General features: G+C 35.1%; 14 protein-coding genes across 22 annotated transcripts in view; 7 read left to right on the top strand and 7 right to left on the bottom strand.

The window, feature by feature from the left end:
- Positions 1-619, top strand: part of LOC146531130 (class A basic helix-loop-helix protein 9-like) — a 1028-nt gene extending 409 nt beyond the window's left edge. Inside the window, exon 1 of the mRNA XM_085199103.1 lies at positions 1-619. This exon is cut by the window's left edge and continues 409 nt beyond it. Within this exon, the coding sequence (XP_085055229.1) occupies positions 11-442 (432 nt within the window). The 5' untranslated portion in view covers positions 1-10 and the 3' untranslated portion in view covers positions 443-619.
- A 24405-nt stretch (positions 620-25024) lies between these two features.
- LOC146531129 (ADP-dependent glucokinase) lies at positions 25025-28761 on the top strand. Of its 3 annotated transcripts, none has more exons than XR_014878847.1 (4): positions 25025-25497; positions 25591-26033; positions 26811-27573; positions 27851-28761. XR_014878847.1 is itself a non-coding variant. In XM_085199089.1 (3 exons), exons 1-3 carry the CDS (start codon positions 25169-25171, stop codon positions 27509-27511), a joined length of 1473 nt encoding a protein of 490 aa, XP_085055215.1. In that variant the 5' UTR covers positions 25025-25168; the 3' UTR covers positions 27512-28761. The 3 variants fall into 3 exon arrangements, 1 of the variants encoding a protein (XP_085055215.1); XR_014878848.1 differs by having other exon boundaries at positions 27854-27991; XM_085199089.1 differs by having other exon boundaries at positions 26811-28761.
- Positions 28754-31716, bottom strand: Rrp47 (Ribosomal RNA processing 47). 2 transcript variants are annotated; one of them, XM_085199096.1, is made up of 2 exons: positions 31607-31716; positions 28754-30073 (listed from the first exon to the last, which is right to left on the bottom strand). In XM_085199096.1, exon 2 carries the CDS (start codon positions 30055-30057, stop codon positions 29623-29625), a length of 435 nt encoding a protein of 144 aa, XP_085055222.1. In that variant the 5' UTR covers positions 30058-30073; positions 31607-31716; the 3' UTR covers positions 28754-29622. The 2 variants fall into 2 exon arrangements, with proteins under 2 accessions (XP_085055222.1, XP_085055221.1); XM_085199095.1 differs by lacking the exon at positions 31607-31716 and adding an exon at positions 30186-30204.
- A 929-nt stretch (positions 31717-32645) lies between these two features.
- Positions 32646-36486, bottom strand: Rpn2 (Regulatory particle non-ATPase 2). The gene is made up of 2 exons (XM_085199087.1): positions 35634-36486; positions 32646-35275 (listed from the first exon to the last, which is right to left on the bottom strand). Exons 1-2 carry the CDS (start codon positions 36151-36153, stop codon positions 32790-32792), a joined length of 3006 nt encoding a protein of 1001 aa, XP_085055213.1. The 5' UTR covers positions 36154-36486; the 3' UTR covers positions 32646-32789.
- Positions 36487-36753: 267 nt separating this feature from the next.
- On the top strand, positions 36754-48967 carry SrpRalpha (signal recognition particle receptor alpha). The gene is made up of 8 exons (XM_085199088.1): positions 36754-36984; positions 37150-37402; positions 37739-37855; positions 38385-38517; positions 42650-42800; positions 45096-45225; positions 45809-45951; positions 47073-48967. The coding sequence occupies exons 1-8, from the start codon at positions 36868-36870 to the stop codon at positions 47850-47852; spliced, it is 1824 nt and encodes a 607-aa protein (XP_085055214.1). The 5' UTR covers positions 36754-36867; the 3' UTR covers positions 47853-48967.
- A 408-nt stretch (positions 48968-49375) lies between these two features.
- LOC146531125 (uncharacterized) lies at positions 49376-54379 on the top strand. 2 transcript variants are annotated; one of them, XM_085199093.1, is made up of 4 exons: positions 49376-49589; positions 52831-52989; positions 53643-53772; positions 54013-54379. In XM_085199093.1, exons 1-4 carry the CDS (start codon positions 49467-49469, stop codon positions 54252-54254), a joined length of 654 nt encoding a protein of 217 aa, XP_085055219.1. In that variant the 5' UTR covers positions 49376-49466; the 3' UTR covers positions 54255-54379. The 2 variants fall into 2 exon arrangements, with proteins under 2 accessions (XP_085055219.1, XP_085055220.1); XM_085199094.1 differs by lacking the exon at positions 49376-49589 and adding an exon at positions 52520-52645.
- Positions 54380-54483: 104 nt separating this feature from the next.
- mael (germ-plasm component protein maelstrom) lies at positions 54484-60933 on the bottom strand. 2 transcript variants are annotated; one of them, XM_085199091.1, is made up of 11 exons: positions 60681-60933; positions 60287-60488; positions 59759-59902; positions 59354-59581; positions 58829-58992; positions 58038-58181; positions 57163-57225; positions 56962-57043; positions 56172-56222; positions 55676-55735; positions 54484-55539 (listed from the first exon to the last, which is right to left on the bottom strand). In XM_085199091.1, the coding sequence occupies exons 1-11, from the start codon at positions 60807-60809 to the stop codon at positions 55499-55501; spliced, it is 1308 nt and encodes a 435-aa protein (XP_085055217.1). In that variant the 5' UTR covers positions 60810-60933; the 3' UTR covers positions 54484-55498. The 2 variants fall into 2 exon arrangements, with proteins under 2 accessions (XP_085055217.1, XP_085055218.1); XM_085199092.1 differs by having other exon boundaries at positions 60590-60878.
- Positions 60934-64698: 3765 nt separating this feature from the next.
- Positions 64699-96113, top strand: FucT6 (alpha-(1,6)-fucosyltransferase 8). 2 transcript variants are annotated; one of them, XM_085198832.1, is made up of 12 exons: positions 64699-64839; positions 77004-77209; positions 78833-78955; positions 79550-79753; positions 81481-81646; positions 88235-88421; positions 89526-89625; positions 89831-89968; positions 90117-90270; positions 91040-91375; positions 91505-91579; positions 91828-96113. In XM_085198832.1, exons 2-12 carry the CDS (start codon positions 77076-77078, stop codon positions 91912-91914), a joined length of 1704 nt encoding a protein of 567 aa, XP_085054958.1. In that variant the 5' UTR covers positions 64699-64839; positions 77004-77075; the 3' UTR covers positions 91915-96113. The 2 variants fall into 2 exon arrangements, with proteins under 2 accessions (XP_085054958.1, XP_085054957.1); XM_085198831.1 differs by having other exon boundaries at positions 64700-64839; positions 77014-77209.
- A 1469-nt stretch (positions 96114-97582) lies between these two features.
- Positions 97583-104943, top strand: C901 (notch receptor 4 protein C901). 2 transcript variants are annotated; one of them, XM_085199237.1, is made up of 6 exons: positions 97583-98168; positions 101485-101623; positions 102378-102536; positions 103154-103345; positions 103801-103992; positions 104139-104943. In XM_085199237.1, the coding sequence occupies exons 1-6, from the start codon at positions 98079-98081 to the stop codon at positions 104414-104416; spliced, it is 1050 nt and encodes a 349-aa protein (XP_085055363.1). In that variant the 5' UTR covers positions 97583-98078; the 3' UTR covers positions 104417-104943. The 2 variants fall into 2 exon arrangements, with proteins under 2 accessions (XP_085055363.1, XP_085055362.1); XM_085199236.1 differs by having other exon boundaries at positions 101458-101623.
- A 4267-nt stretch (positions 104944-109210) lies between these two features.
- On the top strand, positions 109211-115487 carry LOC146531121 (uncharacterized). Its single transcript, XM_085199192.1, has 2 exons — positions 109211-109346; positions 114168-115487. Exons 1-2 carry the CDS (start codon positions 109323-109325, stop codon positions 115407-115409), a joined length of 1266 nt encoding a protein of 421 aa, XP_085055318.1. The 5' UTR covers positions 109211-109322; the 3' UTR covers positions 115410-115487.
- Positions 115488-115821: 334 nt separating this feature from the next.
- Positions 115822-122553, bottom strand: Nep5 (M13 family metallopeptidase neprilysin 5). 2 transcript variants are annotated; one of them, XM_085199191.1, is made up of 15 exons: positions 122344-122553; positions 121283-121379; positions 120950-121044; positions 120468-120589; positions 119950-120133; positions 119492-119750; positions 119077-119365; positions 118416-118709; positions 118142-118339; positions 117704-118040; positions 117534-117582; positions 116882-116949; positions 116656-116786; positions 116318-116477; positions 115822-116138 (listed from the first exon to the last, which is right to left on the bottom strand). In XM_085199191.1, the coding sequence occupies exons 1-15, from the start codon at positions 122393-122395 to the stop codon at positions 116113-116115; spliced, it is 2361 nt and encodes a 786-aa protein (XP_085055317.1). In that variant the 5' UTR covers positions 122396-122553; the 3' UTR covers positions 115822-116112. The 2 variants fall into 2 exon arrangements, with proteins under 2 accessions (XP_085055317.1, XP_085055316.1); XM_085199190.1 differs by having other exon boundaries at positions 116313-116477; positions 122344-122548.
- A 1701-nt stretch (positions 122554-124254) lies between these two features.
- On the bottom strand, positions 124255-126575 carry LOC146531119 (uncharacterized). Its single transcript, XM_085199203.1, has 4 exons — positions 126461-126575; positions 125320-125391; positions 124850-125008; positions 124255-124546 (listed from the first exon to the last, which is right to left on the bottom strand). The coding sequence occupies exons 1-4, from the start codon at positions 126470-126472 to the stop codon at positions 124352-124354; spliced, it is 438 nt and encodes a 145-aa protein (XP_085055329.1). The 5' UTR covers positions 126473-126575; the 3' UTR covers positions 124255-124351.
- Positions 126576-137130: 10555 nt separating this feature from the next.
- On the bottom strand, positions 137131-139251 carry LOC146531118 (uncharacterized). The gene has a single exon (XM_085199193.1). The coding sequence runs from the start codon at positions 137906-137908 to the stop codon at positions 137132-137134; it is 777 nt and encodes a 258-aa protein (XP_085055319.1). The 5' UTR covers positions 137909-139251; the 3' UTR covers position 137131.
- A 96-nt stretch (positions 139252-139347) lies between these two features.
- On the bottom strand, positions 139348-143199 carry LOC146531117 (uncharacterized). Its single transcript, XM_085199549.1, has 2 exons — positions 140727-143199; positions 139348-140225 (listed from the first exon to the last, which is right to left on the bottom strand). Exons 1-2 carry the CDS (start codon positions 143197-143199, stop codon positions 139348-139350), a joined length of 3351 nt encoding a protein of 1116 aa, XP_085055675.1.
- Positions 143200-143485: the final 286 nt, after the last annotated feature.

Here is a 143485-nt window from a genome sequence, read left to right as displayed (position 1 = left end):
GCCGTACTCGATGCCAGACCACGACGCGTACCAGCTGCGGCCGCGCGCGCGCCCTAGGCCCGGCGCCCCGCGGCCCGGCGCCCGCGCGCGCCCGCCGCCGCTCAGCAAGTACCGCCGCAAGACCGCCAACGCGCGCGAGCGTAGCCGCATGCGCGAGATCAACCGCGCCTTCGAGGCGCTGCGCCGCGCCGTGCCCGCCATGCCCTCCTGCCCCCAGGGGCAGCCCTTGCCCTGCGAGAAGCTCACCAAGATCACCACCCTGCGCCTGGCCATGCGCTACATCGCAGAGCTGGCGGCTGCGCTGCAGGCGCCCCCTCCAGGCACGGAGCGCTGGCCCTCGCCGCCCTGCTCCGAGCTGTCCGGGACGCCGTCCGAGTTCGCGGAGGACTCCCTGTCGCCCTTCGACTCCTTCTTCGCGGAGTTCGACTGCGAGTTCGCGTGACGGTGGGTGCGGGTTCGATGTCGGGCCGGACGATGCGCGAGGAGCAGCGAGCTCCTCTATTCTCACTTTGCCATATTAATTATATTAATTAATTTTATTTCACTGTGAATAGTTTATTGTGACGTTTTTGACATTTTATTTATTTTGTTCTATTAATAATAAATCGTTTTTGTTGTATGTGATGTCATTTTCATTTTATACTTCACGCAAAGGCAGCAACAGTTTGTCCTGCAACCTGTTGTCGTACATCACAGCTCGCTAGCCCCAGTAGTAGGTAACTAGGTACTAGTACACTAGTGTATATAGTGTATATAGTGTATATAATAGATATAAACGTATAACTCTGAGTTCGCGCCAATAAAACTTTCCTTACGAGGGTACTTTCAGGTTTAGTTATCGTTTACAAAGAAAACTAAATTATTATGATTTCATTGCAACTTCTTTCAGTAAACCCCATCTTCATATAATAAAATATTATTCCGTTCTCTACTTTCTGTTTATATAAATGTACATTAATTGCATTCTTAATAACTTTATTGATATTGCAGTGATTTCTTTGGTTGTAAGAACTGCCTCCTACGCGCATACATACCGCAATAGTGTATTTTCTAACTAACAAAACATAATATTTAAATCTGCATTAACTAAACTCTACCTATATTCAGCCTAACGAGCTCAGCTCAATGGGCAGCGTGGACCCGCACACAGGTGCACAGCATTACGTTACGGACTAGACTCCTGAACTACACAATGTAGATACATTGTGCAATCATCTTAACTTTTTATTAAAAGTTTCAACAATAAATTTTATGCATATAAGTATGTATATGGCATGTACTTGTGCCTTACTTTGGAGGCCGTCGAGGCGCAGTTGCACGAGTCAGTTGCTGTAAACTCGACGGTTGTGGGTTCGATTTGCATAAGGGGAGTAGAATTATTACTTACTAGCGGCCCCCCGCGGCTTCGCCCGCTTTAACTACATGATTATTCATTTAATAAACAGAATTGACTGACAGTTATATGTGTTGATGTCAATGAATAATTTAATTTGTTCAGAAACAACCTTAAATATTAAATTATTGAGTAAGGATTTATAATATTCTGTAAAATAACTGTAATGATTGCATATTACGAAAATCGAATCGAATAATCCAATATCGAAATCGAATCGCAAATAATTAATTGAGAACCTCCTCCTTGTTCTGAAAGTCGGTTTAAAACACAGATTAATTACAAACAAATACAGATTGTAATAAGTGTAAGTATAAATAAAAATACTAAATCTATCGCGCGTCTATCTCCACCTCAAAGGCCGGCAACGCACCTGTAGCTCCTCTGGTGCTGCACGGGGTCGAAAAAAATATACAGTCAAAATATTTTAACTGTTTTATTATATATAGAGAAGAAATAAATATTGTTATTTCTTCGCTCTACCAACAAGGCAAAGTGCTGCGTTTAGTACCGCTACTCTGCTACTCAACACGCAATGCCTCGTTCGCCGGAAGAGAGGAGCGAGCTGCTCTCTTCCTAGAGCATGAAGCGGAAACAAAATCTTCACTGTTAGATTCAAAAAATCTCTCTGTTGTTAAAATAGGTGCTTTTGCAAGGATGCAAGTTAAAAAAAACGACAGAATTTTGAGCCCATACTTTTTTATAAAAAAGTAATAATTATAATGAATACTTAAATACTTATATGTATAAGATGAGAGGACCCCCATAGTTCCATGGCTTACATCACGTCGTGCTTTAAAACAAGTTGGGTATAAAAAGTAGCCGCCGACTTTCCTTACCAACTCCGCATTAACTTACAAAATGTTAAAGAAATTAATAACGTCATTTACCGTTTATGGTTGTTACGCGGTACATCTCACTTTATGTATTGTTTTATTGATTTTGTAAATTTACTTAACCAGTTCTACCCTGAGATCCGGCCGTTGAATCCTGCATATACGAGTTTTCTTAATTAAACCTATATTAATGAATAATACATGATTAGTAGAACAGATTACACCTGGATTGCCTGGAAGAATCCTGCCGCAATCACCTTTAATTACATTTTTTCGTAACTCGTTTTTGGAGAAAATTGCACCAATACGTTTTTTATATGAATCGCACATCATTTGAAAATTAATCCCATAAGGAATTGGAAAATTAAGGGTTGCCAGCTCTCAGTCTGCCGCAAGTCTAGGGTTGCCTGGTTTAAACATGTCACTAAATGTTAATAATTTGCACTCATGTGTTTTTTTAATGAATTATATATCAAATTAAAGCTTATTTTTTTCTGAACACTATAAAACAGGGTTGCCTGGAAAATTCCTGCCGCAAACAGGGGTTGCCAGCGTTTGAAATATTTTATTCCGGTTCCGTTTGACTATGAGAATAGACGATGAAATGCGCGGTCTGCCTTATGTTTTAAAGTAAAATATTATATAATAGAAGGTCAATCTTAAAATCAATGTTTATTCTAATTGTTCACCTGTTAAATGATGATTTTAATCATATTAAGTACACGCAGAAAACTATTTAAAGATCATAGGGCAGAAGAAATCATCCTTATTTTTCAAGTAAAATAATGAATCTATAATATTGAGTCTTTGCAAAATCTATTTTCTAAATACTAATATTTATTTATTAATTTAAATTACCATTTTGAGACAATTAAATTATCTAGTTAAATAAATGTTTACAAATATTGATCTACTATAAACTATTAATATATATACATATACATCATGTTCCCTTAATATAATGAAGGGTGACCATTATTGCGGATATTTTTTTTATTAATTATATTGAAAAATACATTTCAATGAACTCTCTCTCTTCGTCCTCTACTTGTTTGATTTGACAAGGCTTGCCGCAATTATTTTTTTCTCACGCAATTTTTAATAATTTGCATAGGAAAGAAATATATATAATAGAATTATCATAAACAAAACTAAGTTAGCAAAATAAATTCGAAGAAAATCCGACAGTAATGCCGACTAATAAACGCTATTTACGGTTTATGACCAAGAGTCGGCAAATATCAATTAGTTGGCTATTTTTTACTATAGATAAACATTTTGTAATAATAAAATTTGTAACAATAAAATTATTTTCGAAGATGTATTGTTTCTAAATGCAATGAAAGTGCAGATGGCCAAATGAGTTGTTTTTGAGCATATTACTTAGTTACTTACCTTTCGTTTTGGAGTAAAGATGTTTTTACTTGACAAAAATGAAGATGTGTTTTTTGTGCGGCAGGAGTGAAAATGTGATAGAATTTAACAAGGAATCTCTCCAAAAGTGTAAAATTATGTTATTGTTTCGCCAAAAAATGAATTTTAAATACAGTGACATTTTTTTAAATAGTGACACAATGCACAGTTATCATTTACAGTATTACAAAAAGTTCATTGTTTTAAAATAAAAATATAAAAAGTTAAGTTAAGCTAAGTTAGGGACGTTAGTGAGTGATTACGCTTTATTATAATTATAAGAACAGTTCTTTCAGACCTAAATACCTTAAAAACTATCAGCATAGACGGAGAAGTTCTTGCTAGCGACATTTTTTTATCTATATTTCTTAATAGTTTTTATTAGTTGAATAGTTTTCATTTACTTTGCAAAAACGTAAATATTCGTAACAAAAAGATGGACGCCATAGTTCTTTCTACGGATACGGACGGTGTTGTCAAATCAAACAAGCAGAGGGCGAAGAGAGAGAGAGAGATTGTTTATTGAAATGTAATTTTCCACATTTTCTTAATTAATAAAAAAAATATCCGCGATAATTGTCACCTCTCATTATATTAAGGAAACATGTTGCAATTAATACCTTATAGTAGATCGATATTTGTAAACATTTACTTAATTAGATAATTTAGTTGTTTTAAAAGGGTTATTTAACTAAATATTATTATTTATAAAATAAATTTTGCGAAGACTCAATATTATGGATTATTATTTTACTTGAAAAATAAGAATGATTTCATCTTTAAATAGTTTTCTGCGTGTACTTAATATGATTTAAATCATCATTTAACAGGTGAACAATTAGAATAAATATTGATTTTAAGATTGACCTTCTATTATATAATATTTTACTTTAAAACATAAGGCAGACATTTCATCGTCTATTCTCATAGTCAAACGGAACCGGAATAAAATATTTCAAACGCTGGCAACCCCTGTTTGCGGCAGGAATTTTCCAGGCAACCCTGTTTTATAGTGTTCAGAAAAAAATAAGCTTTAATTTGATATATAATTCATTAAAAAAACACATGAGTGCAAATTATTAACATTAAGTGACATGTTTAAACCAGGCAACCCTAGACTTGCGGCAGACTGAGAGCTGGCAACCCTTAATTTTCCAATTCCTTATGGGATTATCTTTCAAATGATGTGCGATTCATATAAAAAACGTATTGGTGCAATTTTCTCCAAAAACGAGTTACGAAAAAATGTAATTAAAGGTGATTGCGGCAGGATTCTTCCAGGCAACCCAGGTGTAATCTGTTCTACTAATCATGTATTATTCATTAATATATGTTTAATTAAGAAAACTCGTATATGCAGGATTCAACGGCCGGATCCCAGTCTATTCATATAGTATTTGTGTACTGAGCGATGGCCGACCGTGCACCGTGCAGTACTCGTGTCGCCGAAAAATTGGCTAATATCATTTTTATATTCAACACCACTTAAATATGTGACATATTTAACTAATATTAATAATTGGTTATTATAAGAAATGTTACAATAATTGTAACCGACACAGTGACCGACTTATAAGACTCGATACTCACATGCAACAACAAGTATTAAGATGCAAGCTTATGCAACGCTCGTATCGCGCAGTAAACATCCAAGTGTTCCACTGCGGGTTGCTTTCCCGCCAAATACGGCCGCCATCACAGTTCTCTGAATTATGTGGTTGCCTTGTCAGTTGTGTGAGTTGCAAGACACAATACAACAGAGATCTTATTAAATACATATCACCGTGTACCATGATATGTGTAGTGTGAGTGAGGCACCACAGCCAACCTCCTCGCTCGGCTCCTCTCGGACAATATTTTTGTTCGTTGTCCATACCTCACGTTCGCGTTCACGCCTCGTCTAGAAGGGTCTAGAAGGGTCTAGAGTTCCGCAATAACAACTCCACTTTCCGAACAAATTTGAGATATTAGCGAAAATCAAATTAATTGATTGCCCCGAATGGGGATTGAACCCGCCAGTCACCCACAGCCACCATCACCACCACAGCTTGTAACGAGAAATTATTACTTATTATTATAGTTAATAACTTATAGTATATATTGAAATATTTTTATTCCTAACTAGTTATATCCTGCGTTTTTGGAGGTACCTATTACCTTAACCTAGGAACACGGCGACGCGCTTTGTTACAGCACTCCAGGGAGACGCATTGTGTTTACCAAACTCATACTGTATCCTAAGAAGGGTATAAGCAAACCGCAGACCGTTCCCAGTTTTCGAGACATTGCGGGTTGAATGACGGAACTCAACGCTGCACTTTGTCTCGATACTAGGACGAGGAAATGAAAATAAATAATTCCTCAGGTGAGATTCGAACCCGAATAATGCACTTTAAAACCTGCACCTTGGCGGCCTCTTATCAGCGACGACACTCACTGTCACCACTCACCACTCACCGCCCGCTAAATTACAACACCTTCAAATATTTTATCGCCAAATTGCTTTTGAAAAGGTTGACAGCTTTTTGTAAGCAATTTACAGTCTTTCTAGTGATAAGGTTTAAATTATGATGTGTATCTTTTTATCTTGATACTTTTGCATTCGAAACGGGAAAATAATGTTATAATTTTTTTATATAATAAACGTTTTTTTTTAATATTTAATTTTTCAATATTTTATTCTTTACCGTAAAATCGAGAGGCAATATTCAGAATAAAATAAAATACAATAATAATTTCCTTTAACGTTGTTAATTAATTCTCGCAAATATATCTGGTGCTATTTAAAGTGGTTACCGCTAATCAGAGTTGTTGACGCACGTCGTGTTGTGAGCTTAGATACTTTATTTTCCTCTAATATATAAAATTAGGCGAGAAACAAGATTGAATGAGAAAACATAATTATGTTTTAACTAATTAAAGTGACTGCTTCTCTACTTTAATATTATAAGGTTGAAGAGCACCCCCTACATGACATGGTCCCCGTCGCCGTCCTCGTCGGCGCCCACGTGGACGGGGACCTTCACGCAGCTCGGTGAGGTATGACTTATACATTTAAACACTCCACGAGTGGAATGACCGCAAATTAACTACACATAAATTATTGTTTTAATTACGTTACGAAGTTTCGTGATGACAAAGTACAAATATAATGAGAATTACGATTTTTTCTTTACATTTTTAATGTTTATTTTATCTTATCACTATGGGCTCGTGGACTCATGGACTCGTGGTCCATTTGTTTTTGTCTTCTATACTAACAATGTTAGAATAAATAGACTACCACGTATTGTCAGTCTCATTACCATCAAGTCAGGATCTGATAATAAAATTCCATGGAAATTGAAGAAAACCCTCGAACATTTTTTGCACGCACTTCAACAGCACTTATACAGTCACAACTTTTGACTTTACAAGACGGTTGTGAGTTCGATCCCCACTCCAGAAAGTGAAATATTTATTTACGTTTATATTTCCATTGCTTCGCTCTGGTGCCGAGGCAAGTCGCGGCGTTGAGTTCCGCCATTCAACACGCAATGCCTCCAGAATTCGGCAGAAAGTCAGGAACGGAGTGTTTTAACACTAGATTCCCTCTGCCTACCCTGCTGTGTGCGGGATACAGCATGAAGCTGATATTTTATTTTATTTTTAATGAATAATAATTCACATCCCAAGTGGGAATCGAACCCACTGCCGACGCATTATAGTCAATTTGCAATATTCGACTTCTAAGGGGTTGTTTTTGGGGTCGAAAGTTTGTATGAAACTTCGTTACGACAAATGCAAATGCAAATCTCAACTTCAAATTCAACGTCACTAGGACGTAGTCATGGAGACAGAAATTAATAATAACATAGTTCACGCGGGTAAAACCGCGAGCGGGCCGCTAGTAAGTCGGATTTCGGGTCTGTCTGGCCTTTCTAACTCTTCTTCTTCTAAACCACTCAATGGATTTTGATGCGGTTTTCACCATTAAGTCGAGTATTTCTCAGGGAAGGTTTGTATATAGTTTATTATTTGTACATCCTTATGTAAATTAACATAAATACGATAAATGTGTCTAAAGTCCTACCCGTTCAGACACTTTCGCGCATGCGCTGCTTTAATGGTAAGTACTTCATGAAAATAATGTACTGGAGTATTGTTCCTCTTAATAAGATCTAAAAAAGTCAGCAACATCAGAAAAACGCATTTAATTGTTGACACAACACGCCGTTGACACATCAGCTGTATGTTACTCAAGTTTCACTTATCCCTTACTCTCAGTATATAAATAAGTGTATTTGTTACGTTGGCCATTTAATGTAGATCAAAACTGTCTTTTACTGTTTTTCATTTTAATAAATACTTTAGAAGTTGTTACAATATCAAAAAATCCTTGCTGCGAAACGGCTCGCCACTCGGCATGGGTCCCTCCGCGCCCCGCGACGTTTTGCGTCCGCCGCGCCCGCCTACCATACACGCATCGGTAGTTCAGTGGTAAAATGCTCGGCTGCCACGGAGTTCGATTCCCGGCCGATGCATTCTATTTAATTTTCTCCACGTAGTGCTTGCTTTTCATCAGGGACGGAGTACCCTCTTCCATACCCAACCGTTGTCGCTGTAAAAGCCAATAGGGCTAACAGCATTAACCGTCAGAGAACCAAGGCTCTGATGTCGTTCGGAGCTACTACGGAGATGGCCGAGAGAACGCTTCAATTCTGCGCCCGGCAAAGTAAATTTAGAAGTGATTGCACGTACTTTGGAGTTATCCAATAATTATAATGTATTTCCACGCGACAAAGTTGGTTACATCTTTCGTTGGTTCATTTTTGAGTAAGAGAATAAATAGTAGGTAGTCTGTTGTTTATAATTTCTTTCGTTTAAGTTTTCTGTTGTTTGTGTTATTTATTTGTGTTTATTTTAAAACAATTGGAAAATTCTTATTGGAACTACGAAAATGCGGGTTGCATTAGGGTTTAATTAATTTTCACATTATCTTAAGTGCTTTGTAGACATACATTAAATAAATAATTTAATAGTTAAAGCGGGCGAAGCCACAAGGGGGTCGCTAGTTTTTATACAAAATAAGTAAGTATAATATTACATTTATTCTAAAGTTTGTCTAAATAAAAAATAAAACAACAGAAGTAATTCGACGAATTTAAAAAATATATACTTATCTGTTATCGTAATATGTACTTGTAAATTATTTTTTTCACATTTCGAACACTAAACAAAGTAGATCTAAATATTTATGTTAATTAAAATATTTTTCCTTAAACGAGTAGCTTCAGGTCAATTGCACCCAAAGTGTTTATTACTATGTGACAGGAATGTTTGAATTTATCTCCAAATCCCGTGGAGGTATGGTAGGAACCTATCGTCAACCTATAATCCTGAAATTGATACGGAACCCTCGGTGGACGAGTCTGTCTCGCACTTGACCGTTTTTTTATTTTTATGCGATACAGACAAGAGGAAAATGTAATCATTTTATTATTGGAAAATAAAATATAATAATAAATCTGTCACAACTAAAGTAGTACAACAATTAAAATCTATACATACAACGCATACGCCCTTCCCTCACACACAGGTTCTTTGGGGCGTATAGGGGAGCATTAAGAGAGGATTTCCCAAAATCTTACGTTTTACGTCGTAAAGTCCCTGCAAATGAAGTTGCGGACAATAACTAGCAAAACAGATAAACGATTTTATTCCACAAAAGCTTTAAATAGTAAGTAAGTACGTACTTAAATAACCTTTAGTCTCTCGCGCGTGAGGGGAGTTTCTTATCGCGGCGCCGACAATTTAAAGTGCGAAATCTCGTAGGAGGAACACCTCCGCCGTCAGCCCGCCGCTCTCCGCCCGCCGCTCTCCACCCGCCGCTCTCCACCCGCCGCCCGCAAGGCCGCTCACTGAATTCCAAGCATTAAGGAGTAATAACGCACCGACTTGAGTTATGTTTAGTACATTTCTTCGAACAGGCTGCTTCAGTACAATATGCATGTCATTGACCAACTGTATGTTGCGGTGCAAACTCTCTCTCCAAATATGTATAACTAGCGGACGCGTGCAGCTACGCTTGCTTATTTAGGGGTGAATTCTAATAAACCACGAAACATGTGTTCAATGAAATATTTTTAAGAGTCTAAATCAATTTTTTTAAAAATCGATGGCGATTTAAAGATTTTTCCATACAAACTTCAACCACTTATTTGCACCCTTAAGGGAAGAATTTTAGAAAGTAATGAAACACATGTTCAATTAAATACTTTTAAAAAACTAAATTTCAAATTTTATAAAAATCGTTGCCGATTTTTTTTTTCCATATAAACTTTCAACCCCTATTTCACCCCTTTAGGGTTAGAATTACGGCTGTGCGTGCGTCTTACCTCAGTCAGTGAGGACAAGTCCTTTTATAATAAATAAAAATAAAAATCTTTTATTCTCAAGCTACATGGGCTCATAGCTGGTTAGTACAATGACTTAAGAACTATGTTAGTAAAATAAAATACAAAAGATAACAAATATAAATATAATAATACATAATAATATAATAACTTTTAAAACACATAGCTAATTTTGCACATGTAACCTAATAAATCTCCCTATTGTGGGCCCATCCACTCTATCTGCAAATACCTTCAGGATGCTGTTGGCGCTTGCCCTTACCCTTTGTATAACAGATGCCACCTTTTTGCGCATTATCGCAAAGTAATCACTTATGTGAGCATCTGCAAACATGCCTGATGCACTACAGTGATAAGGGAGCTTCAACAGCACCCTGAAGGCATTATTATATTGAACTCGAAGAATATGGGCTGCTCTTCTATATATATAGAAGAAGAAGATAGACGATAACACTATTCTTTTTCCTAAGGCGCTAGTTTTGTTACTGATAGGACGCGCTGCCCGAGCTTCATAATGATATGAAATAATTTAAATATTTGGATGTGCTACCGAGGGCCTCTAATAAAATTATTAAACACCGCCCAGTAGTTTTTGTGAAACGCTTTAACAGATGAACGGACAGACAGAAAAAATACAATGTTATATATTTATACCAGCAACCGCCAGCGGCTTCGCCCGCTTGAGCAACACGATTATTTATTCAATATACTGAATTACTTAATTTTGGTACCATATTAGCGTAATTCTTATAAGCGTATAATTTTTAATGGTTTAAAAAAATGCGACCTACATTATTACTTAAGATATAGGTTCAATATTTTACATATATGAATGTTTTTTTAGAGCGTTTTGCAAAATAATAATAAATTATTAATTTTTATTTTCACCATATGTTAAAAAAGGATAGGCAGAGGGAACATAGTGTTAACACACTCCGTTCCCCACTCTCCGCTGAATGTTTCGCATTACATGTTGAATGGCGGAACTCAACGCTGGGCTTTTGTCTTGGTGCCAGAGAGGAAAAACATATTAATAAATAATATTTCCGAAACGCCACGACGGCCTCCGTTACTTGTAGTAACGAAGTTTCACACAGGTACACTATTTACCCCAAAGTTACATCCTTACAGGTCGAAAGTAGTAAAATTCCATTTCAACACACATGCACAATTGTAAACTGTTCGCACTTGTAGTTTCATACATACTATCAACCGCAAAACAACCCCTTAGTGGTCAAATACCGCAAATACCCTTCTTAGCGCCCATGCACAGTTTGAGGCTCCTATTATAATAACGAATATTAACGTATAGAATAACGAAATTTGATATTCATTATCAACCCCTTAGTGGTCGAATATATAATATATATAATATAAGATTCATAAAAATTATCAACCCCATTAACAATTCCTTAGGGGTCGAATATTGCGACAAAATATTTTTACTGTTTTTTTACATATAAATAATTATATAAATAATTAGACAAATAATCCTATCTATATATATAAAATCGAAAGGTCACTCACTCATCACGAAATCTCAGAAACTACAAGTGCTAGGAATCTCAAATTTTGCATAGCAGTTGCTTATAGGACGTAGGTGCTCGCTAAGACGGGAATTTGCAATATTCGACTTCTAAGGGGTTGTTTTTGAGGTCGAAAGTTTGTATGAAACTTCGTTAAAACAAATGCTAGAAGTCTCAAATTTTGCATAGACGTCACTAGGACGTAGCCATGGAGACAGAAATTAATAATTAATAATAACATAGTTCACGCGGGTGATACCGCGAGCGGGCCGCTAGTATCTTATAAAACAAAGTAGCTTTTCGTGTCTGTCTGTTGTTTCTAACTCTTCTTCTTCTAAACCACCCAACGGATTTTGATGCGGTTTTCACCATTAGGTCGTGTATTTTTCATAAAAGGTTTATATATAGTTTATTATTTGTACATTCTTATGTAAATTAACATAAATACGATAAATGTGTATAAAGTCCTACCCGTTGAGACATTTTCACGCATGCGCTGCTCTAATGGTAAGTACTACATAAAAAAATATACTGGAGTATTATTCCTCTTAATAAGATCTACAAAAAAGTCCGCGACAGCATATTCGTATCTTTTAAGAATAACGAGTAGTGATCATTTTTCTGTCTAAAAATAATAATTTCAATATATTTTCTATTGTGAGTCATATTTTTCCATAATGGTAATAATCCTTATCCTTTAAAATACTTTATTAATTTTTTACGTTAAACGAAGATAAAATTTGCTTTTTACACTATTTCGAAATTGCGAATAGTTTTGCAGAAAAACGCATTTAATTTTTGACACATCCCAACACATCAGCTGTATGTTACTCAAGTTTCACTTATCCCTTACTCTCAGCATATAAATAAGTATATTAGTTCCGTTGGTCATTTAATGCAGATCAAAACTGTCTTTTACCGTTTTTCATTTTAATAAGTACTTTAGAAGTTGATACAATATAAAAAAATCCTTGCTGCAAAACGGCTCGCCATCCGCGTCCGCCTGCCTTACACGCATCGGTGGTTCAGTGGTAGAATGCTCGCCTGCCACGCGGGCGGCCCGGGTTCGATTCTCAGCCGATGCATTCTATTTAATTCTCCTCACAGGCAGCCACGTAGTGTTTGCTTTTCATCAGGGACAGAATACCCTCTTTATCATTAACCACAAGCTCGAAAAAAAAAAAACCCGCCTGCCTTTATAGCAACGAAGATTTAGATGCGTTTGCACGTATTGGAGTTGAATGTATTATTTCAGCGCGATATATTTGGTTTCATATTTTTTGTAGTAGTTATTAGTAGGTAGGTTTTTGTTTATAATTTCTTCCGTTTAAAAATAGTCACTTAACTATCTAAAAATAGTCATTTAAATATATTTACAATAGTAATATATTTATAATAGTAATAGTCATTTAAATATAATATATTTAACAATAACCCTAGACGAAACACGTAATTGCCTTCGACGCATGAAGAACGGAAAAGCGGTGGGACCTGACGACATTCCGATCGAAGTGTGGAAATCGTTGGGCTCTCTTGGTGTACTCATGCTTACTGACCTTTTTAACCATATCTTGAACACTGGTAAGATGCCGCATCAGTGGCGGCTTAGCTTTATTACCCCTATTTACAAGGGAAGGGGCAGTGTTCAAGATTGTGGTAGTTATAGGGGCATTAAGCTTATGAGTCATACCATGAAGCTCTTCGAGCGCATGATCGACCTCAGGCTCCGCCGAGAGTGTACTGTCTCTGAGTCTCAATATGGATTTCAGCCAGGATCGGGCACCATGGACGCCATTTTCGCCCTCAGAACTTTGATGGAGGCATACAGGGAAAAAAGGAGAGCTCTGCACGTGGCCTTTTTAGATCTGCAGAAGGCCTTTCACTGTGTGCCTCGTCAGTGTATCTGGTGGGCATTGCGATCCAAAGGGATCCCTGAGGCCTATATTGAGATTATCAGGGGCATGTACCACGATTCCGCTTCTATGGTTAGGACTGCTGTTGGCGACACTAGACCCTTCCCGATTACAGTGGGGGTTCACCAGGGCTCGGCTCTTAGTCCGTTCTTATTCAATGTAGTGCTCGATACTGTCTCGGCTCACATCCAGGACCATCCTCTATGGCTGATGATGTATGCCGACGACATAGCACTCATTGCCGAGAACCGACTGACGCTGGAGCGTAAAGTGAATCTCTGGAAGGGTACGCTTGAGAACGGCGGTCTTAAACTAAATGTGTCGAAGACAGAGTACATGGCCTGCGGGAGCCGGGACTCGAGCACCATCCTTATAGGTCCTGAGCCAGCCGTTAAGTCGGAGAAGTTCAGGTACCTTGGATCCGTTATGCACGAGTCTGGAGGCATCGACCACGATGTCCATGGCCGGATAAGCGCTACCTGGGCCAAATGGCGGGAGATCACTGGTGTGGTCTGCGACCGCAGAATACCGCCCAAGCTCAAGGGGCTGATATACAAGAGCATCGTGCGACCGGTTCTTTTATACGGCAGCGAATGTTGGCCAGCACTATCTCGGCACACTCAGGAAATGAAGATGCTGAGGTGGATGTGCGGCGTAACGCGGTCTGACCGCATACGCAACACATTCATTCGAGGTAGTCTTGGGGTCCGTGACGTAGCGGATAAGCTCCAAGAGCGTCGCTTGAGATGGTTTGGCCACGTTACGCGCCGGCCTAAGAACTATGTCGGACGCAAGTGCCTTGCTATATAAGTTCCTGGGGCGCGACCTCCCGGACGCCCAAGGAAGCGCTGGTTGGATGTCGTGATGCAGGACATGAGAGCCAATGGTCTAACCACCGAGGACGCAAAAGATCGTGCAAAGTGGAGTAGGTTAAGTAGGAAGGCAGACCCCGGTAATAGCCGGGATTAATGCCAGGAAGAAAAAGAAGTACTTGAAAAGATTAGTAGCACAGATTTAAAATTATGGTACCTACTAAAAAATCCTTGCTGTTTATTGAAACTACGAAAATGCGGGTTGCATTAGGGTTTAATTAATTTTCACATTATCTTAAGTGCTTTGCAAACATACAATATATGAATAATCCAGTAGTTAAAGCGGGCGAAGCCGCAAGAGGGTCGCTAGTTTATTATAAAACAAAATTAAAAATATATTTTATTGATTCTACATATTAAATAATGTCAGTTTAATATTTATTTTAATTTGTATATGGACGTTCATCAAGGTATTTTTAATCGACTTCTGTAAGAAAAGGAGGTTATCAATTCGCCTTTTTTTCTTTTTTTTTATTTTATGTTTGTTACCTCATAACTTTTGACTGGGTTAACCGATTTTGAAAATTTTTTTTTTATTTGAAAGGTGAAGCTTCCCGAATGGTCCCATTTTTTTTTGGTCCATATCTGACAATGGTATCTATCAGAAAATCACATAAGCCTTAAATTTGCATAAGGTATGTGCGCGACAAATGGCCGAATAACTCAATGTCACGCTAACCGATTTTGATGATTCTTTTTTTATTTGAAAGGATACACTTCAAGGATAATTTTGTGAAAGTTTGGTTAGGTTCCGATTATGGAATCCGGTGAAAATTGAGAAAGTTTGTTTTTTTTTTGTTAAAAAATTGATTATACTGTAATAGTTACAAGCAAAAACTTTTTAAATTGATGTCAGAAGTGAGATTCATGATCGTTACATTTCTTTTCAACCAATCTCAAAAAAGAGAATGTTCTCATTTTCAACCAACTTCAAAGAAGGGAGATTCCGAATTCACCCGAATACTTTTTATGTATGTTCTTGTGAATATACCAAAAAAAAAATACAGTCGAATTGATAACCTCCTTTTCTTACAGAAGTCGGTTAAAAATGTAACTTTGCACAAAAAATAATAGCTAATTAAATGAAGTTTTACATAGAACAATCACAACCACTCGTTGACAACCACTACCACCACCATCACCACTCGTTCAAGAAGCATCATTTTAAGATCTACCCATCACTAAAAATCGTAAAATAAATTAATTTTTAACATAATTTTTAACAAAAACAAAAACCGACTTCTAACAACGAACTAAAAAGTGAAAAATAATTATATAAAGATTTTATAATTTTGAAGTCGGTGCCAAGTAAAACAAACAGGCTTAGTAATTAGATATTGTAGCATTCCAAAAGCATGGAAGCGCCTAAATGCCGTTAAGTGACTCTGACATCGGTATAATTACTGGTCACGAATCACGACTTATGGTAGTGCTTGTGCAAAGGTTGTCCTTGTTCTCTTCAAAACTAGCTTTTTATGGCCCTCTACTTACAAGCCAATGAAAACCATACCAGTACAGGCTCCCCACGCCTCCACCAGTGTGTACCTACGTAGGCGCCAAATATGCCTCTAGTGCTTCACTATCCATACATGTTTTTCTAACGCAAAAAATCTAATTAATAGGAATGAAAAGGATTATAGACACTTCAAAATAGTATTTGTTTTAATTTCTTTAATTAGCGTGACATACCTACGCGTCGTAAGTACATACCTATAGGAGACTAATCAGAGAGATCTAATATCCGTTTTTCACTAGGTACCTATGCATTTAATTTAAAAATATTGCTTCTTGAATGATAAAATAAATATAACTCACTCCCCTGATTAGGAATCGAGGTCATCACCGTCGCTAATACTGTCACACCTGCAACGCTGTTCCTCGACGGCCTCATGGCCGAACTTGCCTTATTACGTGGGAACGTTTTCAATCAATCAGCTCATCAAGCGCCTTCAATGGCGTCTAACGTGTCCTAAGGTACGCGCAGTTAATCTAATTAGAGAGCCTAAACAAGCGGCCTCAGATGGAATCCTGAACAGATCTATTACGTATATTTGGCTATAACCATGAAATTATTTATTTTTTATATATTTCATTGCTAACTAGGGGTGTGTTCACAAAAGTCAATTTGGTATATGCAAGACTATCGGTAGTGACGCAATCGAGATACAGAAAACCTTCGTAGCTTAGTTCCAATATCTTTTACTACTTGTTTTGTAAATATTGCACATAATTTAAACGGAAACCAGTGCCTTATTTTGTCCATTTATTTTTATTTTTGTTATGGAAAAGACATGGCAAAGAGCGTTCAGGTCACCTGGTGGTAAGTGATCACCGCCGCCCTCGATCTAGAGGACGAGCAGGTACAGGCGCGTTGCCGGCATTTAAAGTGGAGACAGACGCGTTTTTTGAAGGTACCACGTCACGTCAGATAACACGTGGAAACACTGCCGCAAGTAGGCCATTCCACAGTTCCGTGGCGGGCGGAAGGAAGTTCCTACGAAACCGCACAATAGTGAAGTGCCAGGTTTTTAAAACAGTTTTTTTCCACAAATTAAATATTAACATAACTTTGTATATAAAATATAAATAATAAACATAACTTTATTGAGATAAATTCGTTATATTCATCATAGTATTGTTTGTGATGGGGAAAGAATCAGCAACAGTAGTCTGAAAGACCAGACGTCTTACAGTTTACTTTGTATGAACGCAGCTCTACTTGACAGCGGGCAGGCGCCTAAGATTTTCTGCATTCTAGGTTGTAGTGTGAGAAAAATATCGCAACCCTCACCTACATAGGCCCCTGCCCCGTCCCTCTGTCCCCATATCCCCCCGCACCCCTGGCCCCATGTCGCCCTTCCCCCCTCGGTCGGGCACCGTACCCGCACGCACCTCAGGCCGCGGCGAGAACGGCATTCCGCACTATAAACAGTTAATGACCGAAAATGCACAGCCTTGCCTCGTGACGTCTAATGCCTCGCTTTATATTTATTTAGAAAATCTGTGAATCACTTCGACATGTAGTTAGTGGACTGTACTAGTACTACGAGAATGAACCAGTGCCTAACAGCAATCACCTAACAGCAGTTGCGTTTAGTTGACAGACGTACAGACGTACTTGTTTCCTAATTGTGAGTAGACCGCTGACACTGCCTGTGCTCGTGGCCTCGTTTTGAGATCATTTATAAAGAAATACAATATACTGTATGATCGTGAGCTTTTAGCGGGCTGTGGGAAGCTGTGCGACGAGCTGAGACGAGTGTGTCGCCTTACGGCACACCTGATAGAGTTCAAACTAGCGCGCACTGTGCTTGGGGGACAGCAGGAGTGTGGCGTGTCCACCCGACGACGACGTATTAGGAGTTGTGAACGTGAGATTGGGAAAGGCAGACCTCGGACCTGAGAGCTGACATCGTCATATCTACGAGAATAGGTTAAATGTACATTGAATAATTATTGTTATTTTAAATGTAAGTCAAGAGTGGACGTCATTGCCACTGCCATTATGCACATTATTATTTATTGTATAGAAAGTTGTTAATGTTGACTGTAATAAATTAAAAGCAAAAAAAATATTTAAACACTCTAAAAAGGAAAATATATTTTTTTTAAATGTTAACTATAAACTCATAACCTCATATACAAAATTATATGATCATAAAAGCTTGTCGCGCTTGTGTAAATATAAGTTAAAATTTTTTAAGATTTAATTTAATTAAATATTGATTAACGCGACAAGCTTTTTTGATTAGCAATTGCATCAGCACCAGCATTGGCTGATGACGCACTTTTCGCCAAATTACACAAGTCAAAGTTAGTCAATCGATGTTACAGGCTTCAAATCTGCATTGTTATTCTCAGCGAACCCTTTTATTACATGAAAGCCCACAAAACTTCAATAGTGCTATAATATATGTATTAGATTTAGAGTGATGTCACATTATTTTTATTATAATTATTCTTGGCAAGCCCTTTCATTTGATACCCATATTGTAGAAGTACTTTAAAAATAACAATTCCGCCATCTTGCATGGTCCGCCATATTACATTTAGAATGACGTCACATATTTTATCGTGCATTGTCATCCAAAGTAAACGTGTTTACAAAATTTCAGCTCAATCGGTTGACGATATCTACTTCAAAATTGAACTCAAGCATTTCACCTGAACACACATACTTACTTACATACATTGCAAGTTAAATAAAAGCTTTTAAAAAACCGTTTAAAAATCATTTCAATGAAACTATCAAATTAATAAAAGTATTAATTTTTTTGCATATTTCACACTAAATGCAGGAAATGAAAGAAAATAGCCAAAAATACTAGACCACTTGTTTGAATGAAGCAGTCTTTACAGTTTTCATACTATCAGGTCGTAGGTACATACGGAATACCAATCTTGATTTGTTAGGTTAACTGATATTTTAGTATTGACAAATATTGACATAAATGTTTTATTTGTATAATTCTCGTCAGTTATAATTCCACACATGATAAAGTAGGTGTGTAGGTACTCTGGGAGGCTTCCTCACCGCGACCGCGTGTTGTATATGGTCCAAGCACGTGGGCGAGGCTCATATAGTCCATGCATTTTACAGGCACGATCCTGTTGCAAGTTGCCTACCCTACTGTGTGCGAGATACAGCGTAAAGCTGATTTATATATATAGGTATATTGTTGTCAGTATTGGCACATTTTCACAAGCGCAATTCCCACAAGAAGGAATGAAATATTTAATGTTTTCATTTGTTCATTCTGGTAATGAGGCAACGCGCAACGTTAAGTTTCGCCACTCAACACGCAATGCCTCCAGATTTCGGTGAAAAGTGTGGAGCAGAGTTCATGCGTGATGCAATGTCGTGCGTGATAACGTCCTTTAAAACAGCAGCATAGACGTAGGCACATATTTACATGTCACAGCTATTATTATTTACTCATATGTTAGAGTTTATATTTCAATAATTGATTTGACAAATAAAAGCCTTTAATTCTGGCACTCTACACGTAATGTCTGGAATCCGGGAAGGTTCTCTCAGCCCACCCTGGTCAGCAGAGTGCACGATACACGGTACCTCCCAAAGATGGCCGGTCGGTATCTGCACGTAGAAGAAATATAAAAAAAAGTGTGATGCTTTTATGTATTTGTCTGTGCGTCTGTTCACGCAGTCACGCAGTTAGTCTCAGAAACAGCTTAAACGATTTCATTGCAATTTTCACTATTCTATTGTATTAAGCTCACCTTAACATTTAGTGTGTTTTATTTTAATCGGTTTATAAATTAATAAATATTAAAAAGCACGTGAGTCAGCTTCAGGGCGGGCGTCGGGCGTCGGGCCTCGGTCGCGGCGCTACCTTATATAGGCAATGACCATAAACGAGTCGCGAGATATTGATGATTTTATACAAGTACAAGTCGTTATCTAATGATTGATTGACTTGTTACTTGCGCTCGACTCGCCTCGCCGTAGTGACTCATATCGCTGTGCTCGTGTCCTACGAGTACCAGTAATAGAGGTCAATAGATAGGTACAGTTGTAATACCTAATCTATATCTATTTATATAATAAAACAGTAAAAATATTTTGTTTTTGTCTGTACATTTAATATTTTTGACTGAAATGGATAGAGGGATTCTCTATGTATGATCATACTTTGTGGATTGATTTTAAACAGTCTTTTTTTATTTGAAAGATTTTACTTACCATTGAAGGCAGGAAATTCTGGAATTTCATCGTCACGTAACAGGTACGTGTTTCGTAAAAATTTTAAAGTTCCTCAATGATTAGGAGTTAGAAATATTCTTTTAAATATTATAGTGACTATGATTATTAGAAGGCTAGTTGTATATCTATCCATCTAGTAACATTCAGTTAATCTGATGTTTACAGGTTAAGTATATACTCGTACGTGGGGAATTGTGCTTAAGATGAGCACATTGCGTATACTATTATATTATATATAACATAACCAACGAAATTGTTTTAGTTTCGGAACAATCAAAGTAACACTAAATTAAAAACAAACATACATACAACACATGCACTTAGGTCGACCAGTGTAAGACGACATATCTACAGGGTAAGATGACATAGTATGTCATCACACTTTAAACGTATGTGGTATAAAAATATCATCATTATTTTACGAGCATAGTTCACAAATAAATAGTTTCTTCTTTGCTGGGGGGCTTTTAAACAGTATTAAGGCCAGATTCATACATGTTGCAAATTCTATAAGGCTGGATTCCGTTATCAATCACTTCCTTTTCCAAAAGGGAAATAAGCTTCGTCTCTTGAGGCTTATTGAATGCCCTTGCTCTAGCAGCCTTATTCATGTCTTCTTGTGACCAATTTTTTCGCCATTTTTTTTGTAATTGCCAGGCATTTTGTAAGTAAAGCAAAAAAAATACATCGATTCTATTTATAAGGGTAAGATGACATAGTATGCCATCTTATACTCACGTTTTGTATGTCATCTTACCCGATAGATATATTAATTTAATTTTAACCGTTGTGACAAATGTTTATAGGTTAGGATGCGCTTTTAGCGTTAGTTGTGTCATATAATAATCCTATTTTAGATTTATAATTAGTTCAAATAGAAAATCCTTATCTTACATGTCTTTTCATCACCAAGCGAATGAAAAATTTTTTGCAAATGAAAATACCGAAAACATGAACTACTTGCCCATCTGCATTCACTTTGAGCCATACTGAATTTGAACACTAGCTGCATAGTATCTTTCTCATACTCGTACCTAACTCATATTAACTTGCTTATTGCGCAAAGATTAATAAATAACAATGTAGATATCACTATTAACGCCGATGAAAATTTTAAAAATAATATCAATAAGTTTAATTTTTAAACGACTTCAAAAATCAAAAAAATTAAAACGATGTATTGGTGTATTAAAGTGATATTAAGAAATTTGCATTTCTGTTTCTTTTAAAATTTGAAAGTAGTTTTAAGAACCGTCGTATTTTTATATGTTAATTATTTTTTATATTTAAATTAATTAACTTATTTTGAGTGTGTTTTAGCCTAAATTCAGCAGTGGACAAGAACAGGCTAATGATGAACAGGAATACCAATTCTTAAGATTCTATTTTTTTTTTTTTTTTAAATAATTATTTTAAATTAAAACTAAAATAAATGTTATTTTAAGAAAATTAAACCGACTTCAAAACGATTAATTATAAGTACAAACTCAAATATGCACAAATAAAGCAAATTATATAAGATTATATTTTTATTGTTATTTTAATGAAAGGCATTGTAAGAAGCGTATGTTTCTCGGTTTGCTCGGTTACTACGGTGTATCCTCCTTCCCATATTAATTATACAAACTCTCGTTCCAGTTGAATCTCCGCTATTATCCAATTAGAAGCAAATACGAACTAACGACATTAGAGCGACGGTCGTGAGAAAGTGATCACAGAGTGGTTGGTGTGGTTACAGCTCGCACCTTGTTTAACGAACTCCCACCATCACAGACCGCCACTTACTTACGCACTTGTTTTTTGTAAATATCAAATTTTAAATGACCGAAGAGCTTCTTTGTTTCTGACCACATCAATGTCTTGTTGTGTGTTAAAGGTGTTTACCTGTTACTCTACCGCCACGTTACTCTATCGCCACGTGTACCTTCATTTCTTCGTCAGAGTTATTTTTTATAGTTATTACTAGCTGTTGGACACGGCTCCTAAACAAGCTTTGTAAATCACTAGACCGAATAGAGACTTAATAAAAATTAAAATTCACTTAATGCTAGAAAAATAAGAGCAAAATACGCATTCATGTATTTTCAAGTGGGCCTTGTTACTTTTATAATATATCTGCCTCTCTGCACATGATTATTGAAGTTTGAACTGATGGTGTGGTATTAGAAAACTGTATAAGTATATAGGTCTACACTCCACACTCGCACTAGCGGTGGTGCTGGCTGGCAAACTGCCACCACAACAACACGTGGCCGCCGCCGCCGCCGCCGTGTAAAATGTTAAATCTTAAGCAGAAGTAAGGTTAATTGCCTTTTGTTTGCCCAAATATGTCTGCGTGTGTCTTAAATTGTAAAGTTGCTAAACGCAGCGACCGGCACGAGCAGACAGTACCAGTACGCTGTATATAGACACTCGTCGTCAATGACAACTTAATAATATTATTACAATATAACAAATCCAATGCACGGAACGATGTTTATAATAATCTTAAAAAAAGCTTGTAATGTCCAATTCATAAATATTTTATTATTCAACTAAATTGATAATTAAATTTCTTTAGTAAAGATGCATCTAATTTACTTAATTATAATTGTACATAAATTAAGTCGACTTATTTTAATTATAATTATTTTTTATTACATGAATTAATTAAGTTTTGAATTTTGAACAAGTGCACTGACGGAGTACTCGAGGAATAACGAACAACACTTAGATCTGTGGTTCCGTGCCGCGAAACGAAGAAAAGGAACGTCTATGTGAAGATCGCGTAGTATCAAGCTGAAATTAATATCATTTTTTCAGGTCTTCAGGTCTACCGTCTCGGTCTCAGGCAGCACAAAAGATACGAACATTTATGCATCGTTTATGATGCAATTCAAATTTAAAATATTTTTTATTTAAATTACTATTACAAGCACTTTTGAATCGTCGAATCAACGTATAAAAAAGCTACCACCGGTTCGGAAGGCAGTTCTGCTAAGAAGAGCCGGCAAGAAACTCAACAACTGCTCTTTTCATGACATTCAATTCATTTATCCTGTAAATATTGTTGAACAGTGTAATAAGCTTTGTTAGTATTGTTGTATTGTAGTAGTGTAATAGTGACAAACTTACATACAGGTATTACACACTTGTAAGAGCAAGGATTGTGTATGACATTTGACACACTCATCGAAGCCCGAAGGACTCGGCTTGACTTGTGTTAAGCATATGTATAAGCTACGTCACGCATTTGTCAAGGAAATATAATTATATAACTAATAACTAATCGGCGCGCACTGGTCCACGGCGGCTGCAGTCATTAACATGAAGGACTATAAAAATATGCAAAGTACGAGATCAAATAAAAGAGAGTCAAATAAAATACGTACAGAGTGTTTCGTGTCAGAATTAATTACAATACAAGATGACTCAGTGTCGTGTCCTGCCTTTTAAGGTGCGATGACCGGCCGCTTGTCCTTATAAAGAAACATTTTTTGGCTTTCGAAATCATTTGCAAGCATCAAGCTCGGGAACCTACTTGTCCCTCCGCGCCGTCTCGTGTAGGTACCAACAGAGTTCAACGCTCTGGTGAAACGTCGCCAAATAAAGTATATAATATTTTATTTTCATCTTCATAAATCTCGTTCATTGTACGGGATATTCATATTATTATTGGATGCTACCAATCCGCTTATTATTTAAATATTATCGTTAGACAACAAATTAGGACGTTGATGACTCTACTCATCACGGAGTGTCTCTAAAGTAAACAATAACTTTGTGACGTCACTTGACAGCACTCGCTAGTCGCCCGCGGCGATAGTTGCGGTATTACATCTAACTAGGAACATTATGTCTATTTCGGGTGTAGATAATAACTATATTATGTTACCTAACTAGTTTCATATTGTTTGATACTTTTAACGTAAATAGCGTTAAAAGTATCAATATTTTTCTTGTGCTTATTTTAGATCAGAGAGAGAGAGAGAGTTATGGTGACGATGCTATTGCGTACGTATAAGTTAAAAGAGTAGATGTGAACCCCAAGACTCTCCGAATGAATGTGTTACGTATGCAATCAGACCGCATTACGCCGCACATTCACCTCAGCATCTTCATTTCCGTGACGTGAAACTCCTGAGCCTGCCGAGATAGTTCGCTACGTACGGCAACATTCGCTGCCGTATGAGAGAACCAGTCGGATGATACTCTTGTATATCAGCCCCTTGGCTTGGGTGGTATTCTGCGGTCGCAGACCACACCAGTAACCTCCTGCCATTTGGCCCAGGTAGCGCCTATCCGGCCATGGACATCTTGATCGATGCCTCCAAACGGATCCAAAGTACTTGAACTTTTCCAACTTAACGGCTGGCTCAGGACTTATAAGGACAGTGCTTGAGTCTGGGATGCCGCAGGCCATGTACTCGGTCTTCGACACATTTAGTTTAAGACAAAAAAAAACAAAATAATTCTTTCACATGTATTTTTGTTTTAAAAAGACAATATGTTGAGCTAGAATTTAAATTTAGTCATTAAGTATTTATTCTTTATTATGAATACTTCTTTATAACCTTCATCAAGCGATTAAAAACAATAATACTAATAATAACAATACACACGTAGACCTTTCTTTACGTATATTTAATTGTATTTTATTAATTTGCATTAAGTACTTTCTTTTTCTAATATATAAATAATATCATTTTGAAAACAATCTATTCCTATTTTTATGGGGGCGATCTCATCCCCGACATTTGGGCTCAAATAAAAATATGAAATATGAAGTTTAGATTTCAGTTCAGTTCAGTTTTTAGTTTATGGCATTTCGAGCTTGCCTAGTTTAGATTTAGAAAATATATAACGATTTATGACAGTTCTGTGGTTCCTATTGACACTGAGGCTGACTGGCTGACAGTGACACCGGTGACACCCGTGCCACTGTCATGTGCCAGGCGGCCACGGCCACTGCCAGGCGCCTACAGAAGTGCTCTGTCTGTATATAATCATAACTTACATTATATATTATTTACATTAAAATGAGCTGACGTGGATCCAGTACAAAGTTTATAACTTATGCATTCCAGAATTCGTATCGTTAAGTAAAATTGTGATAATGGCAGAAGTGCCGGTTAAGTTAATCGTGTCCTTGTGTGTCGTCTTTTATGCTATTTTCTACAGAAAAGGTAACTTAGAAGATGTGAGACTTTCCGATGTAAAGGAAAACCTTTTGTACCTGGAGACTCAGAATAAGGTAGCTTCGGGAATTTATCAACCAAAAGTAGCTCTCGGCTACGGCGCTTGCCATGATCTCTTTGTGAACGCAACGTCACTGTTGAACCCGGAAGAGTTACAAGGCAACCCGGAACATTTCAACGAAATATCGAATATGGAAGAATTTTTGAAGAGTTTTACTTATTTTTTCAAACATGGAGCTGCTGCAGAGTAAGGATATATTGAAATGTTGATATGTACACTACATACAGTTTTATTGGTTATGTCTTATTTATAATTTAATAAATATACTTTGGTTTTCAGGAGATTTATGTCAAACAGTGATCTATATGATGAGCTTGTGAAACTTTCATTAGAATTACCTGACTCAAGATGGGCAATTGGCGGGAATGCTCCACTCATGGCTAAGAGATTTTTTATGGAAGGCTGGAAAGTTTTGCTTGGAGCTAAAATGAGTGAAAAACTAAAAGAATACATTCCAAAAGATATTCAAATAGTTGGAGATGAAGAAAATGAAGAAGTAAAGGATGATGTCCACATGATTTTAGAATACAGAGCAGATGAAAAGTTTGGTGCTTATAAATCTCCTCGAGCTAATAGATACATAATGCATAATGATGAAAATAACCCTCTCTTGACATCTTTAGAGAAACTGGGGGAACATCTGCCTGTCTTCAGCCCCAATTTGTTAGTCATCAGTGGACTGCAGATGATGGACAATTTTCCTTTTAAACAAAATGGTAAAGGTGAGTATTATTTCATTATATTTTACTCATTTCAATAATATTTAAATATTAATTGGTATGGTACCAATTGAGACTCTGGTGGCACTATGGTGGCACAGGGGTACAAGTGTGTGATAGTAATCACAACAGTTGTTAGTTTGTTTCCTGCTCAGGGGAATGAGATATTTTATATTTTCATTATATCACTTGTACCTGACATGCTCACCTCACTGCTACCTGGTAATGCAAAGCAAGACATTGAATGCAGATCAGAGTGCTTTAACACTGTTCCCAAGTTCTCTTTGCCTAAAAAAATATTTTCTATAATATTATTATATTTAAAAATCAAGCATGGCCTAAAGTGTCTCCACCGTCTTGTGTGGTGTCTCTGCCTACTGTTATGATCAAGAGAAAATGAAAAAAATTGAGCTACTTTTTAAATAACAATGATAATATCTTATCATCAAACTAAATAATTAAAGTTATATGTTATATTTAGCAGAGCCAAGTTTGGCTTGTTTATCTTATTCTCATTAAACAGTTATAAATTTGTCATGCTATAAAAACCAAAGCTTATTAAAAGCTTAAAATTTGCTTGATAGTAGAATACTTTTCACTCGTAAGTTTCAATACCTTTTTCATATAAAAACGGTGACTCACCTCTCCGATCTCCTTGCAATTTGCAGTTAATTTTGTCACAAAATGCCTTATTGTGGTTTATTTAAAGTAAAGTTTGTAGATACTAGCTAGTAGACTAAGACACTTAATTAATACATTTTTATAAATTATATGTTTCAGATCTAAGAGCAGAAAGACTAGAATTAGTTAAACAACAAATATTGTCACAACCACTACACACATTGGCTCACTTTGAAATGGCAAGCTATGTAGATCTAGAACTACTTCTACATTTGACAACTAAAGTATTACCTTATGTAGACTCAGTTGGTATGAATGAACAGGAACTATCAAATCTAAACAGTATTTTGGAATTCGGTAAGGTTATGGTGGTTGCTGATTCTAATCCAAGAATTGCTACTGCACTGGACCAAATGCGTAAAACCTTCCAACTTATAAGGCAGAAAAATAAAGAAGTAGGAAGCTTAAGAAGATTAACACGAATCCATGTGCACACGCTAGCATACCAAGCCATTTTAACAGTCAAAGATTCAAGTTGGAGACGAACCAAAGCAGCCGCAGCAAAAGCCTCACTAACTGCGCACAGATACGTCTGTAACAGTCCAGATATATCTTTGGACAAATGTAAACTTTTGTTAGATGATAGTTTCTCAACTACCACAGACGATAACAACAATAGCCGGGTTTATTTCAAATCTACTGAACCTGTGGCCTGCTGGGATGAGGTTCTAGATAACAATGAAGTTAATATTTGTGTCGCCCCTGTCCTCATATGTACTGAAGCTCAGTTGACTGCAGGGGCCGGAGATAACATATCTGCAGCTGGCTTAGTGCTACAAGTTGAGCAATATAACAAGTAACAAACAATTATTGGACAAATTTCAGAGCAATATTTTTAATGATATATTTATTGATTCATAAGGTTAGTAGGGATAAGATATTATGCATAATGTGGTGGTGCCATCAAGTTAACTTACTTCTTGATCTTGCCTGTATTTATTTTTGGTACTAAGTGTAAACTCTTAAATTTCCAAATATTTAAAATTTTCGTTTATTATGTACATATTTAAGAAAACATCTTTTCTTGTTAAACTTAAAGAGGTTAATGATGATTTTATGACTCATCTTCATACTTTGTAAAATGCTTTTAATTGTAATCTGATATTTTAACATTATTTTAAAATTTTATTCCACACTAGCAGGACGTGAACCTATGCTCAGACAATGACCAAGCAAATGTCATCAATTAAAGTAAGCAATACATTATTCAAACAAAAAACTCCCAAGAGAGGCTAACAAGAAATAAGTTGTAACAAAACATTGTGACAAGACCTAGTACAACAAACAGGAGGCATGGGTTCTAATCCTACTACATTAAAATTTTATATATTTTTCTAAATATATAATCTGCTAGTTTATATTATTAATAAATTTGCATAAACTATTTTATTTTAAAATGATTTAATGTTACTGGTTAATTTACTTACTGTTATGTGTTACAATATGGCTATTAACTTAAATCTGAGAGAATAATTTAATCTAAACAAATTAAATCAATTCTCTTAAACAGAACTTATTTTTTGAAACTTTTAGGCTAAAATGTAAAGAGTTAAGATGTGGTCTAAAAATTTGTAATTTTTTTTTATTTTTAGAATAGTAAATAATAATTGACATACTAAAAGTGGAGAAAAATTTTAGATCCTTCAATGATTAAATTCAATCATATTTTAAATGACAGCTGATTGACAATGACACCGTGTCTAATGATTTTTGCATTTTTTGCTTCAATTTTGTTATTGAGAACTTGTACTTGTTGAATTCTAAGAATGTCACATACATCGAACGAGGTATAGCCACGTAGAAGATTAGACAGGCGGAGCTGGCTTTTCATCTCTTTATATTCTGGGCCCAAAAATGTATGGAATCGTTTCAGTTTCCTTTGGTTCTGATAATTTAACTGTTTTATTTTTGTATCATAGTTTTGAAACCATAGAAAGATACAAATAACTTGTAAATTCAAAGTCATCTTTTTGTAAAGAAAACATTCCTTGAAAATTATTTCTGACTGCAAAATTTTTACTGTATGTAATAAAACTATTTAATTTGTAAATACTTTTTTATTTCACAAAAATCTACTTATATACTTTTTATATTGAATGAGAACAATGTGTTGTTTATAATATAGTAAGATTATTTATTAAGATTCCTCATCAGGCTCCAGACTTAACTCGCAATAGTTATAATGACAACGTTAAAAAGACAGAATATACATCCTCCATTACCCAATTTATTAGTTACCTAATTGCTAGTTAACAGAACAAGTGCATGTTGTCTTGTTAAAGTAAGGAAACTGAAATAATCAATTCCTCAAGTGGGAATTGAACCCAGAACTGTAGCATTTACATACAGATAATGTGCCACATCAGGCCAAAAGATAATAATGTTTAAATGGTTAATAATAATTACATAAATACTTAACAGTAATAACCTATTAATATATTAAATCTTACAAAATAGTAAACCACTTTGGGACCTGTTTGGTTAAGAACTAAAAATATAGGTGGCTATAGAATAAATAAATATCTAATTGTTTAATAGAACAAAATAATATTTTTCGTAGTAAGAATATGTACATAGCTAATTGTAACATAATATAAATAAATATATTCTGAATTATTACTAAATTATATGCTAGGCTAAATTAAATTGAAAAATAAAACCACCCAAACACAAATATTATACATGGCTTAAATAAGAGATAAATCTAGTACTTTAAATATTTACTTTATGATTAAAGATAAATGAATATATATTAACTTAAATAAATCTTATTACTATCTAACATACAATATCCTGTTTTAGTTGGACACTTTTGCACCCTTAAAGAACAGACACAATAACATGTTGATTACACTCCAAAAAAACAAAACAAAAGATTACTCATAAAATTCAAGATAAAAGTTAAGAAAGTTTATTCACTATCATCGTTAAATTTAGTTTTCTTGGCCTTCGACTGCCCCATGTTTTTGTATGGATCATAGAGACCGCTTCTAACAAATCTCTTTACCGCTTCCTTGTTCATAGTGGGCCTTAAGTCGCGATCCTTAACTTCCTGCCACTTGACCATAACCGCCTTAATTTTCATTAGTTCAGTTTTAATTGGATGATTTGTTGGATCCACGCCTGTTATTCGCAAATGCACCCAGTACAATGAATTTAGTGTGAAAGCTAGAAATATATCTAATTCAATCTTTGCCGGTAGCGACATCTTGTCGTAGTGCGCCCGCAGCGGCAGCAGCCGGTCCAAAACATTTTGTAGCTCCATTAAATTTTCCTTCAAATCCTCACATTTGTTTACAAAATCCTGGTCGTTGGCGAGTTCACCATACTCCAAATTCCAATCCATTTTGCATAGATTTCTTCTGAAATTATAATAGTATTTAAATATTTTTTAATTAAGTAAAATATTTTACAAAAGTATGACAGTAGCAATCACAAAACCACGTGTTTTTATTTTATTTTTTTTATTTTAACCTTGCACCCAGTGTTGCCAACCTCGGGAAAGCAAAAGACAGCATAATTATGGAGCTTAAAAAAACAGTACAAAACAGTAAAATACAAGAAATTCATTAAAAAAATTACAAGTACCATATACATATCTAACCAAAATGTTATAAATTTTATTAAAATAATTATTTTTATCAACATTTTCAATTTCGAGCCTTTCGTTGTTCACATAGTGAGTTGAGTTACGTACAAAAAAATTTAATCCTTATATTATTTCGTTGTTCGTCTGTTTTTATGTCTCTCTAGACTGCTTATTTCAAGATAGAGTATCGGATATGTTAAGCTGAAATTAATATCAAATAACCAGATTTACGGTCTCTTTGAGCTCAGAAAATGAAAAGTCAACTCAGTCTAAAAATACGAGCGATTATAGTTTTTGCTGTATTTTGTATGAAATTCACCGCGTGCAAACTCTTTATGGTACTGTGGACCAACTATGAAAGTAGCTCAATTATGAAATTTGACTAAAAGTTAAAATTTACAAACTTATACATATTTTTATAAGTAAAGTTCCTGTTGACTGACCTACATTCATAATGATTTTTACGCATTTCATAAAACAGCAGATATGAGGGCTAGAACAGAAAACAGGGATACAAGGCAAAAAACAGCCAATCTACTGTTAAAACAGTAGGGTTGGTAGAACTGCTTGCAGCCTTGCACTTGCAGAGTAAGTATATACGAGCCAACAGCCGACCAGATAAGTAAATAAAAAATAATATTATTTTGACACTCCGCGCTTACCGTCTGGTATATTAAACAAACCAAGGAATAACTGGTTTTATTCAACTAAAACATTTGCTAGACATTTTAAATTATTGGGATGCCCATATTGACTTATAACATCACTTAGTTGTCTATCTGTCTCTCTGTAAAGATATTTATCCGAGACCTTTATCTGAGAAACACTTAAGAGATGTCGCGTTGAAATTCAAACCACATACCTAGATCTATGGTCCCATGATTTCCTGATAAAAAACGTATATCTACATTTGCTTAAAAAAAGATATGGCCGTTTATATAGCAAAAAATGCCTATTTCGAGACTAGAAAGGGAATCAAAATTAATAGGGTACTTCTGGTTAACCTATAACTTTAAAATTTTGCAGCTAGCAATTACAGGTAGTACGAGTCCAGGAAAAAAAACTGAAAACTATACATTTGTGGTTAAATTCTTAAAAATAATAGCCTTAAAAGTGGGGCAAAATTTGGCATTAAAACCGATAGTTCAAGTGAGGTATCGGATGAAAGGGCTCTTGCTAAGCTAATTTTGAATATCAGAAAAAGCGCATCTTAGCGATCTTCAATGCTTGTACGGAACCCTCGGTAGGCGAACCCGACTTGCGCTTGTCCGGTTTTTTTTTAATATACAACGTCGTCACCACTCACCAGTCGTTGGCTCGTGGCACTGTTGAAGGTAGGGCGGGAGCGGGCGTGTGATGCGAGCGCGCCCCACGAGTGCACGCAGAGCACAGCAACCACTGCTGCACACAAGTGAACTGAACACTATAAATGATAGACACAATTGCAATCTGTAATGATCGCGTGCATCCGGGCTGTCCACGAACTAAAAATATACGCGATTTTTTTTTTAATTATTTTATGATTAATTCACTTTGTGATGCGGACGTTATTTACAAATTAGGTACAATATATGAAACTTTACAAAGTTTGAAATCGACTCATTACACTTTTGTTATAGAAACTCTGGAATAAAATTTATAAAGATATAAACTTAAGGCGACCATATATTTTTGTGGCAGTCAATAATAAGAAATATTGGATTTATTTATTAATATTTTAGGAAACGTAATTTGGTGACCATTTAAGTATTTATCCATTTCGTAAACATTTCGATTTCATTTTAGTGGTAGTAAAATAGGTACATTTTTGGGGGATTTAAACATAAGTATTTTTTATCTACAGTATGAGGATACTTAGGCAAGAGGCAAAGAGAACTTAGTGTTAAGACACTATACGCGAACGATCCAAACATATGTGTTTATTTAGTACATTTCCATGTAACTTCATCTGCTCAGTTGTCGGCACTCCCACACTCAGTGATGCTTGACTTTGAACGGCTATTAGCTATTAGCTATTACAGAGTAGACGACCGCCACACGTTACTACCTACACTTAGTTAGCTATACAATCAGTAGCGGCGTTGACTATGAGGCCGTCGTGGCGCAGAGGCACAAGGGTGCGCCTGTAACTCGACGGTTGTGAGTTCGATCCCCACTCGAGGAAGTTATTTATTTACGTTTATATTTCCATTTCTTCGCTTTGGTGGCAGTCGGGACCAGGTACCTCGCAAGATTTAAAGGGGTACCGACTTTTAGTCATACATGATTTACACGAGTATATTTCAAAATTTTAATTTTTAAATATTTCACTTTATCTTATTTATTGTAATAAATTAAACAACATATTATTTACATTAATTTATTGAACGAAACAGAAATCATTGGCAGTTAGTAATGTATGTTCGGTAATTTATTATGAATTAACAATACATTGCAGCGATTCAAATAACTACTACATATAATAAAAATATTTATTTAAGAAGGCGGTTTTAATCATCTAAGTACTCGAATGGTTCAGGGGGCTCGGGTTCCTTTTCCTCCTCGGTCTTGGGCCCAAAGGCGGCGACGGGCTCCACAAGGACCTGCTCGCCGTCGCCGGAGTGGTTCAGCATCACGATGCCACCGATGGTGACATCTTTCAGTGGTAAGTACCCGGAGCCGTCTACCACCAAGAGGTTCTTCAGCTGCTGTCGCATAACACGCGCCGGGTTACTAAGGATCTCAAAGTTGGGCTCTGGCTCCTTCTTTTCTTTTGTGTCCTTTTCTTCGCTCTCTTTTTCCTCTTTCTTGGCCTCCTTTGATGGTCCGGCGTCCTTGTCGGATTTCCCGTGGACCGTGATGTTTGGGTTTGGTGATTTCGATGGTTTCTTCTCCTCCTCATCTACCTCCATCTTAGACGCGGTGGAGGAAGTGACGCTTGAGCTCGAGGAGCCCTCAGTACCGTGCGCACGTCTTCGGGCGCGGGCTGCTGCGATACTGAGTACTGCAGTGGTCACTCTCTCCCTCTCTTCACGTTTCTTTTCTTCCAGGGGTGCAGGATACGCATACAGCGATGGCTTGGAGTTTGATTTTAGCTCAAGCTGCGGCATTTTTAAATCTGAATTGAGTGCAATCAGACAGGTTGGAGTGAAGGCGAGTGACAAACAGTGAGCCAATGGGAACCAATACCAGTACTGAGTGAACACCAACATCCCGACGACGGCCAACATGTTCATGTGGCCGGTTCTGTTCTGCAGCGACACAGTGACGTTGCGTCCGCCCGCGTCGATGATACCCTGCGCGAGGATAGCCCCAAATTTCGCCATTACATCTTCGTGTTTGTTTGATATAACCTGCGCGTAAAGTTGTCTAAAGTAAGTAACTTTCGGGCAAAGTGCTTCTGTTTGCTGAATCAATATCATGGCAGACGCGATAAGAGCTCCTTGTCTCACAAAGTTGACGGGATCGAATTTAACCATAGGTTCTAGCAAACCAATCGCCTCCCTATTTCCTGTTCCTGCACAAGCAATACCCAAAGCCATGGCGGCTCCATAACGGACATGAGGGTTATAAGATTCAGCCAAAAGAGACACCACAGACGGGCATTGCTCTGGTGTCCTGAAGAGCAAGAAACCAAGTGCGGTGACGGCAGCGCGGCGGACGTCGTCGTTGACGTCGGACACCGCCACGTGCAGCAGCGTACGGATGGAGTCGTTGTTGCCGGTGCCGCAGTACGCTGTGGCAATGGTGTAGCACCCGGCGCGCCGCAGTAAGGGATCTTTGTCTCTTAATAATTGCTGGACGAGGGCATCGGCTTCTTCCAAGCGTCCATACATTGTAAATGCTATACCAACAGCTAATCCTCGTAAGATTTTCTCATGTTGAGTTTCTTGAGCATATGCCACCATGTCTTCAATGGCTGCCGCATGTCTAGAGCCTAACATAACCATACCCATAGCAATACCAGCAGCTTCACCGGTAACGGCATCATCTTGATATAAATTGAATTTCAACTGTTCATAGACATCTTGCCTGTGGGTACCCATAGCGGCCAGGCCCAGGCCAAGACACCCACCGTGACGTACCATCTCATTCTGAGCATCTTTTAGTTGAGTTAAAAGATAGTCAATGATATTGGCACCATGATTTGCATGTATCAAACCCAAAGCATAGAGGCCGCCACCCTCTGAGTAACCTGAAGAGGGACCAGCTTCTTTTGGCAAATAAGACTGCATGAGAGCCAAGGATTCATTTTCATGGCCACGATGGATGACTCCCAATGATGCTGTCACAGTTAACTTGGCCCAGTTAGTAGCTCTTGCTAACCACTCCAGGTTATCTCTTAAAAATTGATCACTAGTTGTTCCAGCATGCATAAAAGCATTTGCTATGACTGTTGCTGTGTGACAAATTGATACTCTGATGGCATCCTTTGTATTTTTCAATATTAACATATCTGCATGATTGGACCTTATTAAAAATTGTAATTGTAAACCTATTGACACATCTCCACCTAATATTGATATTAATTTTTCCACCCTCCTCTGATGTTCTTTTTCTTCATCATTCAGACTGTCTATATCTCTCTCAGGTTTTTTAGATTCATCTGAAGGTGCAGGGTCTACTTCCATACTTGATGATTCAGGGAAGGGCCCACCTTGAGGCTGTGGTTTACCTCCAAGAGCACTAGGTATAGGTGCTGTTACTCTGAGTGCCTGTAATACTCTACCAAGAAACTGTTGAGTGGCTGAATCATACAAGTCAAAGGCAATTTGGTATGCCATTAAAACTGATTCCTGGGGTCCATGTGTTAACTTATCAAGAATTTCAGCTACTGAGAGGGGATCTTCTAGAAAAATGAGACACTGACACATGTTGACATAATCAGGGATATTGAGACCCCTATACAATCCTACTAAAGAGCGTAGGACTGTGCTACGAAAACCTCTATTTTGGAGAAGACTCATTGCCACTGTGAAGGCATACTGAAGCATACCTGTAAAGACAATATTTAAAATTATTAGGTCAAAAGTAGCATGTAATTTATTGTAAATTACTTAATTAACACAAAGGATAAGAATATCTTTCTTTGATTAACTAATTAATTGTAATGTTAAAATAATTTTAAATCATTTTTTTAACTTCATGCTGTATCCCACCTAAATCAGGGCAGGCAGAGGTTGCCTTAATACCATAATGAAGAAATGAAAATATAAATAATAATTAATTCATCCTGGTGGGCATCAAATCCACAACTAGTGCATTACAGTCACATGCTCCTGCACCACAATGGCCTCAATTAAATATTGATGCTTATTTACTTTGTTACTTTTAAAATAGACAAAGAAATTTACCAGCTATATCATCAGATTTCATAATAGACTCCTCAAAGATATCCATGCGCCGCGTCTCCAGCGCCAGCCCCAGTGCTTGACGGTACTGGCCGTCCTCCAAGCATCGTTGGAACATGCGATTGACGATAGCCTCCAAGCGAGGGTCGATAGTCTCTGCGGAACTGTCTACGAACAGAGCTTTCCGTTTTTGTGTGTAGAAATCGATAGCTTTAGCAATTGTCGTGTCCACATATTCATTTCTCGCATTCACATCAAATAAATCTCCAGCGCCTAAAGCATACGTGAGGGAATCTTCAAAAGCCCCTAAGTGATAGTATACCTTACTGGCAACTAGAGCCGCCAATTGATGCTGTGAAAATATTTTATCTTCATGTAAAATTTCAATCTTTTCAATTGATTCTGATATTTCGGGCCAGAATTCATCAACTATGTTGTCTAGTCTTTTCAAAGCGAACTCTTTTACTTCGTGCATAGGCTCGTCGAGCAGGGATATTATCCCCGCGGCCGATGTAATGTTCATCTTAATTTAGTTTGTCTTTTCTGTGTTCAATATTAATGTGTCCTTACTTTCTTACTCAAAATCTTCTTTATTTCTGCGTACAAATCACAATAAGAGTTCACGTCCACCATGAATTGACAAATTTGTTTTGTCCATAGACTAGAGAAGAAAAGATGTTCCGTGTTATTCATAAATCATAATTTAAATTATATATTATACAATTTTTTTTAAAGTTATAAAACTACGAAGAGCTCAATACATAAATAACAAATCATACTAGTGATAATTTTGTACTTCTGAAGGCTACTTCTCTGCTTTTAGGCTTCTTTCTTCTGGCTTAAACTTAAAATAAAATACGAATTACGAATCCAAATGAAAAATATATTTAAATTGTCTATTATAGAATGACTAAGTACAATGAACACAAGTGAAGCAATACAATCCTACTAAGATATATAATAAATGTAAGATAATATGATTGCTTCTGTTTAATTATTCAATTTATTTAGTAAATAATATTTACCGTAATGCTTACTATATTACGTTATAATATTATATTACATTAATATACATAATGTTTCTGAACGTAGCGGACTTGCTATCAGCGTGAGGTGTCATTTTACTGTCAAGTCAAACAAGATTGCTAGTTGCTGCAGCTACGTAAATTATAGCACGTAGTGAGAAACAGCTGCTTAGAATTGTATTAGAGTTCAATTTGTAACGTAATTATCAACAATGTTGGATCTATTTAGCATTTTCAGTAAGGGAGGCATTGTGTTGTGGTGTTTTCAAAGCACGAGTGATATATTTTCGCCTACTGTAAACGCGTTAATAAGAAATGTTATTTTACAAGTAAGTCCTTGCCACATTGAAACCTTGTTCATATTTTAATTGTGTTAAGAAGAGATTACGTTCTTGTATTAATTAGTTATTTAACGTGTAGATACTGTTAATTTGAATTTGTTTTAAATAACAGAATAAAAACATACATTTCATTTTCATTATATTATTTTCTAGGAACGTACAGGCAACAGCACGTTTAGCCATAACTCGCTGAGTCTACAATATAAACTTGACAATGAGTTCGAACTTGTGTTTGTTGTGGCGTACCAGCGTATACTGCAGCTCTCGTATGTGGACAAATTTCTAAACGATGTACATTTGGAGTTCAGGGACAAATATAAAAATGAACTCCAAGGTGGCAAACATAATATGGATTTTGATTTTAAAGCTTCCTTTGAGAGTGTCTTGAAGCAATGTGAACAATGGGGTAAGTATAGCAAAACAATTTTTTTTTCTCATTGTTGTAATCCCACACACAGCAGGTTAGACAGATAGAACCTGGGAACCTAGTATCAATGCTTTGCCTTGCTACTGGAGAGAGAATATGAAAATATTAAATATTTTTTTGCATATAAAAATCTTCTTTCTGAAGTTGAAATTGAACCTGCCATTGCATTTACGCTCACAGGCTACTTCTCCTGCCCTAGTTATGGGGGCAGGTGAGCCACAAAACAAAAATTGAGGTATAAAATTATTTTATAAACAAAAGTAATCTTTGAACTGACTAAAGCATACCCATTACTTTCAAAAAATTCTGTTGCAGCTAAATCACAGGCTAAAATTCCGAAACAAATGAGAACTTTTGAAGACTCACAGAAATCAAAAAAGACTGTTGCATCCATGATAGAGCGTAAGGGGGAAGAAAAGAGTAAGAAACAAGGTAACTATTGTTAAATAGTTTATTTTTCTGCTATTTATTGTTTAGAATGAAATCTCCCATTTAAAATGTGTACAAAACTAGATTCTTACGCCTGCCTGCATGTCCTTCATTTCATTATGTCATAAAATTATCTAGCTTGATGATTATTTTAAACTTCTAATGACAAATTAGCTATCATAAAACATATTAACTTTATTTTGGCATAGGAAACATATTGTTTTTTTTTTGGTAGTAAATACTTTACCTACATAGGAAAGAAAAGTTTCATCAATTATAGCAATTATGTAGAATAACATTATTATGGTTATTAATTGGTTCTATTATGTTATTAAATGCCACCAACAACATTTTTTTCTTATATATCTTCCATCTACAGACATTGATCGCTACAATTATATTATAAGCATAAATTTAGAGATGATTGAAGAGTAAATTAAAATAAAATATTTATTTTTAAAATAATATATAAATATTTCTATTAAAACGAATATAGTTATATAGTCTTTTAAAAAGCTAATATTATTTACAGTTAAAATAGTAGATAATAAGAGCATTCCCAATGGCAAGGTGGAGGAGTCTCCGGAGACTGATGACGACGTGATCGCCGCCAACAGGGCCAAGATGGCTCAGAAGCTGGCTGCCAAAACCAAAAAGGACACTAAGTGAGTTAATAATATATTAATTTAAATACAGTATGGTCGATGAGACATGGCCGTTCTGAAGTTCCAATCTGTAGATGAGTGTTCAAAGGATGATGGGCAAATGTATGGAATCTGGGACCACTCTCCGATAGTAATAAGATATATGTCATTGGATAAGTTATTTCCGTAGGAACAAATTTTTTAATGGCAACTTTGTAGTCACGCTTGACTGATCAGAGATATAATAGTTTCACATTATCTTTTTGTTAAGGGTCATGATAAGTATTTGATAATTATTTATTATTATAATTATATATTAAATCTATTACAAGATCTCTAGTCTGGTATTTAAGGTACACGTGACTTAGGGATCATCTATTGCTGGTGCGTTTAACTCTTGAGACAGTGTGCGAAACAAAGTATTACCATAAAATAAAAGCAGTAAGTAAACACAATAAACAACATTATATTCATTATAAAAGTTTGTATCCTTTATTTTGTAACAAATGTTTGTAACAAAGTTGTTCCTATTAGAAACACCTATCCAATGACATATGTTTTATTGCTAAGGCATTGCGTTTGAGTGAGTTTGCCTCAACATATGTAAACTAATAATTTTGATAGTGCTATGGTGTAGAACAGGGTCATCATATTTATTGCCAATTATTTATTCTGAGGAAAAATAAAATTGTGCTTATTATGCAAGTTTCGAACATTTTAAGTAATCCATATCTATATTATAAATTCAAGAGTAACTCTGTCTGTCTTTTACGCAATCAGGCCTAAACCGTTAATTTAATTGTGATAAAATACTCATATAGAGACACATGAGGGTACCGGGATGAACATAGGATACTTTTTTTTCTTATATTTGTAATATTGTCAATATATGTATATTAATATATTAAAATACTTTTATCCCGCCATGTTAATAACAACCGTCACTATGCGACCGTTGCTAAGAAACGATTTGCAAAGTTTGTTGTTTTAATAAAACGTCACCCAAAATGAGTTTGCTTAACGCGTACATGGCGCGCGCCGACTCTACCTTATGAGACACAAAAACAAAAATATTGTCCTTTAAATATTTTTAAATAGTTCGCGTTGATATAAACTATAAATATAGATTTGTATACATTAACAAAAATTAGATGATTTCTATAATTTGATATTCATACTTATGAAAATTAATATAATAGTCACTTTTAGCATTTTATCTAGATTGAAATTATAGTTTACTGTATAACATTCTAATAAATAATTAAGGAGATGTCAGTGATTCGAAATGACCTAGCCTTCGGGCGGCATAGTATGACCGACGCGAACGGGCAGATGACTTTGATGGTTTTGTAAATTTTTATATATTTTCGAATAACTGTTAATTTTTATGTAATTATTTGTTGCTTATAATTAATTTATCTCAGTTCGGTTATCTATACCGATGTTATACACTTAAAATATTAATTAATAATAATAATAATAATAATAATAATACTTTATTGCACTAAAATAAACAAAGAATCAGTACAGTAACAGTAATTACAGAAAGACAATACATAGTGCAATGGCGGCCTTATCACTAAAAGCGATTTCTTACAGGCAACCATTTGAAAGGACTTATTATATAAAAGATAGCGAAAAGGTGCAAAAAGTAATAATAAATATGATACTATCAAATATAAATACGTTATTTATCATATAAACATACATACACGGATAAATACACAACATACATACATACAAATATATACATACATGCCTACATACAAATACATAAATATATACATACATACGTACATACATACTTAGATACACCCAATATACATAGATACAAATAGAAATAAATAAAGGGAGTAAATAGATACAAATAAATAAAGGGATTAAGCAAAAATGTCAGTTTAGGTATTTAGCTTGAGATAGTGCTGCTTAACGCCCAATATTAATAATGTATCTCCTATCTCCAGTTAACGTCTATCTCGTACTGTCCGACATATCTATCCAATCACTAACCTGCATGCCGTCCTCCATCTCTGTCTATTTCAATCTATGGTAGCAATTTTTGGATTAGGATTGGTTATTAACATTGGGCGTAAGACGCCGCTTAAATATCCCAACCGATTGGGATCGTCTCACTTCCACTGGCAGCTCATTCCAAAGTTTTACTGTCATCACAGTAAAGGAATCGCCATAGCATTTCGTGAGGGACAAAGGTATTGCAAGGAGGTTGTTGTTACGGGAACGGAGGGTTTGGGAGTGTACGGTGTCCGACCCTAGAAACTTAAAACAAATAATAATAATAATCATTAATTTTAATCATTCAATTTCATCAATCATTTGTTCATTTCGGTTACTCAGATATTTTTTCTAATAATAAATCTCCACTTATTATTCTTTTTTAACTTTTTTTAATTATTTAGGCTTATATTTTCTTACAAATTCTATTGAAAACCGAAAATAATTTCATAAATATATTTAATAAATAATCGTATAGTTCAAGCGGGCGTAGCCGCGTCCAGGCCCACTAGTCCTATCCTATCCTATCCTATATCTTATAAAACAAAGTCGCTTTTCGTGTCTGTCTGTTGTTTCTAACTCTTCTTCTTCTAAACCACCCAACGAATTTTGATCCGGTTTTCACCATTAGATCGAGTATTTTTCGTAGAAGGTTTATATATAGTTTATTATTTGTACATTCTCATGTAAATTAACATAAATACGATAAATATGTATAAAGTCCTACCCGTTGAGACACTTTCGCGCATGCGCTGCTCTAATGGTAAGTACTACATGAAAAAAAAGTCCGCGACGGCATATTCGTATCTTTTAATGATAACGTGTAGTGATCATTTTTCTGTCTAAAAATTATAATTTTTTAATTATAATTTCAATATATTTTTTATTGTGAGGGATATTTTTCCATAATGGTATTAATCCTTATCCTTTAAAATACTTTATTAATTTTTTACGTTAAACGAAGATAAAATTTGCTTTTACAATATTTCGAAATTGCGAATAGTTTTACAGAAAAACGCATTTAATTGTTGACACATCCCCCCATTGACACATCAGCTGTATGTTACTCAAGTTTCACTTATCCCTTACTCTCAGCATATAAATAAGTACATTAGTTACGTTGGCCATTTAATGTAGACTAAAACTGTCTTTTACTGTTTTTCATTTTAATAAGTACTTTAGAAGTTGTTACAATATCAAAAAATCATTGCTGCGAAACGGCTCGCCACTCGCCATGCGTCCGCCGCGCCCGCCTGCCTTACATGCATCGGTGGTTCAGTGGTAGACTGCTCGCTTGCCACGCGGGCGGCCCGGGTTCGATTCCCGGCCGATGCATTCTATTTAATTTTCCTCACAGGCAGTGCTTGCTTTTCATCAGGGACAGAATACCCTCTTCAGCATTAACCAAAAGCTCGAAAAAAAAAACCCGCCTACCTCTATAGCGACGAAGATTTAGATGCGTTTGCACGTATTGGATAATTGGAGTTGAATGTATTATTGCAGCGCGATATATTTGGTTTCATATTTTTTGTAGTAGTTATTAGTAGGTAGGTTTTTGTTTATAATTTCTTCCGTTTAAAAATAGTCATTTAACTATCTAAAAATAGTCATTTAAATACATTTTAATAAGTACTTGAAAAAATTAATAGCACAGATTTAAATTTACGGTACCTACTAAAAAATCCTTGCTGTGTGAAACAATTGGAAAATCCTTATTGAAACTACGAAAATGCGGGTTGCATTAGGGTTTAATTAATTTTCACATTGTCTTAAGTGCTTTGCAAACATACATTATATGAATAATCCAGTAGTAAAAGCGGGCGAAGCCGCAAGAGGGTCGCTAGTATTATATAAATTACTTTGAACGACACTATGCTACTTAAAAATTGAAATTAGTGATTTGAATTAAAAAATATGTATTTTTGTATTAAATTGTCCATTTAGCAAGGAAGGAATATTAATTCGCTTAAATAATTTTAAAGTAATCCGCGGTACAGTATAAGAGTCATTTGGCGCATTGGGAGTGTGTCATTCACAATGAATAATTATTTATTCACGTCCTTTATGATCACGTGGGTGAAGTTTTAAGGAAGCCCATATTTTATTAAATATAATTTTAAAAATATCTTAATTGTTATAGGAAATCCCCAAAAAGTCCCAAATCACCCGAAGCCAAGGTAAAGAAGCCACGTGTGTGGTCTCTGGGGGGAGACTCCCGCGACCTTCCCTCGCTGGACTTCAGTACCGACAAGGAGGTGGAGGGGCAGCCGCAGAACGAGAGTGATGTTCAGGTATTTGACGATTACTGTAAAAAATGGAAACCCAACGTTGAGTTGGGCCCGTGACCCGTGTGTGGGAATCGGAGTGTGTTTACCTAAGCTACCTGATATTTGATTGTAACTCCTTCTTAGTGCTTTAGTGGGTAACAACGACATTGATATATTGATTGATTGACGTGACGTAATGTAGCAGGGCATGATTCACGTACAATTCAATAAATGGACCGTTTATTTTGAAAGTGGTGTAAGTCCATTTTATTTTGTTTCGAGAAAATTAAAGGTTACTATATTTGTTGATTTAAAAATACAGGCAAATCATATAAGGTCTGGCATTGTTTCTATAGTTTTATCAACATTTAATTTGTTTATGTAAATTTGTTTTTGGCTAATTAGACTACGATAACACATATTTATGTGCTGTAAATGGACTTACACCACTTTCAAAATTAGACATTTGTAAAAATCGTTTAATTTCAATTTTGAAAAATCAAATATCGCTTAAAATATACTTTTGTTTACAAATACGCATAACAACACATAACACTTTATTTTAGACGGCAATTACATTGTCATGACAAGAATTTACTTATTCTCTGCATGTGGTAGTGTTTCAAAATATGCATGATGCACCGGAGGCATATAGGGTTACTACCCTCACTGAAGCAGCTACTGCTGCTTCATGTATTTATATTTTTCGTACGTAATCCTATAAATATTATATGTCTGAAAGTTTGTAAGTTTTTTTTTGGGTCAAGGTATCGCCAAAAGTACGTAATATATTGGATTCAAATTTAATACACAGCTAGATTATGAATTGGAATAGTACATGGGCAACATTTTATTTAAAATGAATTTTTAACTCCTAAATGATATAAAATTAGAAAAATCGTAATAAGATTGCGGATTTTTCTGCAAAAAGATGGCGCTACTGTTGTTTTTTTAATTCGCCAAAATACGGGCAAAGATACGGAGTCATACAGCCTTGTCGTATTTATTTTCTTCTCACAGGTTATGCGCTGTACATTTTCTAATACATTTCTCTATTTTTTTAATATCTATCTTAAAGACTTACGAGTAGTGGAAACAATGCAGATCGTCCGCTAGTGAAACCGCGGAACACAGCTAGTATAAAATAAAGCAAAAATAAAAAAAACACACTGCTCGGCATCCATCTGCTATGCCACCTACCTCTGTCAATTGGACTTACGCCACTTTCATAATCGATCATTATGCAATTTCATTTACCGACCGATTTTAAGTTGTACAAAACATGGGATTTTTTTGAGAAATTAAACACGGACTAGTTATATATAAAAAAAATACATTAAATTAAGCATGAATTACGTGATAGCTCAAATTTTCTCAAAAATGGACTTACACCACTTTCAAAATAAACGGGCCAAATAAGAATTTATCAATTCGATCCAATAGTTAATTAACAAAATAATTTGGAAACAATGGACACTAAACAATATAAACTTTAATAATTCTACAAATAATGCGACTATATCTAGGACTCTCAATCTCCGTCTTCCACCTGACATCATCACTACTACCTTCTAGTATTCTTCAGTATAACGTTACTGTTATAATATTATAAAGAAGAAACATTTGTATTTTTGTATGTGTGTTTGTATTGTTTTCACACAAAATTTACTAGATCAATTTCAAAAATTCCTTCACCATTACAAGCTGCATCTTCACTGACCAACATAGGCTATATTACTTTTTGAAAAAAAAAAATAATCTATACTAATATAATAAAGCGGAAGAGTTTGTTTGTTTGTTTGTTTGTTTGTTTGTTTGTTTGTTTGTTTGTTTGTTTGTTTGTTTGTTTGTTTGTTTGTTTGTTTGTTTGTTTGTTTGTTTGAACGCTAAGATCTCTGGATCTACTGGTTCGATTTACTTTGTTTTTGTTTTGTATGAAAGCTGCATTCTTCAGAAGTGCTATAGGCTATATAACATTACATTACACATATATACTAATAAATTAAAATACTTTCTAATTTGACATGCAATTTATTCTGCCATGTTAATAACAACCGTCGTCGCTACGCGACCGCGTTCGTTACCGCGTCATTTTGATATTCATCCTTATGAAAATAAATATAATAGTCACTTTTAGCATTTCATCTAGATTGAAATTATATTTCTATAGAAATTATATTCTTATATTTCAAGCAGGCGTAGCCGCGTCCGGGTCCGCTAGTTCCTAATAAAAATGCAATAATGTAAACCAAGGTGTGAAAAATTAGTGGGCCGCCGTGAAGCCGCGAACCGGTCGCTATATATAAAATAAACTTTCAGTTGGTGGGTCGTATGACGGGTGCCATACAAGACCTGGAAGTGGAGTCGGACGAGAGCAGCGACGAGGAGGAGCAACTCCTGAAGCAGCCCAGCCCCAAGAAAACGGGGGGCATGTTCAGTATTTTCAAAGGTTAGATTTTGTTTGTATATATGTTATGCTTATATTTTTTTAATTTATTATGAAAATAATGCTCTTTCGACGCCTTTTTTTACCGTATCTCGGATATAGCCTCCCCAGGCAGAGGAAATCTAGTCTTATTATATATGACACACCGTTCCCGCTGTTTACATCAGTGTCAGTGCTGCTCAACAGCGATTCAGGTTGTTGGATGTGTTACATTTTTAATATTGACAAGTGATAGTCATTGTACAAAAGTTGAAATAATAATTATTAATATCAATAATTGTTATTTCAACCTTTATGTTGTTTGAAAAATTTAAAATGTTACAAATGAAGATATTTAGAATTTATTTTATGTTCGATTTTATCCGCAAAATGGGGCGAATCGGATATTTCTGCGGGTTTTTTGTTAATTATTTGGAGAATTTATGCATAATTGAAGTTTTGTTGTTTTTTACGTAGCTGGATTATTGATAATTAGCTAGCCAATAAAAGTTTCATATAGTGTGGTTTTTACAGTAGTTTTGGAAGTACGGCATAAATATAAAAGTTTTCTCAAAATATAGTGTTTTAATATGTTTTTTGTATACAGGTCTGGTGGGTTCTAAAGCGTTAACATCAGAGGCGATGCGTCCCATACTCGACCATCTCAGAGACCATTTGATAGCTAAAAATGTGGCGGCGGAGATCGCCAACAAACTATGCGACTCCGTGGCTGAGAAGCTGGAGGGCAAGGTGAGGGTTGAACTTTTTGTTCTTGTTATACGAAATGGAATTTTGTGTTTTACATAGTGTTTTTTTTTACATATGTTTGGTATAGAAATTCTTCGTTGGTGTAAGATAAAGCTTTTATTTTCATTTGTTTTTTATTTTTTATTATTTATTTGTTTTAACACTACAGACACTTGGTCCGTACGCTTTTTTATATATTTTATTATTATATCTAATTTTCTTATTACATATATTAATTACATTATTGTTTTTATACATACAATTAATACCTATTATAAGAAAATATTATTTTTAACTTTACAATGTTTTATAAAATTTTACTTAGATCTAAGGTGTTAAGAGTGTTTTTTTAACTTAGAAGCATACCTAGAAAACCTAGTGAAAAGAGGATTCGTTTTCTACACATCGCTTAATTAGGGTTCCGTACTTTTTAAGGAAAAGAGGAACCCTTGTAAGTTCATTCTGTTGTCCGTCTGTCTATCTGTCAAGACCGTTTGCCTCAGGTATGACATCGAGTTGAAATTCAAACCTGTAACCTATAACCCTCAAATCTACGGCCCCATGATTTCCTGATAACAAACTTATTTCATTATTACTTAGAAAAAAGATATGGCCGACACTATAAAGGAATTCAAAATTCATAGAGTACTTCCGGTTAACCTAGAATTATGAAATTTGGCAGTTAGCATCTACTACAGCTAGCATCTACAGGTAGAACTAGTTCCGGAAAATAATCTGAAAACTGTACATTTGTGGTTAAATCCTAAAAAATAATTGCTTTAAAAGGTTAGCAAAATTTTGGTATTAAAGCTGCTAGTTCAAGTGAAGTATCAGATGAAAAGGGTTTGGCTAAGCTAAGCCTGAATTTAAGGAAAAGGTCGAGACCTCCAATTTTTGTACGGAACTCTCGGTGCGCGAGCCCGACTCGCGCTTGTCTGGTTTTTTTACGGCGTTTTATGGAGGAATTCAATGTCACGCCATACGTGAATATCTAAAATATTTATTTCTCCCAGTGAGAATTGAATCCACAACCTTCGCTTTTACAAACACACGTTGTCTAACATACACTTCAATATCAATTTATTTAGTGACAATAGTATAAATAATAACATGTTTGTACACAGGTGATGGGCACCTTCGATACAGTGTCCCGCACAGTGCGGTCCGCGCTACACGACGCGCTGGTACAGCTGCTGTCTCCGCGGCGCCGCCTCGATATACTGCGGGACTGCCTGCACGCCAGGGACCAGGGCAGGCCCTACATGATAGTGTTCTGCGGCGTCAACGGGGTCGGAAAGTCCACCAACCTGGCCAAAGTGTCCTTCTGGCTGATGGAAAACGGCTTAAGAGTGTTGATAGCAGCGGGAGATACGTTCCGGGCCGGTGCCGTGGAACAGCTGAGAACACATGTCCGTCGTCTGAGTGCTCTACATCCTGGTGCCGTGGAGTTGTTCGAGCGAGGGTACGGAGCTGATGCCGCAGCGGTTGCGGCTGCTGCTAAGAAATACGCCATAACAGCGGGGTACCACGTGGTGCTGGTCGACACTGCTGGCAGGATGCAGGATAACGCACCGCTGATGAAGGCACTCGCCAAGCTAGTGACCCTAAACGACCCGGACTTAGTATTGTTCGTGGGAGAGGCGCTCGTCGGGAACGAGGCCGTAGACCAGCTGCTGAAGTTCAACAGAGCGCTGGCGGACCACAGCGACAGCTCACAGGGGGAGGCGCGGCTCATGGACGGCATCGTGCTGACTAAGTTCGACACCATCGACGACAAAGTGGGCGCGGCCGTGTCCATGACGTACGTGACGGGGCAGCCCGTGGTATTCGTGGGCACGGGACAGACCTACGCGGACCTGAAGGCGTTGAACGCCGGCGCAGTGGTGCACGCGCTCATGAAGTGACCTGTCACATGCCTAAATATACTCTTCTATTTTTTTCCGTTATCAATAAATTTTACTCTTATCAAAACTCCGATACCCAAATGTTGTATATTTTTTCATCAATCCATTGTTAAACAATATTAAAGGTTTTAAATATATATATTTTTAATAAAAAAATTTTTGTCACAAATATGAATTAGAAAATATAATTTGTTTTAAAAATTATACTATCGTAATGGCATTCCGAATGACACAAGTCAGTAATGTTAAGTATTAAAAAAGAACACCGAAATTAAAACCGAAACTATGTATTGCTTCCAAACATACTGTAAGACCATCATAAATTAGAATTTTTATTACTGAAAAACTTTAAACATTTTATTTAACGTTATTTTTAACAACTTCGACACATTAAATGAAAATCTTTATTTCGCTTCAAAGCTACCTTTATGTCATAACTGTTGTTGTAGTACGTTTTTAAGATATAATTTTAAAGAGTACTTATTTTGACTGTTATATATTCTATATTCTAACTATAAAAACTTCCATTTCTTTAGAAATTATGATAATTAATTTTATTTTATCTGTGGTTACCTTGTTTAAATCTATAATTATATAATATTTAAGTATCTTCAGTTAAAGGTGCTGGGTAAAGTCGATGAGGACCCAAAAATAAGTGAAAATATACAATTAGTGAAAGCATAGGATTAATTTTACAGTGCCTTGTCCCAATATTGAAACTTATTGTGACCTTTAATCACTTCCGGTGGCAGCCATTTTTAAAAGTAAACATTTTTTAAAATTTGTATTGTTTATAAATTATGAACGCCGGAGTAAAATAGGGCTTCTTTTCTATTATTTTTAATAATTTTGTAAACTGTTGCCTCCTATATGTCATATAACGAATCATGTAGCAAATTTTGCAAATGACACTGCCTTAGCAACATGCGTTCTAATGAAATCACGTTTATGAAGAGTTTACTATATGCAATTATAATTACAATTAATTATACGAAATATGATTGATTACTTAACGTGTAAAGTAATCCGGTCACTGTTCACTGATAATTGTTTTATTTTTTTTTGTTTAGTTTTCGTTATTATTTTATGAAAATAAAGTTATTTTTATGAAACCATTATGTGTGTTTATTAAACTTAAACTTCCCTTATTAGTATTTGTAAAAGTTATTATATTATTGCGGCGTTGAGTTCAGCCACTCAACACGCAATGCCTCCAGAATTCGGCAGAAAGTGGGGAACAGAATGTCTTAACACTATGATCCCTCTGCCTACCTGCTGCCTGCTGTGTACGCCATATATACATGATACTTCTCTTAAACACTTCAAGCACTACGTATATAAAAAAAATAACGGATAAATCATTTTATTCTAGAATTTGTTTGAACTTGTGTTCGTCACTTAAATATGGAGCTTTATTATAAGTATTGATACTCTCAGAGCTCATAACGTAAACATGGTTACGGGGACACGCGCTATATCTAATTATAATTGTAACGGGCGTCCATTAAATGTGGAATTGACCTTTTTAATGAACGTTTCCTAATTATGTACCTAGAATAGTTTTTACGTTTTGGGACATTTCACACAAACAACAGGCGGAGGAGAGTCGCGGCGATGGACCAGGCATACGAGTGCGCCAAGTCGGCGCTGCTGCGCTTCAAGCTGGAGAGGTGCTGCTGCCTCGCGCCCATTCGCGTGGGGGTGCTTATTATAGGATATTTCAATTTATTTATATCGGTGAGTGTTTCGTTTCACTTGCAACGTCACGGTCTAGTTACTAAGCTAGCCAGTCTCCAGATGGATCGTGGGTGCGAGTCCCAATCCAGGCGTATTGCTGTTAGGAAAGTATTCGTTTGTCACACAGTTTGGACTCGTACCTGGTCTCTTCACTTGCTCTAAATCCATGTCAAGGCCATATCCTACTTATTTCATAAAATGTTACATTTATGAGTTTTATAAATAGTAGATTATAATAATGGAAGTACATATAACTTCAAATTCAAAATATTCTTTACTCAAATAGGCAAGTATTACAAGCACTTTTGAATCGTCGAATGAACATATGAACAAAAAGCTATCACCGCACAGTGGGACGGAATGACGCGATTCGTGTCAAAAATCCGTAACTCATTCAGTTTTCATCGCAAAGTGTTGAAATTTTGTATATACTTGAATATATTTGCTATCAATGATATAAAATAGATATTAATAAAAGTCGTGAGTTATTTAATAAAAAAAATTCAAAGTTAGTAATTGTCATAAATAAGAGCTTATTAAGATGTTTAAATATTATTATTATTTTTAAATCATTAAAAGTAACTTAAGTAGGGGAATTGTGCTCAAGATGGCATACTATGATAAGATGACACATTACCAATATTGATGAAACTATTAGCGCTAAGTGCGATCTTGTGACGTTTTAGAGAGTGTCTGTAGATGCAGCTAGTGCTTAAATTCAATATGGGTGCAAATGAATGCAGATGGGCAAGTAATTCATGTTTTCGTTATTTTCAATTGCAACAAATTTTTCTTTTGCTTTTGCTTGATGGTGAAAAGACATGTAAGATAAAGATTTTCTATTTGAACTAATTATAAATGTAAAATAGGATTATTATATGACAAAACTAACGCTAAAAGCGCATCCTAACCTATAATCTTTTGTCACAATGGTTAAAATTAAATTCATATATCTATTGGGTAAGATGACATACAAAACGTGAGTATAAGATGGCATACTATCTTGCCCTTATAAATAGCATCGATGTATTTTTTTTGCTTTACCGACAAAATGCCTGGCAATTACAAACGAATATATATTGGTCACAAGAAGACATGGATAAGGCTGCTAGAGCAAGGGCATTCAATAGCCGCAGGTGACGAAGTTTATTTCCCTTTTGGAAAAGGAAGTGACTGATAACGGAATCCAACCTCATAAAATTTGCAACATATATGAATCTGGTCTTAATACTGTTTAAAAGCCCCCCAGCTAAGAAGAAACTAATTATTTGTGAACTATGTTCGACAAATAATGATGGCATTTTTATGCCACATACTAAGTATGTCATTTTACCCTGTAGATATTTCGTCTTACATTGGTCGACCTAAGTGCGATTTTTGTTAATTTTTAAGATGTTTGAAAGATAATTGTTCTGAAACTAAAATAATTTCGTTGATTATGAAATATATAATAGTATACGCAATATGCTGTTCTCAGATCACTTCATTTATTTGAAATATTTGTCTTCAAACAAAAAGTATGTCATCTTAAGCACAATTCCCCTATACTAAATTTAGGCTGTTAAACAAAAAAGTGATGTCTCATATGTAATATAAAAATTACTTTAATAAAAAGTGTCGTAAACAAGGAATTTATTCTGTGACTTGCAGAAGTTCTTTAGCTTCGTCAAACAGTTCGTTAGATACTTTTGTAATCCTTATTTCTTGCTCAGAAAGTCTTCAGAAAGTTGCCCAATAGGAAGAATTGCATAGTACTGTATAATTTGAGCTCCATGTATAAGAATTTTATGCACCGAAGAAGGCATGTAATACTTGTTACATTTGTTAACATATAATTGCGCTGTATTAAGTATATATTAATCGAACTTTTCCACATTTACGGCAAGTCCTGATGACATAATTTTTTTAATGTTGTTCATTATAGTTTGTAGGTCTGATGACGATAAATTGAAGTTCTCCTTTTAAAAGTTTTCTATTTCAGAAGTATTTCTCCCTTCAATTATAAAAGTGCATAAGTTACGTCTACTGCAAAGGAATTCACTCATGTTGCACAAAGTATATGTATATTTTTTAATAAGGTAACAGTATTAGAAACAATGCGGAAAAGTCTGGTTACTCTAATGAAAGCAACTAGCTATAATTGGTCTTTTTATACTTGTCCAGAAAAGTGTTTTGTGCAAAACCACATCAAATTAATTAAATATTTTATTTTGTATTCACATAATATTGTTTATTCACATAAAAAAATGATAATTTTATCATGATCATGGTTGGAATGACCACAAAAAATGTCAATTTCAAAACAAATATGCTCTTTCAAAAATAGACATATTATTATTTTTCATGTTAAACTAAACATTCTGATACTTTTTTTCTACTTATAGAACAAAAAAACTAAATAAGACGCCAAATATTTATAATAAAAGCAGTATTCATGAAATATCAAAAATTGACATTTTACTACAGTTTGATTTTTTTGCTCTAAATCAAAATGGCGCAAATATGCGCAAAATTTTATTCTTTCCTATAATTGCTGAATAGTTGTAGTATACATAAATATAGTTTTCTCGGCAGCGGCAACAGTGAAAACTCCAATTGAAAATATAAAAATGTTAAAATATAACACTTCTAAAAATTTTAAGATATCTTTTTAAATATACTTTTTTATTATACACTAATTACATTTTCTTAAAGAAGAGACAATAAGCTTTATATAAATGTATAATATAAATATAGTTACTATAGAAATTTATTAAGAAACTAACGTTTAAATAGCGCTATATGCAGTATGGAAAATAGGGAAATATGGAAGTGTATTGTTTGAAGGTCATTTTGGATACTTTAAACTGCTATCAAAAATAAAAATCTTGTTGTATTGATAAGATAGTCTATTCTAGTATATAGAACAATCAACAGAACTTTGAAATTACGACTTTTGTTTCGACCATTTTTGGCACGCTTTTATAGGAAGCGTCCCATAGTGCACCGGTTCGGACGGCAGTTCTGCTGAGAAGAGCCGGCAAGAAACTCAACAGTTGCTCTTTTCAAAATCAATGGTACAATCTATTACATTAGTTGGCAGCTATCCTGCATTACATTCAATAGACATTAATTCCATACATGTTTGTCCTCTAAGTATTCTTGAACAGTGTAATAAGCTTTGTCAGATTTTTTTTTACTGATATTTTAAATGTTGTAAGTGGCAAATCTAGAGTACACTGCGGATGTTTATTTGCCAAAGGTGCTGTCCCTGGTGGGCACCGCGGACGGCGGCATCACGGCCCCACTGATGGAGGTCCAGGAGGCCTTCCTCGAGGACAACGCGTCGAAGCCTGTCGGAATCCTTGCGTACTCGTCAGAGCTTGCATTTAGTATTGTGTTACTGTGCGCCATGTATCGTGTAAGTTCTCTGTTTGCGTTGACGGTGTTCGTACGTTTGACTCCCTACGAGTACCTATACTAACAAACAACGTCGAGCTTTGTAATAGGTTGTTTACTTGTTTTATCAGTCTAAGGTTGGTATATGTATACTGCTGTTGTTTTTTTTCATGTAATTTAAAATTAAGTCAATTAAGTAATTCATTACATTTTTTACAAATTTAGCTATAGAGTAATTTTCTTTTATTTCAAAACTTTTCGCTCATTTATTGACATTAAATGTGAATTGGTGGAATGTGCATGTTATTTTACCTAAGTACTTGCTTAAAAGGAGATCTCTGTAACAATTGTTTCTGTGTAAAATCTGTTTACCAAATAAAGTAGGTATATTTATTTATTTATCTGTCTATACCGACAAAACGAAAATAATTAATAAATATATTTTTTGAGGCCGCCGTGACTGTAAATGCGACGGTTGCTCGTTTCACACTCGAGGATATAAATTATTAATATTTTAATTTTGTTTGCTCTGGTAAAAAAGCAAAGCGCGGCGTTGAGTTCCGCCACTCAACACGCAAAGCCTCAAAGATTTAGCGGAAAGGAGGGAATACAGCGTAAAGCTGAAATATCTGAAAAAATATATATCCATAACATTAATTAGCATAACATTTGTAGAAGGACACTGTCCTCCTGCGCGTGTACGTGTGGTGGGTGGCGGCGGAGGCGACGGCGGCGGTGCTGGTGTACTCCATGGTGATCATCGCCATGTCGCTGCTCACCAAGATGGTCATCATTGGGAACATTGGTACTCTATTCACTACTATTCTCTTTTTTATTTATTTTTTTAAGTTCGCTTAAAAACTTTTTTCTAATGGAAAAGAAAAAAATTGTTCGTAATTACATTGAGCCAGCCCTCGTGCCCCCATAAGCCAGCCTGCCACGAGGGCACACGAGGATGACGGTACTGAGTTCCGCCATATAACACTCAATATCTCTAGTAATACAGTGTATGAGGAAATGTAATTTATTATTAATATGATTCCAGTATTTAACATCTACGTGATACTACTAGTTAGAAGTGCCATAGTCGAAATTAAGGAGAACTCTACCAATGAGCAGAATGGTCACGTGACTCTATATTCTCTCTCGAATTGCCCTGAAGAGAACAGAGTTCCAGACATAGAGGCCGAACCCGCTACCTTCGTCGAAGAGACCATAACCGACAAAAAAACAGAAGAAACACAAGTGAAACTAGAAACAGTGTCTGAGAATTCTAAAGAGGATTAAATTAATGTTTTGTACATTTTTATAGTAATAAACTATTTTTTTGTGTTGTAAGTGTGGCGACTGGCGATCAGTCAATATGTTTATGTTTATTTGTTTTAAATTTAAATATAAAGCACTAAAAGAAGGCTTAATTTTTATTTCACATTACTTCTAAAAATATTTAAATTATAAGTAAAAATATATTTATTTCAAAAATATATACATTAGAAGTGTAAATAAAAAAAAACAATTAGAAAAGAATAATCATTTATTCGGATAAACTTAAAATGAATGAAATTACATTTACTACCATAACACCCTATGGCTCAGTCTGGCTCTGGGCTCACGCAGCCGAGACGAAAACAACAAAATAAAGTAACCAAAATAACAATTTATAATATAAATACTAATTAAACGTAGATAGCGTCATAGTCATACATTCATTAGACACTATTGGTAAAGAACTATCTCTTTGTATTTTTCCATAAGTTTATAATACATAGCAAGTAGCACCAACAATATTAATGGAAATTGAATGGAAACTTTAAATAACGTCGCTTCGAGTTATCTCGTACTTTGGTTGATTAAGTAGTGCGGTCGCGGTTTGTCGAACTCGTTATGACAATTTGTACTGTATTCGTATTAATATGTTTATGCGAGATACAATATGTTTTCTTTAAGTAAACTCTTATTTTTTTTATATTCAAGATCCAGATTTAAATTCAATTTAAGATTCTAAATTTTATCATTTTCTTATAATGATCGTAAAATCATAATATTATAAAGTTATATTTTTTTAGATAGGTATATGAAGCAAAAACTAAACGAATCTGACTACTGGCACAATCATAGAATTAATTCTGAGACGACACATTTGATCACCGCTCTAAACATCACATATCGGTATAATCGGTAAATATAACCGTGATAACATCGTATACAGTGTAGTAAACAATATGTTATAAACAACATTGAATATGAAACTTACTGCAATCATCTCAATAAACATTTATACGTAAATAAGCAACGGGACCCCCGCTTTGTGCACTATGCACTTTGAAGTACCCCAGAAAATATTTACAAAGTGAAGACTCAAGTGAAAACGTGCTACGACGTCAAATTATTTATTAATGTAAACTTATGAATAATAATTTGAGTTCTAAGTTGGATAGGTTAATACTTATATATGTATATATTTGGAGAATGTAGATCTATGTATATACAATATATACATGTATTAACAGCCCTTACAATCTGCGATAGTTTTACTTTCTGCCTCTTCCTCTAGAAGAATGGCCGCCACGTCCTGGAATTACATTTAAATAATATTTCTCATTAACAATGATCATAAAGTGAATCAATTGCGCAGTACATTGTACACGCGATGGTTGGAGGCCAACGCTTGAGCGAACATAGGGCAGGGTAATATAGTGTAAAGTTACCGCCAAGTCGAGGGAATTCCTCCTCAGTGAGCTCCGGAGCCACGCGGATACGCTGCGAATCTGAAATATACAATTATATTATAGTACCGACCCAAGCGCGACTTCGCCCGCTTAAATTTACATTATATTTGTTAAGTCTATGTGTTATTCTGATGTATAAGTTGGATTACCGTAAAGTTTTATCTAAATTCATTCAGTAGTTTTTGCGTGAAAACGTCCATACTTTTGCAAAGCTTGTGAAAGCTTTTACATTTAAAGTATTAATAGGATACTAAAACTTTCAAAAATATTTAGCTAGCTGCTTAGAAGAATAAGCAGAAGAAATCTGGTGTTAAGAAACTCTAGTCCTAATAAGGCACTTCCGTTCCCCAATTTCCGCCGAATTCCGCATGAGCGACGGAAATAAACTCCGCCTTAAAAATTACAACTTTTGAAATAATATAATTATATAAACAATTGATTATTACATGAAATAACAACAATGTGAATAACTTACAATCAGTGACGGGCATGCGCTGCGGCGTGTACGTGCGCTCGCGGCGAGACACTGCAAGAACAGAAAACAAATATTATATAGACATTTCATTCATGAAAAAATTATAGAATTGTTTTGTATGTCCGTACATGTGCTCGCACGCACGCTCACAAGCTCGAACTTACAGCATTCCACTAGAGACGGCACACGACACGCTTGTTTTTACCGGTAATAGCATGCCATTCTGTTAGCACATACTTACTCAATCACTCAATCGGGTTAGTCAACAACCGACAGTCTCTTGGAAGGGCGCTTTTATCAACCCGATCTCGAAGAAAGGCGATAGTTTTGTTTCATCTAACTACAGGCCTATTACTTTCATAGGAGAGCATCATAATAGCCGGCTGTTGGTTATGTGGAGGATCACCGAATGATCAATGACAGTTAACATGGCTTCCGCCATGATCGCTAAATTGGTCATCTTCTGGTTTACCTAACCCACCGCTGGGCTGCGACTAAGGGCGGCTACGACGGTCTGGCAGTTAGTTTAAACATGGTGACGGCCTTTGATCGAGTGTGGCAGTGTGCTGGCATGGGGCGTTCCTTGCAAAATTTTCATCACGACATTGGAAAAAACCCTCAGTTTGCGACTACAGCCAGTTGAGATAAATAAATACACCAAAATCTTAAATATTATGAAATGAGGGACTTGTATTGTCTGGAATTAAACAAATACGCAATCTGATGAGCGTAGGTGATAGTAGTAACTGTGAGGGCGATAGTTGTGCTCGTCCTGTTGTACGGTACTCACATTCCATAGCATTGAGACTGCTTGTGGTGGAGTCCAGAGTGGAGTCGTGGACGATGGACGAGTTGCAGGACGACGACGCCGCCTGGAACCGGTGACAGTATATTCAAGTATATTTAACCTAAGTTTAATTTAAAATTGATATATATATAATAAGATTTAATTTTATCCTCTTAGATTTAATTAATTTTAAATGTATATTACCATAAATCCAGCAACAGAGGGCCCCATTCTATCTTTTTTTTGTTCTTGATAAATTTCTATGCCCTGAAATATAAAATATAAAAATAATACTGGCTTCAACTCCATAGAAAAATAAAGAGCCACACTAAAACAAGCTAAATAGTTTAGATTATTTGTTCAAATATACTTTTGTTGAAGGAACATATCGCAACCATCGGCTGAGAAGAGCAGGCAAGAAACAGTTGCTCTTTATAGTAGAAGAATTCATTAATTGCAGTCAGGATTAACTGCAGTCATTGTAGTTTTGGCGAATTTTAATTAAGGTAAAAATAACAATTGGAATATCGTTTCTGTTTCTTTTACGGTTTACTTGATTGGTGGTAATATTTAGAATTAGTTCATCTAAGGGGGCATTAATAACTGCTTGATAATTAAATATTCATGTACAATTAATATCATTTATTCTAAAAAGTCCACTGGTGCTGGTGGCACTCGGTATTTAAATGGGAACCCACATAGATGAACATCTATAAAAACAAAAATATTACATCGCTAGTTTAAATTGTTTAACATTGTATCGCTAGTAGAAAAACCAAACAGATTGGATCTTTAAATGCTAGTCATTATTTTGAAACAGTGATTATAATGTACAGTGCGGTTGGGGCGTCGTGGTAGCCCTGTATGAACTATAGCGCTTTGCTCACATGCACTTGGGAAGAAAATAATCTAAAGCTAACTGCTGGATTACCATTTGTCGACTGTGCACACTGATTATCTGTCATATGACTTGATAAGTACAAATAGTTTAGGGGTCAGAGAGCTTTGACAGTTTCCAAAAGGCAAAGGTTTGTTTGTTTAGTTTTTAATAACAATGTTAGCGAGTAGTGTGTCGGTACCTGCACGTCGTAGTCGTGGGGCAGGTGCCGGGCCGGCACGGGCGTGGTGCCGGCCGCCGCGCAGCACGAGTCTAGCAGCGTGTAGGCGGCGCGCTTGACGCGCGCGAGGGTGCACTCCGTCGAGAGATCCGCTTGCACGTGGTGCTGGGATATGCATTGTTACATTTATAATCTTTACCTGATTTCTTGATACGTATTACAAAACGATATTATATAGAAAAAATATTAATACCTTAAAAAAGCTGCTACAATTATTATTAAAGTTCAAAATTTCACATAGGTTTATATTAAAAACCCAAAAAAACTTGTAATTAAGTTAAATTAAGATAAATATTACAGACGCGCGCAAGGATATGCAAATATAATAAAATCCTATACATTCCAATTAAAAACAAAATTAATAAAACAATCTCTATCAGAGAACAATTCTCGTTCTCTAGTATGGCTTACTATTAATACATAAGTATTAAATTAGAATTATAGAGACCTTTTAAAAACATCAAGTTTTGGGAAACGTCAAATAAAGATGTGTACAATTATGTTTTTGTACAAAAATTAGGCTTACAAAATCAGTTTAGATGATACACTAGTAAATGCTTCTTAAATTAATTGTTCATTTATTAATCTATATATCTTTTTTCTTTCTTAAAATCAAGGTTCTTTTTGTATAAGGTCACTATAAATTAAACATGCAAATTACGTAGAAAATAAACTACTAAGCCATCCATGGATTAATCATATAGATGTGGGTGCCCCCTGTACAACTCACCGGCTGTACTGTACATACATACCTCACAAGCAATGCCAGGGCTGTATTTAAAAGGATCTTTCTTCAACAATATGCCAGCGAGGCTCTCCTTGGGCAAGCCCTCGTCGGCTCTCGTCTTCAGAGCATTCATCAGAGTAAAGAATAGCAAATCCAGTTTGTATATGCGGAATAGTGTCTCATCTTCACCTACATTATTTATTATAGGACTATAAAATGTTAATAGAAACTATGTGTTCATGTGTCTTAGTAACAGGGTCTCATTTTACTTTTTGGCAATTTATATACAAGTATTTAACTTTATTAATCTTATTTTAATATTTTAATTTTATATATTTTAACAACTATTGTTAGTACTTTTTCTACCTAGAACATGCAAAATAATTTAAAAGAAAAACAAAAAATATAGTTAAAAATTTAAAGGTAAGAAGAAATTGAATCCACAACCTTTGTGTCAACATCTAAAGTCTTCTTTATTGCACCCTTAAAATATTTAAAAATGTTAATCAAAACTACATAATATGCAAAAAAAAATATAAGAGCTATCTACCAGCTCTCAAACACATTCGTTGTATAAAATTCTGTACTTGCTGTACTTTTTCTGGCAAAGCGAATATGGGGGGTAGCACTTTTGCTTTTTGGTTGGTTTTCAAATAATCTATAATATTGGCCAGTATCTGCATGTAGTTGCTGCAGGGTTGGCTTTCATCTGGCAAGTCAAGACCAAACTCCTTTGCACCAAGTTTAATGTCATATGAATACCCTATTGGAGGTTGACCTGTAATTTCAATATTAAAAATAAAAATTGATATCTGACTGTGACCTCAGAAAAGGAAATATGATCAGGCAAATGAAATTAATATATTCACTGGTGTGGGGCATGAGCCCACAATTCCAATGAAACACTGTTACACAATGGTTATAAATTTAATTTTCTTAAATAAATAAGACTTACCAGGATTAATCAATTCATGATATGTATCCTTTATACCATCTTTAATATTAAATCTCAATACTGTGCTCTCTCCTATTATGTAATTTTGATCTACTTTACAGTAGCTGTTGACATCCATTATGTAGACATCCATCGTTAAAAGACCTTTAAAATAAAGTTAAAAACATTTCTAATTTTTTAACCAACTTTAATAAAGGAGATAATCAGATAGGGAAATATTTAATTGTGATGATCTATTTAGGCTTTATAAAGTGTTTGAATATTTGTCAACAAATATATCATAAACACAAAGTTATATTGATACTATGTTTTATATTTAAGGATCAAGACAATGGAAAAAAATCATTTCTTTGAGTGAGAATGAGACCCACAAACAAAGTGTTTACAGTCAAAGACTGTGCTAAAATATCCCAAATGTTTCATTTCTTTGTCAATACTATTTTATATTGTGAAAAAGAAACTACACAATAATACTTCAAAAGTTCATTATAACTAAGAAATAATGGTTATAACTATAACAAAACTCACTGTTAGTAACCACTCTAGAATTCACCATGTTCTTAATATCTGCTCTTTCAAGTTCTTTGTATTCTTGAAGTTCCTTCTCAGCATTTTCTATGACACTAATAGGTATGCCATTTGACGTAAACTTTTTCTCATTATTTCTAAGTTTTTGTTTATGTTTGAGGGCCATGTTATCATATTTTGCCTTTTCTATGCCAGACATAGTCTAATTGACAAAAATGTGATAATTTTACTTTCAGTGTCTACTTATTATTAATTGTTATAATATACGAGGTGTATATTATGATCATTTTAAAATTAACAAACCTCACACAATATGTAATCATTCAAGTAATTAAGAGGAAACTTATACCAATAGTTGGTTTTAAAATAAATATTTGACCAGAAACAAAATTACCCGCCACACTGGATCTGCTGCGTTAATAGCTTTATTAATATGATCGTATATTATGCCTTTTTTTTTTTGATCTTCTCTGAAATCGACCACAAATAGCATGAAGGCATTTTTGAGTCCTTTTTTAGACATCTTTTTATATATATATTAAGTTAATTTCTGCAAAGTGCAAGTACTTATGCAAGTAGACAAAACAAAAAATATAAATTATAAACGACTCATCTCAAGGAACATCTCATCTGTCAATCTGTCTCATATTATGGCAAGACCGAAATAGTTGTTAGTTGTTATTATATTAAATTAAATAGAGTATTTTTTTTATTCTAAGCCTTTGTATATCGTAAAAAAATAGATATGAGTATTAAAAGAATTTTAATTTCAATACTAATAACTTAATATAACACTATAATTTACATTACATAAGGGTCATAAACAAATCGCGACCTAAATGTGTACGAAAAAAAAAAGTGAAATATTTGTTCAAAATCACTCTCATTTAATTCTTATAGATTAACCTAATACAGGAAAAATATGAGACCAGATCATTATTGGTTTTCGAGAAAGATATTCGATGCATAATTTTTTTAATGACCACAGAACGGACACAGTTCTACAGAAAAGTATAAAGTATTAGTGCTACATGTATTTGATTGGTTTCCTACTTCTAATAATAATCGTATTGGTTAATAACGACCTTGATTACGATATGACATCAATATTGTCACGAAAAAATTTAAAAAATCTAGTAAATATTCATACAGCAGATTCCTTCAGTCTTAAAAATGTTAGGTAATAAATAGAAAAAATATATAATTTCTTACAATTACTGAGTATCAAGTATATTAATCCATGTTTTCTTATCTTATCTGTTTAAACAATTAATAAATTTATAAATAATGTTAACGTAACGATAATGATACTGTAACAAATACTAGCCTCTTAAAACAATAAGAAAGAGTCCTAATCAAACTAAACAATATCTACTCAATAATGAATAGCCAACAATTAAATCGAAAAAAAAGTATAAAATTAAGTTTTCTTTGTCATTTTCAAAAAATTCTCTTTTTCTTAATGTGATCTTTAAGTAAGGGATCATGTCTCAAATTTGTAGAAATAGAACAGATAGATGTTGTTTTAAGTTGTAGCGACTGATAATTAAGTAGTAAAGAAAGACCCAAGTGTGTAAATTGTAAAAAAGTTGTATTTTTAATCTACCAAAATGGATTGGTTGAACTTTTGATCCATATTTACAACAGTAATTTTCAGAGAATAATAATAATAAACCCGCTCACCCGCTAACCCAGAAGCTCTGGCGAGCTGTTGGGGAGTGGTCACCCCACGGACCTGAGTCCTCCGGAGGGGAGTTGTAATCTATCCCCAGCCTCTGGCTTGGCCGGCAGAGTGGAGCGCAAGAGCTATATTCTCGAAAGGGTAGAAGTGCTCAATCTGCGTAATAACGGGGAAACCCGAACGAGCTCCTCGTGATAGTGAGCTCTCTTGCTGCTCCTCTCTACACCCTTAGCCGACCACCCCGATGTTGCACCCGACGCACTACGCGGTTTTGGGGGGACCCATCTAGTAGGAGGCGAGTCATCGTCCACCAATCATTTAATTTGAGACTATTGTAAAGGTAGCCAGTCCATCCCAATTCCATTCCATAGTCCTAATTTAGATTACCATATTTTCCATAGTTTCTACGCATTAATCGGCGACCATCTCTGGGCAATTACCTGTGGTTGCCCAGCGATGGATCCCGGCTGATTCGTCACAGTAAAACATTTGTATATTCTCTTAAGGACCTCTACGTCAACACGTCGGTCCAACGACCTGTCTCCCCACGCAAGCCTTCCAAAGGACCGGCTTCTTTTGAACCTGTGAATCTTAAAAGGAGGAACATAATAATAATAATAATATTTTATACAAAATTATAAAATATTTGTAAAATTATTTTTCACTTTTTAGTTCGTTGTTAGAAGTCGGTTTTTCTTTTTCTTAAAAATTAATTTATTTTATGATTTTCAGTGATGGGTAGATCTTAAAATGATGCTTCTTAAACGAGTGGTGATGGTGGTGGTAGTGGTTGTGAACGTGTGGTTGTGGTTGTCCTATGTAAAACTTTATTTAATTAGGTATTATTTTTGTGCAAAGTTACATTTTGGTATATAGACAAGAACATACATAAAAAGTATTCGGGCGAATTGAGAATCTTCCTTTTTTGAAGTTGGTTGAAAACGAGAACATCCTCTTTTTTGAGGTTGGTTGAAAAGAAATGCAACGATCAGGAATCTCACCTTTGACATCAACTTAAAAAGTTTTTGCTTGTAACTATTACAGTATAATCAATTTTTTACCAAAAATAAAAACAAACTTTCTAAATTTTCACCGGATCCCATAATCGGAACCTGACCAAACTTTCACCAAATTATCCTTGAAGTGTAGGATACACTTCAAATAAAAAAAAATCATCAAAATCGGTTGGCGCGACATTGAGTTATTCGGCTATTAGTCGCGCACATGCCTAATGCAAATTTAAGACTTATGTGATTTTCTCATAGATACCATTGTCAGATATGGACCAAAAAAAAATGGAACCATTTGGGAAGCTATACGTTTCAAATGAAAAAAAAATATCAAAATCGGTTCACCCAGTTAAAAGTTATGAGGTAACAAACGTAAAAAAAATAAAATAAAATAAAAAAAAAAAACAGTCGAATTGATAACCTCCTTTTCTTACAGAAGTCGGTTAAAAGTAGCAAAGAAGCTGTTAGTTTAGTTTTATAAGCGCAAGCATAAACAAATAAACAAAAAAATGATTTTGACATTATAACATATATTTTTATTATTAATAGTACTTTATGTGGACATACATATTTCCTGTGCACACCTAGAGTAACAGAAAATATGTCAACAGAAAAGATTTTCCAATCGAAAATCAGCAGTGGTCTTTAGTTTTCAAGGATAGAGAAATGGCAAGTGAGATTTCAACAATACTCCTTTAAATCCATTGCACCTATATAATTACAAATATAAGTAGCACATACCAAAATACACTAAAAATAGGAAAGATGTATTCATCCTTTACAAAATGAATAAAATACACGATTCTTTTTATTGGAATATAAAAATACACATCCGTCTTGCGTAATGGGTGTAAGCAAATTATAGCTGTCTAATATTACCAAATTAAAATTTACATTTAAGGTAAATTTTGTAGAATTTTTTTAAATGCAGATTTTTTGGATCACAGAAAAGAGTCAGATACGTATAACAGCTAGTTTATTAGAAATTATAGTAAAAAGGCTGATGCACATTTTGGAAATTATCATTAAAAAATCAACTCAAGTATATTCTACGCTGAAAATATGTGTGATTTCGATGACACGGGCGTAATAACTTAAATTACAAATTTTTGAAACTGTGAACTACGAATCTGAATAGCCCACAGAAGGGGACAAATGATTCAATTTGAATTTTTTTCTTTTCTTTAAAAAAAAATGTTTTAAATTTTGATGTGTAGATTATCCACTTATCATAAGTATTAAATTTAGAATAAAAAATCGTTCTATTTTCTTTTATTTGTTATAGCTATTGTAATATAACACTCATATGAGTATGACCTATAAGGAATGAAATGTGTAAATTGTTGTCTTTTTTTATTTAATTTCCCGACAAAAAATTTAATTAAAATATATTAAAAATTACAAATTTGACATTGAATGATAAATTAAATAATTTGATAATATTAATGTTTTCTTGTTATATTAAATTTATAAACTACTTAGTGTTGCTATAATTTAATAGGCACCACGCACCACTTATTTAGTTGGTAATGGCAACATTTATATTAGTATAGTTGACGTGACGGAGAAGAGATGTCGAATATCGTGAATAAATTGACAGATCTCGATTCATGGTGGTGACGGTCGTGCTTATACAGTATACTATACACTACAGTTGACTCTTCAAATCGATGTATGTTGACTTAACGCAGTGATATATTACTATTAATTTGTGAACTTATTACAAAACGTGTGTAACATTCTTAATAAGTTTTAATTTATACCTCATGTTGTTAAACATTGAGGAAAACCTTGAGTGACAAGTTTTTTATTCACTTGTAATTCATATATCAGACTGCTTAAAACATAGATCTTAAAGCACAGTAAGTAAGCTACGAAGCTAAATATTTATTAATTCTGTTTTTTATATTTATTGTTAGACTAGATATACTATTTTAAACTGAATTTGTAATGTGTGTCGCTAAAATATTCTTAATGTAAACATTTCAAATTATGTTTTATCATAATCAATTTAATATTTTTATATTAAATTTAATACTAATATATATTTTTAATCGTAAGTTTCTATCTATCTATTCTATCGTATGTATTATTTAAATATATCTATTAATGTATAAAAAATATTTCCAATATGTATCTACCAATTACATAGTAATTAACATATTTTTATGTTTCATTGATATATTGTATGTTATACAGTACATAAAGAATGTGCAATGCTCTTGTTATTTCCAAGACATTGTTCATAGAATTTGTTTGTTACTGCAATAAAGTTTACTAATATGCCTGTGTTAAATTCCTTTATAAAATAATAGCTTATGAGTTAACTATGTTAAATAACTTTTAATGTAATAGTAATGAAAATATGATCAACAAGAAAATATTCAGTAAAAAGGTTTTAATTCTCAATTTAAATATTAATGTTATAGGTATAATTTTAAAAGAAAATATAAAGGTAAAATTTAATTTCTAACATAACATCATTAAAAATAATATATTTGTTCTACAATTTTCACATTATGATAAATAATTTAGAATAGCCATTTTAGAAACTATTTCCCAGTAAAGTTCTAACATTAATTGAAAACAACAATAATAAAAATATTTCAAACACTAGGTATATGTAGTTGGTCACTAACAAAGTCGAAGCAGTTACTGTTTTAAATTATTAATTAATTAGACAAATAATGCACAATGGCAACAACTAATGTGTTATAGGTATATATTGTTTCATATAAGGATATTAAAATATTATAACAATTTTTACCATTTAATTCTTGTAGCATTGATTGTGGGAAAATGACTTTTGTTTTTAATTATAGATATAATTATGTACATACATCCATTTAGAAGGTAGAGGGTGTTACACTTGGATGGTTCACAAGATGATTGACCTTTTGACATTTGACATAAGATATGTCATGTTGTATAATATAAGTTAACTATCATTATGTATTTATAGAAAATTTGTACACATATCAATATGAAAAATCCAAAATAATTATTATTTTATAATAAGGTTATCATAATAACTTTATTATAAAATATAAAATTTGTCATTGATGTGCATAACCCAAAAATCCCCATTCCAGTGCTAGTTCAGCACTAATCATTTCACCAATGTCACATTGAATGGAAAACACACAAAGGAGAATGTATGGTAAAAAGACAATATTATGCAATAGGAGAATACACGTTAAAAAGAGATCCAGCTAAGATACTGCCTTCACCTATAAGTAAATATATATATATATATGTATATAAGGTTTGATATATAAAAAAAAGTTTAATATAGATATAGATATATCTGTATATATATAGATATATAGATATATCTATATCTATATTAAACTTTTTTTTATATATCAAACCTTATATATATATATATATATATATATACGGTTTAAGAATTCATTTATTCTCATATAGAATTTACAATTCACTTACTGAGAATATACTTATATATATTACAATATCTTATTTCCGTCCCGCGTAGCTTACAAATATATTTTGGTTAGTTATAAACATAAAACAACACAGAAAACAATCCAAAAGAAAAATTATAACAATTAGTAAATAATAATTTGCTTTGGGGGTAGTTCAACATATCAACTCATAAACATGTTTGAGCAAATATAAGGCCGAGACCACAACAATAGTTACGTTAGCTTACGAAAATATAATATTAATTATGATTATATAAATTTAATACATTTGGTATTGTTTATAAATAGAATAAGTTTCACATGATTAATTAGCCATTTATTGTTATTTGTATGCTTCTAAGTTTGGATTATGGTATGTTTTAGAATGTTGAGAAATCCTTTAATACATGTACTCTAAGTAATTTTTTAAATGAATTTAAAGAAGTAATGTCTCTAAGATCCTTTGGTAATGAATTATATAGATTTGCCCCTTCATACATAATATTTTTTCTCCCATATTTAGTTCTAGGTGTTCTAAGCGAGATGTTGTGAGCTTGTCTAATTATCGCTTTTTGAATGTGTAATTTTTTTGTAAATACTTATTTTGAATGTATGTCTTTAGTCAGAATTTTTCTTATAATAATACATGTATTATATTTATATATTTGATGAACAGTCATAAGATTTGTTTCTTTGTACACTTTTATGGTTGGTGTTAGGTATGGATACCTGTCATATATAAAGTCAAAGTTTGTTATATAGATTTAAATGTAGGTACTTATTTGCTTTGTTAAATAATAAAGGGAATTTAAGTGGGTAAGTTGAAATTATATATGACAAGTTAGTTCGTGTCAGGCTACCTAGCCAATACAATACTTATTCAATGAACTCAGTGTTTTATTTACGTTACATATATAATATTGGCGACGAGAAGTTAAAAATTATACAAAATGGATAAAAAAGCTATAAGATTTGAAGAATACAATCCAGACTCGGCTAACTGGGACAGTTACATAGACCGATTGAAGTTTTGTTTCGAGGCAAATGGCGTCATCGTGGACAATGTTAAGCGTGCTAATTTTTTCACAGTGTGTGGTTCGCGAGTGTATGATACTTTAGTTGCGTTGATTACGCCTAGAAAAGCAACCGATGTGACTTTTACCGAAATAGAAGCAATTCTAAGTAGGCATTACAGTCCTACTCCAAATGAAATTACAATGTCATATAAGTTTTATAAACGGGAACAAAAATGCGGTGAATTAGCTTCAGACTTTATTGCAGATGTGAGAAAACTTAGTGCCAAGTGTAATTTTACAGACTTAGAAAGAATGTTACGCGACAAACTCGTGTGTGGTATGAGTGACAGTAGATTACAATACGAACTATTAAAACGCGACAATTTACAGTATCAGGACGTAGTGAGTGCAATGTTAGCATCAGAAAGTGCAGATCGTGATGTGCGCATGATACACGGTACCGCGGGCATCAACAGCGGCGCCGTTGCGGACGTAAGGGTGCGCGCCGGGACATCGCAAGACGACGCCGGCGAGCCGATGGACGTTAACGCCGTACAAACGACAGTGTCTAATCGGTTGTGTTACCGATGTGGGAGCCGACACGCGGGAGAATGCCGTTTTGTCAACGCAATTTGCCGATTTTGTAAGAAGCGAGGGCACGTTGAAAAAATTTGTATTAAAAAGAAAAAGTCTAACCAGAAGGACGTTAATTTCACACAGATTGAAGATAATGGAGATCTATTAAATGGCATTTACAATATGCAGAGTGCTACGCGGGTGCCACCTTACGAAGTTGATATTTTTATTGCTGACGTGCCCGTGCGGATGCAAGTCGATACGGGGGCTAGTTTCTCTCTCATCAACGAGCGCACATGGAGTGTGCTCTGCAGTCACTTGCCGCGGAACACATTAGAGCAGATCCAGTTATCATTGCGTACATGGAATGAAACACCTGTAAAATTGCTTGGGCAGGCAACATTGCCAGTGCGATATAAGAATGTCTTAAGAGATTTGACTATGATAGTAGCTAAAGGGAACGGTCCAAATCTACTTGGTCGCAATTGGCTCGCGCCTCTAGATATCACAATGAACATTAATTTCATTGCTAGCGATGATCTGGCGCAATTGCAGAAGGTAATAACAAGGCATACGGAGGTATTTAGAGATGGCCTTGGTACGTACAATGGTAATCCCGTTGCTATACACGTGAAATCTGGTGCAAATCCTCGGTTTTTAAAAGCTCGCCCTGTGCCATATGCCCTTAGGGAACGGGTTGAAAACGAGATAGACAGATTAGAACACGAAGGAGTTTTGTGTCCCGTGTCATTTTCAGAATGGGCTACACCTGTGGTACCTATAGTAAAAAAGTCTGGTGAAATAAGACTATGCGGAGATTACCGCAGTACAGTGAATGAGGCGACGGAATCAGATACATACCCGATGCCAACGGCTAATGAAGTTTTTGCCACAGTTGCTGGTGGAAAATTTTTTACAACATTAGACCTAGACAGAGCATATACCCAAGTGGTTGTGGACGATAACACTTCAAAATTACTTACTTTAAATACTTGTAAAGGCCTATACACTGTACATAGGTTAGCATTTGGCGTTAAAGCTTGTCCAGGAATATTCCAGCGCTTAATGACCTCGTTATTAGCGGGCATTCCAGGTGTTGCAGTATTGATCGACGACATAATAATTAGTGGCCGGTCGATGTTGGAAATGCTGGAAAGCTTAGACATGGTACTCGGAAAAATTGAAAAAGCAGGACTGCGCTTAAACAAAATGAAATGTAAATTTGCTCAGAAGAAGGTTGAATTTCTTGGTTTTGTCATAGATTCAGAAGGTATACACCCAGCATCTAGTAAGGTGGAGTCTATTGTGAAGACTCCTGCACCGAAAAACAAGAAAGAGTTGCAAGCATTTCTTGGCCTATACAATTTTTATGAGCGATTTGTTCCACACAAAGCTACGGTATTAGAGCCTTTACATCGTTTATTGGACGCGAAAAGTAGTTGGAAATGGTCAAAAGTAGAGCAGAGTGCATTCGAAACAGCTAAAAGTTTACTTACCTTCGATGTAACCTTGGTACATTATGATGTTAATAAACCATTAATACTCACCTGTGACAGTTCAGAGTATGGAGTTGGGGCAGTATTATCTCATGAAATGGAGGGTATGGAAGAACGTCCAATAGCAATGGCATCTAGAACTCTTCATTCACACGAAAGGCGTTATTCGCAACTTGATAAAGAGGCAGCGTCTATTATGTTCGGTATAACAAAATTTAATAATTACCTGATGGCAAGGCGTTTCCGTATAGTTACGGACCATAAACCTCTACTTGGCATTTTCGATCCTAAAAAACCTATGCCAACTATGCTCTCGCCTCGACTAACTAGAATTGCTATTGCATTGACTGCACATAATTATGAAATAGTATACAAACCTGGATCTCAAATTGGATATGCCGACAGTCTTAGTAGATGGCCTCAGCCAGTGGCCGAACAACCAGAGCAAAGTTTGAGTGATATTTTATTAATGGCTGAAGCACCAGCTGATTTTCCTTTTGATGCCGAACGCGTTGCTTTAGCAACAAAACAAGACAAAACTTTATGTCAAGTGATGCATTATATAAAGCATGGGTGGCCAACAAAAATTAATGACAAATGTCTCCGTCCATTTTGGTTACATAAACTTGAACTATCACTGCAAGATGATTGCATACTTCTCGGTTGTCGTGTATTTATACCGAGTGCACTTAGACAACATGTATTACAAGTTCTACATAAAGCACATTCAGGAATAGTTCAAACAAAGTCAGTTGCTCGGAGTTACGTGTGGTGGCCAGGTCTCAATGAAGATATTGAATTAATGATTGGAAGTTGTTCGAAATGCTTAGAAAATCGACATATGCCTCCTAAGGTAGTGCATGAGTGGATTACGCCCACAAGACCCTGGTCAAGGATCCACATTGATTGGGCCGGACCATATAAGAATAAATATTTCTTGATCATGGTGGATGCATACTCCAGATGGCCTGAAGTGTTTGTGGTAAATAATACCACGTCTGCAACAGCCATTAGCTTATTAAGATCAGTATTTGCAACCCATGGTTTGTGTGAAGTGTTAGTATCAGACAATGGCACTTCTTTTACATCAAATGATATGCAGAATTTTTTGAAGGCCAATAATATTAGGCATGTAACGACAGCACCTTACCACCCAGCTACTAATGGTTTGGCTGAGCGCATGGTTCAAACGATAAAAGGAAAACTCAATAAAATGGATAACTTATCGTGGGCTGTTAAAATTCCTAATTTGTTACTAGCTCTTAGGAGTACACCATGCGTAACAACTAATAAAAGTCCATCAGAATTACTAATGAAGAGGCGTCTGCGTACTCTATTAGATACATTGCATCCAGATAATTTGAGAAATACAAAAAATGAACAGGAAATTTATAATAATAATCAAAAGAAACCCCGTCAAACTAATGTAAATCAGAAAGTAATGTATAGAAATTACAACCAAACTGGTCCAAGGTGGCTTCCTGGGGTAATTAATGAAAAGTCAGGTCCATCTAATTATAAAGTAAAGACGAGTGAGGGGACGATTATTAATAGACATATTGACCAGTTAATTAAAATGACTCCAGCAGCAACTCAAACTGAGAGAGAGGTAAATGATAATCGTGAACATTTATCACCAAATATAACTACTGAGAATATAGATGTAGATATGGATAAAGATATGGATGATATCAATGGTAACAAAGATGACGAGAATAGTCAGGTAGAGGAAGAAATCATTGCTATACCAGATGCCACAGAATGGGCTGAAATGTTAGGAATTCCTAGTACTTCAGATAGCACAGGAAAAATAAAATATAAGTTTAGTGTACGTGCAAAGTCACCTTATCAGAGGCCGCAAGTAGTTGAGAATGCTCATTGTTTAAATTGATTGTTATTATTGTATATGTTATTTTGTGTTGATTTTTAAATTATTGTAAAGCTATCTTATTGGGGAGGTATGTCATATATAAAGTCAAAGTTTGTTATATAGATTTAAATGTAGGTACTTATTTGCTTTGTTAAATAATAAAGGGAATTTAAGTGGGTAAGTTGAAATTATATATGACAAGTTAGTTCGTGTCAGGCTACCTAGCCAATACAATACTTATTCAATGAACTCAGTGTTTTATTTACGTTACATATATAATAATACCGAAATAAGGCTTTAATCACTTTGTTCTGGGCTATTTGCAGAGGTTGTAAATTGGATTTTGCAGCTGTTCCCCAGACCTCAACTAGATAATCTATATGTGACTTGACCATGGAGTTATAGATTACGTATCGTACCTCCCTCGTGAGACATCGGGCTATATTGCGGAGTGCTCCTGTTAGGGAAGTCAGCTTACTTCTTACACTTTCAATATGCGGTACCCAGCTCAGCTTGCTGTCAAGAATTAGGCCTAGGTATTTTTCCTTGTTAACCTTATTAATCTTCTCGCCATTGATAGTAAGTGGATTATACTCCCCATTTTTTTTATTCTTGGCAGCAAATATATAGATGTGTTTACAGTAAGTAGGTTTGATTGCAGCCACTTATGCAGAAGATCTAGATCAACTTGAGCTTGTTCCGCTATTGATGCTATAGATTTACCAGAGTAGAATAGACTGGTATCATCAGCATATAGTGTTAAGTCACCCTTCAAGCCTGCTTTATGGATGTCATTTATATACACCAGAAAAAGCAAGGGGCCGAGGACTGATCCTTGGGGAACGCCATAGGTTATCAGCTGGGGTGTACTTTGAACTCTATCTATTCTCACAATTTGGTATCTGTTTGAAAGGTACGATTCAAATATTTTATAAGCAGATCCTGCAATTCCTAGACTTTTTAACTTAATTAAGAGTTTTTCATGGCTCACGGTGTCAAAAGCTTTTTTCAAGTCTATGAATACTCCTAAAGTTATTTTCTTATTATCTATGTTGATTTTGATTGTTGTAACTAAATCAATAGTAGCTGCAACGGTATTTGACTTCGGTCGGAAACCATACTGTTTTTCAAAGAGATTTTTTTTTGATTCAAGGAACTCATAAAGGCGATTATGCAAAATTTTTTCGAAAACTTTAGATAAAATCGATAGTACAGATATAGGGCGATAATTTCCAGGGTCTAGTTTACTTCCTGTTTTATATATAGGATTAATTTTAGCAATTTTTAAAGAGTCTGGAAATTTTCCTTCTTCAAAGCAGCTGTTGATGCATTTTGTCAGTTTCTCAGCCAACAAGTCTTTTACACATTTAACCACCTTAGTACTAATTCCATCTATACCAGTACTTGTGTTTGAATTAAAGTTATTGATTATTTTAAGGACCTCGTTCAGAGTAGCAGGTTTTAGTTTACTTAATACCTTATCATCATTGAGTTGGGTATGGTTAAATGTATTACTTTGTTCCACATAAGATATATTATTTCGGTTTGTGATCGGGAATTTACTTGCCAGCTCAGCACCTATTTTTGAGAAAAAAGCGTTAAAACATTCGCATATTTGTTTTGTGTCAGTGATTTCACCTGTAGAGGTATTATATATATAGATATATCAAACTTTGTCAAAGTCTGTTTCTCAAACCTTTAGTTATTTTTTCATTTCTTTTTAATTTATTTATGCACACATTTTACTAAAAGGTACTTAACTATGAGGTTAATAAAGCTAGATTTATCTATTATTCAATTATTTATTATAATTCGGAGGATTCTGAGGAACTATCAACTACATTAATGACGATACGGTCGACCATATTATCTATTATATGATCAATTTTTGCATCTTTTGCGCTTCCTTTATCCCATGGTCAATGCACCTTCGCCAAGCTTCTACTGCTAAAGTTTTTATTAAAAAAAATAACAAAAGTAACAACAGCATCACAAAAATTCAATGAAATAAATTGAAAATGGCGAATACAATCTGACCGATGACAACATATTTGAATGTGAAATGTTCACTCATCATAATTACAGTAGTCATAATTACAGTATGTTATTTATTTTTATACTATTAAAATATGACGGTTCGGTTCTTTATTTATGGCGCTTCGAGCGTGCCAGTTGAGCACTATTCACTTCGCCAATGTCACGTTGTATGGAAAACTATGACTCAAGTAAAATATGACTCAAGTTTGAAAAGAAGTTGGCTTTTAGATGTGTTGACATGTCAAGTATTTAAAAATATTAAATTTCAATAAAAAAAACAATCTTTATTTTTCATTCATTGTATTTGTTTCTCTTCGTATCCCTTTCTTTTTACGTACATCTTTTCGTATTCGTTTCTTTTGACATAATTAAATGTTTTTAAGAAATATATATTCAATTTTATAAAATTTGAAAATATAATTATAAAAATACCTTCATCAATATCCACAAATTTAAATAGTAATTTTAATAATCAATATTGATCTTAATTAATGACATAATATAAAAAAAAATGTCTAACTTTTCTATAGTTCAAATTAATGCAATTCAACCGACGTGACGTGATTGATTCGAACGTGACATACGTTTTGCACTTATTTTACATTTCCTTAACTGTATTTTAGAATTTATTAACGAAAATAATTGGATATTGTAGAGTAAAAAAAATTTGTGAATAGTTTCGAGCTTTACCGGTATTATATTTCTATAATAAGATAATATTATTTACTTTGCTATCTTTCATTCACTTAGTATATTACTTCCATAAATCCATAGATGAACATTTTTTTAAAATTAATACTATAACTCCATCAAACCTGTCATGTAAAAGAACCTTTTTTTGACATGTGTATCTTTTATATCATGCCTTCGTGAATCGAGTATAAATGCGAAAATAACAATGTCAAAGATTCCTGACCGATGATTGTAGGTTCAATTTTCAATCTAGGAAATTAATTTCCTCGCTCTGATAAAAGGAAAAGAAACACTTAAAAACATTACCTACGACATTTTGAAATATAGCCTAATATAAAAAAATATTTTACTAATAAAAGATTTTACGTTCAAATAAATAATTTCTGTATAGCAACACAACGCGTGTAATATTTAAAATATAAGTGTTTCCCTATTCCATAAAGACTCTTGAAGCTCGAGTACGACTCCATGTTAGTCACAAACTATTGTAATAGCCCTATCCGTATGTACTTGTGCTACGCACTTGCACGCACTTGCACGCACTTGCACGCACGTTATCTCACTTCTACAACTACGACAACAAATCTGCATAATTTCCTATTGTTGTTTGGTTTCAGGGTTGTAGAGTGAAGTGTTGGTATCGTTTATGTCTTACAATCGCCACGTTGTTATTGCATAGCATATATTCGATTTAAAATAAAGTTAATGATTCATTGTAATAATGTCTTTGATTTTCTTGCGTTTGTATCAATTGTCAAATTTTATTTATTCATATAAACTGGGATTTGGATAGAAGTTAACGTTTCATATAGATCACATGGTCGTACACAGTTTAATTACTCAAACTATTCGGAGTTATTCTAAAACTTATAACTTACTTACATATTGACTTTGGACTATTTATACTTGTTATTCGCAGTCTAACTTACTTCAGCAGACTGGGGGCTAGAAATGTATCGTTAAACCTGGGTACTTATGTGAACTGCAGGAGCTGCTTCACCCGTGGTGCCCATCAAGTTGGGTAAAGTTAATAAATCAATAGACGGCGCGACGTTGTAACAGGACAGTCTGACGCTGCGGGAGTCTCTGTACTCTACGCGCCGTGTTGAGTGACGGAACACAACCCGCGTTGCGGCGCACTTATTACCTACTTGTCATTATTTATATACTTATGCTCTAAATAATTTCTTATAAAATGAATTCCTCGATCGTAACTTTATCTCATCACAAATGAAATGAGATTTTCATTAAAAACGGGAAACACAATGAAATGGTATAGTCAAAATGAAGTAGCCGTAATGTAGCCCAGTCCTGAGCATCTTTACGAGGGCCCCGGCGGTAACTATAAGCTGGTTATATTATATGGTACCTATATATACATTAATGTATTTATGTATATTTTATTATAAATGATATAGAGTCAAGCGCCTTTCAGAATATTTAAAAAGCGTAGATCCGGCCACACCGCACCGCCGCCGTACCGCAGCCGGCTGTACCTACTCAACATTATAAGTCTTTAGTCATCTAATATTTATAACGAATTTCAGATATTGTTAAAACTACTAGTTTGTCTACTGTCTCATTTTTTGTATCTCCTGTAGTCTTGTACTGCAAAATAAATAAATATTTGACTTCCTCGAGTGGGGATCGAACCCACAAGCCTCTTTGTACGAAGTCTTAGCGTAACCTAGCTGATATTTTGCAAAATATACATTGTATCTACAATCCATACCTATATTATAAATTCGAAAGTAACTCTGTCTGTCTGTCTGTCTGTCTGTCTGTCTTTACGCAATCAGGCCTAAACCGCTAATTTAATTGTGATAAAATACTCGTATAGAGATACTTGAGGGTCCCGGGATGAACATAGGATAGTTTTTTTTCTCATATTTGTAATATTTTCGTTATATACCAATATATTAAAATAATTAATTTGACAAGGAATTTATTCCGCCATGTTAATAACAACCGTCGCTACGCGTTGCTAAGCAACGGCTTGCAAAGTTTGCTGTTTTAAGAAAACGTCACCCAAAGTGAGTTTGCTTCACGCGTACATGGCGCGCGCCGATATAGATTTGTATACATTAACAAAAATTAGATGATTTCTAAAATTTGATATTCATCCTTATGAAAATAAATATAATAGTCACTTTTAGCATTTCGTCTAGATTGAAATTATAGTTTACTGTATAACATTCTAATAAATAATTAAGATGTCATTGATTCCAAATGACCTAACCTACGAGTGGTATAGTATGACCGACGCGAACGGGCAGATGACTTTGATGGAGTAGAAAATTTTTATATATTTTCGAATTACTGTTAATTTTTATTTAATTATTTGCTGCTTATAATTAATTCATCTCAGTTCTGTTGTCTATACCGATGTTATGCACTTAAAATATGCATTTGCGTTTGAGATTTTATTTAATATTGTTCGCAAAAACTAATAATTATTTAATATAGAAAAATGTTTAGGACGCGCGCACGGCAAACTTTAGGTACTTTTACTTCTTTTGTTTGTTCATTTCGGTTACTCAGATATTTTTTCTAATAATAAATCTCCACTTATTATTATTTTTTAACTTATTTTAGTTATTTAGGCTTATATTTTCGCGGGCGTAGCCGCGTCCGGGCCCACTAGTGTATAGTATAAATATAGAATCTATTTATACGTATTAGAATATCACAATATTTGTATAGCAGCTTTTTATAGTTGGGACAATTTGGTCCTTTTTTAAGCTTCACGCTGTATCCCGCACAACGCAGTGAAGGCAGAGGGAACCTGGAAATCTATTGTTAACACGCCACGTTCCTTACCGACGAATTACAAAAGAAAACGAATCCATAAGATGTAGCGTTTACAATCGCAGCCTTGTTCCCCTGCGCCATAACGGGCCTCATGTTATATAGTTTGTTCCAGGGATTCGAACTCGCTAGCAATGTCCTAGTGGGGGCAGAGGGCAGAAGGATGCACCGTCCACGATGAAGCTCTACGCCAGCGGGTCGTCGGGGGTCAATGGTCTGTTTATGATGTACTTGTCGAAATGGAAGCGGGTGACCGTCGTCCTGCTGCTGGTGTGGATCATTGTCACCTACCTGGTGATATCGCCGCTCAGGTCAGTGTCAGTTGTATTGTGCGATAACTATCGATCTTCTAATGATAAGCGAAAATTTTAGGAACCTATCTATTACGAGACCGTCGCAGTGCAGTGACACGGCTTTAGACTGTAAACGGCGTTGAGTTCCGCCACTTAAGATGCAATGCAATATGCTACTCTATACAGGTATAGCGTGAAGCGCGCGCAAGGGCACAAAGTGCGACTGTAAACGCCACTGGTTGTGGGTGCGATCCACACTCGAGGAAATGAAATATTTATTATATTTATATTTTCATTTCTTCGCTCTGTTGTCGAGGCAAAACGTGACGTTGAGTTCCGTCACTCAACACATAATGCCTCCAGAATTCGGTGGAAAGTGTCTTAACGTTAGGTTCCCTATGCCTACCCTGCTGCGTGAGGGATACAGCGTGAAGCTGATTTGAATTAATAATTTTTATTATTTTGAGTTTGCCTCAACACCAGAGCGAAGAAGAGCGAAGGAGTGAAAATATTAAATACATATTTAATTTCCTCGAGTTTGAATCGTTCCCACAATCTTGTAGGCTATTGTCATTAGGTGTTATTTTAGGTTTTTTTATTAATACCGAATACTTTAAATTTGTCTCATTATCAAAGTAAATTGACCGCTTCCTTCCGTAGTACGCCGACGAGACGAGTATTCAACTCCTACTCTCTCCCTCTACTAGATAGTACTACTACTACTAGATAGTAGATTTTGATGTCATGTACACATAAGTTAGGTATTTATTCGTACCCGGGGCGCAGTGTACGTCTACAAACGCGACAGGCTGTGAGTTCGAATCTCACTCAAGGAGCATGAAAAAATATTTTTTCATTGCTTTGCTCTGGTCACGAGATGAAGCGCGGCGTTAAGTTCTGCTACTTGACACACAATGCCTTATGAATTTGACAGAAGTGTGTAAATAGGAAACGGAGTGTTTTAACACTAAGTTTCCAGTTTATATAAACATTAGCGCAGTGGTGCAAGGTGCGGCCTGCCCGGCCCCTTAGTCGACCATCAATCTTGAGTTATTTTAAGCTGAAAATTTAAATATCAAGTAATACTCGTATATTACAATAGGTGTTTGATTAAGGTCAACAACGGCATCTGTATGCGTGTATCTAATAACATTACTATGAGACATGAAAATACACGTAGAATATGTAAATAGTACTTGCAAATGACTGAATAAATGAATATAATAAGTTTTTCAGTTAGGTATGCAAATTTCCTCGCTTTGATTATTAGGAAGCGTTTAAAATTTAATTCGCAATATTGGATATAACGAGTGTGGCGACGTGACGAGGGCATAATGGGGCTGAAACGAAGTGTCGCCATTTTGTATGGTGTGCGGCGGGTCTCAAGAGGGCGTCGGAGCCCGACATTACATGTTGCGGTCGAGTCACTTGTAAATGTCAATCAAAGCGGTAGGAACTGAACAGCGAATATATGTTTAGTAAATATTCCAATTTATAACCTTAAATATAGTGTATAGATAAATGTATAAAAAGAGACTTTACTAAAGGTAGGTATGACATAAATAAACAATGTTGGGCATGCTCCCTTCATGAAGTGTCTCCCGCGGTGTTGTGGCGGTACTAAAGTGAGGTGTGTTTCAGGTGCGAGGGCGGCACGGAGGAGGCGGCCGACTTCCAAGAGAGATTAAAAACTGTCTCGCAGCAGCTGGAGTCTCTGAAGCAACAGCACAGCAACCTCATCTCGCAAATAAGGAAGTCCTCTGGGTATGTTATATTACATTCACTTTTGTGATTGTTTTGTATGTATTCTTATATACAAATTTGAATTCTTGTATACTAAATGGAAAATGGGTTTTTGAGAATGATGTTTTTTAATTAAAAATTTAAGTATTTAATATTTAATATTGTATTTACTGATGTTTAGTTAACTTAACTTTGATTTTAATGTTTTGTGTATATATTATTGTGTAAAATAATTGGGTACATGGCTATATAGTTACATTAATGCATGTGGTATTCACCTTAAAAGGTAATGCATGTAGCTGTAATAATTTAAATGTAAGAAACTTACTGTATGATTAATTTAATGTTATTACCACTGGTGGATCTTAATAAATAAATAAATAAATAATCTCGTAGCGTCGCCTATCATCTAATTATGAAGTATTTATTTATCTTACAACCTAAATGTTTCAATGTCGTCTAACCTTGTGAGATTAAGTTTTTAAAAGAATTAACTTGTTTCTATCGACATTGTCCTTTATCATATAATAATTATGAAATTTAATTTTTATCACAAAAATATATTTATCTTTTTCAGTAAATTTAAGTGTAATATTTTCTTTTTTGTATATTTAGTGTAAACCTTAACGGCATAGATACATCGGCGTTCCACACCGTGGGCGGCCCCAGCGAGGAGTACGAGAGCCTGCGGCGGCGGGTCTACTCCAACACGAAGGAGCTCTGGTACTTCGTGAACCACGAGCTCAGCAAGCTGGTGAACGATGACGTGCAGACGGACAAGATCAAATCCATTTTGGATCAAGTTGCGGACAGGAAAAGGTAGATGAGTTTTCGGTTTCAGTTACATATTTAGGGAGACTAGCCTATTGTTTATATTTTTTTATAAAAATGGTAAAACGGTTCGTTGCATCTATACGTTTTAAAATAAAACGGTTGTGATTTTCGAAAGCACGGAACATTCGGGTTCAGCCAATAAAAAATAGGAAAAATATCTTCAAAATGTTTGCTAAATGTAATCTAGGCTCCATACATATACCTAACTAGTGGACCCGGACGCGGCTACGCCTGCTTAAACTATAAGAATATTTATTAAATATATTTTCAGTTTTCAATAGAATTAGTAAGAAAATATAAGCTTAAATAATCAAAAAGAATAATAGTTAGAGACATATTATTAGAAAAATTATCTGAGAAATTGAAAACCAACATAAGAAGTAAAAGTAACTAAAGGATATTTTTAATATTAGAAAAAGTACCTAGAACCCGTACCTAAAAACTACCTAAAAATATTTTTTGCCAACAATATCAAATAAAAAAAGAAGAGAACCAAAGTGTATAATTATAAACAGCAAATAAAGTTCGAAAATGTATGAAAATTTATAAAACCATCAACGTCATCTGCCCGTTCGCGTCGGTCATACTCACACTGTGCCGCCCGTAGGCTAGGTCATTTGGAATCAGTGACATCTCCTTAATTATTTATTAGAATGTTATACAGTAAACTATAATATCAATCTAGATAAAATGCTAAGAGTGACTATTATATTTATTTTCATAAGGATGAATATCAAAATGTCGCGGTAACGGCGTTGCGTAGCGACGCGACGGTTGTTATTGACATGGCAGAATAAATTGCATGTCAAATTAGAAAGTACTTTAAAATATATTAGTTTATATGTGTAATGTAATGTTATATAGCCTATAGCACTTCTGAAGAATGCAGCTTTCATACAAAACAAAAACAATGTAAATCGGACCAGTAGATCCAGAGATCTTAGCGTTCAAACAAACAAACAAACAAACAACTCTTCCGCTTTATTATATTAGTAGAGATATTATAATTGTAACAAATATCTGTCGGTACATAGAAAATAGATGAGAAAATCTGGGGATACATCAATGTAATACAACTTAAAACAATCATTTTTGAACAACGCTACAAAATTGCTACATTTTTTTATTATTATGAAATAATTTGTTATAAGAACTCGAAATTCATTCAGATTAGTAAATAAATAATTGTGTATTTCTCGCGGGCGAAGTCGAGGGTCGCTAGTATATAAATATATCAAAATAATATCTGGTTACTTTTCATAGTTCTATCTTACTAGCTTTGTCACTTTGGGTACTACAGTTACAAACAAAATTGTTTCTTGTTACGAAATACACGTAAATACACAGTGATAGGGTCGATTTTAGTTTAGTCGAATATAGTGCTGTCGACGACGTACCGTAGTCACGCGAAGCAGATAAGGTTAAGTAACATAATGATGATGGCTCATTGGACCCGAGGTAATAACAAACTCCTATTAAAATTTTACTAGCACTTTAATACAGTTATAAAACATGTTAATACACAATGTACATTACAGAATACACTCCCTAAATCCTTGCACCGTCTACCGCGCCGTAAAGTTCGACATTCGAATGACCCGTGAACCCATGAATGGCCTGTGATTGATTCCCTCGAGTGGGAATCGAACCTCTAACCGTTTCCATTACGGATAGACATTAAGAAATATGTTACATAAACCATTTGTTTTCAGATCTTTACTATCAGACCAAGAGAAGTTACCGGAACTAGACGGCTACCACGAGTGGAGGGTCACGGAAGCAGCCAACGTCAGCGACCTCGTGCAGAGGAGGCTCAAGTATCTCCAGAACCCCTCGGACTGCAAGGACGCGAGGAAAGTCATATGTAATTTAAATAAGGTTAGTGTAGAAATTAATTTAACTTTAATTGTTAATGAAATTATACTGGGAATAATTGTTATTGGAGTAACTAAATACTGATGTGTGCTTCTTTACAATTGCAATACTGATTATTTTTCATAATTTATAACAAAAATATAGTATGACTATCTAGTGTACAATCTAGTGACAGAACCATAAATTAAAAAAAATGTATATTGAGACCGGTCGTGAGCGTACAGGCACAGGGGCACGGGGGGTAAAATGTAGAAAATGGTTCGATTCCCACTCGAGAAAATTAAATATATCATATTTCCATTTTCATCGCTGTGGTGTGTTCTCTCTGCGTACCTGCCGTGTTCTCTCTGCGTACAGCGTGACATACGAGTGCACAAACACTTTAGTAATTTGTTGCTGACACTGACACGTTATCAGGGGAACAAGCGATGTTCATCCTATAATATCTACATGATCTATATCTATCTATATAAGGGTCGGTGTCTGTACTTGGAAGATATTTAAAAGAAAATGTTATTGAGAATCTTTTTTAAACTAATAGAACCCAAAACAATGATTTTATAATTTTTATCTGTTTGTCTGTTTGTCCGAAAATATATAGGGTTTATTTTGTATCGGTTCGGTTCATAAATAAAAAAGTTATGTCAATTTAAAGTACTTACTTCGACAAATTTGCTAATTGCCGTAACAGTTATTTTATACAACTGTTTTACTGAATTGACTGAATCTTTAGTTTTCAATTGCTTTAGTAATATTTCTATTTCAAGCGGGCGTAGCCCCGCGCGGGCCCACTGGTATGTATATATTAAAAAAAAAATCTTTTTCATATTATACTGAGTGTCCGTCCATACACGATGTATCGCTGTAAATGTCTAAAATTAATTAAATCATCTAAAATTAAGAGTATTTTACTTTATATTTAAATGGTAAGTTTCTACAATTTCATAAATAAATCTAAGAATACTTTTAAAATGAAGGTAACTCACCTTTCTAAATCGCACATTGTCTAATCAAAGTAATAAAGAAAATGCTATAAACACAAACGTTTCCCTGAGTGGGCTTTGAACTCACAACCATAGCACGTATATGTACTCAAATATTTGTTTTGTTTATGCCGCGCTGTGGGTTCGCCTTCCACTTGAGGGAATCACTTGTTTTTTTTTTAATTTCTCGATCTGGTAACAAGACATAATATTCCAAAGTAGGGCGGTGCGTGGGGCGTCTTTTACCACTAGGTTCCCTCTGGCTACACTGCCATAAGCGGAATTCAGCATAAAACCATATCACTTTAAAATGTCGTTAGTCGTCTAGAGTTCAAAATTAGTGGAAATTCATCGGATAGGTACACTGTAGGGCTTGCGACAGTTGTTCCTTTTGGGGTTTCGCCGTCACGCCGATTTCGACACGTGCTCGTACTTGATGCATGTTTGTTAAAACACTTCGTTTACAGCCACACTTTGTGCCCCTGCGCCAAGACTGGCCTCAAGTTAGTTGTATCGGCGTTATTACTTTACCCTACTAGTACTAACAATGAAGTATGGTCACCTCACTACTCACTATACGAGTACACAAGGTGGACGCGCGCAGCTTATCTTATTTGGGTACAAATAAGCAGGCGAAGCTGCTTTATAATAAACCATTACTATTTCACCCCTTTAGAGTTAAAATTTTTCAAAATCCCTTCTTCTCCTCCTCCTCTTCTAGTCCTCTTCTAGTGGATGTCCAGATGACTAAAGTAAACATGTGTCCAAATTTGACGTTTGTACGCGCAGCGGTTACGGCTGTCAGTGGGGACACCATACGATCTTGTCTAGCAGATACACAAATAAATACTACTAAACACGTACGTTATATAAACGTACGGTATGTTGAACATTTGGGCTAAAGGAGTAAACGCCTATTTCCAGTTATAGGGTCTAAGTTCAAAACCGAGACTACTACATGGCTAAACACTGATAAATTAAAATCAGCTTCACGCTGTATCCCGCACACAGAAGGGTAGGCAGAGGGAACTCTAGTGTTCCTCCATTCCCCACTTTCTGCCGAATTCTGGAGGCACTGTGTGGTGAGGGGCACCAGAGCGAAGAAATGGAAATATTTCACTTCCTCGAGTGGGGGATCGAACCCACAACCGTCGCATTACAGTCACACTTAAGTTACATTAAATCGTAATTATCGTTAATTCATACACGTTACGTAATTAAATATTTAGCTTTTTGCTTCATTTTTGTATTATAGATTATAATTAACGAAATTGGAGCAAATGTTTCGACTATCGCGATAATAACACAAGGCCACGTAATTATTTGAAAATGTTATCACGACAAAAGTGTTTATCACCTTTATTGATTTACTGGTATTTGAAAATGATAATAATTGTAGGTATAGGTATGCAGTGGCCTCTTGCCGCCGCCAGTGATTGCAGGAAGAATGCTATTGACACGTCCCCTCATCGAGATCGCTCCTCCACGCGGGCTCGGGACGGTTGACCTTTGTTGGAGATTAGAGTACTCAGTAAACAATGCAATGTAATAATAAATACCATATCTATTCAATTTAGGAACGCTCTAATATAGGAATTAGCTTGTAAAATTAAGGTTTGATGTAGTTTTGGGAAATTTCAGTCTATTATGTAAAATTTCATGTAAATCTATATATATAAAATCGAAAGGTCACTCACTCATCACGAAATCTCAGAAACTACATGTGCTAGGAATCTGAAATTTTGCATAGGAGTTATTTATAGGACGTAGGTGCTCGCTAAGACGGGAATTTGCAATATTCGACCTCTAAGGGGTTGTTTTTGGGGTTGAAAATTTGTATGAAATTCGTTACTACAAATGCTCACTACAAATCTCAAATTTTGCATGGACGTCACTTATAGGACATAGGTACTCATGGAGACAGAAATTAATAATAACGTAGTTCACGCAGGCGAAGCCTCGGGCGGGCCGCTAGTATATTAATATTTTTGTCCAGATTGGGTGACAATACGAATCTTATAATATGAATTAAAAAAAAATTAAGCGTTTTTTTTAGTTTTCCTTAATCACCTAATAACCAAACAAGGAAAAGTAAATAACGGTTATTACGTCCGCGGTTGTCACACAGTGACAAACTAAACACACGCTAATTAAAGCAACTGTGTAAACGTCCACATTATCTCGTTATCGGGACAGCGCTGATAGCCTCCTCTGCTGTGTGCGTGCTTCACGAGACTACCGCCGTGTCAGTCACACGTCTAACTAGACGGTCGTGGGTTTGATTTCGTTGAGTTGAGTTGAGTAAAAATAGTAGGTTCACGGCTATAATAAGTGAGTAAGGATTAAGTATTTGATAAGGAAAGTTTGTATTAAATTCACTATTTTTTAAACTTTAAAAATCATAGAGGCCCGTCGTCGTGGCGCAGGGGCATAGAGTGGGGTTCGATCCCCACTCTATGCCCCTGCGCCACGACATTTTCATTTCTTCGCGCTGGTGTCGCGGCGTTGATTTCTGCCACTCAACACGCAATGCCTCCAGAATTCGGCAGAAAGTGAGGAACAGAGTGTCTTAACACTAGGTTCCCACTGCCTAGCCTGCTGTGTGCGGGATACAGCGTGAAGCTGAATAAATAAATAATTTTAAAAATCATCTATATATATAAAAGGACTTGTCCTCACTGACTGAGGTAAGACGCGCAGCACACACAGCCGCACGCACAGCCTTAACTGCTGATGGTAGAAACGTGAAATTTGGACAAATGTTTACTTTCATAATCTGGACATCCACTAAGAAGGGATTTTGAAAAATTTTAACCCTAAAGGGGTGAAATAGGGGTTCAAAATTTGTATGGAAAAAAAATTTAATAGGCACCGATTTTTATAAAATTTGAAATTTAAATTTTTAAGAGTATTTAATTGAACACGTGTTTCATCGTTTTCTAGAATTCTCCTCTTAAGGGTGAAAATAAGGGGTTGAAAGTTAGTATAGGTTTTTTTAAAATCGTCACCAATTTTTATAAAATTTGATATTCAGACTCTTAAACGTATATAATTAAACACATGTTTCATGGTTTTCTAGAATTCACCCCCTAAGGGTGCAAATAAGGGGTTGTAAGTTTGTATGGGAAAATTCTTAAATCGTCACCGATTTTTATAAAATTTGATATTTAGACTCTTCAAAATATTTAATTTAACATATGTTTCATGGTTTTCTAGAATTCACCCCCTAAGGGTGCAAATAAGGGGTTGAAAGTTTGTATGGAAAAATCTTTAAATCGCCACCGATTTTTATAAAATTTTAAATTTAGACTCTTAAAAACATTTCATTGAACACATGTTTCATGGATTATTAGAATTCACCCTTATATACGCAAGCGAAGCTGCGCGCATCCGCTAGTTACAAATAAAAGGTAACAGACAACTCGGTGATGGTTAATATGGTGTTAGTATGGGAGTATTAACCTTTGTTAATAGAAGCGTCGCTATACTATATCGAAGTAAACAGGAAAATGTAAAAAACGTGCAAGCGTTGAAAGAGCAGCTATCTCAAGTAAGAAAAACCTTTTAACATTATTTCGATAATTGAACTCGGTAAATATATTGGAAGCAAACAGCTCACTAAGATGCCATCGCAATACGTTCGGTAGTAGTTAGGACCGCGGTATACACCGCCAACAATAACACGTTGGCAACTCCAGGGCGTTCTGTGTTCAATGATACAATTTAATTGTGGATAATATATTTAGGAGTTACATATCTAGACAAAATATCTTAACAATTGCGCGTGACTTACAACGATTTTTACTGATTTGTCGCGTTAATTTTATTGTTTATTAATTTTGTAACGTCTACGTTACAAGGGAAAACCGTCATCTCTTAATTCTGTTCAGATATACGAATATTATATCAAAAGTAACCGTACACAGTGTTTTATGGTTGGGAGTGTTCTATCTATTGTACTTATAATTAAGATATAGATAAGATAAGTTAGAGCCAACAGTACGTATAGGAATAGATAGAGAATTATAAGAGAAAATATTATTTCTGCTTAGATTTTTACTATGAACTGGCCACGCTTGCGGCTTCGCCCGCTTTAGCTACATAATTATTAATTTAATAATATGCATTACTTTCGTTTACTAATAATAATATCATTTTAAAAACAACATTTATATCTATGTATGTTGAAAACTAAGATTTCACCATTATTTATAGCAATTTCGTCGGACAACTATTTTTTTTTAAATGATATAACTTATTTATTTATAAAGCTATTTAAATAAAAACAAACACTTAATGTTAAGGATACAATAGTGAAAACTGTATGTAAATCGGTTAACGTCCAATGTTAATAACCAATCCTAATCCAAAAATTGCTACCATAGATTGAAATAGACAGAGATGGAGGTAGGCATGCAGGTTAGTGATTGGATAGATATGTCGGACAGTACGAGATAGACGTTAACTGGAGATAGGAGATACATTATTAATATTGGGCGTAAGGCGGTTTGGGGAGGAGCTCTAAAAACAAGGTTTCTTACCCTGGAACGTGCACAAAGAGCTCTTGTCAAGGTTATGTATTTTAAAAATGTAAGGTTTCCGACGGACCAATTGTATCAAGAAAGTGGCTTATTGACTGTTAGGAAACTATACTTTTTGCACGTCATTTTAAAAAAACACAAATCACTACCCTATGACCCACAATTAAAAAATAAAAGAAGGAAAGATATAATAATAGCACGTACCTTCGCAACAAGAACTTTCTTCGCTAGCATTCAATATGAGTCACGTTCAAGCTTTCTGTATAATAAAGTAAATAAAATAATAAATATATACCACATGCGATATTATGAGTGTAAAAAGAAACTTAAAGGATGGCTGACACCACTTACATACGAGGAAACTGAAGCACTTATTGAGCATGCCAGGTAGCATTACACTAAATATATTTATATACATACATACACCTACAATTATATAATAATCAACAGCTACAAATACACAACATAATTTGGAATAGATAAACAAAATAAAAAGAAATAGGAAAAAATATAAACAAATAGGAAATGTTATAATAAGTAAATATATATTGTAAAATAATATACTTTAACTTAAGGTGTCTATCATTGCTATGTTCTTTTAAATGTTAATGGAAGAGCGGAGTCTCCTGGTACAGGCAATACCATGCTTAAAAGGAGGCTCCAATCACTAGTGATTTTGTAAGAAACTTGCTTAATAAAGTATTTATTATTATATTATTATTATTATTAAGCCGTTTCTGAGATAACCATCGACAAACGCACATACAAACAGAAAAACAGACATTTTCTTTTAAATCGTTGAGTTTGGTTTAATTAAGTTTTTAAATATCACCACTTCCATGTACGGACAACGATTTGTTACGATTGTATGATAAGTAGTAGTACAGACAGCTTGGCTTTAGCGGCGTCGTCCTTACTTGATAAAAGGACACAACAACCTTTATTTTAATAAACAAACTCTTCAGCTTTATAATATTCGTATAAATTTGTAACTATTTCAAATGTCATTCATACAGTCAGGCTGGCATCCATTTAATATGCGAGGACACAATTTCAAACCTTTCCAGGGCTGCGGTTTCGGCTGCCAACTGCACCACATAGTGTACTGCCTGATATTCGCGTACGCCACCGAGAGGACCCTCATACTCAACTCCAAGGGCTGGCGGTACAACAACAAGGGGTGGGAGTACGTGTTCCACCCCATATCGGACACGTGCGTCTCCGTGTACGACGACAAAGTCGTGCAGTGGCCAGGTATTGTTCTTTTGTTTCGACTTGTCTTTTGTGTTTGACGTTGTTTCTATGATGTCGTGGCGCAGACGCGATATCTACTATATTAGAGGGCCCTAATACTAGGTTCCCACTGGCCACCCCGGATATGCGGGAGACAGTATGAAGCCGTTTAACGTCTTCAACGTATGTCTAAATAAATTAAATGGCGGAACTTCTGTGCTTGGCCAGAGAAAGTTCAAAAATAGTTTAGACAACAAGATCATAGCCACGTACAGTCAGACAGTTCAGTACGGTGTTGCTACAGATATTTCAATACTTTACATGTGCAAGGTGCATTAGCAATATTTACACGCATACGTACTAACTACTATACTCGTATATAATTGCTCAATTTGTATCTAAACAACTTAATAATGCTAAATACTAACGGCGAGCCTATTGCCCTTGATGGTAATTGCGTACATTATGTTGTTATAACCAGTTATGTTTGCTTGGATTCATTCTCGTAGGCCGGCGCGCGGCGCGCGGCTTAGCTCAATTGATTTGAGCTTTAAAATAACAGAAAGCACAGAATTTTTATGTAGGACATATTGGTTGAATTTGTAGAACTAAAACCAGAAAACCTTGTGATAACTTATTCACTTCTCTTTTTTTTCATTCTATGATTCTGCGAGTGTCAGTGTGTGAGTGTGGATACAATAAGAAAACTTTCCCTTAAGTGGAGTTTAAACAATCATCGGGGGAAGATACAGCACTGAATTCTTTTACGATATAATCCTAGTATCCAATAACAGTTAAATATTCCATGTGTAAATAATTTCAGTTTCAAACATCTTTCGACAGCAAAATAAGCAATTGTAAGTTTTGGGTCGTCGCAAAGTTGGAGCTCGTAGGGGACATTGTGGAGTGGATATTTTCTGTACATATTTATAGAAATGAACTTAAATACCACGTAAACAAAGTAAATTGTCTTTGGAATAAATTCTAAACACCATATAAAATATTCTAGCGACATGTACTTTTTAATTAAATAAAAGTACAAATATTAAATGTAAAATTTTAATGCAGTTATTAAACATTGTGGACCGATTTTGTAAATTTAATAAAATTTTCGTATAATCACAGCTTCCTACGACGCGAAGGTGGTGTCGCTGCCTTTCATTGACTCTATATCTCAGAAGCCCAAGTTCTTGCCGCTGGCTATACCGTCTGATTTAGCGCACAGGTATTATCTTACTTAATTAAATTATAGTTTTATACCTTTACAATGTCTATAACAAGGAATGTAGTGTTACGACCCACCAATCCCAACACCGCAAAATTTGCAAGGCTTTATGTTGTTGCGGAACTCAAAACCGCACTTTGTTTTGTTGCCAGAGCGAGAAAATAAAAAAAAACATTCACCTAACATGATATTCGTTTCCCGCCAGGATCGTCCGCTTCAACGGTGACCCGGCGTCGTGGTGGATCGGGCAGATGCTCAAGTACGTGCTCAAGCCGAAGGAGGAAACGCAGAAAGCTATCAACGAGACGATAGCCAAGCTGAACTTTAAGAATCCTATTGTCGGGTGAGAATACCATTATTTAGTTAGTTATTGCTCATTAATTACAGCTACTACGCGGCTAATCCGTTAAACGCGTTACCTCCCAAAGTTAACTTCCTATGTTCCGAGAGCCTATACATACCTGGTCTAAGCCTGTCTGTGTGCATGTCAGCGTGCACGTGCGGCGCACGGACAAGGTGGGCACGGAGGCAGCCTTCCACCACCTGCACGAGTACATGCAGCACGTGCAGCACTATTACGAGCAGCTGCAGCTGTCGCGAGAGGTGGACGCCAGGAGGGTTTACCTGGCCACTGACGATGCTGCCGTGAGTTTATTACACCACTTTTATTGTATCCCGCATATAGCAGGGCAGGCAGAGGGTAGACACAAGACACTCTTTTCACGCACCGCCGAATTTTCGTGTTGTGGTGAATGGCAGAATTCAACGTCGCGCTTTGTCTTGTTAACATAAAAATTAAAATTAAAATATTAATTTTATAATTCATTAGCTTAATGGGAATCAAATTCACAATTCGCGTTTACAGTCGCAAGCTTGTGCCCGTGCGTCGTAATGGCAACACATAGGGTTGAAATATGATTTAAGAACGAAATTTAGTATTTTGATTTATGTTATTTTTATTTGTCACCTCTCGTCTCACAATGTCACACTATTGGAGTTGCAAGTACCATCATTAATTAAGCTTCTATATTCCCGTAACTACTGCTCAATTTATTTTTAGTTAGTTAAATTATTGTTTAATTTTGTTCTGACAACTTTTCCTTTGTAATCTGTTTTATCGCAGCAGCACAGCATCTAACTGTAAACGGGACGGTTGTGGTATCGATTACCTCTTAATTGGTGTCATTTCCTCACTCTAGTAACAAACAAGACAAAGCGTGGCCTTGAGTTCCACCACTCAACACGCGATGTCTCAAAAATTGGCCTTGGGAGCGGAATCCAACACTAGGTTCTCTCTACCTACCTTATACTACAGCAACTTCATATTTTTAATATGAAAAAAAACCATTTTTTCCGTCACAAAAAAAAAAAACAAAAAAATTTAAAGTTAATGCCAAAACCAATCATTCACCAGGTGCTAGAAGAAGCTCGTAAAAAGTATCCCACATACACGATATTAGGTGACGCAGGAGTAGCACAAACAGCGGCCACGCACCGCAGGTACTCCCCTCAGTCACTCCGAGGTTTGCTGCGGGACCTGCACCTGCTGTCCAGGTGTGACCTCCTCGTGGCCACTTTCAGCAGCCAAGTGGGTCGTGTGGCGTACGAGATGATGCAGGCCAACAGACCTGATGCGTCACAAGACGCAGTTTCGTTAGATGATATATATTATTTCGGTGGACAAAATGCGCATGACAGGAGAGCGGTCATGCCACATACTGCGTTGGATCATCACCAGTTGGATTTACAGGTACATAAGCATACATTAATACATAACAGATGTGTTCAATTTTTTATACGTTTTCTAAATAAAAAGTGATTACTTTCTGTTACTAGTGATTAATTCGTCGATTAAATTAAATTACATTTATAATTGCAGATGGGTGACTTGATAGGTATCGCTGGAAACCACTGGAACGGTTTCGGAAGAGGCACCAATAAACGAACTAATTTGGTAAGATTTTAAGATTTACTATGGTTCTATGGAAAAACCTAACAAAGGCCAAACATATTATACATGAAGTGGTATGCAGGTGGAGATTAGCGGAAAGTAATGAAACGTGCGTCCTTTAGTATACTTGGTTTATTACTGACTTGAGATTGAGAGCGATTCACTGTGACGCAGACGGCGGCCGCGGCGCATGCGGCGTGTATCGCACGCAGATAACATATAATACATAAAGTGTTTATGATCAATTCCAGAACGGCCTGGTCCCGTGGTACAAGACGGCGGACCACCTCGTGCTGTACCCCTTCCCCGAGTACCGCCACGCCAGCACCGACTCATAGACTGCTGAATAATATACTTACACGCGTAGGTGCCGCGCGTGGTACGCTCGAGAACTTAATATTCAAAAATACAAAATAAATTATGAAAAAAACAAGAAAACCCTAAAACCAAAACTGCAGTCATCTAACCTTAGGCCACCACCACTCCGAGGCCGTACTGTATGGCAATATATATAATTCTCTCTTTCTTTTACATTACTAAATGAAAAGGACGGCAACAAATAAACTATAACATAATATGTACTGCTGTCCTTCATACACTAAAAGAGGCGGGAATAAATACACTTCTACGTAATATATATTGCTGTCCTTTTCTTTACCCTAAAAACGGGAAGAGATAGGCTGAGGAAGATTTGACAACTTCCTACAACTTACTGAACATCATTATGTATGTATTGCTGTCTATTTCTTTTCAATGAAATTAGAAAGAAACAGTCAATGTTTGTACAGAAATTGGTGTCATTTAACTTGATATTTTTAAAAACTTAACTAGACCATTTGGTATTGTTTTATATAAAGAAAAATATATCTAATGCTAATTGATTTGCTTTATAAAGATTAAAAAAAAAACGTTTCTTTTTTAGTTAAAATTTATATTAGTTATTTTGTTTTTAATTTTATTTTGCGAATTCATATTCATTTTTGGTGTTTTGTAATGATTTATGCAATGGTCAAGACTCTAGACTTTAAGCCGAATTATAAAACTAGAGTTTAAATGGAATTGGACCATTTGGTCATTAAGATATAATTTAATTTTATGACACATTTCAGTGACAACTAAAATGAGGCATACCTATATCCTTTTTATTAAAATTAAGTTCAGTATAATAATGTTAAACTTATGTTTACAATTTAAAATGTCAATGTGTATTTGATGTTTAAGTTTTATTAAGTTATACTTTTTTTTATTAGAACGTTAAATATCGTGGCAGTTAAATTATGAATGTATGAAATAATAAGTTTAACTACAATGGCAGTTGATTTCATAAAACATAATTATATTTATGAAATAATATATGAAAATTGTTTTTTTCTTGTTATGTATTTAAAGTTACAAGTTCAAATATTGCATTTAGTTATTGCACAAAACGTTTTTTGCCAAATTATACAATATTTTATATGGAAACTAACTTCTCTACTGTAACTTAAAAGTAAAAACCATAGTGCCATTAACTTATTTTTTTTTTACATTTCCCTTTATTTTTTCCCCTTTATTAATTATTGTTTTTTTAAAATCGCAACTAATATAAAGTCATAATAAAAATTTACACAACTCGGTTCTTTTAGACATTTTGTTATGTTTGTTTTTTTGTATTTATATTTTAAATAATTAATAACAATAATGTCGCAAATACGCTCATTAACACTGATTTTTAATAATTAAGTAATAAATTAGTTGGTTATTTGTAATCTCAATATTTTATAGCTTTATTTAATTACCATTTTGCATAATTGTGACAAATTTAAATTGTATTCTGAAGTAGTGTATTTTTTAATTGTAAGCATTAAATTGCTATTTGTATGTAGTTGTCTGTATATTTATATATAGTGAAATAATTTGACTGTACGTCTGTATGTCACTTGAAAAAAAGAAGTCCTAAAACTATTATTTTTTATAAATTCTTGTCTTCAGCCAGTCGCGGCGCAAGGTCACAAGTATGTGACAGTAAAAACGACAGTTTGTGAATTCGATTCCCACTCGAGGAAATTAAATATTTAATTCATTTTCATACCTTCGCTCTGGTGTACAGGCAAAGCGCGGTGTTAATTACGCCACTCAACCAACATTCGGCAAAATTCGGCGAAGAATGGCGCACAGAGTGTCTTAACACTGCGTGCCTACTCTGATGTGTACGTGATACAGCGTGAAGTTGAACATAATACACCAATAAAAATAAATAACAAAATCATATTATTTGTATATATTATTTCAAAACTAAACAATTATGGTAAATTGCAATATATCTGCAATAAATAACTATAACATTCTCGTTTATTATATTAAAAGTAACACACGGACAGACTATTAACGTGTAGGTAGTTCCATTATTATATGTATACATATAAAACAATCAAATGAACGTCACCTGAGATTATTGTGGGACGTACTGGATTTGCTTTGTTGTTATTGTGAATGTAACTGAAGTAACTGTCAAGTTAAAACAAAATACTTTTTTGGTGCGCGGTGACCCTCATATTAATACATACTGTATTACTATTATATAGTAAAGAGTTTATTTGATTGAACGCGCTTACCTCAGGAACTATTAGTTTGCATTTTATTAAAATCTTTTTGAGAATAGGATAATGAAAATTTGAATTTTCTGTTCTTTTTATTTGCTAGATAAATTAATGAAGTCTCATATAAATAATATAATTGTGTAAATTATATTTGTTTTTCTCTTAAACACTATAATATATTTTTATAGCGAAATAGTGCTTTACCAATCATCTTTGTATTATTGAGATTATTAGTTTTTTTTTAATTAATAATAAATGAGAAATATATACATGAACATGGTTTCCATCATCATTTAATTGCATAAATTTTTTTATACATAAAAGAAGTGTGAATTATGGATTATGTGTTTTATGTATGTATAGTATAACTGCACTATAAGGCCTATTATATAGACTTGTTAAATACTGTATTATATGTATAATTATATACTATATTATTAAAAAAACTTGATATTTAAAGTAATAATTATTTATGATACGATATTAACTCCAGTGACATTGGATTTGATGCTCGGTTAGAGTAAAAACTAAAACATTAAAATTGAAATAAATATTAAAATTATATTTAAATTGCAACTTAGATTTCTATTTATATCATAATATTTTATGTATTTCTTTCTAACTTATTTAAAATGTTATTCCACACGATTTTTTTTGAAGAAAGGTATAAAAATTCGAACGTAACGGGATTTGAAACCGCGCCACTGCCTGCAGTTATGTAATTAACTTAAATCCCTCGTAAAATTTGTAAAGAAAAGAAAGAGTACTGTTGTAGTTTTCTCATCAATGTTTTTTGTTCTCTTGTAATATATATATTATACACACAATTGACTATTGTTGTTGTTTTAAATTATGCAAGGTTATCTGCGTGCGGACGTGCGGATGTGCGTACGATGGTTGTGGATTCGATTCCCACTCTGGGGAATGCGTTGCGTTGAATCCACTTAACACGCAATTTCCCGAAAATTGAGCAGTGCGGACGTCCTCTTTGCTATGCGGACAAAATAGTGAAGTTGTTCAAGATATATTTTTGTCTTAATTTATTTGTATTTCTATTATTACCCATTCTTACATTCCTCATTAGTTTTTGTGTGAAAGCGCTAGATGCCTCCACACGTCACTAGTATAAGAACACTTCATTGAATATCATATTTTTATACGACGAGTATAATTGTTTTGTAATAATTTAAAGTGTTGTTTACACACTGAAATAAATATCGTGTAATTCCGTGTATGGTGTATTGTCTGTTTTCCGATAAGACCTATATTTTTTATAGTCTTATGGTTTCTCAGTGAATCTCTACGAGATTACTTTCTTTGTCGAAATAGGACATTAAACTACGAATTATGAAGAATTATAAAATAGGGCCTAAATAATATTTTTTTTCGCTTAGTAACTTCTTGCTTACGATATTTAACATTTTTAAAGTGTTATTCCACACTTGGGAATACTTAACTAAATAAATATTTCTCTTACTCACGATCTCATACGATGTGTTACTTATGAATGTTATAGTCAAGAAGAGTTGTATAAAAAATGGCCCTTTTAATTTACACACATTTCTTTTAATGTTAATGTGAAAATGACACTTTAAGTTAGCGTAATATTGTTATAATTATTTATCACATATATTGTTACAAAGAAATGCAAAAAGCTTTTTATTTGTAATCGTGTAGCAAGACTTATTATGAACGTTGGCAGATATATACTTAACATAAACAATTATACGATTATTATGACAATTTTAAAAATATCAAAAAGTGTTTTGTCACTAATTTCTTTGAAATACGTTTCTTTTGCTACTCAACTGGTCTCCCAGCCGCTGCCTTGTTAACTATGTACTGTATGTATCTACCGTTAGAAACGTATAACATGATATGGACCTAAACTGTGTGTATATAGCTTTAGTGTACATAATAAACTAATATAAATAATTAAATAAATCATTTTAAATAATTTTTGTTGTTTTTTTTTATTCTTCAACTTTTTTATGTGTCACGGATGTAATTAATTCAGTATTATAAATATATATTTCGATTAAATTCGCAGTAAACTTTTAAACCCTTAATTAAATTTATTATTGAGCTTAAAAATATTAGTTGTATCCATAAACAGAACAATAAATGAATTTTATAAGAACAATAGAACTGCCTTCCGAACCGGTGCGGTGCACCGCGGTGGTAGCTTTTTTGTCTAATATGTTCATTCGACGATTCAAAAGTTCTTATATTAGTCTATTTGAATAAATAATATTTTGATAAGATGCGTTATCAAGTTTCTTGGCAAATTTTAGAATGTCGTGGGATGTTGTGCGCCATGCTGTCACACATACTCGTGTCTGTCGGGAGCGTAGTGGTGGAGTGGAGGAGTGGAGGAGTGGAGGAGTGGAGGAGTGGAGGAGTGGAGGAGTGGAAGAGGTAGGAGTACATGTGGATGAAGAGAGTAATTAAGTATAAGACATGGTATTTGTAGGATTGCAATTAAAAAGTTTTACTGGGTCATAGTACACTTAAGCACAATAAAAGTAAGTTAACTGAGATGTGGGTGTTATGTGTTATAAGAAGACTAGGATTATGAAACGATATCGTGTTTCTATATTACACTTTAATAAGGAATAAGGAAATAGATAAGTGAATCAATTTTTAAAATATAAAAAACATTTTTAAATATAAGATAAACATGCACTTAAGTTAACATCGGACCAACGGCTTATTCTATTTGAAGTGACTAGTAACAAAGAAGCCTAATTTCCAATACGATAGGATTAAACAAAACACAAATATATTAAACCTCTAGTTTACTCAGTCATTTATATACATCCTGATACAAAGTAGGTTAAAACGATACTTAAATTTACAAAGAAAGTATTAAAGCATACAGTTACACCGCGAGCGTGCGAAGTACTTACATTGTAAGCACTGAAATACATGTTTCATCTTTTTGCGATCACCTAGTTTTGAGATCTGTATCAAGCTCGTCTCGTTGTTAGTGCTCCCATCTCAGGCTCGGTACGGCCATTAGAACAGCGACTGTTACAGAGTATCTAGAGGAAACCTACATGGGAGTGGAAATGGTGTGGGCTCTGGTCTGCCCCAGGTTATGTCTGAGTCCAGAACTTTTACCAACAGAAAAGCCAGAAAAATAAAAAAAAAACAAAATGAAAATATATTTAGATACGCCTTTGGAAACCTAGTGTAGGATCTTTACTACTCTGTTTCCTACTTTCAACCCAATTTTTCTTTTCACACTTTCTCCTTTTACCAGAGGGAGGAAATTTAAATTAATTTGAGTGTTCATTGTAAATTCTATGGAATTAAAGTCACTTACAATTTCTGTGGAATCACAACGTTGAACGCACCACCACTCAACACGCAATGCCATAAAAATTTTGCGTAAAATGGGGGATGGAGTACTAGGTTGAAGACACTAGGTTTCCTCTGCCTATCCTGGCAACCTGGATATATGCAGGATACAGAGTGAAGCGTAATTTATGTATTGATTACTTTTTCTTGGATTTTTCCAGTGTACATTTATTTGTAAAGGAACATGAGAATTGTTCCGCCTTACTTATAAGTACTTGTTGCATCTTCATTTAATATAATTATGACTCATTTTTGACCTTGGTACTTGATATTGTTCGATATTTATTCTCAAAACAATATTTTCAAGTAAAAGGTTTCTAAAAGAGACAAAAGAAATGCCGACGTAGTTTAGTAGCCCCGAGCCGGCGAAAGTGGCCTCTCGCAAGTTCAATGCCTCGCCTCACAGTGTGACGAGTGTTCTCGTGCAACGCGCATCGCTTACGCCTAATCTACAGAAGTCTGTAAAACCTTGGTCTTAACTATATCTTGAAAATAATCTAATGTATAAATAATAATATTTAGAATGGTTTAAGAGCTATTGTAATTAATATATTTTCAAAATGAAATATTTAATTGTAATGTTGGTCGTGTACTGCGCGACCCCGGAGGTGCTGCCGGCTAAGTACGCGCTGCCGAAATGGAAGAGACAGGTGAGCTTTTACTTACTTACCAATAACTTCGAATTATGTGATTGAAAGACGTCATAACCATCTTATTACCATCTCGTCTTTTAGTAGGTTAGAGATATATATAAAAGGTGCACTAGTCTTTTTGTATACTTTCTTTAAGCATAATTAACCATATTTTCACAATTTCTCAATTCAGTATCTCTTATACATATGTACGTATTCAGGAACAAGAGAAAACATATTTAATAACCGGGTGTAAGATTTTCCTAGCAACAGAAAGTAGACCCACGGTGACCTGATTGCGGCCTCGTGGGTTAACTAATGTGAGAACTAACCTGTGCTACATCGTCAATGGACCATTGAAGATGTAGTATATCATTTAAAGTAATCATTTTTACTAGTATCATAATATATTAACGTTGTTATTACTGTTATATAAAAAGTATAATGTAATCTATATCTATAGTTATAAAAAAATCGTAAGAGGGTGTCTGTACTTGGAAGATATAAAAAAAAAAATGTTATTTGGAACCTTTGTTAATCTAACAGAACCCAAAACAACGATTTTTGAAATTTTTGTCTGTTTGTCTGTGCGTTAGTTATCGCTAATCTCAGAATGGACTTAACCGATTTAGATGCGGTTTTCACAATTGGATTCTGGCAAGCTTCCGAAAACATATAGGGTTTATTTTATTACAATCGGTTCATAAATAAAAATGTTATGTTAATTTAAAGTATTTAGTTCAACAAATTTGCTAATTGCCGTAAAAGTTATTTTATACATCTGTTTTACGGAATTGACTGATTCTTTACTTTTCAATTTCTTTATTAATATTTCTATTTTAAGTGGGCGTAGCCTCGCACGGGCCCACTGGTAAATAAAACAAAATCAAAAGTAAATCGCCTTCACGCTGTGTCCCGCACACAGCAGGCAGCAGGTAGGCAGGTGGAACTTCCCCACTTTCTACCGAATTGTGGAGTTATTGCCTGTTAAGTGACGGAACTCAACGCCGCGTTGTGACAGCAGAGTGAAGAAATGGAAATATAAATTTAAATAAATATTGAATTTTCTCGAGTAGCGATCGAACTCACAAGCAGTCGCCCTTAACTTTAAAGCCGCACTGTGTGCCCCTGGGCCCCTGGGCCCTGCGCCACGAGTCGCGACTGCTCTCTAAGTGTTGCAACTCGTTAATATATTCTGTAACCGTGTCGAACTTAATGAACATTCGCTACATATGGTCAATATCCTCAACACACTGTCTGCCGAATGCGCGCTCTAGATGCTAGGGCTAGTTAGTAGGTAGGTAGGCTTGTGAGTAACAAACATATTTATTTACGTAGCTTGAGATGTAATGGGAACTAAAATAATATTGAATAACGTGCCTCAAACATTATGCATGTTTAATCATTATAAATATTCTTAAAGTGCAGTAAACTAAATAATAATAAAAATAAATTTTTAAATCTCTATATATGTATAATAAAACAGTAATAATATTTTGTTTGTACATTGAGTATTTTTTACTGAAATAGATAGACAGGTACATAAAAAGAATAATAGAAAGCAAACATATTTTTTTTTTCTTGTCTGTCTGTCTGTCATGATCGGTTCATTAAAAAAAAATATCGGCATTTGAATGAGCTCAAGGCGTGAGTTTTCCTGCAAATATATAGCAATCCATATCTATATTTATACTTATAATAAATCTGTATTTGTTTGTAATTAATCTGTATTTTTAACCGACTTTCAAAACAAGGAAGAGGTTTTCAATTAATTATTTTCGATTTGATATTCGATTCATTTATTCGATTAATTATTATGGATTCGATTTCGATATTGGATTATTCGATTCGATTTGGGTATTTTTTGTAATATGCAATCATTACAGTTATTTTACAAAGAATATTATCCATCCTTACCCAAATCAATAAATACGAACGAGTAAAGTAAATTACTCATTGACATCAACACATTTGACTGTCAGTCAATTCTGTTTATTAAATAAATGATCATGTAATTCAAGCGGGCGAAGCTGCTGGCGGGTCTGTAGTTAGTAATATAATATATTTAAATAGAAAATTTTGTATGTTATAAAATTTTAAATAAATGACCCATTTAAAATTTTATACAGTAGAAACTCGATAATCCGGCCCTCAATTATATGGATTCGCGATTATCCGGACTATCAACCGCGATTATTATTTTATACAACCTACTACAATGAAACCTAAGAAAATTAACATTATGTACATAGATGCGTACGTAACTTGTATGTATATAAATGGTATGTCCCAAAATGATAATAGTTTCGTAAGAAACGTTGATTTTCATTGTTAAGTATTTATAGCTTTTAATAGACAAATAACAACTTTGAACAATAGACCAGATTATCCGGACTTTCGATTGTCCGAATGACTAATAGACCAGTCGTGGCGCAGGGATCCTGCTACGTGTGGATGCCTACCTTAGTGCTCTACTCACATTACACCTAACTATTTTATAAGAAATAAAACAAGTGTTTAGCAAGTTTGTATATTAATTTAATATGTCTATGTGTAAACACTTATTTAGTGCGCAGTTTCTCGCGGCACACTTTCACGCTGCTTTCACGTCGCTAGAAAGTACCCTGACTCACCTGGCGCTGGCGCGTCAGCGTCCTGCGGTCTAAGGAGCCTTTGGGTTTTTTTATCTTTTTATTTGAGGCCAGACGTGGGGCAAGGGCACAAAGTGTGACTATAAACGTGACCGCCTGTGACCTCAATGTCCCCTCGAGGAAATTAAATATTTAACATTTTTCATTTTCTTCGCTGTCGTGTAGGCGCAACACGCGGGCTTGAGTATCGTTACTCACGACGCAATGCCTCTAGAATTCGCAAAAAACAGAGAATTAAGTGTCTTAACTCTATGCTCCCTTTGCCTACCCTTCTGCATGCGGCTACAGCTTTATCGAAGAATTTGTTAAATATTATTAAATATATCGTAAATAAATATATTATTCATACAATATTGCACTCCGAGCCGTATTATGAAATTATATCAATTAAATATCGCATCGTTTATTACTTAAACTAACATAATTAAGTGATTCAAGTTTAGAAATGAGATACTGTATGCTGACTTAGCACAAACACTCGTACAACAATATGTAACGCTATCCGGAGTAAAGACATGTACCTATGTTTATTATCTAACCAACACAACTGTCACTAACAACACCCCCGAGTGCACCAGCATGTGCATGTTGCATGTGCATGTTGCCTACATGGTTATTGCACGTCCACGTTCACGCAGCATGTGACTCTCCCCTAGAGTGGTCTATATCAGAAGAGTGTCCAGGCGTGCGAGCTGCCGGCGGTGCAGAGCGAGCACAGCCACTACGTGTGCGACGACCAGGGCGAGCCCAAGTGCCTGCCGGGCTGGCAGGGGGACCTGTGCGACGTGCCCATATGCAAGAGGGGGTGCGATCCTATGCAAGGTTTGTTATTTCTCTTGTTGTTTTATTTCATTTAAAGGTGATCCAGGAAATGAAATATTTGATATTTTCATTTCCTAGCTTTGGTAACGAAGCAAAGCGCGACGTTGAGTTCCGCCTCCTGAACTCGTGTAGACTTCTTGTAGTATGTAGTAGTCTATGTGTATCTAAGATCCCTTTGCCTGTATTGTGGGGGCCATAGCGTGAAGCGAAAAAGTAACTTACTTAGATTTTTGGAGAAAATTAGGAAAATTATGTAGAGGTAGCAGAAAAAAAGAAAGAAAGTAGTGCTAAAATATTCTACTCTTTATTTAAGGGAAATTCGTCAAAGTTTTAGCATCAAAAGTTTTAATTCCCATTTTTCGTTATTAAAAAAATAAAATAATAATTATTATTTATTTTAAAAAAGTCAATTGGAAAGATATATCTTTCGGTTCACATCATCAATGTTCACAATTGTGCGTGTTAATCCTAAAACATGTATAACTAATAAATTTTATTTTCTATATATTTTGTATTGTAAAGTACCTATAATTATATCCCATTTATTTTTGTTTTTGTTTCCATAACGAATGTATGAAGTGTTATGGAAGAGCGGGGCCTCCTGTTACAAGTACTAGTATTATACTAGTTACTTACTAGGTTGGTCTCATTACTTTCTATGTAGCTATATAATATGTAGAACTGAAATAAATATTATTATTTTATTTTATTATTATTAATAAAAAGGCTTAACAAATGGCGTATCTCAATCCAGGTTACTGCAAGAGACCAGGCGAGTGCAGATGCAAGCTGGGCTTCTACGGCGAGCGCTGCAACAAGTGCATCCCTCTGCCAGGCTGTCAGCATGGGCACTGCAACGTGTCCTTCGAGTGCGTGTGTAGGGACGGCTGGGACGGCATCTTCTGTTCGGAACGTAAGATACTACCTTTCTTTAGCTTTATGTATTATCCACAATAAGCAATGAACTTGAAGTTAAGGAGGAAGAGGAAGGAGTGTTCCTTTATCGACGTTTCATTCACTTTCAGGAGGTCAATAATAATTGAGTAGTGGAACTCAAAGCAGCGCTGTATCTACTTTATGAGATTATTTAACAAGGAGACATCCCCTAAAAATTCATAATTAATTTCATGGTTTCGTTTCACTTTATTTTATCTGTTATTCTTATACAGTGTACCTATGTAAAAAGATACAAAAAATATTTAGCCGAATTCCTCCAAACTGCTTAAAATATTAATTTATATACACAATCATTTTAATCTCTGCAATAAATTATGCTTGCAAAATACGACAAAACAATTATTTTTCTTAAGACTGTCGTGGCCCAGTGGCACAAGGGTGTGAAAGTAAGCGCTGTGGATTCCCCCTCGGGGAATGAATTATTTTATATTTTCATTTTCTAGATCTCGTAACAAAACAAAGCGTGGCATTGAATTTCTGTACTCAACATGCAATGTCAGAAAAATGGGGAACGGAGTGTCTTAACACTAGGTTCCCTTTGCCAACCCAGATATATGTGGGATCCTTTTACAGCAATCTGCCGCTCCGACTGCCATGCCACTCGCGGCTACTGCGAGTCCCCCGGCGAGTGTCGCTGCAAGCTGGGCTGGGCGGGCCCCACGTGCCGGGCCTGCCAGCCGCTGCCGGGCTGCCAGCACGGCTACTGCGACAAGCCGCTGGAGTGCAAGTGCCTGCCGGGGTACACGGGGCTACTCTGTCAAACGCGTGAGTGACAATTTTTATTTGTTGTTACAAATTATTTGGTAAAATTACTAATAAAGTCTTGCATCTTTACGCACATTTTTTTAATATATGGTAAAGCGTAAAGTATCTAATGATAGACTACCCAGATTCCATTTTAATCTCAACATAGAAATGTGTGTTAGGTAACAGCATCAACAAACAATGCGTTTTGTTTAAAAAGAATTGTGCAAAACAACAAAAATATTAATTATTCCTGGATTTCGGCGGAAAGTGGGGAACGGAATACAATAACACTAGGTTTCCAGGTTCCATTTGCCTACACTGGTATGTGCAAGTTTCGCAGCGTGAAGCCACAAATATACTGCCGACTAAAAATATATAAAATAATATTTAATATTCTAAGTTCACAAATTGACAGATAAAATGTTTATTAAAGCTAAGATTACAGTCAATCTACAAATTAAAATATTTTCCAGCGGTCTGTGCCCCCGGGTGTCACGGCGAGCGCGGCTACTGCAGGCGGCCGGGCGAGTGCCGCTGTAAGGTGGGCTGGACGGGGCGCACCTGCGCACAGTGCCACCGCTACCCGGGGTGCATGCACGGCACCTGCAACAGACCCTGGGAGTGCATCTGCAAGACTGGCTGGGGTGGGATGCTTTGCGATGAAGGTAAACCAATAATAAGCTCAATTAGATATTCTATTGTTTCATTTACGATCAAAAGTATTCTTAAATACAAATTTAGATTAAACAATATTAAAACAAATTAAGTAGATGGACATTATAACAGTAAAAAATCCTGTATGTTATTTCAGAGCTAAATTACTGTGAAAAGAACCAAGACACTTGTAAGAACGGTGGCAAATGTCAGTCCCTTGAAACCGCAGACGGTTCCTTCAGATGCCACTGTCCGCCCGGCATCAGCGGCAAGCATTGTGAGAACCTCCCAGAGAGTATGACCACTCCCGCCACCAATACTACAGAAGTACCCGAGGAGGCAAATGGTGGAATTGATGAGGTCGATGAAGTGGAGACGACAACAGTAAACTTGGAGTCAGCGGAGCCCAGCGACGGCGAGAATGAGACTGAATGATATTATATATGCTATTTTCTCATAATTCGTAAGGGTGGTAGTCACAACAGTCACTTTAACAAATTATATCATATCGACATATTTCAACAATTGCTACATCGCAATGATGTCAATTAGCACTTAGTTGATATCTAACTTACATGTACTTACATGAGGGAGGAAGGTAACTCAACACATACCTCATTTCATACTTCATCAATATCATTTTGTCATTATCATCATCGTCCTCGTATTTCAATCATCGCATTGCTGCGTGACCAAAATATTATTATAAAATATATTTTATATATGTTGTGCCTTAAACACTTATAATTTTTGTAGCTTTTTATCATTATTCTCATACATTAGTGTCATTTGTAGTTCTCGTTTCTTTAAATCATCTAATACCCGGCGAGTATTTGTTATAAATAACGTCATCGATATTGATCAGTTGTGCGTTCAAGTGCGTGCAGTACGTACTCGTGTGTACATGCCTTTAGGATAAGTATTTATTTTAGATCTAAGATAATAAATTATTTTGAACTTGAGGCTTATTTATTTTTTGAATTATTTAAATATATTATTACGAAAATGGAGATATTAATCCGTAAATTACATAAAGACCTTTTATAATATGCATATGAAGCTATTCAGCATGTACTTGCTTGACCCACAGATTCAGGGACGATATTAAAAAATATAATAAACTAATAAATGAAATAAATGTAACTATGTAACTAGAGTAAAATATATGTACACATAATATATTTCTATTCTTATCAATATTTGTTATCGGCAGAAGACGATTAAAATCAAAAAAGATCTAAAAATTGTAATTTTAATTTCAAAACCTCACCGCAATCAACAAGCTATGAGGACAGTTATTTGACGATTATCACTTAAATATTTTGTTTTTTAGCGTCGCTTTAAACGAAGCGTACTCTACAGGTGGAGCGACTCGAAGCAGGAATGTCGGCCGTTTATGGAAAAATTAAAATCATCGTGCAATCGTGGCCTACAAATGAAGTTTTAAAATGTAACACTCAATAACGAGATACTCGTAGCGACCGGAGCATACTCGTGTATGTACTAATGCTCGCGCTAGCCTCCCATTTAAATATTTGACTCTACATAATAATGTGTGTACTTACTCCTCACCCTGCACCCGTGATATTATTGAAGATAAATATCATGATTATATGGAAACCCACGGTGAATCTATAGTGCTGCATATATTTCTTCTATTTCTTAAATGTATATAATACTCTGCAGTAAAAGAATGTTAATTTAAAAGCAAAAAAGGGCCCACTTTTTTGAGTTCTGTAAAACTAGTCTAATTATGCGTTTGAATCGTAAAATGTGATACACTATGTATGGGAGGTATAAAAGTGAAACTTGTTTTAATTCGACGCATATATTAGTGCAATGAGGGCTTGGTTATTCATAATGACCAAAACAAGCGCGCTGGGGCCAGCCTTCGCGTGACTCAAATAATCGGAGATGGAAACTCGCCTCTATAAAGAATCTGGATCATCCAAGGATGGGACAGATGCAACCTATCGATAGCGCAAGTTGATTTCGATCTGCGCGTCTACATCTATATACACATACTTCATTATTGCTGCTTGTAAATTGACACAGCAGGAGGCGGGGGTGGGCAGAGAGAAGCAGTGCGTGTCGAGTGGCGAGTACCAATACCGCGCGACTCTGACTGTATAGAAGGGTGGGAAGAGGCAACCTCATGCTAAACACTTCTCAGCGTGTGAGATAATCGGTGCAAGGAAATGAATATAGTTCATCCCCCCGGCATTCCCCGGCAGACGCCTGCGCCGCTGCGCCGCGACGGCATCAATATCTGTTTTGAGTTACGTTAGATATGATTTTACTAAGTAGAAACATTTTCTTATTACCTATTGGTGATAGAAAAGTGTGCTAAGTAAGCACAGTCTGCACATTACAAGGTAAAATGAAGCTACTTACATAGTTCTCTGCTTCCACATATATTTACGATCACATCCCTACATGGGAACAGGTTCAGGTCTAGAATGAGTTCAAAGTTGCTCAAGTGCGTTAGAGACTTGCTTATTTGGTTAATGTCGAATGAACCTACATAAATAATAAAATAAATACATACATATGCAGCATCGTCCTAGTGCTCAGTGGAATTATAGTAGTTCACACTGCTTTAAAGGGTTCGTTTTTCTGCTCTGCTTTAAATGGTTTGTTTTAAACGAAACTATATAGTTGCCTACAAGCGGGAATCGAATCCACACCCGTCGCATCTACGGTCACAGGCGGCGGTCAAGGCGCTATGAATAAGAGTATATTTCGGCATTTATATGCCAAATTGACCTAAATAAGTCTGTTAAAATTAAGAAAAGTGTTTCTTTTTTTTCTAAGTATTTTTACATTTTGTTATTAATTTAGAAAGATAGAAACAATAATTATAATGCATAGAATTTCTTCACTAGAAAATTATATCATTCGAATTAAAAATTTCACAGTCTAGGCTTTCCATAAAACTAGAAAAAGCTCACATTCCAGTTCACAAAACATCTAACAATTTTTATGTTCAGTTTCTTCACACGTACAGGATGCAAGGCTATATTTAGTTGAGGCAATAAAATTACAATTTAAATTTGTCATAACTAACTCATATATAGATAACTTAAAAAATTCTTATTTTTTATTTGAATTTAAGATTAATTACATAACAAAAACTTTGACAAGCACGAATCGTGCTTTCAAACAGGATACTTTGACAGTTCTTACCCCCTATGTGTGTGACTCGCTGCATCGTTCTACTGTACGGAGTCTCGTACCCTCTCTTCCTTTCTAAACATCACGTAACACTCCATCAATTTAATCATCAATCAACCAGATCTCAAAATAAATTAATTTTTAACAAAAAGAAAAATCGACTTCTAACAACGAACTAAAAAGTGAAAAATAATTATATAAAGATTTTATAATTTTGAAGTCGGTGTCAAACTAATGCTACAACACCTTTACTACAGTATCTAATTACTAAGCCTGTTTGTTTTACTTGGCACCGACTTCAACATTATAAAATCTTTATATAATTATTTTTCACTTTTTAGTTCGTTGTTAGAAGTCGGTTTTTCTTTTTGTTAAGAATTAATTTATTTTACGATTTTTAGTGATGGGTAGATCTTAAAATGATGCTTCTTGAACGAGTGGTGGTGGTGGTGGTAGTGGTTGTCAACGAGTGGTTGTGATTGTTCTATGTAAAACTTTATTTAATTAGCTATTATTTTTGTGCAAAGTTACATTTTGGTATATTGACAAGAACATACATAAAAAGTATTCGGGTGAATTCGGAATCTCCCTTTTTTGAAGTTGGTTGAAAATGAGAACATCCTCTTTTTTGAGATTGGTTGAAAAGAAATGCAACGATCAGGAATCTCACTTCTGACATCAATTTAAAAAGTTTTTGCTTGTAACTATTACAGTAAAATCCAATTTTTACCAAAAAAAAACAAACTTTCTCAATTTTCTCCGGATTTCATAATCGAAACCTAACTAAACTTTCACCAAATTATCCTTGAAGTGTATCCTTTCAAATTAAAAAAGAATCATCAAAATCGGTTGGCGCGACATTGAGTTATTCGTCTATTTGTCGCGCACATACCTAATGCAAATTTAAGACTTATGTGATTTTCTCATAGATATCATTGTCAGACATGGACCAAAAAAAAATGGGACCATTCGGGAAGCTTCACCTTTCAAACAAAAAAAAAATTTCAAAATCGGTTCACCCAGTCAAAAGTTATGAGGCAACAAACATAAAAAAAAATAAAAAATAAAAAAAAAACAAAAAATACAGTCGAATTGATAACCTCCTTTTCTTACAGAAGTCGGTTAAAAAAATGGACAAGCGCGAGTTATCGATAGAACCAAACCAATCCAGGTTTGGTTCCAAAGGTACGGAACCCTAAAAGACAGATACCTCGTAAAGTAGAAACAGAGGTTGTAATTCAATGATTATACAACCTGCTACAAGACAAGCGCCCCTTAGGTTTAAACAGCTTTGACTAAAACAGTACATTTATATTTCGGCCCTTTAGTTCGTTATTTTGTTCGTCGATCGCTCGCTTTTATATGAAAGATTTTTTTTATGAAAGATATTATTTTTGTAATTATTTTGATAATTTAACATTTCCCACAATGTTTGTAATAGGAGTTATTGATATTTAGTATATTTTCTAATTATTTATTTTTTTATATTGGGTTACCTTTTACTTGCGGCCACGCCCCTGCGCCCCGCACCCCTTGTCTGCACACTAGGTACAATACAAAAATAAGATTCCATTTGAGACAAGTACTTATATACTTTCTGAGATTGTCGCATTCAACCAAACAAACTGTTAAGCTTTATAAGATTAGTACACAAGTGTAATAGTTAGTCGCGGGGCAGCGGCACAGCTCTGCCCGCAGCTCCGCATATATGGTCTTATATAAATGAAATACAAGATCCAAAGAAGACATACATTGGTAACATTCCACAATTCGAAGAGGTGACATCACGAGGTGAACTGGAAAAGACAATTTTAAGCAGAACACACAGACCGACGAAGCTTTCTGCGTGAAAAACTAAACTTAAGGTGTAATTAACTGAGATTTTTGCACATTTATATGATTACATAGCCAGTATATGAAGCATCTCTAAGCGAATGAAAATAAAGTTCTGTCTTGTGTGGTTTCCTTCCCCAGGCGCCGCGCGGCGATGAGGTATTGAGGAGTGGTTTCCATGCATATGTTAGTCGCAGCTGTGGTGTGGTGTGGTGGTAGTGGTATATAAGCGGGCTCAGGGCTGCAGGCTGACAGAACATAGCAAGTCGGTCGGCTGAACTCAAGTAATGTGACTTGGTGACGGGATACAGGATACAGGAGCTTTCTTCGTAAAATGGCGGCGTTACACTTTTTTATGGTAAGTAAGACGTATAGATATTAAATATAATTTAAATTAAATATTTATTTTATATTATATATTATAAAATTAATAATATATCGAATGAACTGATCAAATTAGATTAGTTGATGTGATTTTTGCAGTAGTTATAAATTAGCGCTGGAGAGATAAATTGATTATTATATTATTTAACTTAGTACGTCTTTATAGCTTCACACTCTATGTCACAAATAGCAGGATAAGCAAAGGGAACCTGGGAACCTGGGAACCTGGTGTTTAGTCGCTGCGTCGTCCACGTACCACATTCCCTATTGAAAAATAAAACGCTGCGCGTTGTGATGACATGATTTAATTTAAATTAAAAAAAATAATTAAAAAAAAAATATTTTTGTGAGTATTTATATCTATATATATATAAAATCTAAAGGTCACTCACTCATCACGAAATCTCAGAAACTACATGTGCTAGGAATCTGAAATTTTGCATAGGAGTTACTTATAGGACGTAGGTGCTTGCTAAGACGGGAATTTGCAATATTCGACTTCTAAGGGGTTGTTTTTGGGGTCGAAAGTTTGTATGAAAATTCGTTACTACAAATGCTAGGAGTCTCAAATTTTGTATAGACGTCACTAGGACGTAGTCATGGAGACAGAAATTAATAATAACATAGTTCACGCGGGTGTAACCGCGAGCGGGCGGTTAGCATTATATAAAATGAAATTTAATTTTTATGACTCCGGCATCCGTCGATACAACAGATACTAAAAAAAAGAAATTTTAACAGTACGAAAAGTATTTGTTACTTATAATTATATAGGTGATACTGATCCTGTCGATACAAGGCGCTAGGCTGCCTTCGTCTGTCTACATTACTGCCTTGAAGTATTATTTATAAAATGATAATTGAAATCGGTATCTTAGATAATGATTCGTCGTTGCTTGGATCGAGTTTTATAAACGCAAACTGAGTTAAGTTGAACCATTATGTCGTCGGTATTATTATTGTAAAAAATTAAAAACTAAATTTTTAATAAAATTAAATAAAAATTATGAAAAAATCATTTACAAATGTAAATGATTCTTTTCTATGAAATATCTATAACATTTCAATTATCGCAACTTTACCTTTATCTGTGCTACAAGACATTTCAATCTGAGTTGACGGGAAGTCCCTGTAGGCTCAGCATGATCTCTCCACGCGTTTCTGAGAAAAACAGTCGGATTTACATTTATATATTCAGTTGATAGACGGACAACAAAGTGATCGTATGAAGGTTCCGTTTTTTTCTTCTTCAGTTAAGCAAATCGAACAACAATATATATGTTCTAACGGGCCGGACCGCCGGAACGTGACAACGTGACGCCTGCAAATATTACGTATAGCTTTTAGATCTTGAAAAGTATAACACGTTCGTTTTGATTAAGTGACAATTGTCACTTTATTAAATGAGGGAGCGAAGTGTTACAATACTCCTTTCTTCTCGCACCGAACTCGCATCCTACAGTTATTTAGTTGGAGAGCGGGGGCGGATGCACTTGGAGAAGTTAGTTTAAATAAATCAGAAAAACTATTACTGGGGCATTTATTAATGTAATACAACCTAAAACTATTATTTTTCAATAATTTGTCTGAAACGCACCGATAGTGCGTTTGTTCACGTTAGTCTCAGAAACGACTTAGCCGATTTAAGTGCAGTTTTAACTATTGACTTCTGGCAAGCTTCACTTAACATGTAGTGTGTTTTATTACAATCGGTTCATAAATAAAAACTTAAATCAGTTTAATAATTGCTGAAAGAGCTCATAATTTTATATATAAGATTTCAAGAGGTAAAATGGAAATCCTGCTTGTTCTCGTTCGCGTATGAATTTCGAGCTCTTCTACCGCCAAATTTCTAAGTCCAATAGTTCGTCTGTGCGTTGTCTCTCCTATTCATGGAATAGTGTTCGGTACAAGTCCAAATAAATACACATTAGTTAGCTACACCAACAACTAGTACTCTACTGTAATTGATGAAACTTTTTCACGTTCCTTCATTATAATTATTATTTTGATTAATCAAAATATACTAATATTACAAAATATTTCAATTTAAGTCCATATTAAACAGAAGATTTTTATGTAACATTTTTTTGCGTTCGTTTATTTTGCGGTACCTACTCTGTGGTGAGTTGAAATATTTATGAATTACAACCGCTGGAAGACCACTCGTACATCACCATGTCATATACAGTCTTTGGATATCATGAATTCAGGACATTTTGAGAGTTTCCTATAACTTAAATTTTTTAAGTGCTCTGCAAACACCCAAATGACGTATCCTCATTTAGGTGGTTGCAGAACCGATATTTGTAATTTCTGGGCGCGTTTTAAGTTACCGTTTTCAATTTCAAAAAATGAAGTGAAATTACAAAATATATACTATTCTCAGTGATATTTCAAGCTACTACATACGTCTACTAAGCCGCTATTTAAAATGATCTTTTACACAATCCACATAACATATACTTGTACTCATAATTTGGGTCACCGAGTACATACTCGTACCTCGTATGGCCTAACTTCCGCGTCTCAGGGCTTGGAATCTAAAATACCTTGCTTTAGTCCGCCTCAGAGCGCCCGCCACCCGCGCCCGCCGCCCGCGCCGCCGCTGTCGATACCATCGATACCTGTTGATAATTATTATAATTACCTCCAGCTTAGTTTTTGTACACTTCATGTGTTGAGTTCATTTTGTGTTACATATTCGCTTCTAGGGTTATAGAATATGCAAGGTGTTGTTGTGCAATATAACTAGGATGTTACTTAATGGGTTTTTGGATTAATCTTTTCAATTTAAGTTAAAAATATGTATTTTCATTTGTGCGCTCTACTGTCGAGGCAAGGCGAGGCGAGGCGTCGAGTTCCCGCATGTAGCAGGGGGTTAAAACATTCCGTGCGTCATTGCGCATTGAGTGATCAGAGCGAAGAAATGAAAATATAAATAAATAAACAAAATATACATTGTCATAGCAAACATAGTGACAGTCAAACGATAGGAACGAGAAATAAAGATAAGCTGTTACACCAAGTTTTCGCCGCCAAAAAGTTAATAAATCCTTTATGGGTCTGAGTATACGTGTATATAATAAAATTCCGCAGTGTATTCTTAGTTTGCCACTACCAAAATTTAAAATTCTGTAAAAAAAAAATTCTAGCAAGTAAAGCTTATTACACTGTTCAAGAATATTTAGAGGATAAACATGTATGGAATTAATGTCTATTGTATGTAATGCAGGATACCTGCCAGCTAATGTAATAGATTGTACTATTGACTTTGAACAGAGCAACTGTTGAGTTTCTTGCCGGCTCTCCTCAGCAGAACTGCCTTCCGAATCGGTGCGGTGGTAGCTTTTTGTTCATATGTTCATTCGACGATTCAAAAGTGCTTATAATAATAGCCTATTTGAATAAAGAATATTTTGAATTTGAATTTGAATAATTGATTTTTCCCGAGTTAGCAGCGAATCTCTATATGTGAAACTAATATGAAGAATTAATAAAATTGTGAAACACCAAATAACTAGTTTTTCGCCTAACGCCGCTAACGGAAAGTTGATTTTAAGTGTAAAAATAACACATTTCATTAATATTTACCTGGACTTACGCGTTATCGGTACAGCCGGACCCCCCCTCGACCTCACACCTCCCCGCCTGCAGGGAGACATTGATCTATACCACTGCATAGCAGTATCACGCTCTAAGGGCTGATAGGCAGGCAGTAGGGACCACTGCGTCGGTGGTGGGTAGATATTTTATTTTACGTGTACAGCTAGATAAATTCATTTATATATATCTATCAGCCTTTTAAGGTCCATTGCTGGACATAGGCCTCCCCCAATGCTCGCCACTATAAATTTATAATATTTAAAGAATATACATTAACTTAGTTTCATACGACAATAACCGCATTAGTTAATTAATTTGTGGGGAATGACTTCATACATTTGTTCTCGTGTTCTGATGTGTGTTCAGATTCCGTTGCGGCAGTAGAGAGTAACATAGCGTAGAGAGTGTAGTAGGTTCGATTTCCACGTAGAAGAATTAATAATTTTTATTAACTCCCTTTAGTAGTAAGGCAAAGCACGCATTGTTTTGAAAATTAACTGATGCCTAGAGAACACAGTTTTTTAACTCTAGGTTATCTTTCGGCAAAGGCACCTTTCCATATGTAAAACATAGTGTGAAAATAAAAAAAAAATACTTGATTTACGCACATCACCCCACGTAAATGTATTTATTTTAATCTTATTTTTCCATTCTAGTAATGCAAATATAATATACTAGCGGCCCGCTCGCGGTTTCACCCGCGTGAACTATGTTATTATTAATTTCTGTCTCCATGACTACGTCCTAGTGACGTCTATACAAAATTTGAGACTCCTAGCATTTGTAGTAACGAATTTTCATACAAACTTTCGACCCCAAAAACAACCCCTTAGAAGTCGAATATTGCAAATTCCCGTCTTAGCGAGCACCTACGTCCTATAAGTAACTCCTATGCAAAATTTGAGATTCCTAGCACATGTAGTTTCAGAGATTTCGTGATGAGTGAGTGACCTTTAGATTTTATATATATAGATATATGTAACATATATCTTTTTAGTCTGCAAATCCCCTAACAAGATTGTATCTATTTTGCGTCAAAGACATACTAGAAATTTTTATGATCGTTAGAAAAAGTCTATTCGCCTCTAAATGTACAAAATATATAAATTGGTACTTTATTGAGAGTTGCGTGAGGCCTTTACGTTTACTTTATTTTATTTTTTTTTACTTAATTTAATTTCTTTTTCAGATCCTACTTGTGGCAAGTAGTTTATCAGCAAAGGAGGTTGAACAAAAATCTAAAGTTTCCGAGCTCCTCGAGAATGGAATAAAGGATCAGCCATCAGGCAAGCTGGCCAAGAGAGGTATTATCTCATCTGGTCTGTCTCATGGTATTGGCTTGTCACATGGTATTGGTGTGTCCCATGGCATCGGCCTCGGTTCAGGAATTGGATATGGTTCAGGAATTGGATATGGTTCAGGAATTGGATATGGTTCAGGAATCGGTGTTGGTTCAGGAATCGGTATTGGTTCAGGAATCGGCATCGGTTCTGGTATCGGTCTCTCATCAGGAATAGGTATCGGGGGTGGTGCAATAGGTATCGGGGGAGGAGGTATTGGTATCGGCGGTGGTGCCGTGGGCATCGCAGCCGCTCCCGTCGCAGTTGCCGCTGCACCCGTCGCAGTAGCAGCAGCACCTGCAGTTGCCGTTGCTCCTGCTCAAGTTCAAACTTCTGTATCAGTTCAACCAAATCCAGTCATTCTCCGCCAAGAAGTACCTAGGTTCATCACTAGGACTATCACCAGGGACGTCCAAGTTCCGGTTCAAGTCCCTGTTCCGGTACCAGTCGACCGCCAAATTCCAGTCCCAGTCAGAGTACCAGTTCCAGTTCCCGTAGACAGACCCGTGCCTGTTATTCACAAAGTACCTGTGGAAGTTACCAGACAAGTACCTGTGTACTACGAGAGGAAGGTGCCATATCCAGTGAAAGTACCAGTATCGGTACCTGTGCCCTACCCAGTTACAGTTGAGAAGCAAGTTCCAGTAGACCGTCCAGTGTACGTTGATCGTCAAGTGCCAGTACCATACCCAGTGCGCGTAGACCGTCCCGTCAGCGTACCTGTGCCGGTGCACGTCGACAGGCCTGTGCCTGTTCCCCACCCAGTAGTAGTGGACAGACCTGTGGCTGTACCCCAGCCGGTAGTCGTTGATAGACCTGTAGCAGTGGCTGCTGCAGCTGTACCAGTAGCATCAGCAGGCATAAGCATTGGTAGCTCTCTCGGTGGTTCCCTTGGTGGCTCCCTTGGTGGCATATCGCTCGGAGGAGGATACGGCGGCGGATACTCATCCGGCATCATTTCATCTGGAATTGGTCACGGTTTGTCTGCTGGAATATCAGCTGGTTACGGACACGGATTGTCTTCTGGCATCTCAGTTGGTTACGGTCACGGATTATCCGGTGGCTACTCTAAGATCATCAGTAGCCACTAATCTTAATATTATAAGAGCAAAATGTGCAAGTTCATTTATAATGGATATTATTATTGAAATAAAATTATAAAACTTTTAGTCTTTATCTTTTGTTTATTTATATAAAGAATATTCACATAAACTTATATATTTACAGTTTTTTAAAAAGTGAAATTCAAATCTCAGTTCAATCGTTATTTATTTATTTATTATTAAATTATTATAAACTGTATATACAAAATACTATTTATAAATACTGATAAGATATATTAATTTATGCTGTTAATAACTGAAGACAAATTACAAAGAAGGTGCTTACTTGTATTTAAATAGGAACTGTATAGTATGTACTATGTATGTATGTGTATATCACTGCTTTTATATAACATAACCACTTTAGTGTCTTTCCGTTGTTTATAATAAAATGAACGAGTTTAAAAATCGATTTATTCCTTAGGACTAAGATTCCCTTATTAAAGCTATTAAAATCACAAAATGTCTGTGCGATATTTGACTCTAAGAAAAAACACTAAATGATAAAATGACAGAACGCTGAAATAATACTACATGCTATAATTAAAATATAACACACTTTTTGCGTGGATTCATGGGGGATCCAGGTGGACAGTGCCATATTTTGGCAAAATCTCTGTTGTTTTGAACAGCTCCACGAGCTCTGAACTGTTGGGGCGAGTGTTCGTCTTCCAAATCCAATTTCAAATTGTCAATAGTCGATACTCCGCACCAAAGCTGAAAATATTAGATAAAAAAAAAAACAAATGTATTAGAAACATATTTAAAAGTTGTCCTACATTTTTAAAGTTATAAGAGAAGTGACCAGATGGTAACACTTTGCCAAGGGAGCAATGTGAACATTAGATACCATATTACTAGTTTACAATAATATATAATAAATACACATACATTACCAAAAGATAAAAAGAACAGTTGCTCTGATGACATATGTTCAAAACCTGGTAGTTTAGGCTCGGGGCCATGCTTCCGAAGGTGCTTCCTCAGGGCTTCCAACGCTTCGCGCACACCGCCATTGTCGGCTATGTTCTCTCCTAGGGTTTTTTTACCATCGACCTACGCAGAAATAAATTGTTTAGAATTCATTTCTTACACAAGTAGGTGATTTTTTGTAACAAAATAAATAATTATTATTTATTATTTTTAATTCTGTGTTTAAACTATTGACTAATATTTGACCTTATGGTAGCAATAAGTATCGTAAGTAGCGACATAGTTAACATGTATTCCTTACGTGTTGGCCTAACTCCGGTACATAGTAGCTAGAGTACTGATCGATGAAGCATTTTGTCATATTGACATATGACTCAATCGTTCCGTTTGTCCACCACGGTAACAAATTGCCATTTTTGTCGAACAGGCGACCTGAAGGTATATGATACAGGCGTCGTAGTTCAGATACACATCATTAATTATATATTTTAAGTGAGTATATTTATATAAAGATACATTTAGATTACCGAAATTATCAAATCCATGAGTTATTTCATGTCCCAGTACAGATCCAAGGGAGCCGTAGTTCAGAGAACTGCGTGCAAAATAATATTATTATATTCACAATAGCCAATTTATGTATAGCTTAATCATAAAATTATCCATTTTTAGGGTTCTGTAGGTCAAAAGGTCAGAATCATCATAGGATCACTTTGTTGTCAGAAATTGACCGTCTGAGTTCGTTATCTCGCGATCACGTGGGGGTAATAAGTTAAAATTAATATCAAATTTATGGGCCTTCGGAGCACAGAAAAAATAAGCTCGATTTTTTTCTAAGATCTAAGTCAATGGAATCAAAAGAATTTATGCATCAAATACAATAATAATAAGCAAAACCTATAGAGCACTTCCCGTGGACCTACAGTTATGAAATTTGGCGCGAAGTGAAAATTTACAATACAAAAGACAACATTCGAAAAGTGAAAATTTATAGGTATTTCATAGAAAAAAATAATTACAAACTTATATTTGTAGTTCATTGTATATAATATGAGTGCATATGCCCGCAAACTTAAGTTAGTGAACTTTTATAAGTGGTACTTTCCGTTGACATACAATTCTGAAATTGGTACGAAAGCGCAAGCAGTATCACATTTATTTTGTTAAAAAAATACATACTCAAGTCCTAAGTCGAAGAAAGGGTGTTGTAGCATCACTAAGGGGACAGCTGCGTCCAGCGTTACAAAATAAAATTAAATATCAATATATAATAAGCCATACAACAGCTATCATTAAGATTTAACGGACGACTAAATAAAATAAAGTTTGTTACTTCTAATACTACTCACTTATTGTATTTTCTTGAAATGTGTGATATGCATTAACTTCGGTTGGATCTGTTGCCCAAGAACCATTATTGCCAACCCTGAACCTACTCAGAGCATTTTTTATTTTGATTTGTATTATATTTATCATATTTTCTAAATGTGTTTTTGGGTCTACCACAATTCCTTCATAGTATTCCTCTAATTTCTTTGAATTAAGCAGCCAGTCAGGGAATCCTACTAAAGTCTTCATTTTGATTATTTTTTCATAGGTTGCTAGTTTTGTATCATCATCCATCCACTTGACTTGGCCCACCAGATATGCTAGTGCATTTTTTATATCGTTTAACATAATCTCGATCTTAAATTCATGTAAATAAAGAAAATAAAATTTATCTATAAGATTATAAAAAAATGCAAAATGTGCATGTGTAAAAATACTTATTTACAAAAGTTACTTACTTTTGGCTTTGTGACGCTCAGAAATCGTGAGTCTGCAATGGCATAGGATACAGCCATGCCGAGCATATCGTTCACTGCACTAGCACAGAGTTGGCTCCTCGGAGGTGAGTATAAATCATGTTTCCCCAAAGTCTCGTAAGATCTCTGGAGTAAAATTCGTAGTTCTGTTGATGTGTGAGCAGCCATCACTTCTACTACCTTCCAATGCAGTAATTGTAGAGAAACAACAAAAAATATAAGCAATTAATAATTATATAGTTAGTCTTAGTTTTACCTTTATCCAAACATAGAGTTCAACAAGTATTGGAGAAGCTTTCGATAAGTAAGCAGCCATAAGTGACATATAAACTAAATCAGGATCTGAAACTAGAATTTTATCTTTATCAAAATCTAATTTGACATCGCTAATATTAAATATGCCTTCCAAATATTTTTTCCAGATTGGAAGTGCGGTCCCATTGTTGTCCTTAACGATCATGTCTGTATGTGCTTGAATCTCAGATACCGTGTATTCAGGTATATCAAGATACTCATCATCGTCACTTGAGGTGTCATTTTCAGCTTCTAACTAAAAATAAAAAAAAAGTATTTCTGTGCATTTTATCTTTTTACTTGAGTAGAATTTATAATGTCACTAAAATTATAAAAATAACAAGCTACCCCTCGCGGCTTCGCCCGCGTAAACTACATTATTATTCATTTAATAAACAGAATTGACTGACTGTCAAAGTTATTGATGTCAATGAATAATTTAATTTACTCATTCAGAAACAGTTTTAAATGTTAAATTATTGATTTGGGTAAGGATTTATAATATTATTTGTAAATATATGCATATACTATGCCCAAATCGAATCGAATAATCCAATATCGAAATCGAATCCAAAATAATTAATCGAATATCTTTTTGCTTTTACATAAGCTGTTAAACGTACCTGGTACATGTCATCGTTGATTTTATAATACTCTTCTGCAGATAAAAAAATATTCTGATCCAATTCGATTTCAGTCAAATTTGAATTTTTCAATTCAGCCTCGATAACAAATAACTTCGTAAGTTCTGCATAAAACAGTTTGTATATGTGAGCAATCCTTTCATCTTCATCTGCATGTTGAGAGTGTGTTTGTCTGTCTAATATATAAATATTATCATTTTTGTATTGTTCCACTTTATTTCGAGCAATATTTTTTTGATGCATGTGCTGTTTCTTTTCATTGCGCACACTAAAACACAAAAAAGTTAAAAACTATTGGCTTTTTTATTAATATTTTTAAAAATTGTACCTCACAAAAATAATAAAATAAAAAAAAGACATACACATTACATATATATTATACAAATAGGTATACCTTGGGAAAGGGTTGGTTGTTTCAGGTGCTCCCATTACTAATCGATATACTGAAGAGTTCTTGGGGTCAGTGAATATATCGAAACCAATCAAGACGTCCATACCTAACTGTATCTTTATTTTTGTAACAGTCTCTAACCAATCGAAGGTAAATGATGAATAATCTAATTTTGTTGCATTGATAATTGTAGGGTACGGAGGTAGACCCAATGATTCTAATATTTTTACTACCGGCTTAATACCTCGTTTGTCCAATGTCTCTGAAAATAAAATATCCTATAAAATACGATAAAAACAATTTAGTCTTTTTAACTTAACTTATAGAGACTTAGTACTTTGAAAATTGATTTCTTTAAATAGTTTTTTTTATATTTCTGCAAACAGTTCAATATCTAATTTATTTAGCAAAAGAGTAAGTTTAATTTTTAAATTTTTTTAGGCTTTAAAAGAAATATTCACCTGTGTCCATACAAGCAGTGTAAAGATCCTTAGCTTGGTTCACCGGACGAGGAAGATTGGTGGTATTTTTAGTAAGGAAATCGCGGACAGTTGCATGCACCTTGGTTTGCTTGTCTCTAAACCAATCGTACGATCGAAACGCATCAGGTCTAGGATGTTCCTTCGCCCAATTACCGCAAGCGTACTAAGAACGTGAGCAAAGAAAATCACAAAAATTTGACCAGCCTATTTATAGCATTTTAAATTACAAATACTTTATAATTCAAAATGTTTAAAAATACAGACTTCAAAGAATTGGACAGTACATATAAATATATTGATTACAACTAATATATGGAATAAGTAATATATAACGGCTGGATGCGAAGAGCTGAAGATCGAGCTCAGTGGCGTGCCATTGGAGAGGCCTATGTCCAGCAGTGGACGAGGAAATATTAAATATTTTTTGGATTCCTTATCTCGTCTCTATTTTTATGAATTTCTAGTATATAAATAATGTGAATTATTTATTAGAGTACCTGATAAAAGTCGTTGCAAGGATCAACCGTCGCGTCCATTGACAGGGCAAGATTAGCCGCTGACCTCAGACACTCCTTACTCTCACAAATTCTAAAAGGCTTTTTGTGTCTTAATTTTGCATCTAAAAATGTTTTGAACTTACAGATATCATTATTCTATATCATTATTACGTTTCACGGGTGAACAAACCCAACAGAGATGAAACTAGCGCACTAAACATTTATCTACCACGCTATCATGCTAAATTACGAGCATCATGTATGCTAGGAGAAGGAAACCGGCTACCTCAAGTTCTGACACTAAGAGATTTTATATTTAGGCCAATCATTTTTGAAGGACGTGACAGTGGAGGAAGCAACGCAGGTGACGCTGGGAAAACTAAAGATACAGATGACATTGGATCTTTTTCTTTTATTCTTAAGCTGAGTGAAGATAAACAAACAGTGTTCTTCTACTAAGTATATTAACAATAACAACTTACATAATACTGTCATAGTAATAGCTAAAATTAATAATGTTATGAGAAATATTAATAAAAATATGTAAGGAATTTTATTTTTATGTTTTCTCCTAAATCTGAAACAGATAAAATCATTATTCACAGTAATTTCACTACTAATAATCTAATTTAAATAACAAAAAAATGTTCTAAGGCGTTCTAAAAATTTTGTTTAATTCATTTAGTGCTATTTAAATTGAAACATGTCCGATGTTGTGTTCCGCCATCTAACATAACACACGTCTCAAATGCACGAAAGTTGACGAGCGTAGTGACCTGTCTCTATGTATATTACAAATGTTTGTTCAGTTGTACCTAGCTGTTCTGGAGCCGACATCAATTAAATATCCAGATTGACGTAAATCGTTGCCGTTTTTTAAGGGTGGCATCGTGGAGTTAGCACTTGCCGCTCCTAAAAAAATAATTTTGTCCTTCAAATTTAGTAGTAGTATTATCAGTAGTAAAATTAGTTAGATTTATTTCTTATTTTTAATAAATATTACATAAGTGGATACTTCGTAAATATTCTCGTAATGTAGTTAAAGTGACAGTGGTTAAAAATATATTTCTTCAACAAATTATAATTTTTAATACTAAATATTACTTAAAACCAATTTGAATGGCTGACATTGTAATGAACACTGAACATATTTTCCATATTCAGGCTTCAGAAACGAGGCTTTGATCCTAATCGCTACGTAATTGGTGTCGCGGTGACTGACCTCAGATAATATTGGATCGATTATGGACCTTCAGGTACTTTGAAACATTTTAAATTCACTAAACTTTTGGTGAGGGAAGAAAGGTGACATTTCAAAATCTTTCCAATATCCTGGTGGCTGTCGTCATTTGAACGTACTTGACCAACGAATGTGGGTTCGATTCCAGACATAGTAATGTACATAAATTATTTTCTATTGTTTGGTTTAGTTAGGAAATTAATTTCCCTATCATAGAAACAAATGATCTATCTCAAAAAGCTCTCTACGATTTGTGGAAATCACAGATGTATATAATTTTAGTCGTTTGAGAAAATTGCTAAATTAAAGCTAAATTTTGAATCAAATGTTTTAAAATTTGTCTTTGTTTAAGAATTATCTTTTTTAAGTAAACGATATGTAAATGCGCAATATTCTTTGTGTGTAATATTCCGAAAAATGTAGGAGCTATCTGAAGAGTCTACGTATATCAATGTAAGATAATAGTTACGAACTTTGTATTGTGTTTCTATAATTAAGGTTTGAGCAAATAAAGATATACGAGTCAATAATGGTATTGCTTCGCAAAACTCATTAGATATGTCGTGTAGATTGTTATAGCAACACAATATTTTGATAATACCAAGCGCGAAAAACCCAGGAAATATTGGAACTCACGAGTGACCGCAGGCCCCATTGTGTCCGCATCGTCTTCTGACCACGCGTGCATTACGCGGTCACCAGAGACACTGGAGTCACCACGACTTAGCCACTAGTCTCTCATACATTACAAGTATCGCAAGTGAGCGTAGAGCGTACAGCTTTCTATACGGTTTGGAGGTGTTTGACTTACTGAAGGCGCGCTGTGGAACACTGAAATGTTTGTACCTGCTGTATTGTCACCATAATATACTGACTTTTGTGGACATTACTTTTAGAAGGTAGGGTAAATATATATTATTTGATTTATAAATTACGTTTTTTTGTGTAAATAATATTTTTTATTTTTATAGTGAATTGGATTTCTGTTCGTAAAACATAGGGATGTTTTAAATATATGTGTCAAAAGGTTAAACAGGTAAGTCTTGGTATTTTTAAATTTTGTATAAAACATTTTGTTCGAGACGAAGAAAAGAAAGAAGACTCTTCTTCTAATATGTATCTTTAATATAATATGATGCCTCATGAGGAAGTGGTAAGCGTGTTGCTCTCTTGATGGAAGCTTGGTGAGAGGGGCGTGCGGAGGAACTATGTATGACGTATGTATGTGTGTGGATTATTATTGGTGGCTCGATATAGAACAAAATAGACGCAGGCAACACGGCGCCGACATATTTTTTTCGTAGGAGTATTGTACAAAAATATGATCATTTAGTTTTTCGTTCATATTATAAAAAAAATAATAAACTAGTAAAAAGAGTTTGATAGCTGAAAAACATCAGATTTTAGAAATAAAGTTAAAATAGTAATGTATTTGATACAAGCCTCATGGCGACTCTACTCGGAGTCGGCCGCACGCGACTGTCGGTGATGTGCAGCGCTATCGACTCAACAATACACTACTATGATTTACGACCGCAGCTCTCTGTTTACGTTTGCGCAGGATTACGGAAACATATATTATATGAAATTTTAACATATATCATATATATTATGTATATATTTTCGGTAGAGCAAGTTAAATTAAAAATTAAATTTATTTAATATTATTTAATTATTTAATTTAATTGGTTTTGCGTTGCAATTATGAAATATATATTTTCATACAAATCTACAAAATATATTACGACACTAAAATGTTGATCAATTTCCTCTTTCCAATATATATATATTTGAATGTAAATTAAATGGCGATATGTCCATTTAATTTACATTCAAAGTATACACAAATGTGAAACACACCACTGAGGTGATCGATATATGACACTCATGTGATGTTTTACTGAATTATTAACTACAATCCGCTGACATAGTTCACTTAGCTGGTGCTCCAGAACTCGTCACGAGACCTGTCGTATAGTTATAGTAATCATCATATTTCGGTTGACCTAAAGTTGATGCATGTAAAATTATATGTAAATAATATATGTATTAGTGTAACTTGATAATTGATGACTTTTATTTCCAGTTTGCTTGCTTATGCTTAGTTCAAAAGTCCCTTTATCGACCTCATTGCTCCGTTTCCAGGCTCTCCACTCCATATCATTTAGCAGGATAGTACTCGTCAAAGTAAATCAAAGGACTCCAAACACGACTCTACCTTTCTTAGTCCAAAAGTCTCTTTTTCCCGGCTTCATCTCCAGTTTCTAAATTATTTGTGTATTGTATTTTACAAATCAAGTACTTTCATATAATACCGCTACCACCATCTTGTTCATACCGTTTTGAACAAGATTGATTATATACAGTCTCATTGTAATCAGAACTGAAGTCAGTCTAGTCGGGCACTAGGAAGTGCACTAACTAACACGACAAGTTAATAAAAGTGTTTAAGAACTACGACAATAGATACATTTCAGTTCTAAAATTACGTAAAAAAAATGTTTATACGAACTCATTCAGATAGCAGTATCCAAATAAAACAACACGTTACAAATACTGATATAAATATTTATTTGTACCACCCCGACAAATCGGGCATGATCTCAACGCGCTAACGAACATTAATTAATTACGAATAAGTTAACTACCAGCCATGGCCCAGGCTGCTGATGCCGTGACCCAGACCGCCGATGCCGATGCCATGGCCCAGACTGCCGATGTTGATACCATGGCTCAGGATGGGCTGGGCGACGGTTTGGACCACGGGGGCGGCATGGACTACGGGCGCGGCATGGACCACGGGTTGGGCCACTACTTGATGGGCTACTGGATGAATAACCTGTTAACAATAAGCAAGACTTAGTTACTTACTTATTTATATGTAATTATTTTCTTAAAGTTGTCATGAAAAAGGGTTAAAAATGGCAGAAAATACTTTTGGGAAATTTCAGAATAGCTGATGCCATTTGTTACCCTTTATAGTCACATCCATGTGGCCTTGCCCCACGACAGCTTTATAATGTGTTTGTATTTGTTAGAAACTTACAATCATTCTACAGGTTCAAACAACTGAATCATCTAACATCAGAATAATCGGAGAAGGAGAGCTAAGTGTTAAGACCCTGCATGACGATCATCTTACCCTCTGGAAGGACGAGTAGCTGGTGGCAGCCTTAGCGATGGCAACGGGCGCGGCGTGTACGACAGGCGCAGCTTGGATGACGGGCGCCGCGTGGATGACGGGCGCGGCCTGGATGATGGGCGCGTGCTCTAGCGCGAGGGAGCCGTGGCCGAGACCTAGCTGTGATGAGGTAACAAAGTATGTTACAGATGTAATTATTAATATTTAGTCTCCATACATATTCTACCATTAGGCATGCAGCTATAAGTAGCGGTCTACGATGATAACGTAGTTCAATCTTAGCGTTGAATCTACATTGGACGTGCGAAGTACATTAGCTTCAGTTTTATTCATTTTTTCTAGTTGTGCTAGTAGGAATATGTGCACAAGTATACTTAAAAGTACAAAAATAAAGTCAACAAACTAAATACGGAAAATATGCATGTAAACGCGTGTAGTATAAATATAATAATATTTATTTGTGTACTTACACCGCCATCCCATCCACCAAGAAGTCCTGGCGCGGGTTTGGCCGCAGCCACCGAAAGGAGGGCGAAGAGGACCTGAAAAAATATATATATTTAAATAGTATATTATACTCAAAACGAAAAGCCCTGAACTTAGAAGGTCCCAAAATTAAAACAAGGTCCGATTTTGATGCCATTTTTTACAGTAGATTAACATAGAAGCTGAATCAGAAACCAATCGATTTTACAGTCACACTTTGTGCCCCTACGCCACGACTGGCCTCATTGCAAATAATATTTAATTACTAAAATATAACAAATATAAGAGTCAGATAAGAACTCTTCAAAATTTTAAAAACGAAAATCTTGGTTTTTAACTTTTAAAAGTGTTATCCCACACTTAAGAAAGGAATATCTTTTTGTTGAAAACTTATAAAAAAAATTTTAGAGGCCTTCGTGGCGCAGCGGCACAGGGGCGTGACTGTAACGCGACGGTTGTAGGTTCCATCCCCACTCGACAAAGTGAAAAATTTTATTACGTTTATAGTTCCATTTCTTCGTTCTGGTATCGAGGCAAAGCGCGGCGTTGTGTTCTGCCCCTCAACACGCAATGCCTCCAGAATTCGATAGAAGATAGGTAACGGAGTATTTTAACACTGGGTTCCCTCTGCCTACCCGGCTGTGCGCGGGATACAGAGTGAAGCTGATTTTAATTTATAAAAAAAAATTACGCGGTAGATTCAATATTTAAACCCTCGCCTTTTTGACGCCATGAAAAATGTTTTTATAAATTTCCAAAAAAATTAAGTGATATTTTACTTTTGGTATCATAAGCACTTTTTTAAGAATCTCCGTGGTATGTAAAATATTTGTAATCATTAAAGCAAAACTGAGAGAGAGATCGACCGCGATGGTATTGGATTCGATTCCCACTTGGAAAAATAACTTACATTAATTTCAGAATAATTGTGGTATTAAACAGAGTGTCTTGACGCCAGGTTCCTTCTCTGCCTACCCTGCCACGCGGGCACGTGGGTCCGTGCTGCTGCTCTATTTATTAAGTCAAAACATGACATTCTCAAACTTTTCTATACTAAGTTACATTTCGACAGTATAGTGAATCAATTAATATAAAAGGCATATATTTTTTAAAAGCATTACTTACAAGGGAGCGCATGTTGACCGTTGCTACCGAAGTAAAAATGTAGTATGAGCAATGAATGCGTACGCGCACCTTTTATACCAACATGGATATTTCAAATCGATCTAGATCACAGGGCTGGGTCCACTTCAGACATCCTAGGTCACACAGTGCAGTACTTGCCCAGTATGTACTCGTATAAGGGCGGTTGCTATGTGAAATCGTTACATTAAGATAATTTCATTGCGTTCATATGTATGTTACAACGTATTTTGCAAGTCTATCTGTTAAAAACTATTATTTTTGTTATTTTTTGGTATATTTAAAAAAAAACTACTTTTAAACAGTCTATTATATTATTATCTATTCATCTAGAAATATTACTTGCTGTTTGGTCAACGTAAAATTTTCGGTTTCCAAAATATAAAAAACTCCTAAATTTTAAATATTAATAAAAAAGTAAAAAAAAAAATTTTAGTTAAACGGTTTTATATTGCAGATAAATGTACTAAAAGCTAAAAAATAATTTCATGGATACAGTCAACTAAAATAAAATCTTGGGGCACGACACTTGCTACTTACTATGTACTAGGTGGGTGAAGTCTCATGCCATGTCTTTCGATTGTAGATATTGGACGTGCCCCACGATTTTATTTTAGTTGACTGTATCCATGAAATTATTTTTTAGCTTTTAGTACATTTATCTGCAATATAAAACCGTTTAACTAAAATTTTTTTTTTACTTTTTTATTTTTAAGTTTTTAGTTTTTATTTCTCATTCTATTCAATTCGTTGAATGTCTCATTATTGCAAGGTTAATGGATAATGTTACGGTCGACCCCCCAGAGGTCCAATAGAGGGGCAAGGCTATGTACAACAAGATGTTCCTGAATCTTGAGGGGAAAACGCTAACGACATATCATTTTTATCCTCCCTAATGCTATACAGTTCTCGGTGCGCTTTTACCTTTTACCTTAACTTGGGTGGTATACCCCTACCGACGCATCATTTTTAGCCACCCTAACGCCACACAGTCCTCGACAGGATACCAGATCTTGACTTGGGTGGGAGATTCATATTGTAATTTTGTATAGTATACTGTATTATACTTACCAAGCCCTTTATTTTGATACCCATATTGATGGGATTGAAAACTACATTATCCGCCATTTTGTAGCAGTGGCCATCTTTGATTTTGATTTTGTATAGTGTACTGAATTCTACTTGACAAGCCCTTTCATTTGATGCCCATATTGACGGGGTTGAAAAAAAACTAAGTTGTCTGCCATCTTGTAGCGGCGGCCATCTTGGATTCACAATAATCTATATAAATATAAAAGGACTTGTCCTCACTGACTGAGGTAAGACGCACGCACAGCCGTAAACGCTGTGCGTAGAAACGTTAAATTTGGACAAAAGCTTATTTTCGTAATCTGGACATCCACTAAGAAGGGATTTTGAAAAATTTTAACCCTAAAGGGGTGAAATAGGGGTTCAAAGTTTGTATGGAAAAAATTTAAATCGGCACCGATTTTTATAAAATTTGAAATTTAGATTTTTAAAAGTATTTAATTGAACACTTGTTTCATCGTTTTCTAGAATTCTCTCCCTAAGGGTACAAATAAGGGATTGTAACTTTGTATGGAAAAATCTTTATATCGCCACCGATTTTTATAAAATTTGAAATTTAGACTCTTAAAAATATTTCATTGAACACATGTTTCATAGGTTATTAGAATTCACCCTTAAATACGCAAGCGAATCTGCGCGCGTCCGCTAGTATTGAATATGGATAATTGTATTGTTACCAGAATCAAAAGTGTATACCAAAAAAAAAATATTAAATATTTATTTGTCACGGATGGGAATCGGACCCACAACACGCATTTACAGTCACACTTGTTGGGCCCCAGTGCCACGACTTGGCTATAACTACTAAATATTAAGTTCAGGACGCGGCGATGAACTTCCAGCTTTACGTTTTTTCCACCTGGGATATGTGAACCTAAAAAACAATACGTATTGATGGTTTCTCTTGGTAGTGTCAGTGGATACAATTGTCTCTATTGTAAATAATATACCTTCAAATATATTATTTAAAAAGAGTTCAAGTTAGTGATAATCTCATTCTTTCGATTCCTACTATTGTACTGTAGAGATTGTGTGTGAGTTAGAACCCAACGATACACTGGCTTACTAATTATAATTGTACTAGCAAATTAAAAATATTTTAAATAGACACTGTATGTAGGCACGTCTCACATATAGCAGAGGGAACGTAGTGTTAAGGCACTCTGCTCCCCACGCGCAGCCCAGTGTTCAGTTAAAGCGACTCTCTTTGTCTTATCACCAGAGCGAAGAAACCAAAGTAATTTATTCCCCCGAGTGGCAACCGAACCCACAGCCGTCGGTGTACCATTGCGCTACAACTGTCCCAGTTAATATTCAAGCAATATTCTCACTTTTATATTTCTATATTTTTAATTAATTGTAAAAATAGTGCACATAAATAATGCATTTCGTATCAGCAAACACTATTTACAGAAAAAAATCTATATTCGCGAAAAATGTACTCGTATTGCGAAATGAGACGCACTCGTAGAAGGGAGCGCGCTCGGCGGCTTTATGAATCATGGATATGGCATTTCTTTTGAACATTAGGTGCATGCTGTGGAAATGTGAACTATTTCATACACTAAGTATGGAGGTGCTTTTGCGTAAGTTTCACTGCCTCTGTACTCAACACATAATATGTCTAAAATTTGACGGAAAGTGGAGAACAGAGTGTCACTCTGCCTATCCTGCTATATGCGGGACAGATTATTTATTTTGTAATTTCCATTCTCCCTTTTTTCAGTGACTGAGCAAATATAAAAATAATATTTTTTTCTAATTCACCTTTAAGACCATCTAAGGGTACTTCACTTTGTCTTGTTACAATATTTAATTGTTATTATATAAGCTTGCCAGTTCTACTTAATTAAAAAGCTTCGTGGCAATCAATTATTTTCATTTCTTCGCTCTGCGCTACTGAACTCGTAATGTCTCGAAAATATTATCAAAAAAGAAGAATAGAGTGTCTTAACACTAGATACTATCTGCGTGCTATAAGCGGGATACGGCGTGATAACTATCATTTTCCTAAAATAATGTTTAATTTAACTTAATAATATTAAATTATAGTTCTTTTGTTGATTGGAAACCAATGAACAGCACCATCGTATAACTCAGCAACTTTCCTTAAATAAACAAAATTATTTACAATGTTACTGCCATCAACATTCTATAGCTAATGAAGACATCATATTTGTTGATTTTCTAATGAAATTCCAATAAATTAATTAGAGTAGAATGAAGTAGTGGCGATGTCGTCTGCGTCTATTGGTTTTACTAACCAAACCAACCACTACCAATCTATATTTTGTATGGCACGTTATTGAACTTCTAGTACAAAATATTATTTAATGTTCTCAAGTGGAGTCACGCGCTAAAGGCTAGCATTGCCGAGCATTACTCACGAACATACCCTCGCGGCGAAGTATTCGCGGACCTCGTGACATGCTCGGGCTCAGTATTTTATAATGTCCTCTCAATTCGCGCGACGCCAGGAATTTTATATGAACGAAGTATTGAATGGTGGTGAACCTTTTTTAAGGTTTATAAAAAGATCGGAAAGCCTCAGCTGGATAGGAACACAATCTATTTATACTAGTTAAGTATAATTGTTGCTTAAACCATTTATCATCCCTGCCCATACGATATTCGTAAGTATAGGTTCGAGTCCTGCATGTTGCTAGCAGTATAGCTGTTTCTTTTCAGCACGACCGGTTCTTTTAATAATTAAGTACCTGTAAGTTTAATAAGTAATTACCAATACATAAAATTAAGTTTGAATACGTGCAATACTAGAAATGTACATTTTAATAGAAACATTGGGCAACTCCCGGTCGTTAGTTCAGATTTATACGGCCCTCGTGCCTCGACTTACTCGTATATGAGCCGGTGAACGATTTCGCAAACCTTTGCAAAATGCTTCCGCCCTATATATTAGTTTTAGTTGATTTACTCTCACTTGGCAGGCTGGCCGAGGGTACAGTGCTGACATTATCAGAGATTGTCGCTTCAACTCTTCCTTTAGATTGAGTTCTCGATTGTTCTAGTTAGTGTAAATGATGTTCTTAAAGTTACACTATTAATACAGTATTCATTTAGGATAATATTTAAAACAATAATTACAATCAAAACTAATTTCAAAAATCTCATATGATAGCGATAGGTTACTTTTAAGGGCACCGTACCTCGAAAGGAAAAAATTAGAACCTTTATAGGATCACTTTATTGTGTCTCTCAAGACTCAAACGCTCAGGTCTAGTGTCCGTCTAACTTCTAAGCCAACGCAATCAAAGGTAGCCGCAAGGGAATCAAAACCTACACAGAAAACTTGCTGTGATCTCAGACTCTAGAAATTTGGTACGAACCAACGTCTCGTACCATATATAAAGTAAAATTGTGAAGAGTAAAGAAACATAGAGCTTGATGTGAATCCAATAAATTTTTAAGAGGTTGTCAGAAGAGTTGACATCTACGTAATATTTAATAAGGAAAGATCATATTAAAAGCAAAAAATATCGAATATTAATAATTTAGAAATTTTAATAGTTATAATAGTTTAATATAGAAATAATAAAAAATTTTAATAGTTTAATTCCACTATTCAGAGTTCCACTATTTACCACACAATGTACCGATGTAAAATGAAGAAAGAAATGAAGGAAGAAAAAGTGTCTTACCACTAATTTTTCAAAATTATCTAAAGGTCAGCACGGTTGATTGTCTAACCAGACAAGGGAACATGTTTATTTTAATTCATATTCATTAAATGCAATTGGGACCCTTTGTCTCCATAATATAACGTTTCACAATAATTACAAGTGTCAAATTATTTTTCTCTTACTAAAAGAAAGTTAGCATGACTTTCAACGTAACAATATTGATAATGCGCATAGCCTTGACCAATATCTCGAGAGGTTATCGCTTCGCTGTCGGATCAAGAGCCGCATACAGACGGCGCGTGTCGTGAGGAGGTTCCTCACGCTGGACCTGTATCTCCCTGTCCACTAATGGGTGGGAACCTGGCCCCATTATGGCGTTATCATGAACTTAATTTCACATAAAGTAAGTTAACGTCTCATTAGTGTGTATCTGTGACGTGACTGGCAAAAACGGACCCAGTTAGCTTATAAGTAGGTACGGTAAAATATAGAATATGAATATACAAATAGTCTCACGGCCGTGTCATATCCATGTATAGTAATGAAATTAAGTTCTTGCTTAATATCATGTTATATTTTTTTACCAGTGCTTAGGTACAGCTCCGTCGTTACTTGGAGACGTACTATTTCCTCCGCTTACTCTCCTATGTGTAAGATCCAGCGTACAGCTAAGAAAATGTGGTGTATTCTAATATTATTATTATTTTTGTTATACCAAACTCTAATTACAAATTTAATTTTCAATCAATTTAATTGTCATTTTTCACGTAAATCAACCAAAAACGAGCTTCTACTACAACCAGGGCCGCATTAAGTGATATTTAATAATCACAAACAATAAAATGCTGTGAAATAATCATACAATAATTATGACAGCGCTGTTTACTAAAAGCACTGTAAAGTCCACAAATTAGAACGAGCAGTGGTCGAGGTCGCTCGATGTACATAAAAAATGCAGGCGTATCGACCAGACAGTCACGCGACGTGCTTACACCTCGCGGGTACACCTCTATGACACGTTATATACCACTAATATTGAACTTTGGCATCTTAGCTTTGGTTCTCCATATAGTTCATTATTTGTCTGTATCCGATGTCATATTTTACATATTTTTGACAATACAGATAAAAATGAGACTTATTTTGTTCCCCACTTATATCATAAACGCTCATGCAAAAACGTTATCGACGTACTCGTATGTTACAATTTATATGAACATTTTGCGATTTCATAGAAGTTCTAGTTTATCATAAAAAGTAAATCCCAAGTCCCACATACATAAGTAATTTTTGAGGCCGTTCGTGGCGCAGCGGCACAAGGGTGTGACTGTAATGCGACGGTTGTGGGTTCCATCCCCACTCGAGGAAGTGAAATATTTATTTACATTCCCTTATTAATTGAATGTAATTTAAGTAAGATTCAGTTGAAAATTGTGGCCCCCTCACCATCTTTAAATAAAATTAAATGGGCTGAAAGGGATAGTGATCAGATACAGAAGTATACCGATAGTTGTAATAGTAAATTATGTTTGATAACCCTTCCGGTAGATTTATATTCATGTGCTGACAAAAAATGTTCAAGTGCTGATCATAAAAGCAAAATAGCGTCCATGTATGACGAGATTATATGTATTCTGAGAGATTCAGCCGAATGTAGCTATATAGATAAAAGAATTAAGAGGCATAAGTGTATTGCAGGCTGGAATAAACACGTCAACAACGTAACAGTTATTAAAGAAATGGTTAGGGGTAAGTCCCCCGGGCACGACGATCTCAGTGTCGAGCATCTGAAGTACGCAGGATTGCACTTGCCGCGAGTTCTTACAATGTTCTTTAACTTATGTATGAGTCATTGTTATTTACCGGATAAGTTAATGTACACTCTTGTTGTACCTGTTGTAAAGAATAGAACGGGGGATGCCTCCGACTTGTCCAATTATAGACCTATATCCTTAGCTACGATTATAGCTAAGGTGCTGGACGGTTTGCTTGACAGAAGATTGGCCGACAGTATCAAACTCCATGACTTACAGTTTGGTTTTAAGCCTGGTCTATCTACAGAGAGTGCCATTTTCTGTCTCAAGCAGACTGTGCAGTACTACACAGCTCGAAAAACTCCGGTGTATGCTTGCTTTTTGGACTTGTCGAAGGCATTCGATTTAGTTTCTTACAATTTATTGTAGAATAAGCTACAGTGTGAAACCGGTCTGCCTCTCGATGTTATATCAATATTTAAATATTGGTATGACAACCAGAGGAATTGTGTCAAATGGGCTGGAAAGCAGTCGAATGATTACAGTTTGGAATGTGGAGTGAGGCAGGGGGGATTGTCCTCACCCATGCTTTTTAACTTTTATGTTAACAAGCTGATCGAGGGGCTCAGCAGCACCTACATAGGATGTCATGTAGGAGGGACGTGCATCAACAACATCAGCTATTTTTTTTTTTTTTTTTTTTTTATGGAAAAAGGACAAGGCAAACGAGCGTTCGGGTCACCTGATGATGATCACCGCCGCCCACGACCCCGTGCAGCACCAGAGGAGCTACAGGTGCGTTGCCGGCCTTTGAGGTGGAGATAGACGCGCTTTTTGAAGGTACCCATATCGTACCGACCTGGAAACACTGCCGCGGGTAGGCCGTTCCACAGTTCGGTGGCGCGTGGAAGGAAATTCCTACGAAACCGCACAGTAGTGGAGTGCCACGCATCCAGATGGTGTGGATGATATATGGAGCTATGCAGACGATATGGTGCTGCTGAGCCCGTCGATCGGTGCTTTGAATAAGTTGCTTCACATGTGTGAAGAGTACGCGGTGGCCCATGGGCTTAGATATAATATAATAATAATAATAATAATAGCCTCTTTATTCAGACATTACAATAATGCTACAGTTTTAAACATTTATATATAAATACAAAAAGAAAAAATAACAAATTTTGCAGCAGTAATTAAAAAAATGTACACTTCTAACATTATTTTACGTCTGTATGCCTATTGGCAAAGGCCTCCCCTAATTGCCTCCATTTTTCCCTATCATTTGCTGTCCTGGTCCATTTACCACCTGCGACAAGCTTTATTTCATCAACCCATCTCCTGGGTGGTCTACCTCTTCTTCTGTTTCTGTCGCGGGTGAACCAAAACAATATCGTCTTGGACCATTTTTCCTTTCCCCTTATAGTATGTCCTATCCACTTCCATTTTAGATTTTTAATGGTTACAGTAACATCTTTGGTTCTCCTTGTATATTTCTTTATGTCCACAGTTCTTATCCTGTCCGAAAGTCTCTTTCCCATCATACTCCTTTCCATGGCCGTTTGGCACGCTTCAAGTTTTCGTATATGGTTCTTGTTAAGGGACCAAGTTTGGCAACCGTATGTTAGGACTGGCAATATACAGGTATCAAAAAGTTTTCGTTTGATAAATATGCTAATTTCTTTATTTTTCATGATTTCTTTTTGACTCCAGTATAATTTCCACGCGTGACCTATACGTCTATCGATTTCCTTGGAAGTCATATCTATTGGCGAGATTATTTGGCCTAGATACACGTATTCTTCTGTGTAGTTGATTATTTTATTGTTAATAATTATCGGTTCTTGCAATCCATTTGTCATGGCTTGAGTCTTCTCGACATTCATAATCAATCCTACTTTACGGCTTTCTATTTCTAGGCTGTTCATCATCGTCTGCAGTTCTTCTTTTGATGACGAAAAGATAATTAAGTCCTCTGCAAATCTGAGATGCGTTAGGTTTTCTCCATTTATTTTTAACCCACAATCCTGCCAATCTAATTTGCGGATGACTTCCTCTAAGACAGCTGTGAATAGCTTAGGTGAAATGGGGTCCCCCTGGCGTACGCCTCTTTCTATTCTTATTTCCTTACCTTCTTTCTCTAGTTTGATTTTGGCTTTACTGTTCCTATAAATGTACTCAAGAATGCGAATGTATTGATTTTCTACCCCTTGATTTTTCAGTGCTTGCCATATGCTGTTATGAATCGAATGCCTTGCTGTAGTCAATAAAACAACAATAAAAAGTCATATTAAATTCTCTGCCCTTTTCAAATAATTGTTTTACGACGTGGATATGGTCAATAGTTGAGTAACCACTCCTAAATCCGGCCTGTTCTCTTGGCTGGCATTCATCCAATGTCTTAGATATTCTGTTGAGAATTACTTTAGCAAAGACTTTATAGATATTTGACATCAGACTGATAGGTCTGTAATTATTTATGTTATTTTTGTCTCCTTTCTTATAAAGCAATACTATTGTAGACATTATCCATTGTTCAGGTATGACTTCAGTTTGCAATACTTCATTAAAGATGGATGTTAATATTGGTACAAGTTGTGTCATGTTTTCAATTAGTGTTTCATTAACAATGCCATCTGATCCAGGAGCTTTATCCTTTTTTTGAGTCCTTATTGATTTTTCTACTTCTGCGGGTAATATATCTGGTACACGATCTCCTCCAGTAAGGTCTATTAACTGGCTTTCGTTTTGTTTTGTGTACAAATTTCGAAAAAATTCAGTGGCTATTGACATAATTTCTGGACGTCTTGTTTTTCTTTTTCTTTGTTGGTCAGAAATATTGGGTATCCATTCCACTTTTCTAATTAGCTGTTTAGTTGCCTTTTTTATACCTCCCGTTTCCTGAATACTTTTCTCTAATAAACCCAGCCTATATTTTTGTCGGTCTCTTCGCATATTACTCTTTATTTCTTTGCTTGTCTCAGCTATCTGTTGTCTAGTCCTTTTTGTTTTCTTAACCAAAGATATTAATTCCGCCCTAGTTCGAAGGAGTTCTATCGTTTTGTTTGTGAACCATTTTGTGGTACTTTGCCTTTTCCTTGAGATACTTGTTTTATTTTCCAAAATTCCTTCAAGTTTGTTATATTTACATTGTGTATTTAAATCTTTTGTGCAATCTGTGAAGTTTTTTAATTTTGCCTTTAAGTTATCGTTATTATCCCGTGTCTTTCCCCAGGTTTGTTTTACTTTAAATGGTCTGGCTTTTTTACATGAGTTAAGTAACAATTTGGCTCTCACCATTCTATGGTTACTATTAAAGTTTAGGTTGTTTATAACTCGGCAGTCCTGAAATTGTTTGTTTTTGTTAGTAAGGATGTAATCTATTTCATTTTTGTAGCGGCCATTTGGAGATATCCATGTCCACCTATTACTGTCCCGACTTTTAAATAAACTGTTAAGTATTTTTAAATTATTTTCGTACGCAAAGTGCAAAAGTTTTCCACCGTTTCTAGTCCTTTTCCCTGAACAGTATGGACCTAATACAACCTCTTCGCCGTCTACTCTATTGCCTGTTCTTGCATTGAAATCCCCCATTACAATTAAGTTATTGTGAGTATGGAGTTTTATTGACTTTGTTACCATAGCATAAAAATCATCTATTTCTGTTTTGTTGGATTGCTCAGTTGGAGAGTAGACTTGCATAATTGACCACATCTCAGTATTAGGTAGTTTTAAGTTGAGTATTGTAATGCGTTCGGATATTCCTATAAATTCGTCGATATATGAACTCAGTGCTTTTTGGACAAGAAATCCTGTCCCGAATTGTCCAGGTGTGACTCCATTGTAGTAGAATATAAAATTACCGTGATCTTCTATAGCCTCGCCATGGCGTCGAACTTCGCTTAGTCCTACTATTGACCACTTTATATTTGATAGTGCAATTATCAGTTCCGTCAAGCTTACATTGGTTCTTAGGGTTAAGGTGTTAAATGTGGCAATGTATATATATTGTTTATTTTTGTGTGCAGTTTCTGCACGGATATACTTTTGTATTTTATTCGGGGGGTAGCGGTCTTCTTCCCCCACGGTGACCGGCCGGCTTGGGGTGCTTATTGTAAAATTTGTTTTATATATTGTTTTTAATTTATTTAGGTTGCGAGTGTACATAGTATTTAGTTTTTTGAAGTTCCATCTTTTAAAGCTGGTCTTTTCCTTTCCACAAAATTAAGTATGCCCGGCTTAATAACATCTTTATCAGCTGACTTGGTAGGTGGGTATGGTGATTTATTTATTTTATTTATTTTATTTTGTGCCGATGACGACGAGCTTGGCGACCCTGATGTTTCTCGTTTCCTTTTTTCGCGTTTTTTATCCATTGGATCTTTTACTATCAGTTTGTCCTGTACCAAAAATGCATCTTTTCCTTTCTTTCTTTCTTCTTCAAGTTGTCCCTGTAGTTGCTTCCGTCTTTCTAGTACTTCCTTGGTGTAGTCTTCCATAATATATATTCCTAGAGGAAGCTTTGATTTATTTTTCTGTACCATACGTTTTTTCCAAATTGTAGTAAAGGAAACAATAACTGGGCGGTTCTTATTATCTTTCCACTTTCCAATTCTATATGCATTGCTAATCTCATAATTATCCATATTAATTCCCATGCCTACAATGAGTTCCTTCATATATTCTACCAGTTCGCTCTCTGTTTTCTTCATTTCTAAAATTCCAAAAAAGATAAGGTTGTTCTTCCGTTTTTCTTTTTCGACGTTGTGAAGTTTTTGTTCTAATTCCGTAATTCTACTTTTAAGTACTTGGTTCTCTTCCACAATTAATTTCATTTTTTCGTCTAACGCCTCCATCACATTTCTTGTTATTGAATTTGTTATAGCAACTGTTTGTTGGTTAAGCTTTTCGTCAATTTTTTGTAATAATAATTCCATTGTTTTTTCCATTTTGTTAGGGCAATGTTGTGTTAAGTAAATTTTTGTACCTCTTTTTTTTTAAATTTATTTATTTACTTTTGTTTTATTACAAGATATATATTTCATAATTCGATGTTTGCTAAAATGTATATGACAGCGCCATCTAGCGTTAGCTAGCGCGTAAGTAGTAGCGCAATGTACAGGTTAAATAAAAAGTAATCAATAGTGCAAAATGGAGTGTAGCTAGAGGTCGCTTTTCACAGTTGGCTATAAATACATTTACGATGTCACCGTTATAATTTGAAATTTTTTAAAGTTCACTATTTCATTTACAAGTTCACATTAATGCTTATTATTATCACTGATTTTATTTGAAAAGTTTTTAAAGCGAATATAACACAGCTTTTAAACATTCACTTTTATTACGAAGTTGATACTGTTTGTATTAGCGTCCGTGGTCTCCTATTTTGTACAATTGTTCTTGCACTCTGCTAGCATGACACATTGGCTAGATAACACTCCCACTAAAACTTCACCTTAGTATCTTTATTATTAACGATGATTTACACTCGTAACTTAATTTTAACAAATATTTAACACACTTATTATTGGAGCTGTTGTTAACGTTGCAACAGCGCCATCTGTCATAATATTATGCCTTAGGGCTTAGATATAATGCATCTAAAAGTGAGTTCATGGTTTTTCAGGCGAAGGACCTGAGGAGTCAACGGACAGTAACTAGTGTTGATCTAGGGGGCACTCAGTTAAAAAAAGTTGACCGATTTAAATATCTAGGTCACTGGGTCACTGAGACTTTGTCAGACACGGTGGATATAGAAAGAGAGCGTAGGGCGCTGTCTGTCCGCTGTAACATGTTGATTCACAGATTTGCGCGTTGTAGCCAACAGGTCAAACTGACGCTTTTCAAAGCCTACTGTCAAACGTTCTACACGTGCAGTCTGTGGGTCAACTTTACGCAGCGGACATACGGCGCACTGCGCGTTCAATATAATAATGCTTTCAGGATGTTGTTCGATCTGCCGCGCTTTTGTAGCGCGTCGTTGATGTTTGCCGAGTCGCGTACCGATTGTTTCCCCGCGATTATTAGAAAGCGGTGCGAGTGCGCGGAGCATCGAACACCATCCTGAGCACGTTGGCTGACCGATGGGACTCCCCAGTGCTTAGTCGCTGGGCTAATCTTCATGCTCCTGCTACCAGCTACAGTCAATAGTGTAGGAGTCTCAACGGAAGCCAGTTTTTGTTTGTATATGTGTGTGTTTGTGTTTGTATTAACATAGGGTAAGTTTTAATTGTTACTAACAAGTGGACTAATGTCTTAAATAAATAAATTTATTATTATTATTATTATTATTATTATTTGTATATGTATTGATACTCAGTTTGAAACTAGATTTTATTGTATCTACGGGTTGTAACCAAGTAGATACAATATAAATTAATAGAATGTGTTATTGTACTTGAGGTGTATTCGTGCTCTGTTCATCTATTTGCAAAAATTTCCTTACTATTCTACAAGTGTTTAGTATTGCTGCTCGTTGTAATGTAATATAAGTTGTACGTTTTAAGTTTAACATATTTAGACTATGGTGAAGATGTTTCGGTATAACCCCAGTGGTAGAGAGAACTATAGGTACTATGTATACTGTTTTTTGTTTCCAAATTCTTGTCACTTCTTCTTTTAATTCTTCATATTTATTAATTTTCTCGGCAATTGTTTTTTGGAGATTATGTGTATTAGGCACTGCGATATCTATCAGGTATGTTATTTTATCTATTTTGTTTTGTAATATTATGTCTGGTCTGTTAAAATGGATTGTTCGGTCGGTAAGAACAGCTCGATCATAGTATATTTTATGGGTAGAATTTTCTAGTATGGTTTCTGGGGTGTACTTATAATAAGGGGTATCAAAATTGGTTATAAATTTATATTTGTGTGCAAGTTGTTGATGTATTATATTACATATTTGGTTGTGTCTGTGCGTGTAGTCGGAATGTGTGAGATTGGAACAAGCTCCTGTTATATGTTGAATGGTCTCTGGTTGGCTGTGGCATCTACGACATTTATCATTAGTGACTTTGCTATCTTTAATTATATATTTTCTGTAATTTTTTGTGTTTATGATTTGGTCTTGAATGGCTATTATGAATCCTTCTGTTTCGGGGAATAAGTTACCAACTTTGAGCCACATATTTGAGCCTACTGAATCTATATGTGCTTGTTCCATGTCATGCGGATGTCTTCCATGTAATACTTTACTTTTCCAATTCTCTATCAGCTGCTTTTGCGGATCTGTATGTTGGTTATTTTGACAGCCAGTTATTTCTTCTAAATTTAACGGAGTGTAATTATGATCATTATCTTTTATTATTTTATGTATTATGCTACTATTTGATTTATAAATGAAAAACTTTTGTAATGATTTTATTTGGTTTTGCCACAAAGTGTTAATATTTATGATACCCCTTCCACCGTGTGATCTTTTAATGCTTAGCCTTTCTATTGCAGATTTAGGGTGAAGATAATTGTGTTTTGTTAGTATAGTACGTATTGACCTCTCTAAGTTATCTATATCTGTTTTTGTCCATTTTACAATACCAAAGGAATATGTTAATATTGGGACGGCATATGTATTAATTGCTTTAATAAGATTTTTTCCTGATAATTGTGCCTTGCAAATAGCATATAATCTGTTTTTAAATTGTGTAGTTAAAAATTGTTTTGTATTTGTATGGTCTAAACCTTTAAATTGATTATATCCTAAATACCTGTAGATATCGTCACACTCAAGAGCTGTAATAATGTCGTGATCGTTAATTAAATAATTACCTTCTTGAATTTTGCCTTTAATTATATGGAGAGCTTTACATTTATCCAGACCAAATTGCATTTTAATGTCATTGCTAAATTCTGTAGTTATATCTATTAGTTGTTTCATATCTGTATGTGTTTTAGCATATAGTTTTATATCATCCATATAAATGAGATGTGATATTAGGGAATTGCGTGAACGTGAACTAAAACTGTATCCCAACCGGCTATTCTGTAGAAGATTAGATAATGGGTTCAAGGCAAGACAAAACCATAAGGGACTCAAGGAATCCCCTTGATAGATTCCTTTTTTAATTAGAATATGTCTGGTTCTCACGGTAGTACTATTGTGATTAAGCTGCAAGGTGGTTTTCCATTGAGACATAATAATGTTCAAAAATTCAATAATAAACGGACTTATTTTATATATTTTTAATATTTGTATTAACCAAGTGTGAGGTATGCTGTCAAAAGCTTTTTTATAATCAATATATGTACAATGCAAATTTCTATTTTTTGTTGTAGCATGCTTGTGAATGGTGGAATCTATAATGAGTTGTTCCTTGCAACCCATATGGCCTCGCTTACACCCTTTTTGTTCCTCCGCTATTATATTATACTTTTCTATATGTACCGTGATTCTAGATGTTATAACTGAAGTAAGAATTTTGTAAATTGTGGGTAAACATGTTATGGGCCTATATTGTGAAGGTTCTGACGAAAATTTCCCTTTTGGTATCATGTATGTAATTCCGGTTGCTATAAAACTGGGTATATTCTGCTTATTTAAAATAATATCTGTAAAATTTTTTGCTATTGCTCTGTGAAATATGGTTAATTTCTTATACCAAAAATTATGTACTTTATCAGCACCGGGTGATTTCCAATTGTGTAGTTTGGCAGTAATTTTTAAAATTTCTGTTTCAGTAATTTCGTCAAAATTCATTGTATCTATTGTTTTATATTTATCCGTTTCTTCTACAATCCATTTGGCATTTTCGTTATGTTTCGATTCTTGTTCCCAAATGTCTGACCAATATGTAGTTAACTGTTCTTCTGTAGGGATACTCTCTGTATTTCTATTTTGGGATGGATGGTTTGGTTTTGAAAGTTGAGAAAATGTCTTTTCTCTTGTTGCAAATAAGATATTGTCATCTTTTCTTTTCTGTGCTTTTTTGTATCTTTTTAGTCTATGAGATTTAAGAGCTAGTTTTTGTTTTAATGTATCTAGAAATTCTTCTGATTTTTGGTTATCATTTTCATGCTTAGTATGTAAAGTTGTATTACGGAAAATTTTCATCACTGTTTTAACTACTTTTTGGGATCTATTGCTATTGATATATTGTGTGAGACGTCCAATATCTACTCTAAGTTTTTCTATACTCTTTTCTAATCTTATTTGCCATGATGGTTTATTTTTATAATTTTTTCTTTGTCCTGTATGTGTTCTTTGTATAATTTTATAACCTAACTCTTCTCCTATTACTAAAGCTGTACAATATATCAATGTATGTATATCTATTAATTGAATCTCGTTAGAAATATAGTTACCTAATATTTTTAAATTAAATATGTGTATTAGTTCAGTGAGTTTATGAGTATATTTTAATTTTGGTAGACTTGGTCGAATTGTTGGATCAAGCCCAGAAAAAAGATTAAGTGTTGTTGTTAGTTTTTCTCTTAAATTTGTAATAAATTCTTCCGTGTAATTAGTAGGTACTATTAAAGTTTCTATATCATTTTCTATTAAATAATTTAAGGATTCTGTTTGCGTAGAAGTCTGTGTTGTTTGGGTATTAAAATAATTTTGTGATTGTTCTCCAACTTGGGATACAGCAGTTATTGTGTTTGATAAAACTAAATGACTTTGGTTTTGATTTCTATTTATATTATCCATTTCTATTTCTTCTAATTCTATTTCACGTTTTACTTCTTCTTTTATTTGATTTAGTAAGTCCTGAGATACTAACTTATTTCTAACTATTGTTCTCCTTTGGTCAGATACTCTTTGCTCGGATACGGTAATGTAAGGATATTTTTGACAGAATAGTTCGTGTAGGCGTTGTCTATATGTGGAAAAATCTGTTTCTAGCTTTGTGATTTGGTAGTAGGTACGCATAATAAATATGTTGACTTCAGAACTCCATCTCATGCGTACTCTAGGTTTTCCAGCTTTGGTGGACGCAGGTAAAAAGGCGTTTGCCTCCTGCGCAACACTCAAAGTTGGTACGTGTTCAACTGTATGGCTTGAAGTAGGTGATGATGGTATAGAAGGTGTGTAAGATTCACTACTTGGACTATATGGTTCTATTGGACTATTAGGTTGAGATGTGTGTTCGGCTGTAGTATATTTGTCGGTGGGAGCCCGCCTGTTCAACTCCAGACCGCCGACGGTTCGCATGCTGAAACACCCAGCGTCAGCTCCAGGTGTGCCCCGACGATCACCCTCGGGAAGCGGCCCTCTCAGTTTCTTTTGTAACCGTGTCTCCATTTTTATGGGTAACCTTTACCTTGTTAGCCGAGTAAGTTTCATAAGTACTCGTTACCGCCCCCCACGTTAGCAAGGTGTTCAGCTAGGACGTAAGGTAGGATTTTGGGGGGCACGTAAGGTAGGATTTTGGGGGGCTTATTATTATTATTATTATTATTATTATTACCATTTTTGTTCTCCCAAATCATTGGGGTACGTTAACCAAAAATTGCGAGCATATAGCCAAGCAATATTTGGGTGGAGATTTTCAGCGATAATTATTATTATTACTATAGTAAGGAATTCT

Source organism: Heliconius melpomene, chromosome 16 (assembly GCF_056956725.1).
Source record: "Heliconius melpomene rosina isolate 202511_hmr_F chromosome 16, ASM5695672v1, whole genome shotgun sequence".
Classification (NCBI taxonomy): domain Eukaryota; kingdom Metazoa; phylum Arthropoda; class Insecta; order Lepidoptera; family Nymphalidae; genus Heliconius; species Heliconius melpomene.
Note: the sequence above shows the minus strand (reverse complement) of the source record. Positions and strands in the feature narration are given on the sequence as shown.

What these genes read in the sequence shown, in the direction of transcription:
- FucT6 (XM_085198832.1), top strand. Translation starts at nt 77,076, where the DNA reads ATGAAGCTCTACGCCAGCGGGTCGTCGGGGGTCAATGGTCTGTTTATG. An exon ending in CAAATAAGGAAGTCCTCTGG is followed by an intron (nt 78,956 to 79,549) that starts GTATGTTATATT and finishes TTGTATATTTAG; the next exon opens with TGTAAACCTTAACGGCATAG. An exon ending in CAAAGTCGTGCAGTGGCCAG is followed by an intron (nt 88,422 to 89,525) that starts GTATTGTTCTTT and finishes GTATAATCACAG; the next exon opens with CTTCCTACGACGCGAAGGTG.
- Rpn2 (XM_085199087.1), bottom strand. Translation starts at nt 36,153, where the DNA reads ATGAACATTACATCGGCCGCGGGGATAATATCCCTGCTCGACGAGCCT. An exon ending in GAAATCTGATGATATAGCTG is followed by an intron (nt 35,276 to 35,633) that starts GTAAATTTCTTT and finishes TTGTCTTTACAG; the next exon opens with GTATGCTTCAGTATGCCTTC.
- LOC146531125 (XM_085199093.1), top strand. Translation starts at nt 49,467, where the DNA reads ATGGACCAGGCATACGAGTGCGCCAAGTCGGCGCTGCTGCGCTTCAAG. An exon ending in ATTTCAATTTATTTATATCG is followed by an intron (nt 49,590 to 52,830) that starts GTGAGTGTTTCG and finishes TATTTGCCAAAG; the next exon opens with GTGCTGTCCCTGGTGGGCAC. An exon ending in TACTGTGCGCCATGTATCGT is followed by an intron (nt 52,990 to 53,642) that starts GTAAGTTCTCTG and finishes TAACATTTGTAG; the next exon opens with AAGGACACTGTCCTCCTGCG.
- LOC146531119 (XM_085199203.1), bottom strand. An exon ending in TTGGTGGATGGGATGGCGGT is followed by an intron (nt 125,009 to 125,319) that starts GTAAGTACACAA and finishes ACCTCATCACAG; the next exon opens with CTAGGTCTCGGCCACGGCTC. An exon ending in GCTACTCGTCCTTCCAGAGG is followed by an intron (nt 124,547 to 124,849) that starts GTAAGATGATCG and finishes TATTGTTAACAG; the next exon opens with GTTATTCATCCAGTAGCCCA.
- LOC146531121 (XM_085199192.1), top strand. Translation starts at nt 109,323, where the DNA reads ATGGCGGCGTTACACTTTTTTATG. An exon ending in CGGCGTTACACTTTTTTATG is followed by an intron (nt 109,347 to 114,167) that starts GTAAGTAAGACG and finishes TTTCTTTTTCAG; the next exon opens with ATCCTACTTGTGGCAAGTAG.
- mael (XM_085199091.1), bottom strand. Translation starts at nt 60,809, where the DNA reads ATGTCTAAAAAAGGACTCAAAAATGCCTTCATGCTATTTGTGGTCGAT. An exon ending in CAGTCTCAATGCTATGGAAT is followed by an intron (nt 56,223 to 56,961) that starts GTGAGTACCGTA and finishes CTGTTCTTGCAG; the next exon opens with TGTCTCGCCGCGAGCGCACG. An exon ending in GGAATTCCCTCGACTTGGCG is followed by an intron (nt 55,540 to 55,675) that starts GTAACTTTACAC and finishes ATGTAATTCCAG; the next exon opens with GACGTGGCGGCCATTCTTCT.
- Rrp47 (XM_085199096.1), bottom strand. Translation starts at nt 30,057, where the DNA reads ATGGATTGGAATTTGGAGTATGGTGAACTCGCCAACGACCAGGATTTT.
- C901 (XM_085199236.1), top strand. Translation starts at nt 98,079, where the DNA reads ATGAAATATTTAATTGTAATGTTGGTCGTGTACTGCGCGACCCCGGAG. An exon ending in TGCCGAAATGGAAGAGACAG is followed by an intron (nt 98,169 to 101,457) that starts GTGAGCTTTTAC and finishes ACTCTCCCCTAG; the next exon opens with AGTGGTCTATATCAGAAGAG. An exon ending in GGGGTGCGATCCTATGCAAG is followed by an intron (nt 101,624 to 102,377) that starts GTTTGTTATTTC and finishes ATCTCAATCCAG; the next exon opens with GTTACTGCAAGAGACCAGGC.
- Nep5 (XM_085199190.1), bottom strand. Translation starts at nt 122,395, where the DNA reads ATGCACGCGTGGTCAGAAGACGATGCGGACACAATGGGGCCTGCGGTC. An exon ending in GTCGGCTCCAGAACAGCTAG is followed by an intron (nt 121,045 to 121,282) that starts GTACAACTGAAC and finishes TATCTGTTTCAG; the next exon opens with ATTTAGGAGAAAACATAAAA. An exon ending in TTCTTCGACTTAGGACTTGA is followed by an intron (nt 116,950 to 117,533) that starts GTATGTATTTTT and finishes TTTTGCACGCAG; the next exon opens with TTCTCTGAACTACGGCTCCC.
- SrpRalpha (XM_085199088.1), top strand. Translation starts at nt 36,868, where the DNA reads ATGTTGGATCTATTTAGCATTTTCAGTAAGGGAGGCATTGTGTTGTGG. An exon ending in AGAACGAGAGTGATGTTCAG is followed by an intron (nt 42,801 to 45,095) that starts GTATTTGACGAT and finishes ATAAACTTTCAG; the next exon opens with TTGGTGGGTCGTATGACGGG. An exon ending in CATGTTCAGTATTTTCAAAG is followed by an intron (nt 45,226 to 45,808) that starts GTTAGATTTTGT and finishes TTTTGTATACAG; the next exon opens with GTCTGGTGGGTTCTAAAGCG.
- LOC146531117 (XM_085199549.1), bottom strand. Translation starts at nt 143,199, where the DNA reads ATGGAGACACGGTTACAAAAGAAACTGAGAGGGCCGCTTCCCGAGGGT. An exon ending in TAAAGGCAAAATTCAAGAAG is followed by an intron (nt 140,226 to 140,726) that starts GTAATTATTTAA and finishes CGTTAAATTTAG; the next exon opens with AAGAAATAACTGGCTGTCAA.
- LOC146531118 (XM_085199193.1), bottom strand. Translation starts at nt 137,908, where the DNA reads ATGGAAAAAACAATGGAATTATTATTACAAAAAATTGACGAAAAGCTT.
- LOC146531129 (XM_085199089.1), top strand. Translation starts at nt 25,169, where the DNA reads ATGGCAGAAGTGCCGGTTAAGTTAATCGTGTCCTTGTGTGTCGTCTTT. An exon ending in AAACATGGAGCTGCTGCAGA is followed by an intron (nt 25,498 to 25,590) that starts GTAAGGATATAT and finishes TTTGGTTTTCAG; the next exon opens with GAGATTTATGTCAAACAGTG. An exon ending in TTTTAAACAAAATGGTAAAG is followed by an intron (nt 26,034 to 26,810) that starts GTGAGTATTATT and finishes TATATGTTTCAG; the next exon opens with ATCTAAGAGCAGAAAGACTA.